The 133,266-nt window shown below is 46.2% G+C and overlaps 1 protein-coding gene across 1 annotated transcript; it reads right to left on the reverse strand.

Moving 5' to 3' along the window:
* Positions 1–755: 755 nt before the first annotated feature.
* BAALC (BAALC binder of MAP3K1 and KLF4) lies at positions 756–84,905 on the reverse strand. The gene is made up of 3 exons (XM_044245172.1): positions 84,714–84,905; positions 15,877–16,043; positions 756–3,097 (listed from the first exon to the last, which is right to left on the reverse strand). Exons 1-3 carry the CDS (start codon positions 84,871–84,873, stop codon positions 2,987–2,989), a joined length of 438 nt encoding a protein of 145 aa, XP_044101107.1. The 5' UTR covers positions 84,874–84,905; the 3' UTR covers positions 756–2,986.
* Between the last annotated feature and the right edge of the window lie 48,361 nt (positions 84,906–133,266).

The following is a 133,266-nucleotide window of genomic DNA, read 5'->3' on the forward strand; positions in this document are numbered from 1 at the left end:
TAAGCAGGTGGAGGTTAATAGGGCTTTAATAGGGACTCCGAGCAGAAGTGTGTTCAGGTAGCCTGGGGTAGTGGGGAGCACTGTAGAGGTGGCCGCGGGAAAGGGCGGGGACGTACGGTCCTCGGCCTGGGCACTCAAGGAGCGCTTGGGGCATGGGCAGCTCCGGGAGGTCCCTTGCTGCCCCCACTGCGCTCACCTTGAGGTCTTAGCAGCTCTTCCAACGGGTGCGATTTCAAGCTCCTCTAAATCGTGAGGTCTCTCCTCTTTCTGACCCTCACCAAAGGTCACACTAGGTCAGGGTCACCCTCTCAGGAGGGATAAGGAAGCCTGGGCCAGACCCAAACTCCACAAGCTCACCAGCCCTCCCCAGTCACTGCTGGCACCCCCTAAGACTGGGGCTCGTCTTTCTCTCAGACTTACCAGACTTCCTCTGGTAAACGGCTCCGTCTCCCAGGGACGTTAGACCTTCTTGCCAGGAAAGGACCACGCTATACATTGGGAAAACCACTGGATTTGCAGGCAGCATTCTTCCCTTGAGTCCCTGCTCCATCGCTTACTAGTTGAGTGACTATAAATATAAATACTTCTGTAACTGTCCATTGGAGAATAGTGGTCTCCTTACCTAATTCATAAGGCTTTTTGAAGGGTTCACAGAGATCACATGTATGAAAGACCTATCTATCAAAGAAGAAAAAATCTGAACACCCCTAAATACAAATTTTAGCTTCCAGTAAAGACTCTCTGTATTGTCCATATGTTTGAAATTGATGACTTTATTGACACAAACTTGGCAATAGAAAGTGTGAGGTTAATAGGATCGTGAGAATCAGTTCTTGTATCATACACACATGAAAAAGTTGCCTGGTGAACTTGCAGCAGCGTGGTTGAACTTCTGGTCACTATCTTTGTGAGATCCAGATTGTTCCAGGGAGGGGCAGCTTCTACCTGCCCTTCATTCCCTTCTCCCCCAGGAGTGAGACCTTATTCCTATATGAAACAGAGACACCCTCTCGAGTTAAATTCCAAGCGACTTGCCGCAGTTCAGTGATGCAAAAACAAGGATGTGAAGAGAAAATGGTGTCGTCCATGACTGACAGCACATGACGGGGGCAGGAACACCCCACACAAAAACAACACGCATGCCCTGCGAGAATGAGCCCTTGAACTTGCAGGATCAATTCCAACCTTGGGCAGTTGGGGGCTCCTGCGGAGTGAGGCCAGTGGGGCCACAGGATTCACAGGTTTTGCTTTTATTTTATCATTATTTTTTCATTTTCAGAACATGAAGTTCCCTAAAAGCCCTTTCTCAAAGAACCACAAAATGGCAGAGGTTTGGGGAAAAACTAGTTTTGCATAGGGTAAAGGCTTGTGCAGTGATCAGGAGAACACCCAGATCCAGGGTTTAAGAGTGAAACCTATTCTGAATGTAAAAGTGAGTTCCACTGTGCAACGATTCACAATTATACCTTAGGGTTGAAGGTCACACCCTAGTTATTAAGTCCGCTGTTAGATTCAGGATGTACCAGCGTGACCAGCCAGACTGCAAATCTCAGCATCAGCAAGGTGCCTGGTGCAGGTTTGGTATTTAATGTTAAATGAATAAATGCACAGTCTACGGAAGGAAGGAAGGGGGGAGGGAGGGAGGGGTACCATGTGCTCGTGTTTGAGTTATAACCAAATTGGCAAGAAATGAGGCCGAGTTTCTAAATTTTAATCTAGGCATGTCAATTCTCTGGGCCATATTATATAAACACACACCATCAGGCTACCTCTTTCTGCTCAACAGGGAGTTTATTGGTATCGTCTGATACACCTTTAGTCCTACTTTTCCCAATCCAGGTGTGTTAACAGTCCTTTAAAAATCATGTTCCGTTAATCTGGAGGAAGATAGTTCCACCTTAACATGTTTAAAGAAATGTTAGATAACTTTAATCTATCAAGATATTTTTTTCCCGCCTCTGATTAACATGGCGTGCATCAGTCTCATGGCAACGCGAAGGTACAGCAACCAGGGCTGGGCTTTCTAAGGCGACTCCTTTGCAGACAGCAGGTGGCACGTCCTGATGCCGTGTCTGAGAGGCCAGAGTGAAGCCGTGAGTGCTGCTGCTGGGTTCTGGGTCATCTTCTTCTTGTGAGCTGTGTCCGCGCTTTGATCAACAGTTGCAAATGACACACCGGGAGAGAAGAAACCCGGAAGAGCACAGAGTGACCTGGAAAACTCCGCACATGCAGTGTGTGGCTGAGCCCTTGGGGCGTCCTAGGTTGGATGCGTCGACCATGGTGACAGCGATACTGCGGTATGGAGGCTGATGTGGACACTGGGATGGGGGGCATGGAAGGCTGATGAGGAATGAGTGCGACTGCCTCGTGAAGAGAGCTCCCAAAACACACTGCGGGTGTTGGGGGGGGTTAGCTGGTGTGATACGGGATCTGCATCTGTCTCCTACTGAGCTAAGGAAACAAGAAGATCTGGGAGTCTTCCTGTGTCTCGATTTCTCCTATATTTGGATTTGTAGTCAAGTGAAAGACAACTCTTAAGTGAACGCAGTATTCAGTACTCTGATGGCAGTATTCAGAAAGGAAGAAAGAACGGAAGAATAAGCTGACCCGAAACAGTGCACATGACCCTGGGCAGAAGCGCTTAGAAACCACGGGAGCATCTCTCACCAGGGAACCTATTCCTACTTTGTTTCAGCCGCCCCCCTGTGGCTTCACTCACCACTTTTACAGCAAACCACACTGCAGGAGCTGCAAAGAGGCAAACTGCACGTTTGCAGCTTGGTACCCTATGCAAGTCCTGTGCCGATACAGCTATGCAGTAAGTGGGAGGCTGGGAACGTCCCCAAAGCCCAGGCAGCCACTGGGCTGCCAAGTACAGTCTCTCAAGGCAGCAGTGTTCTTCACATCCAGCAAGGGCCACCCACTTCTTCGAGTCTCCTTGGTGGGGTCCAACACGTGGAGGGCACAGAGAAGTCCGTCTGCCCTGCTAGTTAACGCAGTTCTTCGCCATTCTTCGGTTTCTGTCCACCTGTCGGATGCTGTCTGGAACGTTAATGGTGACTTCTTTTGCAGACATTCGCTTAGCGTCTCTTTTAGCCTGTTAAAAAGTTTAACGTCATGAACTGAGTTAGTAGAAAATACCCAAATCTGCATTCGTCTCTTGAGATTGTTACGTGTACACACACACACACACACACACATACACACACACACACAGAGGCAGGAAGAAGAACCAGCTAGAACACAAGCATAGAACTCCTTTTCAAAGCTTTCTCTGTGGAAACTCTAATGCTGACGTAGCACAGAGCCTAGCATCAGGCTTGCTCAGTAAAACACTGTCGAATGAATGAATTGCACTGATTGGTGAAGGTCCATCCAAGGATAGTGTGGAAGGTTCCATAGTTTGCGTTAGTAAAGCAGTGAAGGCGTGCAGCTTTGGAGCAAGACTTTGTGGTTCAAATACTGACTAGACAATTTCACCAGGAGCAAATTTTTTCTAACCTAACCCTCAGTTTTCTCATCTGTAAGATAGGGAATAATAATAGTACCCACCTCACCAGATTATTGTAAGGATTAAATAAGATCATGCATTAAAATACTCAGCATAATGCCTGTCACTAAAAAAAAAAAAAAAAAGACCACAAAAAGATTTAGTAAGTAAAAAGTAAGACAGATTATCCACTTCAAAGTGAAGATAAGCCAATGATAACAGTCCGGCCTTCATACTAAATACTAAAGCACGGACTAAACCTCAGGTTCTTCAACTACATGTGTCCCACCTCAAGAGTAAACTTCAACCAGTGGGGAGTGCCCCTTCTGCTCAACTGTATGCTTGGAGTGAGCAAGAGAGGGTCATGGGACTTCTCTCCACAGGGGATGGACAGAGATGGGTGCTGCCCAGTCCCCAGCCACGTGGACCTGCTGCCTAGCTCCTGGGAGTACAGTCAGTAAATCCCTTCCGGATGTCCCCGTGGGGTGCTCAGCTGCAGAAAGCCACCTCACCCCGGGTCCTGCCCTTGCCATGGTGGCCCAATGTGAGGGGTATAAACATCTGGCCCTTTTGGCACAAAGCAGGCCAGCTCTGACAAGCCACTGGGCTCTAGAGCTCCCCATGGGGTGGGGTCAGCCGCTGCTGGGCCGCATCTGCCTGGTTCACCTTGTCCCCTAGCCACTCCCACTTCCATCCCTCCTCTCCACAGGGGCTGATGCCCAATGAGCATCATATATAATGACACCTCAATGTCACACCTGAGGGAACATCTCCCCACACTGGGCATTGAGTGTGGATAGATGCACATTATTAATATAATACGGCCCCTGAATCAAGCCAGCTATTTTATCTGTAGTGCATCCAAAGACATGATGGACTACGGGGCCACTGGAGAAAAAGAAACTGGCCTGTTTGATTTACTAACTGATATGCTGATATGCAGTTTGTAACCTGTCTCACGAATGCTGTGTAGCAGGTGCTGGTGATGCCCCCCCCCCCAGATTCTCTTTACATGCCTGGGGCATCCATCCCCCAACTGCTGTAAGTGTGGGCAGCACCCGGTTTTGAGAATTGCCTTCATCTGACTGGAGCCACCTGGCCCAGAAATGCGACAGAGGCACACCCTGATTCCTGGAGGCAGCCCAAAGCCAATGTCTGATTGTCAGGGATACAAAACACTGGCCATTTTGCTTCAAGGGGATATAAATCTAGGACATCTTCACGCTCCAGAACCCCCCGTGGGATCAGACCCCACTGTGGGATTCAGCCACGCTCATGCATTTGCTGACCTGAGTCCTCTGCCCCTCCTGCTTCCCTCCTGACTACCATATGGGCTTCACATGAGACAACTCATTCCATCAATGGTTTGCCCAAGAATCCTCTTCTCAGGCTCCGCTTCTAGGGAACCTGACCTAAGAGTAATTTATGGGTGATCTGCGGGGCATTTAAGGGATAATTTTGACTACATGCGATTTCAGTCCTTTCCGTTGATATCAAGAGCTAGGAATTCACTGTTCTCCTCTTTATGATCCCAGGGCCTAGCAGCGTCTGACGGAGCAGGCCCTCTCCACTGGAGTTTGGTTGAACTAGTGGATGAATGAATGAACAGACACAGTGCATTTGCCAAAGCACCCTTGTCTGAGCAACCAGAAGTCAATGCTGTTTTTAAGGATTTAGTCTTCTCATCTCTTCCGGGACTGAACTGGCACCAGGGCAAGCGGTGACTTTGATGGGTTTCTTTTTCCCTAAAAGCAGAGAACTCCTGAAATCCCACAACCAAGTTTGTCTTCTAAAGAAAAGTGCGACAATTATGAGGCCATTTCCATCCACTTTGCATTTTGGGTGTTGCTGCTCCAGCATGGCGGACTCGGCATGGAGACACAGAGGCTTTATTTGACAGCAACTTTCCCCTCAAACCAGTAGGCAGTACGAAAGCTCTCCAGAATGGAAATGTAAACTTTCCAAATAGTGTAACTGCTTTTCTGTAAAGTTACTGGCAAGACTTCACAAAAGGTTGTTAAAGATTATATACAGAAAATGCTCTCCTCTATATTTTAGTCTGCTTTTCTAAGCTTAAAAATATAAGCAAAAATTCAACAGTTGGCTGATTCTTCATTTCCTCACTCGTTTGAGGGTCCAAAGCTACAAAATAGTTGTTCCCAAAACAGCCACAGGATATGTATGGCTTTAATCTCAGGCACCATGGGGCAATTTCTGTTTTTTCTTTTGGCAGTTTCTTAACTCCATATATCCCAAGCCCCTCTAGTGGCGGCATTTAGGGGACAAGCTTTGGGGCCCACAGAGGGACACTCAGGGCAAGGCTCTGTCACCAGTTAGCTGCTGTGAGACGTTGCTTTAACCTCTGAGTTTCAGTTCCCTTACGTGAAACATGGGGCAATAATGCCTGATTCTTTGTGGGGCTTTTTGAGAGAATTAAGCACATCACTCCACATTAATGAGTGACCAACTTTTCCCAGTTGGCCCAAGATTGGCCCATTTTAAAACTGGAAGTTCTCCATCCTGGGAACCTGCTCAGGTCCCCGCAAACCAGCACAGTCGGTCAGCTCAGTTAGAGTTGTCATTGATTTTATTTGCAAAATGATGATGTCGAACATCCTGAATTTCAACTGGAAATCTCCTTATTCTACCGAACTATAGTTCTTGCTCCTGCTCCTTCTAAACAACACCGACTGTAAGCCTGCGGGGCCCGCATGTGGATAAAGGGCAACCAGAGTTCTGTATTCCAGTGATGGGTCCAGCCATAAATGAGTCCCCTTTCCAAGAATTACGCTGTATGAACCCTACCCAGTTAAACAGAACAACAAGGCGTTCTCCTTTGGGAGAGGTGCTTTGGGAAAGAGCACCTTTCAAGTCGGAGGCATCTGCAGAAAGTCAACCTCCCACGCACAGCAGTGCAGACTCTCATGGGGTTGGTCATCACCGGAAGCCAGTTACAACTTGGAAATCTCAGATTTCTTTTCTTTTCTCTTTTCTTTTTTTCTTTCTTTTTCTCTTTCTTTCTCTTTGGAAAAGGTTTTATTTATTAATTTGAACAGAGGGATAGAAAGCACAAGTAGGCAGAGCGGGAGGCAGAGGGAGAGGGAGAAGCAGGCTCCCCCCTGAGCAGGGAGCCCGATGTAGGGCTCGATCCCAGGACCCCAGGATCACGACCTGAGCCGAAGGCAGCCGCTTAACTGACTGAGCCACCCAGGCGCCCCGCAGATCTCAGATTTCAAGCCCAACTGAGAGGGAGAAAGAGAACCACAATGCCAGATTATCTTCTCTAGAAGCCCTCTTGAGAAGTTGCATTGCCCTCGTACAAGAGAAGAACTATCTGGATACGAGGAACTATTATTATCCCATTTGGTTCCTCAGGCAGTATGTAGAAGAGGCATTTTCCCCTCTGAGGGGCTTCTCAGCCAGCCAAACCTTTTTATTTCACATCCCATTCCCTTTATTTAACTACAGAAAAAGAAAACATGTCCCATTTGCAATTACTGGCTTTAAAAAAACAACTTCTGGTTCGCAGCTCAGTGAGGAGAGAAACCTATTTGGCTCCTTTTTCCTCTGTGGCTCTCTGCCCATCAAGCCTTCTTCCACTTCTAAAATTCTTGCTTTCTGAGTTTTATCACCACTGACTCTTGTTAATGGGCCCCCTCTTGTTTCTCACTCAGCTTTACAGCTTTTCTATTCTTCCCTCTGCCTCATTTTCATTTGTGTAGGTTTAGAACTCTGTGAATCATGGATTTGGGCCCCCTTGATATTGCCTTTTTAATTGAAAGTAATTTATCGGCTGCCATTTCTCAAGGGTAACCAGACTGACTGATAATTTCCTGGCAGCCTTGAACCCGGATGAACCTGTTTCTTTCTCTTTCTCTTTCTTTCTTTTTTTTTTTTAAAGATTTTATTTATTTATTTGACAGAGAGAGAGAGAGATCACAAAGTAGGCCGAGAGGCAGGCAGGCGGGGTGGGGAAGAGGGAGAGCAGGCTCCCCGCTGAGCAGAGAGCAGAGAGATTGGGGAGATTGATCCCAGGACCCTAAGATCATGACTTGAGCTGAAGGCAGAGGCTTAACCCTCTGAGCCACCCAGGAGCCCCGAACGTATTTCTTGTGGGGTTTAGAAGTTGACAACCCAGCTCGTTCTCTGGGGAAGTGAGGGTAGCCATGGCTTTTCCAGGGGCACCTGGACTCAGGGGTGCAGCTGTGTCTGCTCACTGATTCTCATGCCTCCCCCAAAATGCGAATACAGATGTTCTCAACTTTACTTTGACCCCACAAATATATCTATACCTAACACGGGATTACCTGAACCTTTTCACAGTTCCTCACACCATTGAAGAAAAGCAAAGCTTACTGAGATTATGATTTAGCAGACATCAATTTTTCTACAACTGTGTTTTTTTATTTATAAAACTAATACATGATTATGGTAAAAGAAATTCAAGGAGTAGAGAAGGCACAATGAAAAGTAACATTGTTCCCATGCTCTGTGCTTTCCCCAGGGGTAACCACAGCTAATGATTTCTCTCTCCCAGTATTCCTTACTTCCTTCCTGGCCTTAACCATGGTTTGGATTATATATATGCTTGTTTACTTGCATATCTTCTACATCCTCAACAGATTATAAACTTCCAGAAGGTAAGGACCCAGTGTGTTGTGTTCACCAGAATATAGCCCCAGAATGTAATTTAGTGCCTATCACGTAATAGACACCAAATAACTTGGTGAACACATGTATGAAAAGAAATCTTCAGGGGCACCTGTGTAGCTCAGTGGGTTAAGCCTCAGTGGGCCAAGGCCTTTGGCTGAGGTCATGATCTCAGGGTCCTGGGATCGAGCCCTGCATTGGGCTCTCTGCTCAGCACGGAGCCTGCTTCCTCTCCTCTCTCTGCCTGCCTCTCTGCCTACTTGTGATCTCTGTCAAATAAATAAGTAAAATCTTTAAAAAAAAAAGAAAGAAAGAAAGAAAGAAAGAAAGAAAGAAAGAAAGAAAGAAAGAAAGAAAGAAAGAAATCTACATAAACAAGACACAAAATGTCCTGGGAATAGCACACCTGTTTGCACTGCCCTGCCCTAGAACTTCCTTACAGTATTTACATTACGCTTACAATTGACCATTTCTTATGCCATCCCTGAGAGACAGCCAGAAGTGGTACTACCCTCCCTTTCCCAAGAGGCAGTGGAAGTCACTCAAGCCAACATAACTTGCCCAAGGCCAATGTCAATGTAGGCTGTTGAACTGTAAAGACAGTGGACCCGGGTCCCACATCCAGCTTCCCACAACTCTGCCAAAGCTTACTCTGAATTTTCCACTGTTTTGTTTTTGGTAATGGGAAGGAAGAACATGGGGTTTGGAGGCAGACAGATCTGGGTTTTAAGTCTAACACAGCCACATCACTATTCCCTGTGTCATGTTGGCCAAATACCTAACCTTTCTGAGCCTGTTTTCCTGAGTGGGAAACGCTGCCTTCCCCTTAGAGTGAGGGCTAAAGATGATGCCATGTGCAGTGCGGCTGGCTCAGAGTGGCCACTGAAAATATCAGTTCCCCTTCCTTCTTCCCCAAAGATTAAAGACAGCCTTGTCACCTGCAACTCAAGACATTTTTCTTCTTTTCAATCAAGCCCTATTAAAGGGAGACAGACAATAACATCTAGCTCTTTCCAAATTTTGTGATTTTATTTGCTGCTGCTTCATGGCATTCGTTTGAGGTCATTAGGAAATATTTGATCATAGCAACCCTACCCAGGGCTAGGATGCTAGGCTCCAAAGGCGGGGGTCAGGTCCTGCCTCAGGCAAAACTCTCCAGAACTTATCAAGCCTGGAGCAATTCCTGTGCCCACAGTAGCATTATCCCCTGTACTCGCTTAGGCTACTCAGCGCAGGGGTTTAGATCTATCCGGTAGGGAGTGCCAAAAGGAGTTGTTGCTTTTCAACTTGAACCTCTTAGAGATCAAACACTAGGAAGGCAGCAGAACCTGCTTGAAAAAGCACTGGGGATCCCACAGAGGAGTCATCAATCATATGATGGGCGCCGGAGAGGGGCGGGGAGGGAGTGGTGCTGTGGGAAGCCTTCCTAATCCTAGTGAAGTGCCAGGCCAGCCTCACTCGATTGATCCAAGACACCCAGTCAAGGATTTCTCCGATGCTGAGATGTCAGGAAGGTCCCAAGCAGTGAGTGAGTGCGTACTAGGTTCACAACCCTGAAGCGGACTCAGAGGGCAAGGGCATAAAGAATAAGGAGGTCTCTGCCCTGAGAGTCTTCTCATCGGATTGGTGTTTCTTCAGACCCTTAGATAAATAGTGAGTCTTGGGGCGTCCGGGTGGCTCAGTTGGCTAAGTGTCTACCTTGAATTCAGGTCATGATCCCAGGTCCTGGGATGGAGCCCCATGTTGGGCTTCCTGCTCAGCAGGGAGCCTGCTTCTCCCTCTCCCTCTGCTACTCTCTCCCTTCCTCCCTGTCAAATAAATAAATAAAATCTTAAAAAAAAAAAATAATGAGTGCCTGGGTGGCTCAGCCCTTATGCGTCTGCTTCGGCTCAGGTCATGATCCCAGTGTCCTCGGATTGAGCCCCAGATTGGGTTCCCTGATCGGCGCAAGCCTGCTTCTCCCTCTTGTTCCCGCTGCTTGTATTCCCTCTCTCACTGTCTCTCTCTCTGTCAGATAAAGAAATAAAATCTTTAAAAAAAAACTGAAAAAAAAAAAAAAAAAGAATAGTGAGTCTTGCAATTCTTCCTGTATGTAAGGTGGCAGGCAGCAGACAGTGGCATATATGGAGGTAGTGGAAATCACTACACACACACACACACACACACACACACACACACACAGCCCTATACTGCTACATTGCCTCCTTTTCCCAGGCTTTAACTACAGTGTGCATCAAAGTGCCTCCTGAAGACAGGTCTCCCTCTCTAGCTTTCCTCAACGGTTTCTTTTGTTTGGCGTCCCAAGACTCACTATTTATCTCAAGGTCTTTTAACGTCATGTTTTTGTGTTGCCGTGTTTTTATTTTGTTTTGTTATGCTCTTCTCACATCTCCTATCACCGCCACCCAGGAGCAATTCTGGGCTTATCCGGTGCCTCTTTCTGGATCAGGCCTCCCTCTTTGGCCAGGGCCATCCCCGTGAGGCTTCACCGTCCTTCCGGGGCTCAGGAGCCGAGCGAGGAAGCTCCTCCTTGGAGATTCGGTCCGGACATCGGTGACGTTCTTCAGCACAGTCTGGCCACTTGGTCAAGAGTAATAAAGTCACCCCCAATGACGCAGCTTCCGAAGACAGGCGGGCTCACGGTAGGCCGGCCGCCCACTCGAGTCTCGCCTGCTCAGAGCTGTATCCACACACACATTTCTACCCCGGCTGAACACTTGTTCTAGTTCTGGGGAGAACTAGAACAAAACAGGAGTTTTTGGAAAACTCCTGGAAAAACAGGAGTCCTAGGGCTGAGGGAGCAGCACACTCAGATTGGAGAGCAAATGTCTGGAGGCAGCCCGGAGCTCCTGAATGACGAATTAGCCAGACAGAAGAGCGGCTGTAGGACTGCCTCCTGGGTTTTTCTCAAGCTCAGGGAAGAGGCTGGGGGAAGGAGCCCCCGGCAGGGATTGCTCGGGTGCTGAGCTGCAGGAAGGCCCCAGGTGACTGGAGGAAATCAAGATACAGCAGAGAAATCAAGACACCGTCTCCATCGAGGCAGCTCCAGTTTGTACAGTATCGTTACTGTCACCTTCCTTTCACTAGTTAGCACCTGTTCAAGCCGGCGGAAGACAGGGGCCGAGGGAACTGAAAGAAGGAAGCTATGGTTTGTCTGGTGGGGCATGCGGTGCAGAGGGGCTCAGAACAGGAGACGCTGCTGCTCACAGCCATTCCTTAGCTGTCCCCAGAACCCTCCAGAAAGCAATCCGACTGTGGGAAGGCATCTCTGTGAAAGGGAGGAGTTGCTATCCCCTCTATGTGGCCTTTCATTTCCTTGAAATAAATAGCACTACCTCAAATCGGGGAAGCCTGTGTTCATTTACCCTGTATTATCTGATGCCCCAGCCTCACCCCCACTAAACCTGGCAGTCGCTTCAGCACACAGGACACGTGTTCCTTTTCTGGATCTTTGGCATCAGAACCCTGCCTGGCACCTCAACGGCACTCCGGGGAAGAACATGACACGAACGCATCCAAGGAGCGCGTAGAGGACCTGAGCAGAATGTTTTCCAGGCCTCACAAGGACTGCCTCAGCACACAGGCTTGTTCTGTCCATCGGGTTGCAGACAGGTACCTAGAGATGCCTGCTTCGTGAACGGTTCTTCTGGAGAAAGAAAGTTCTTTAAAAATGCCCAAAGCCCAGGGGCGCCTGGGTGGCTCAGTGGGTTACAGCCTCTGCCTTCGGTTAGGTCATGACCTCAGGGTCCTGGGATCAAGCCCCACATTGGGCTCTCTGCTCAGCAGGGAGCCTGCTTCCCCCCTCTCTCTCTGCCTGCCTCTCTGCCTACTTGTGATCTCTCTCTGGGCCAAATAAATAAATAAAATCTTTAAAAAATAAAATGCCCAAAGCCCATCAGCCCAGGGGCTGGATGCTGCACAGGAGAGTGCTGTGGAACGGTAGGACATCATCTTCGGGGAGCAGAGGAGGAGGGAAGGGGAGAGTGGCTACTGCCGAGCTGGTCACCGAAAATGCAGGAAGCTGTAGCCCAGGGTGCAGGCGGGCAGCGCGGAAGAGGTGGTCCGTCGAAGGCCCTGGAGCGTTTAGGAAGCAACCGATTTTCCCTGAGCAGATTCACCTCTGAGAGCTGTGTGGGGACGAGATAGCTCTGCTGACAGGAGCTTCAGGGATAGGTAAGCTTGGCTCGTAAAGCCCACTGTGGATAGGAAACCTATGCCATGGCTTCTGGGGACACAAGACGCCTGGTGGCTGGTGAGACCGCAGGACACAAAGACCACTGAGGCACTTCAGCACCTGTCCGAACACTCAGGACCGAAGCACCTGCTCCCTGATCTTGTTTGGGAAGTGGCTACGAGGCAGCCATTGCTCACTGGACTGCGAAAACCACCTGTGTGGATGGCCGATCAGTGGGGCCACCGCTCCCGGGGCTGTACTGTTGGGACAGTTCCTCATGTCCCCTGCAACCTGGCTGGGGAGGGTGGGGGTCAGTGTCCTCCGTGTGTGTGTTGGGGGGTACTGCTTCCCGGCTATCTCCAAGTCTCCGTCCTCACCTGTCAGCTGGGGACAATATCAGTGTTTTACAGCTGTCGTGAGGATTCGGTGAAACACTGTAACAAAGTGCTTAGCATCCTCAGCCTGCCTGCAAGGCTGCTGTCACAGATCTAAGAAAGACTAAGCACAACTCATTGGCTTTCTTTATTTTTTTAAAAAGATTTTATGTATTTATTTGAGAGAGAGAGAGAGAAAGAGAGTGTGCATGTGCAAGGGAAGACAGGAGTGGGACAAGCAGTCTCCCCACTGAGCTCGGACATGGGGCTTGATCCTAAGACTCTGAGATCGTGACCTGAGCCAAAATCAAGAGTTGGTCGCTTAACCAACTGAGCCAGCCAGGTGCCCCAACTTCCTGGTTTTAAATTCTAATGTTCTACAATTGGAATTCATCCGCAGCTGGTTAGCGTGTAAAATTGGTTAGTGTGGGAAATGATTTGTCAGTATCTATAAAAGTCACATATATCCCCATCCCATGAGTCAGGAATTCTACTCCTAGGAATATACTGAAAAGAAATGAACGTCCACCAGCAGGCATGCCCACGGACGTCAGCAGCTGTATTGTTCACCATGGCCCGGCCAGAAACGACCCAAATGTCCTTCAGGGGGAATAAGGTTACACTCACATAATGCAACAGATGTAACAACGAAAATGAACAAATCTATGCGACTGACATCCACGCAGGTGAGTCTCACTGGCCTGACCTTGGACACGAGCAGCCAAGCACAAAAGAGCACACACCATGTGACACCATCTATAAACATCTACAAAATGAACCACACTGGCCTAGAATGCTAGAGGTCAGAAGAGTGGTTAGTCTGCAGAGGTGGACAGTGACTGGCACGTCCCAGTCACCACGGTGAGGGGCACAAGGGACATTTCTGGGGTACAGAAAGTGTTCTGGGTTTCAGGTGGTTAATGATCATGTGGGCGTGTCACCTTGTAAAGATTTCATTGTGTCGCCTTGTAAAGATTCATTGCACTTAGGACTGACTTGGGCGTTTTTCTGAATGTACTTTCCGCGCGGTAGACAGCGTGACTGCCCTTAATCAATCCTTTGCTGTCTCTCCAGTCGGGATTTCCTTGCCCTCCTGATGGGGGGCTTGTCCATGTGACCTGCTTGGGCCAAGAGGAGGTTAGCTGGCAGGATATGAGCAGAGACATGAAATGTGTTCCTGTAGTTTGGTTTTGCCCTCTTGGGTTTCTACCACAGTCGTGAGAAGACATGCCTCAGAGATGCTGCTTTTCTGGACTGATTCCCAAAATAGTATACATGCAACAGCCCGAACTACATGCAGAGCCTGGTGCCGAAGTCAGGCCTCGCCACTCAACTCGCAGCTGATTGTGGCAGGAAAAATAAGACTGTTCGAAGCCACTGAACGCTGGTGTGCTCTGGTGTGCAGCGTTATGTGGCCATAAAGGACTAATACCTTATTCTTCAGTAAAAAAGTCTGTCCACATGTCTATGCTCCATCGTTATAATAGTTGCCTGTTTCAAGTTCCAGTCCCTGGCACCCACCTCCAGCACTTACCTGAATGACTCATGACGACTCATGTCCTAAGTCAAATGAATCAGTTTCCTTTTCTATAAATTGGGGACGATGCTTACTTTACAGTGCTCCTGGGAGGATTTAATGCCCCAGCAGACCTAAAAGCACTTTGCAAATTGCAGAGCACTATTTTCAAGGGAAGAATGATGGGGGGCAGGAAGCCAGTGTGTGTGGATCATGCCACACACCAGACAGAGCTGTTTCCTGTCCCCCACGACCCAGCCTGACTTGAAGGGGGAGGGCACACGTGTGGGGAGGAGGCTCTGGGACAGATGTCAAGCCCTGCACTAAAGCAGTCTCCCTGGTTTTGAGCCTAGCTCTGTGGGGCCTTCCCTTGGGGGAGGCAATGATGCTTAGGTCTCTAGAAGGCCAGCTCATGCACAAGCTGAGTAGTCAGTCCAGGACCCTGGGAGGGCCACCCTCAAGTTCAAGTCAGTCCCCTCCCCCTCCGTGTCTTTCTTCTGAGTCTGAAGAGCCATGTCAGTGCTTCATTCCATCCTTTTGGGTGCTGTGGGACTAACCATCCCCTGCTAATCCCCACTGCCTGACTTACAACACTTCTCCATTTACACAGAACAGGCCCATCTGTTCTCTCACTAGGCTATTATTTCCATTGTGTGCATAAGGAGCCTGAGACTCAGAGAGATTAAGTGGTTCCTGCCAGGCCACTTAGTTAACAAGCGTTAGAGCTGAATTTGCAACAGGTTTTCTAACCAAGGGTTAGGGTGGTAACTCACTCAAGTGAGCAAGAATTCCATCATTAAAGAACCAGCTGGAGCATCAGGAAACAGGTGGCAGTGGCCTGAGGGGACAGGACCAGTAAATTTTGACAGGGGAGAGTAGGGGACATGTGTTTGGAAAATCAGCATCAGAGAAGCAGTAGACCTTGGTGGTGGTGGTGGGGGGCGCTGGTGCAGATGAGGAAATGGGGGAGGGAGTAAAAGGGGGAGGCGGACCCCTGGTGTGCCAACCAGGGGCAGTCTTTCCCAAGGGAGGAGCTAGGGCCAGCAGGGGGAGCGCTTCCCCACAACAGCTCTGGGAGAAAGCGAAGACTGCAAAGGCCAGCCAGCCTCTGGTGCCGCAGCCTTACCTCTTCTTCAACCCTAACAGTCTGAGGGTGATGCTACCCCACATTTGGCAATGACAGCCCCCCTTGGGGACGCTCCCACTGACCCCCTGGGCGGAGGGTGTGAGGTAAAAACGCCTGGCCTGACTCCTACCACACCGGTCTTCTCTCTCCTTCCCTGCCAACCCTGAGCCCTGCCCACTGCCTGGCCCCACACTGGTTCCTGTGACCAGTACTGTCCTCAGTGTCAAGATAGTGAGAGCTGTGCTGAAGGGAGCCTGGAACAAGGCTGTATTTAAGCAAACACACTTCCTTTAGAGTGCAGACAGCAAGGGCCCATTTCCTCTGACTCCACAAAACACAGCGACCCTTGAGGCAGGGATGGGGTGGGAGTGGGGTCCTGCTATTTTCTCGGCAAAAGTTTTCCCATGGGTTGAATAGAAAAATCTCCCTTTGGTAAGGTGAGGCGTCACTGCTCCTTCCTTGGGTACTAGCTCATCTTGGCCCTGCTCCAAAGCAAGCTTCTCCCCTCTTCTCCAGAACCAAGTGGATTCTGTGGCTGTGACCTACCTCCGTAGTCCGGAGGCCATTCTGTTTCTGGGTCAGAGGGCCTGAGTTGAGGCTCTGGGGATTCGGGCACTGGGTCCCACTGCTCATCTTCTTGTCTGGGTTGGAGGGTCCACCTGGGGCTGTAGATCGGGGCACACCATTGGAGGACAGTCCATCTTCCAGCGCACCTTGGGGAAGGAAGCAGAGGATGGCACTGGAGTCTTACACATGAAAGATGCTGCAAACAATTCCCCAGAGTGTGGGGGGAAAGCCACAAAGAAGAAATACATCACCACAATCCCACCATGTGGAATTACCCTTTCCAAAAGAACACGTGTGGGGGGTTTTAAAGATATATATATATATATATATATATATATATATATATATAGTCTCCATGTCCAGTGTGGAGCCTGATGTGGGGCTTGAACTCATGACCTCGAGACCAAGACTCAGACACTTGACTGAGCCACCCAGGTGTCCCTTGTTGTGTGTATTTTTTTCTTTTAACAAAAACGAGATTTTAAAATAATTTTGTAACCTGAAACTTTTACTTAACAATACATCAATGACATTTTTCCATGCAATTCAATATTCTGCCATACTAGTTTTCACCCACTTAGTCTGCCATCATATGGATGCATCACCATTTATTTTTAATTTTTTCTAAGTGGGGCTTGAACTCATGACCCCAAGATCAAGAGCTGGATGCTGTACCGACTGAGCCAGCCAGACCCCCTCCTGTTATCATTTATCATTTATTTAATCCCCTCTAGCTGGATATTTGTTTTCACAATAAATGTCACTGTGGTTGAAAAGCCTTACATTTAAAGCTTTATTATTATTTTTTTAAGATTTATTTATTTAAGAGAGAGAGAGAGAGAGCAGGGGAGGGGCAGAGGGAGAGGGAGAGCATCTCAAGCAGACTTCCCAATGAGTATGGAGCCTGGTGCAGAACTCAATCTCACGACCCACGAGATCACAACCTGGAGCTGAAATCGAGAGTTTGACGCTCAACTGACTGAGCCATTCAGGCGCCCCTTAAAGCTTTATTCTTAATTACTTCCTTAGGATAAATTCCTATAAGCGGAGTTACTGGTTTGAAGTTTGAAGGTTACACGGTTTTTACAGCATTCCATCTCAAAGTGTTGGACTAAGCGTGTGTTCTTCCAATAATAAAGGCCAAGAAGTGACAGAATGAGGTTTAAATAAATGGCGTCCCTGAAAAGCAAGAGGCTACACCAAGGACTAACAACTACATGGTGGGAGAGGACCCGACTGAACAGAGAAAAGGTGGTCTAGGAAGCACGAGGGGGAATAGCAGGTGGGAGACAGGAAGTGGCCCAAGTTCTGCAGTAGCCACAGGGAGGCCAAGGCAGCCGTTCTACTGCTCCAGCCGCCGAGGCCGGTTAGCAGTCACGGAGCCCTCTGTGAGGTGGGATATTATGATAGAACAAGAAATACATACTTGGTCTTTTCCTCCAGTTCCTGCCAAAGACCTCCAAAAACTCTGGTCATTTCCTGAGTGACAGGATAATAGGAGTATCTTTTTGTTATAACATTTGGTCTTTGCTCCAGTTCATGTCACAGAGACCCCTAAGTCCCTTGGAATTTTGTGGGTGATAGGAGAGACAGGACCACCATTTATTCTAATGAAGTAACTCTCGCAGGTCCCCTGATAGCTTCAGGATGGGGACTGGTTGCCAGAAAGACCTAATCCTGACTAAGAGCTTGGAACTTTCAGCCCCACCTCCCAAACTCTGGGGAGGAGCTAGAAATTGAGTCATTTGATCATGCCTACATGATGAAACCTCCGATTAAAAAAGCCCTTAAATAACAATGTTACAGGAGCGTCCAGGTTGGTGAAAGCATCCATGTGCCAAGAGGGTGACAAGAGGGTGACAATTCTGTTCCTAATTCCACAGGAACAGAATGCACTTATGAATCTTCCAGACCTCGCTCTATGTACCTCTTCACCTGGCTGTCCTTTGTATCCTTTATAATATCATTTATGATAAACTGGCAAACATTAGTAGGGTGTCCGAGTTCTGTGAGCCATGCTAGCAAATTATTGAAGCTGAGGAGGGGATATAAGAACTCTAATTTACAGCTGGTTGGTTGGATGTACAGGGGGCAGCCTGGGATCTGGGATTGGCCTCTGAAGTATGGGAGGCAGTCTTGTGGGACTGAGGCCTTCACCTTTGTGGGGTGTGCTGACTGTACATAGTTGCTGTCAGATTTGAACTGAACATGCAGTTGGTGTCCAGAAAGTTGGAGAACTGGTTGATGTCGTAGGAAAAAAAATCCCACACATTTGGTGTCAGAAGTATTGTAAGCAGAAACAGCACTGAGAGGGGCCTGGCTCAGAGAGGAGGGAAGTACTCTCAAGGGCTATGACCCCTGAGAGGAAGAGGAAGAGAAAATCCATACCATGAAGGCTGGCTCACGGGAAACAGTGCCAAGAGTTAGGCCAACAGTTTCCATCCTTGCCTTCCAAGTGCTTCTTAAAAGAAGTAGGTGCAGCTGACATTCTACAGGGAATTTCAGCTGCACAATTAGCACAGAACAGGATTAAACAAACATCTGGAGAAGGCCAACACCATAAAAGAGAGACAGCAAACTTTAGAGTGGAGACCTCAGAAAAGGTAGCTAACAAGGTATGCAGCAGAAAATTTTAAATAAATGCCCCGAAAAATGAGGGAAGATAAGGTAAGCACAAAACGAGGACAAGAGTGGCTAAAGATATTTGAAATAATAATTTTAACTGTTGAAATGAATTTTTAAAAACTCAGTAGAGAAGTTGAATACCAGGACAAACATAAAGAACAAGTTAATCAACTGCTCCAGGGATTCTCCTGAAGGAGTGAGTGAAGGGATGAAAAACACAATGGGAACAAAGGATCAAAATCCATTACAACCTCAGTCAAATAGCAGTTCCAGAAGGGGAGAGTAGAGAAAAATGAAGGGAAGCAATATCCACAGAAATAATAGTATTTCTCAGAACTGAATGAAGAAAGATGCGAAACCCCAAACTGAAATAGCCTACAAAGATTTGACAAGAGAGATGAAAAGAAAATCCAACCTAGATAGATCTTAGTGAAAATTCAAAAACTGTCAAATAACAAGAAAAGCTTTAGAAGAGGCAAAGAAAAACAAAAAAGCAGAATGAAATTGACATTAGACTTTTTATCAACAACCAATGGATGTAAGAAAATATGGAACAGTGACTTCAAGATTTCAAAGGATATGCACTTGGCAAAGTCTTCCGCACTGCCAAATTTACCTCTAGAAATCTCCAATTACCCTACTGCCTTCTCCCAATAGTAAATGAAATGGCAATATTCCCTAAACCCACACAAACCCTGAATATTTTCTTTTTTGTTCCTTATCTTTGCCAATTTAAGAGGCAAAACAAAGTATCTCACTGCTTGGATTTACACCGCTTGATTTACTAGAGATACCATATTATTTATGTGCCTTATTGGCTAATTATGGGGGGCTTTTTTAAAATTCTCAAGTCATGTGCCTTTCTTTTGGGGTGTTAGCCTGGGTTTGCTTTCATTCAAACTTACGGAAAACAAACAAAATCCTTTCACAGAGTGTTGAGAACTTACTTGCCGTGAGGCACGCATCAGAAGCACAGCAGGTCTGATGTACAAAGAGAGGGAAGGCTGGTTGACTAGACAGAGCTGGTGAGGCTACAGTCCCAACACGGCTGAGGAAGCAGTGATCCAAAGAACACACACATCCACAGGGCACCCACCTGTTTCACAAAATGCTAAGAGGCTCTCAACTGTGGCAATGGGACGGAGATCAGAAATCAAAATATCGGAAATAGAAAATGGTGGGCCTGGAGTTTCCTGACTGGCAGGCTGTAGTACATCAGGGCACTGTGGACGTGTTCCAGATGTGCAGAGACATGCATTCTTTCAGCTCAGCTTGCCCCACATCTTTGGGGCACCCTTCCTCCATTAGCTGGCAGCCTACCCCTGTCTTTTCTCATCTTCCCTCCATCCTACACCTAAAGGGCCTCGAATATATGTATATGGACCTCCCCACCCCCTGCAGCACACATATTCAATCTCCATCTCTAGTTGCCCCGTGGCCCATGGGAGTGCTAACCTGGAGAATGAATCAGGAGAAGAGGCCCATGAAAAACCTGGAAGCAGGCTTGGCGTGATTTGAGCTGGTAATTCCAGGGTCCCAGCACCCACAGAAGAATCTAGAACAGAGCTTCTCAGTGTGACCCAGGGACTAAACTGTTGTTACTGGTCTGCTGTGGCTTAAGAATAAAAACTGAATGCAAGCATTTAGAAATGTCTATGGTACTTGACATTACTGGGACATCAGAGGGTGAACTTGTGTGATTGAACTTCTCTAATTCAATAGGAGATAGGTCAGTTCCAGGGCTGTCAGACTCATAGAGTGAGACCCAAGGGGTTTGAGCTGGGTATTAGCCACAGCAGTAAGACCACACATTTGTCTGTGATGGACTTAGAAAAAAAGCAACTGATCCTGAAGGAGGGCTGGGGACTTTGTCAGGTATGTCCCCTTGCCCTATAGGGAAGAGTGGGACCAAGTGGTGTGGGGGCAGAAAAGGGAATATAGGACTGAGAGAGAAGCCCCACCTACTTTAGTCCAGGGCTGAACTGCCTTCAGCTCTTGGGGCTACTGAGTGGGACTCAAGGCTAGCCAGTACTACCTTCACTATTTACCACAGTGGGCCATAAGAATGTTACCGTTTTCTGTGCTGTCCATGACTTGGTATCTGGGTTAAAGGTAGGTAAGAGGCCCTATTGAGCCATCCACTGAAAGCACCATGGTGCTTCCGGCGTGGTAGGGATGTCCACCCCCATGTCTTACTCTGAGACATTCAAGACATGTATCTGACCCCAATCCACCCCATGCTCATGGCTGGCTCCCTTCCCCATCAATGCAACCCAGCTGCTAACCTGGGAGGAGGAAGGCAAGGCAGAAAAAGGAGGCTGGAGGGACAGGTGCCAAGAGCAGGCAGTGGAGAAACATCCCAGGGAGGTAGAAAGGCAACAGGAAGTGGAACCAAGCATGAATCAAAGCTCCAAGCCTCTGGCAAATGCCCTATTGTTCCACAGGATTTCACTTACAAACCACAAAATAAAAGATAAATTACTAAGAATTTCAAGAATGCCACAGAACATTAAATACTAAGTACAGAGCCCCTTCCAAGCTCGGCAGAACCTGTGCGGCCGCACAGGTTGCACACCCATGAAGCCAGTCCTACCAACACTTAAAGATCAAAGCAGAGTAGCTGTGGCTAAGGTACAAATGGCCACTCCTGCATTCGCAGCAGCCCCTCCATTCCCTGGGCATCTCTGCTCAGCCGCAGGGTTCCTAGGAAAACTGGAAAATCATTCATTTGATCCAGTGTTTTCAGTTTTCGTTGGTGGCTAATCAAAAATTAGAACTCTGGTTTCTTTTTTTTTTTTTTTTAAATATTTTGTTTATTTATTTGATAGATGACAAGTAGGTAGAGAGGCAGACAGAGAGAGAGGAAGAAGCAGGTTCCCTGCTGAGCAGAGAGCCTGATGTGGGGCTCGATCCCAGGACCCTGGGATCATGACTTGAGCCGAAAGCAGAGGCTTTAACCCACTGAGCCACCCAGGTGCCCCAGAACACTGGTTTCTTAATCCCCAATCCAGGGACTTCCTCATTGATTAAATAGGAATAACAATTCAACAACAACAACAACAATAATTCCAACTTTATAGACCATTGTAAGGATTAAATAAGATAACGTATATAAAGGTTCCAACATGTTTGGCACATACATTGTACTAATTTTTATATGGCCTAATACCACTAATACCACTAATGTCTCCTCCATTAGCTGCATTAGTTACATACTATTTATGAGTCATACGGCGTGCTAAAGGACTGGCCCACTGAGCCTGATGAGTAAGCAGAGAAGCTAACTGTGAGCCGGATTATCAGCCCAATACGCTCAGGAGGTATGAACAGAAGGTCAGGAAAGGAGAGGGGGGCATTTACTGTTACTTCTACCTACCATAAACTAGGTGATTTTGCTGCATGGCTTTAAGTGAACTGGTATTTGCTAGTTCTAAAAATAATAGATTCAATGTTAGAAAGTTTGTGAACTATAGAAAACCACAAAGGAAGAATAATTTCTACCTCACTGCCCAGAGTTATCTCCTATTAACAAAATGCTAAATGTCCTTCTGGCAGACGCTATTGGTGTCCATCCAGGTCCACCTACCTGGCCCCTGCCCCCAGCCCCCCAGCCACTGTGGATGTCAATGGCTAGTAGCTCTTGGCTGCCCTCTTCTCCTGAGGCTTGCCATAGGCTGAAGGAAGCCCCCTTACCAGGTCAGGCCTGACCAGTTACATCGGGTACAGCTCATGGCCAATGATCAATTAAAAGTGTACTGACGGGGGGAATGTACAACAGTGCAGTCCTCTTGCCTCTGAGCAGGACAATTTTGTCCCTTTGCTCCAAAGCAACCTGTTGGATCAGGCTGAGGCTAGACTAATCCTGAAACCACATCTCTGCCCAGCTCCTTCCCCTGGCTGGTCCTACTTCCCTATTCTCTCTCTCACACAGTTCCCCTCCCAATAGTGTCTCCAGGAGTCACTTACATAAAATCCCCTTCTTGGCCTTTGCTTCCAGAGAACCAAACCTAGGACAGTGTGTAAAGCCTGCATGCTGGATATATTCCTTCTGCTCCTCTACACTCACTCTCCCCTCCTCCCTACCCTGTTCTATGTTTCAGAACACTGACCTGAATGAACCACATCAACAGGCTCCCTCATCCACTGACTTCCATTCTGGTTTGCCAATGGGCAGCACCAGCTAGCGAGCAGAGGGGTCTAGAGAAGCACACTGAGGTCGGGTCTTTGCTCCCCCAGCTCCCACCCTGCAGGGTCACCATGGGTGCACTGTGTCCTCTATACACTCCTCCACCAAAAAAATGTACAGAACCAAGAAAAGCCAGAGAGACTGTGCAATTAGGTTTCTGATGACTTCTGGGAAGGCTCAGAGTGGTGAGAACGGAGGACAGATGGCACGTTGTTGAGTAGGAAGTTACAGATGCTACATTGGTCAGGGCGCTCAGCTACAAGCAACAGAATTGACTCCAGTGAGTTAAAGTAGGAAAGCAATTTATTTGAATGGTCTGAGAGGCTCTCAGACTTTCTGGAAGGGTTGGAGGATGAGGCATAGAGGTTATCTATTCAGGCACAATGTCCCAAATCCCTCCATGGAGCTTGTCCTACCAAGCCCTACACCCTGGAACCTGGCCTCAGCATTGCTGCCACACTTGTAATAACAAAGTATTGTTGTTTTTCTGAAATTCCTGAATTTTATCTGGCAACCCTACCACAGGCAAAGCACCCCAGGTGGGGGGTGGGGGTGGGGGGAGAGGGCATTGTTGTGAAAGCTGCAGTGCAGTAGACTCTGAGCTGCACCTGAAACTCTGCTCCATGCCAGCCCTCTCAAGCCTGAAAAATGGGAAAGTGACTCTTATTTTACAGGAGAAGAAGCTGAAATTTAATGCAGGTTCTGTATGTTTCCAAAGTTTGTGGTCTTAGCAAGTATTCACATATCCTTCAAAGAAAAAATAACAAGTAGGCAGTTCTCCAACTTTAGTGGGCATGAGACCCACCTGGGGTGTCCGTTAAAATGCAGATCCCTATGTCCAAACCCCCAGAATTTTGGATTCAGTAGGGGCCCAGGAATACGCATGCATTATGATTAAGTTCCCTCCACTCTACCCACTTCCAGTGATTCTGAGACGTGGAATTCTAAAGACTGCACTTTTAGGCTCCTGACATGGAGACTAGTGCTTATGCTTGAGGGTTACATGTAAAATGCCCAACTATATTTCTTTCCACAGTGAACTCATAGTAGTAAATTGAGGGACATCTGTGTGCCCTGGGGGGTATGTCTTTGTTTGACGTCCTTCACAACATTTTTATTCTATCCAGAAGACCAACCAAATCACTGACTTTGCCAAAAGATGGGAAACAGCTGTGTCCAAAGCTCGCTGATAAGTTGCAACCAAGGACTTCTTGCCAGTTTCTTGCTATTTTGGAAATGAGCTGGGAAGGGAGCAGCACAGAAAAGTTAAGAATGATAGCTGGAAGCCATGTGGAGAGCAGGACAAGGGGAAACTGCTCCGTAACCCAAGCACCTCGTTTTCTTTGGTGAAGGTGATCTCTGCGTCCAAAGTCATTGAAACCACCTGAAAGTCATACCCTCAATGCCTGAAAACCGAAGTGTAAGACACTAGCTGTCTCTCTGGGAAGAATCTCCTCAAGTCACATCAGATGAAACTCTGGCTCATGGGTGTCTGGGCTCAGGCCCTGAGCACCCGGCTGAAGATGATTTTAGCTGAACCACAACCACGCAGCCACTTAGAATTGGTCTACCTATTTTTCAAAATCAGCTAAAATGGAGGGGCATCTGTCATTTCTTCAGTCTGATGAGTGATTTTTGAGCACACACTATGTGTAAGAAGCTATGTTGTTTTTTGTAAGACTAATTTCAGGAAGCCCTTTTAAAATGGTGAGCAACCCCTGCATTTGAAAGAATGAAACTAGACCCCTATCTCACACCATATATAAAAGTTAACCCAAAAGGGATTAAAAAAAAAAAACAACTAAATGTAATTGCTAAAACTATAAAACACTTGAAAGAAAACAGGCAGAAATCTTCATGACCTTGGTTAGGCAATGGTTTCTTAAAATGATCCCACAAGCACAAACAATAGTAGAAAACCGACCAATTGGGCATCACCAAAATGTAATTCTGCATCTCAAAGGACATCATAAAAAAAGTGAAATGACAATCCACAAAACAGGAGAAAATTTTTGCAAATTTATATCTGATAAAGGACAAATAACCAAATGAAAACATAGGCAAAGGATATGAATAGACATTTCTTCAAAAAAGAATGCAAATGGCCAATAAGTGCATGACAAGATGTTCAATATCACTAGCTATTGGGGAAATATAAATCAAAACCATGAAATACTACTTCACACGCACTGGAATGGCTTTAAAAGAAAAAGGGAGATAATAACAAGTGTTGGTAAAGATATGGAGAATTCGGAACCCTCAGTCACTGCTGGTAAAAACAGTGAGCCTACTTTAGAAATCAGTCTGGTAACTCCTCCAAAGGTTAGACAGAGAGTTACCATATGTCTCAGAAATTCCACTTCTAGGTATATATTCAAGAGAAATGAAAACCCACGTCCACTGAAAGACTTGTACATAAGTGTTCACAGCAGGGTTATTCACTGTAGCCCCAAAGTGGAAACGCCCCTAATATCCAACAATGACAGATGGATAAATAAAACATGGTATAAACATACAATGGAACAGAATTTGGTAATAAACAAAATGAGGTACTGATCCATGCTGCAACAGCGATAAGCCTTGAAAACATTATGCTAAGTGAAAGAAGCCAGTTACAGGTCACATAGTATACTACTTCATTCATATGAAATGTGCAGAAATAGGTAAGTCTCTAGACAGAAAAATAAATTAATAATTGCCCGGAGCTGGGGGTGCTGGGGGGAAATGAAGAATGATTACTAACAGACAAAGAATTTCTTTTTAAGGTGATGAAAATGTTCTAAAACTGATTGTGCACAACTCTGAGAATAGACTAAAACCCACTTAATTGTACACTTTAAGCAGGTCAATTGCACAGTACGTGAATTATATAGCTCAATAAAGTTGTAATTTTTAAAAATGTCAGCAACACATTTTGGAATGTTATATTGACTGAAGAAAAGAAAGAAGCACATTTGACTTTGAACAGCTATGGTTGGGCAGAGAAAATGGCCAATGGACTTGTCCAGTCTACAGGGGATAACAGCAGTTCAAGTCTAACAGTTGCCCAAAGCCATGGTTCCTGACTAGGAGGGAACCGGAGGGCCCCTGTTCCCTGAGATGAGTTGCCAGCCTATCACATCTGCCCTTGGCCATGGGCATTGGTGGTGCAAATGGCTTCCCCCTGGTACCTGCAGCACACAAGCAAGACGCCTGCTGAGGGCAACAGTTGAACTGAAAAGATCCCAGGGAGAAGCAAGGGGAGTCCCGTCTGCCCTCAGTGAATTTAGGCAGGTCTGGATTATTCTTTCCCCAAAGACACACCCAAGAACAGCAAACAAGCTGACTGAACTGGGAGGCAGCCAAAAGGAAAAGATCAAGTTCTCACTCTCGTTCTCTGTGCTAATGGTCTTGGAATCTGTCCGTCTAGCTCGTCCCTCTCTCCCTTTGATCCCTCCTTCACTCGCTTCTTCCTCATCATCATAAGTGATCACTTATCTGTTCTTTTATCCTCTGTCCTTGAATTAGCCAGTCATTTGAAAAACAGTTTTCCTGTGCCTACGATGTGATGTGCCAACCACTCCGCGGGAGCTGGGTTACACCCGTATTTGCGGAGCAGGCCACCTGCAGTCTCCTAGTGAAATCCTCCCTCCACCCACTTTCCCTTTCTTCCTGCCTCTCTAGTCTGCACTAAACCCTCCTGTTCCACAGGGGAGAGGATAATGGGAGATGGATGGCAAAGGCTGAATTTCCACTGGCAGGGGGAGGCAGAAGATAAGAACTGGAACTGGCGTTGACAATGATCTATGACAGATGGAGGGTGAGGCAAGGTGGTGAACATTTCGAAGATAATGCATCATATCCACGCAAGCATCTAACTTCCCCTTCCTCATCCAAGCAACCCCTGTACTGGCCGGATCCCACCTTCTTTCTTACTCAGGCTGAAACTGCCTCTCTAGGGAATTGTTTGCCTGAGCAATGCCTGACGAGCAGTGCCCCCTCTCCTAGGTGACAAATCGCTGGCTGGGAAGGAAGTCCCGGGTTGTAGCGGGGAGTCCCAGGGGGCCCCTCCAGGGCCTGCTGCCCTCCTTGGCCACAGCCCTGCCCATCATGGCCCCATTTCTGCTGGAATGGGGAGGCTTACTTTGATCTTTTATTCCTACCCCACTTCCTTATGTGTGCAGACAAAGTGTGTTGGCTTGTGGCCTGACTCCTTCCCACAAAGTCGGCAGATCTAATCAGTAAGGGATTTGAAAACAGCCCAGGGTTGCACCTAAGACTCCTCCAAAGATGCCTGGCCCCATGCTAGTCTTCATGGCCTGCCCTTCCTCTTTTTTTTTTTTTTTTTTAAAGATTTTATTTATTTATTTGACAGAGATCACAAGTAGGCAGAGAGGCAGGCAGAGAGAGAGAGAGAGGAGGAAGCAGGCTCCCTGCCGAGCAGAGAGCCCGATGCGGGACTCGATCCCAGGACCCTGAGATCATGACGTGAGCCGAAGGCACTAAGCCACCCACTGAGCCACCCAGGCGCCCCTGCCCTTCCTCTTTTACTTAGTGAAATTTTTCTTTAAGGAAAGAGTCTCCCAGTAAAATTTTCCTCTCTGTTTTCTATTTCTATGGTTTGGTTCTGTTTCTATGGTATGGTTCTGTTTCTATTCTTTGGTTAATTTTGAGGGATGGTTAGCCCTTTAAGGCAGGGGCAGCTTGTTTCCTGGATGCTTTTTTTTTTTTTCCCCCTTGCCCTTTTCTGAGTTTAATGCAACAGTTTTTCCAGTGGGCTCTTTCCAGGTTGGCTGTAGTGGGCCCTTAATTGTCCTTGTAGGTTGATGTCAGAAATTAGGCGATACATCCTTATTAGATAGAAGAAGTATATGTGAGGCAAGCAGAACTAGGAGATTTAAGTCAATTGTATTAATTCTTGACATTTTAAAATCACCCAAAGAAATCAATCAATCATCTAGCATCTCTAAGTGCCTGCACTGTCTAACACTGGGCTGCTCTAAGTGGATATAAAATATCTGCCTACCTGAATTCTTTATGCTTCTGTCCCTTAATTGGAAACTTCACAGTAGTATTTAAAAATCACTGAAAAATAGGGGTGGCTGGGTGGCTCAGTGTAGGTTAAACCTCTGCCTTTGGCTCAGGTTGTAATTTCAGGGTCCTGGGATTGAGCCCCACATCGGGCTCTCTGCTCAGCAGGGAGCCTGCTTCCCCCCACCACCTGTCTGCCTCTCTGCCTACTCATGATCTCTGTCCACCAAATAAATAAATAAAATCTTTAACAATTACTGAAAAATAGAGCCATGCAAAATTTAAAAACCAAAATGTCTGTCTTCTTAACTATCAGAATGGCAGAAGTTAAGTCTGAAAATATTCAATGTTGAAAGGGTGTGGATTCATGGGTTCCCTCACCGGTTGCTGGTGGGAGTACAAATAAAACAATTTAGGAGGTCAACGAGCAGAATCTATTCAAGTTTAAAACACTCACGCGTTTATGAGTCAGTGATCCCAGGCCTGTCTACTGTGGAAAACCTCTCACCACTGCACAAAGAGGCCTACTGAGGACATTCTTTATCCCACTGAAAGAGTGGAAAATGGAACCAACAGAGCCAATCAGCAACTGGATAATTACTAAATAAACTGCTTTACCTATACTATAGAATTCTATATAATTTAAAAGCATAAATATTTATACAAACAGAAGTGCAATATATAATGAGTGGAATAAGGCAAGTAGAGGACAAATATGGAAAAATGACAGCTTTTATGTAGGAAAAACACTGTTATGTTATACATACAATGTGTGTATGTATATACGTATGCATGTGCACACACAACAAGCTGATAATGACGTTTGCCTCTGAGGAAAAGGCAGGGAACCAAGATCAGAGGGTGGTTAATGTGGGGCCTTATCTATAACATGTCTACTTTTTAAATATATTCTTTCTGAAATAAAAATGATTTTTTAAAAAAATAGAACCATGTCATATTCTGCCTTCTCCCATTGGTAATGGCTTTGAACCCACCTAGAATATCTGGCTATTTATCTTTTAGTATTAGATCATATTTAATTATCAAATACACTATCAAAAATAGTGATCAAATAGAACGACACACAAGAATAAGAACAGGACACAAGCATTGACACGTTGCTATTCGTCGATGCTACGAAGAAAGGTCGACCGTTTTAAAATCAAGGGGTGAGATGTGTAACTGCAGGGCTGTCAGTTCACTGGGCATCCTATTAGTGAATGTGGATGGAACTAATTACAGCTGTTGGTTAAAACCTGGGGATCACTTACATGATGGAAATCAGGCATGGTTAGTCCCCACAGGGGAGAGGATTCTTGCACAGTGTTTAGAAGGAAAGACTGGGAATTGTTGATGTGACGATAATAGAAGAAATGAAATGAAACTCCCATTTGTGGGCTTCCACTGAGTGCCAGCCCATGCTAAGAGCCAAGAATATAAAGACAGGAGGCCTCCTGAAAGGACTGGTAGCTAAGAGCGTGGCATTGGAATTTGGTTCCCAACTCTACTTCTCTGTCGCACCAACCATTTAAGTAGGTCTTCCAATCCCTTATTTTTTTCAGAAGAGGAGAGTGAGGGTCACGGAGCTCAAGGACTCCGCCTGGGGTCCTGCGCCTGGGGCTGGAGCCAGGCTTCCACCCCAGGTCCGTCAGACTCTACAACCTCTGCTTTCAATGCATTTGTGTTTACTCACATCATTCAAAAAACAAAAGCAACAAAAAGAAAACCTACAATGAATCATGTTCTCCCTTTTCAAGGCCAGGCAATCACAGAGATGTATGATATCATCAAAATAAATGAAAGCCTTTTTGTTTGTTGTTTAAAAGATAATCCACATCTTAAAGGTCTTACTCCTCAGGGTGGAGCTGGTCTTTAGAATCTGGGTGCCTGGGTGGCTGCTGCAGTTAAGCCTGTGTCTTCAGCTCAGGTCATGATTCTAGGGTCCTGGGATGGAGCCCTGAGTCAGGCTCCCTGTTCAGTGGGGAGCCTGCTTCTCCCTCTCCCTTGGCCTGTGGCTGCCCCTGCTAGTGCTCTCTATCAAATAAATAAATAAAATCTTCCAAAAAAAAAGAGTACTTAGAATCCAAGAAACTTGCCAGCAGATTCAAGTGGGTGGCAATGAGGTACAGACAGGAAGATGAGTGTTTAATTAAACTACCTTGATGCATTCTCTAGCCCTCGGAACCCTGAAATTGTTGCTCTGCCTGGTCCTCAGCCCTCTAAGTCACCTACTAAACATTCATCACTTGTCCTCAAACATCAGAAGCCACTGCCAAGGCTCATTTTCTGCACTCAACACCTTCTGGCTTCAGGGGCGCAGCCAGCTGGCCTCAGGGAATCTGTACTCCAGGCAGGATCCCGACTACTCACTCCGGGATGGGAAAGAATTCCAGAGACGCAAACAAAACAGGTCCCGGTGATCCAATCAAGGGGACAGAGGGGCTGCAGAACAAAGGGAGAGATAGAGGCCTGTGGATTCCACTCCCCATTGCACAGCCAGAACAATCTTTGAGCACTAGGCATCTGATCCTAGCCAATCCCTTCAGCGAATTCTCCATGCCTTTGGGATAAAGTCCCAAATCCCGGGGTGCCTAGGTGGCTATGGGACACCTGGGTGGCTCAGTCATTGGGCGTCTGCCTTCAGCTCAGTTCCTGATCCCAGAGTCCTGGGATCGAGCCTCGCATCGGGCTCCCTGTTCAGTGGGAAGCCTGCTTCTCCCACTCCCCCTGCTTCTGTTCCCGCTCTCGCTGTGTCTCTCTCTGTCAAATAAATAAAATATTTAAAAAAAAAAAAAAAAAGTCCCAAATCCCCACACGTCCTGCAGCGTTCCACGTGAGCAGTCTTGCCTCTCCTGGCTTCGTGAGTTTATGCTCTCCAGACCATTCTCTATGTTCCAGCCTTACTGGACATCGAAGGTACCTCACTGCCCTTATCACGCCATCCCTTCTACTAGAATGCTTCTTCTTTGGCCTGGTTAATTCTCTGCCTCAACTTGAACATGACTTCCTTGCAGGAGGAGGGCAAGGGGGCTTCCCAGACTCCTTCCTCACACTAGGCTGGGTTCCCCTAGTTCTGTCCCAGAGCACCCCGTACCTCTTTGGAGCATCCAACCCGGGTGGAGTTTTTTGTTCCATGCCTGCCTGTCCCACTAGCCTGGTTGCTCCGTAAAGACAAGGGGCATGCCTATTTGGTTCATCACCAAGCGTGGCCTATATTAGGCATTCAAGAAATGTTTTTGAAAGGGTCCTGAACCACTGAGGCAGATGCCAGAGCTCAGACCATCACTGCAAGAAGAAGCTGCCATTATTGACCTCTATATGTTGAGTGTTCTCTCCCTTCTGTACCCAAAGGCTGAAATTCCAAAGGAAGCAAGCGCAAATGTGAACCAGGCTTGCTGTTCTGATTACTGTGCAGTTATCAGGGAGTGAAGCAAAGAGAGGACGTCAACAGTGAAATCAGCCTCCAACAGACCTGTCCTATGACGCAGATCATTCTCCCCACAACATTTTCAGGTTGCTATGGCTCCTAAGGGCTCCCAGTCAAGGCTGGCATCTTTCCAGGATTCAGGGCTCCATGCAAAGACAAAGACAGTACTGTAGGTCTCCCCAGACTCCATTTTCACTGTGGGGGTTTGTGCTGCTAAAAGGAGGGATGACATCTCATTGTGAACACCACAACCCTTTGGCGGGAGCAGCTCTCCAGCAATCTCCGTAAGGTCATGCTGAACTGAGGAGCAAGAAGGGTTGGTGCGACAGGGCTGGGCAATGCTGTTGGGGGGGCTGGCGATGGTACAGGCAAGAGGTGAGTCACACTGGGCTGTCCCTTCCTCTCTCTGCAGATGGCTGCACTGATGCTAGAAAGGGGAGGTTTGATGATGGGGCTCTGGAATCATGCTGATGGCCTGACCCTTGGGCCTCTGATTCCAGGATGGAAAGTCTCCAAGGGCAACTTGGTGTAGAAAAGGAAGGACTCTCCAGCCTCCAAAATGTTCCCTCCTTTCTGCTGATGCCTGAAATTCCTTACCTGGGGGACGGTATTCTTTATACTACAATTAGCACTAAGATTTTAAAAATTTAGTTAATTCCAGGAGAGGGACATGGTAACTTAAGTTCACCGCTCTCCATGTCTCCCAATTATTTCAGAGCAGGAAGGATTCTTTTTTGCTAGAATGACCTCACGGCTTCTTCTGGGTTTAAGAATCCATGTAAAACAGGGGCGCCTGGGTGGCTCAGTGGGTTAAAGCCTCTGCATTCAGCTCCGGTCTTGATCTCAGGGTCCTGGGATAGAGCCCCTCATCCAGCTCTCTGCTCAGCAGGGAGCCGGCTTCCCTGCTCTCTCTGCCTGCCTCTCTGTCTACTTGTGACCTCTCTGTTAAGCAAATAAAAATGTTCAAAAAAAAAAAAAAGAATCTATGTAAAACAAACAAACAGTAGTGGAAAGGAAACTGAAGAAAAGAGTGACATTCAGTTGATTAATTTAGTAGGGTTTAGGAGGAAAAGGAACAGGAAGCAGAAAAGTGTGGTATGGGCAGAAGGAGAGAGGAAAGAGACTTGGGGAGAGCGGAACCACTGCCTGGTTTGTAAAAAAAAAAAATGTCTGAGAGTCAGGAGTTCCAAGACGTTTTGTTGTGCAACAAAAGTAAATTCCTTACAAACTCCTGCCATTTGTGACAATAGGGATGAACTTGGGAGGGCATTATGCTAAATGAAACAAACCAGACAGAGACAGACAAATACTGCATAGTACCACCTCTCTGTGGAATCTGGGGGGAAAAAAAAAAAGCAGGATAGAGAGAAAGAAAAGGAAATAAAAGAAAAAGCTGAACTCAGATTGGAAAAGTGGCCACCAAGGGCTGGGAGTAGGGGAAACAGGAAGTGCCCGTAAAGGACACAAGCTTCCTGCTGTGAGGTGAGCAGTCTGAAGATCTCCAGTGCGACGTGGTGACTGTAGCCGATGACACTGCACTGAATCACTGAAACACGCCGGTGTTCTCTCTCACACACAAACAACAGGTAAGTACATGAGCCGATAAATGTGCTAATTAATTCAATGGTGGGATCCTTTTATAATGGATTTCAAATCATACTGAACACTTTAAATATCTTTTAAAAAGATTTTATTTATTAATTTGAGAAAGAGCACGAGGGTGAGGAGGAGCAGAGGGAGAGAGAGAAGCAGCCTCCCAGCTGAGCGGGGAGCACAACGTGGGTCTCGAGCACAACATGGGTCTCGAACCCCCGGATCATGACCTGAGCCAAAGGCAGATGCTTAACTGACTCCACCACCTAGGCACCCCAAACATTTTAACAGTTTTACAGTTTTGGGGCACCTGGGTGACTTAGTCGTTAAGCGGCTGCCTTTGGCTCGGATCATGATCCCAGGGTCCTGGGATGGAGCCCCACATCAGGTTCCCTGCTCAGTGGGAAGCCTGCTTCTCCCTCTCCCACTCCCTCTGCTTGTGTTCCCTCTCTCGCTGTGTCTCTGTCAAATAAATAAATAAAAATATTTTAAAAATAAATAAGTATCTTACAGTTTTGTCAGCTTTACCTTTTTAAAGCTAAAAAAACTCCTTCCCTTGTGATAGTTTTCTTTGTCAGACACAAGATTTGCATTATTTTTTTTCTTTATTTCATATCTCTGAAACTGACTCTATTTTTTTAAAGATTTTTACTGATTTATTTATTTACGAGAGAGAGCACGCACAAGTGGGGGGAGGGGCAGAGGCAGAGGGAGGTCTCTCTGTGGGAGAAGACTCCCCACTGGGCAGAGAGCCCAATGTGGGACTCTATCCCAGGACCCCAGGATCATGACCTCAGCTGAATGCAGACACTTAACTGACTGAGCCACCCAGACACCCTGAACCTGACTCGATTTTGACACCAAACCTCTTGGGGCCCTAAGAGTCTATGTGCTGAATGACTTAAATGTATGTTCACTCAACATATGTCACCGGTGGCCTGGTGATTGTTCACCCAGGAGGAGTGTGCCACAGTGGGGCAGGTAATGCCTCTGGAGCCAGGCAGCCCTGGGTTGAAAGCTCAGCTCTGCCTCTTGCAAGCTTTTTCTTGAAGTGACAAAATAATAACATTCACTGTTTGTCAAACGCTCTACGATGACGACTCCCATTTTACTCACTGCCTCAGAGAAGTCAAGCAACTTGCTCAGAGAGGAACAAATGGCCCCAATGGAGGGGCCAGGACTCAATACTCAGAACTCTGTGACTCCAAAGACATCTTGTGCCCATCCACTGTCTCTGTCATTGCCCCACAACTTAGCCTCACTAAGCCTCCATTTCCGCGGATACAAAATGAGAATTCGGATACTGGCATCAAAGGGGAGTGATCAAAGAGCAGAGTCGGTGCGCCTGGCCCACGGTAGGCATTGCTCTCACAACTCCCCACCCCCAGGCACAGCCAGGTGCAAAGGCTGAGTTCAGATCCTTTCCGGAGAGCAAGGGAGGGCCCCTGGGTGAATGAAAAAGAAGGCAGAGGAGCCACAGCAACAAAACAGTGTCATCAAAGAGCAGCGTATCACGTGGACCACTTCGTCCCAGATTTGGTCAGAGGGTAGCAACTCCTGAAGGATCGGAGACCCAGAGCTGGGGGGCCCCAGGAGGCCAGTCAAGAGGATGGAAGGCTGAGCTACAGTGGGAGCCCCAGATTGCAGACCAGATTGCTGTTCCTGAGGGTGTGCCCACTGTGTGCTAGTAGAGGGGTGATACAGGACACACGTGCGGAGGTAAAAGATAAAACATACCATTCACAAGCACCTGCTGTGCCTCACCTTCTTTGAAGGACAGACAAGTTGGGGCTGAATAGAAACAGAGCCAAGAAAAACTGACCATGGGGGAGTGGGTCATGCCGCCATGTGTATTTCCTGCACTTTTCAGTGTGCCAGGCTCTGCTCAAGGGCTGGGATGCAGCAGTGAAGGGGAGAGGTACTATCTTTGCCCTTTGGTGGTGATATTTGGGAGGTGGGGAAGAGAGATGTCCAGGGGGTATCACTGGTGGCCAAGTATAAAGCAGGTCAAAGAGAGGCAGCGGGTAAATCACCTGAGGGTGTGCTCACTGTGTGCTAGGAGTCTAGATGGTGTCCTGTGGGCAACAGCAGCCTTGAGACGGTGTGGGGACCCATGTGAAGAAGGGCTCAAGCCTGGAGGCAGGGAGTCCAGGAAGACGAGCCTTTCCTTGGGAGATCTGCCTCCTTCCAGAGCTTCCCTAGCCATCGGAATCCATTTTTGAGATGATTATCTTCCCAGTTGCACTCACCAAATTGGGAACCATTCTCAGAAGGCTGTCACTGGTAATTATGCCGCTTGAGAGTGACGGGTTATGCCAAAATATGCATCTGACAAGTGCGATGGAGTATTTAGAAAGAAAGAAGGAAAAAGAGAAAAATAATAGTAAATTAACTAGGATAATCATCTGTAACCACAATCTCGATGCAAAGGATATCAGTAATTTCAAAAGGACACAGCCAGAATGAACAGGATGAATCTCAAGAGCCCACTCACTATGTAACTCACTGTCAATGTTTAAGTAGTTGGTGATATCCAAAAATCTCTTCTGTAGCAGCCACATAAGACCGAGAAGTTGTGGGGTTTCTGTAGGAAGCATACATTTAAAGCCTCCAAAGGGTCCAGTTTGATTTTGTATTTCGGAAATGCAGTAACTGGCTCTTGAATCCTCAGTTCCTGTCTGAGCAGCTTTCCCCAGATAAAAGCAGGTTTAAGCTTCCTTTTTCATCTGAAGAAGTCAAGTTCAAGCTTCCCCCTTCCAACAAGTTCCTGCAAGGTTTTGGGAGTAGGTGCAGCTGGCTTCACTTTAAATCATGTTACCATTTTTTATGTTTCCAGGAGGAGGTGGCTTTTCCAATGATGTTTGGACACCACCATCTGTAAAGTCTGTACTACCGATGTGAACTAATCCCACCCTAAATGCACAGAATCCATTTTGGAACAGTTTTGCTTAATTTAACATACTAGAACCAGGGGATGGGTAGCTTGAGAAAAATCAAAATTCCTTCCAAGGATTTCCCCCCCTGAGACAGTCTTTTTTCCGTGTAAAACAATCGCAAAACTGATTTTTCTTCAGCACTCCCATTCAAAATATCTGGATCAGACTTCAGAGATGTATGAGAATGTAGTTAGCCCCGAGGAAAAGTTCATGAATGCCAGGTTCACACAGGAACACCACAGATGCAGTACGGAGACTGGCTTACTCAGGCCCCACACTACTGACACCCCCCCCAACACACACACACCCCGCCACAGCTTTGTACTTTCTGTTCAGGAAAAAAACAAAAAACCAGTACCTGATGGTTCACGCATCACTGAGAAAATGGCCACTTATCTAAAAATCTTGTTCCCTACTCTCTAGTACCTTCCTCTCTCAGAAACTACATTCATCCTCACGGCGTAGCTCACATTGGATACCCAACTCTCTGCTTCTTTTGGTTCATCTCAACCAGTATTCCCTGAATCCCAACACGTGCCAGGCACTTCCCCAGGCTCTGGTGACTCACAGAGGAGGCATACTTCGCCCTGCAAGTCCTCCCATCTAGTGAGACGTCCAAAACAGAAATCAACGTGGTGCTTATAAATTGAGTTGTTCTCCTGGTCCAGTCTCAGAATGACATTATACTGAAGAAAACAATGGTCAACACTTGTGAGTTATCAGAAAGTAATCTAAATCCTTTATTTGCCTTTCTCAGAGAAAAGCAAAGAGAGTTTCCTTTATAATCCCCTGCAACAACTTATATTATTCCTAGATAAATACTGAATTAGTAATTGGGAAAATGAAATTATGGGCATAATGAAAATAAGATGAAAAGTTCATAAGATGTGGGAGATGACGGATTAAAGATGAGGAGACTGGAGGAAGGAAAATTGGTCAGGACCGCTACACTACCTGGAAGCCAGAGGTGATGAGGACCTCAACTTGAGCAACGCGATGGGGAACAGATGTGTGGAGAGACTGGGGGGAAGAGAAGGGATTCAAGGCAGAGATGCAGACAGTTCTGCAGAACCGGCTGCAGTCTAACTTTCCCACCTGGAAGCCCCTCAAGTCACTTTAGACTCAGTATGTCCAAATTGAACTTATTATCTTCAATCTGGTTCTCCTGGACTCTCTCCCCTCTTGTCAGTCATGCCACTAATTTTCTAGCCTCTGACCTTAAAACATGTTAGTTTTATTTCCTTTCCCTTTTCCTTCATTCCCTGTAATCAAGTCAGACACTAAGCCCTGTCACTTCTTCCTTTTATACCCTTCCCATAGAGCTCTCGGCCCCCCACCTATGCCTGTTGGAGAGCTCCAATGCACCTCACTTCCAGATTCTTGCAGCAGCACGGAACTGGCCTCCTTGATTGCAGTCTCTCTCCACTGTCTGGAATGTGCACGTCACGATAGGAAGATGAATCTTCCTCAAACACGGCTTTCTTCCTCATTGCATCAGATCCAAACACCTCTGCCCGGCTTTCAAGCGCGCCTTTGCAGGGACTCACTGTGACTATCTGGGCTTGGTTCCCATCACATACACATACCTTACCCTCCAGGCAGGATGGTGTCCTTAATGCCCTGCCCGCCCACTTTGGCGTCACTACTCAGGATGACCCTCTATCTGGCAGGGTTCTTCCTCACTCCTTCACCGTTCTAGCCTGGCGTGGGCAACACTGATCAGTGTTTGCTCCACAACCTAGGCATCTGCAGTCAACATCACACAAAATAGCGCTCAGTGATTCCCTCCTTGTTCCAAGGGCCCATGTTTTCTCTCCCCAATGAAGCTATTCATTTATTCAGGAACAAAATCTCGGACTTTGCCCAGCTACTGCTACCAACCCGGGAAGAAGAAAGATCTCCAGGGAGTTTTGGCATTTTGGTTTTTGCTCTTATTTTTCTATATTATTCTCAAATGGAGCACGAGAAATATAACAATAATTTGTGACCAATTATTACAATTTGTTCTTTAATTCCTTTTTAATTATTAAATAATATATTTTATGTAAAGCTAAACTACAAGGCAGGTTAAAGTCTTGAAACCTCTTGGCTAACGTGAACATCACCATCTCTGCAAACTACAGTGAATACTTTATCAGAAATTTTTAATGGTTCTAAAAATGAGCAGAAGGGAGTGTCTATTTATAAAGAGCCCACTGCATGTCAGGCACTGAATTGGGTGCCTGGCTTTTCAAAAGCCTCACTACTATCCTGAGATAGATGCAAAGACATTTTTTTTTCCTTGAAAGTATTTTTTTTATTTTAAAATCATGCTTTTAAAAAAGCACAGATAGGAAACACTCGGATATGAAGTTGAAGAAATGCACTTTAAGGTCTGATGGCAATTAAAAGCATTTTAATTGCCACGTTTTGACTTTACAAAGAAAATAATGAAACATTGTTTTAGAAAGTTGCCAAGTGAAATCACAATGTGAAATTTCACAGGCAGTTTTAGGAAAAATCTGAAACATGAATAAATTACGATATAGAAAACTGTAAGTACTCGTTATAGTCAAATACATCTTGGAGCATCATCAAGCAAAAATCAAAGTGTTTACAAATTTCATGTACTGAAAGGTATAGGGAAAGGGAAAGGGAAAAACACTCCAAATTATGTGGCTATAAAAAGCATAACTAGAGGAACATGCAGGTACTATCTCCTTTCCATCAAAGTTTCCTTAGAACTCCCTACACCTTCCTAGCCCCCAGCTCCCCACACCGTGCATTCCAATTTGCTTAAAGATAAAATTATCAATCCTTTCTCATCTTTTTTTTTTAAGGATTTTATTTATTTATTTGACAGAGAGAGATCCCAAGTAGGCAGAGAGGCAGGCAGAGAGAGAGATTAAGGAGGAAGCAGGCTCCCTGCTGAGCAGAGAGCCGAAGCAGGACTTGATCCCAGGACCCTGGGATCATGACCTGAGCTGAAGGCAGAGGCCTAACCCACTGAGCCACCCAGGTGCCCCTCCTTTCTCATCTTTAAAGGATATATTCTTAGGGGGCCTGGGTGGCTCAGTCCCTTGAGCTACGGACTCTTGATTTCAGCTCAGGTCATGATATCAGTAGCCATAGATGGGATCCTCTGAGGATGATGCCTGCGTACGTCTCTCTCTCTCCTCTCTCTTTCCCTTCCCTACTTGCTCGCACGCTTCCTCTCTCTCTCTCTCTCTCAGATAAATAATATCTTAAAGAAATAAAATAAAAAGACATATCCTTCCTTAGAGAGTCTCTTCCGGATCTCCCTAACATTCCCACAATTTGTCTGATAGTCCCTAAGATTCTAAACCACGTGTGGTGGCCTTTTCTCTGCCATAGGATATCATTTTCCCAGGAAGCCCACCCTCCCACTTTCAGACTTGGCAGTCCAGTAGGAGCACGTGACCCAGTGCAAAGCCAATCCCCACTCTGTATTCTCAGGGACCGCACACGACCCCAGCCAGTAACTCTCAGGACCCCTGCAGGAGCTATCCTGAGTCTGTCTCTTCCCCGGTAGAGCTGAGTTTGGAACTGCACGGTTGGGTCTGTGGCAGCGGCCTGACCTGTGCAAGGGGAGGCCCTTTCAGAGGATGGAGCCCACGCAGAAGAATGCGCTTGAGAGAAGGAGAGGGAGACATGGGTTCCTGGCACTGTGTGAGCCTTGAATCCAGCCTCACCCCAAACTAACACAGTCCCTTGTTTTTGCTTAGTGTTTTGTTCTGTAGCACCTGGGCATTGATTCATAGAAAGTGCTCTTGTCTGAGCTGAAGCTGGAATGCACACCGGAGCGCAGACATGGCGGGACAGACTGGTGGGGACCAGCAGCACATCTATGTCAGGGCCTGAGGAGCCTCCTGAAAATAACTTGCCCTAAGCAAAGAGGAGCCAGGCCCCACAAGCCTTACCCAGGGAGAAGAGCCAAGCCTCAAGGTCAGAGGAAGGACAACTTTTAAAGGCAATCATTGCTTGTCCCTAAGACCTGTCTGCTGTCCACGACCTGACCCCAGGAGAGGACATGAGCCATAAGCAGAAATTCAAAAAGCTCCTTTTTGAAAAATTATTGAAGACATAGGGCCCAAGCAGCATTACGTCACAGCATCACACAAAGTGGGGAGTGAGGTTTCTTTCCTACTGTATAACTCTGCTTATTTGGAATATCCTGGCTCTAGAGCCTGGTCTCTCTGCCTCAGCACCGCTGACTTTCAGGGACAGATTCTTCTTTGTTCTGGGGGGCTGTCCTGAGCATCGTGGGGCATTCGGCAGCACCCCTGATCTCTGTCCACTTGGAGGTCAAGAGCGCCCATCCCCCTGTGGTGACAACCCAGAATGCCTCCACACCTCGTCCAATGCCCCCTAGCGAGCCAACCAGCCTGGCTGAGAGCAGCTGCTTTAGCAGTACTGGTGGCTGTGACACCAGGAGGGGAGGAATGCAGACTGGAGGCAGCGGCGAGGCGCAGCCACAGAAATAAATGTGCCGGGAAGAGGGGCCAGGGCCTGGCTGTGTGTGGAGGGGAGGGCGGAGGAACAGTGAGGAAGAAGACAGTTTCCAACTCAGAAAGCCAAAGACAAAAAGCAAAGAGAGAACCCCATGGGAGCAGGAGAGCAGCTGGCTCGTCTGCCCGGTGAACCACACCCTGGGGACCCCTGAACTACTGTGACAAACTGCGAAAGAGCTTCTCTTCTCCCTAAGAGAACAAGTGACGGCAAGAAACGGTGAAACAGGCTCTTTGCTTTTCACAGGAGCCGATTTGTCCCCAGAGGCCAGTGAGACCTGAGGATATGTGAATTGAATTCAGACAAATGCTGTAACTTTGAACCTTATCAAATAGCCTAGCTTACCATTACCCTCAACTCCTCTGTCACAAGTAAACTTCCCCATGGCCACAGGAGGATACATTCCAGACTCCACTTCTGGGGCTGGGCATTCAGGTGTGGGTGCCGGGAGACTGAGAAAGCAGGAAGGTGTCTTCTGGGCAAATTTAAGAGCAACTTTTAGGGCAAATAAAAGAGCATCCAGGACAGCAGGGAGACCCACCTGGGTGAAGAGGAGGCACTGGGGCAGATGGAAAATAATCCCTGTGGGCAACAGAAGCAGGTAGGTGACAAGAAACAAAGCCCTTTGGAATCTTCTAAAGGAACCAGATTCCTTCAATCACCGCAGTTTTCTTCACCTCTTCCATCTGGTGCCGAGGTACTCAGTGTGATGAGGATGGGCTTTGCTACCAGACAGACCTGCGATCCAACCCCTTCACCCTCCCCTGTTTGTTGCACGAGCTCAGGCAGGTCCCTTCTCAAAGTCTCAGTTTCCTCATCTAAGGCAGGAGCAAGAGCAGGCCTGCTGCTTAGTAGGTGTCCCACCACGCACTAACTGACCCTCCCTAAAAGGAAGCCGGAAGTGACTCCCGGACATGGGCTCAGTGGACGATGCTTATGGGTGCTGTTACTTGGCAAGGACCACAGGTGGATGAGGCTTGCCCGCCCCCACCCCGGGCTGCAGGAGCCTGACATCTCATTCTTTAAGCCCACATGTTTAAATGTCAACAAAGATTTAAATTGTGTGCAAGTATACAATGGGGTGCGTGGGCTCCAGTGAGGACTAATGTGAGACCCCAGCAACAAGTGAGGTCTCATACAGAAAAAGAGATGGAAAGTGGGCCCCATTTTGTAGGCGTGTACTAAATGGGAAAGGAGATGAATTAGTGAACGCAAGGTTCCTGTGGTGGTCCCTCCCACAATGCCTTGTATTTCAAGTTCAAGGCCCTTAGTACATTTGTGACTCTCTGATTAACAACTTGGTTAATGTTTGTCTCCAGTGTAAGAGGATAAAGCCTTATGAGGGTAAGGACTGTGTCTGACTTTTCTCCATTTTAACGGAAGCACTAGCACTTAGAAGATATGCCAAAATAATGTATATCTTGAATTCCAAACAACACATTTTTGTTTCTGAAATTATGGTATATTTTGATACACCATATCAAAATTGGTATTTTTTGTATATTTGGTATATTTGTTAAAATTGGGATATTTGATATACCGTATCAAAATCAATTTGGTATAAATTGATGTGCATATTTAATCTGCTCACTGTTTTCCCTGTCTTAAAAGCTGTTATTAAAATGATCTCATGGTAGGGGGCGCACGTCTGGGTGGCTCAGTAGATTAAGCATCTGTCTGCAGCTCAGGTCATGATCCCGGGGTCCTGGAATTGAGTCTGCATTGGGTTTCTTGCTCAGTGGGCAGCCTCTCCCTCTGTCTGTCCCTTCCCCCTGCTTGTTTGTGCATGCTCTCTCTCCCTCACTGACAAATAAATAAATAAAATCTTTTAAAAAGATTTTTAAAAAGTGATCTTAGCAGAGTTCTTAGAATTGTGGAAAGGTGTTTTCTAGCCCATTGAACGATGCAGGCAGGGTGTGACATTGATACTGCCCTTGTCTGCTCTCCTCCTTTTAGGGATGAGGGATGGGTTTCCATTCCAGTTCTAGTGAACAAGAAAACTCAGGGATTAAGATGCCCCATTATTCAACTATTTCTAAGAAAAACACTATAATAGGTGGACTTGGGAAGGCCAAAGAAACACAAATTTAAGTTAGGTACACCCACTAAAACAGAGCCCCTGGTAATCATATATGGTACCTACGGTATTGCAAAACCTATCTATTCCTTAGAGGTAAGATGTTTTCCATAGATATGCAGGTGTCCTTCCAGAACAGAGCCCCTAACAGGGGTAGGGTGCACACTTGGCTTTTGATGGATGGCTACCAGTCTCTCTTCTCCCAGGCCACCTATGAGACACTAGTGCAGGCCAGCTGGGTGGGGAGACATTGGCATAAAGTATAATACTTTATTAGGGGAAAAGAGAGAAGGAACAAAGCAGCAAGACAGCGGAGGAGTAGCAGACGAAAATGACATAAGACCCTAGGAATGCAGCTAGATAGTTACCAAAATATTCCAAACACCTACAAACTCAACAGGAGATAGAAAAGAAGAAGAGCAGCAATTCTAGGAACAAGAAAATTGATCACTTTCTGAAGGGTAGGATGTGCAGAGAAGTGAATCCAAAGTGACAGGAAGGTAGACCGCGGTGGGAGGGGCCAGCTCCTGGCAAGCGACGGAGCAGTGGAGCACAAAATCAGAACTTTTAGAAGTCTGCTCCACTAAGGGACATCGATCCAGAAGCTAAGCGGGGGTGGAGACCTCACGGACACCTTGTGGTCTCAGGTCCGTGGGGTCACAGAAAGTTCAGGGGTATCTGAGTGTAGCAGAGCTTGCAGGTATCAGAGTGGGGAAGCCGGGTACAGACAGAGCCTAGGAGTAGCTTTCAGATCGGGGTTACCTTAAACTGTGATCCAAGGCACAGTCAGGCCACTACGCTTCGAGCAGGGTCCCCACAAGTGGCAGATCCAAGGAGACTCACCCTGCTCCTCCAGGAGGAGCAGTGTGGCAGGAATCTGCTGGGTTTGGAGACTCCAAACGGGGCCGTGTGCCGAAAACAGAAACCCTCAGTCACAGGTCAGGTGAGCTCAGAGCGCGGTCGGAGACTAGGGAGACGGGAGGGATGGACTGCTTCTCTCTGAGGGTGCACTGAGGAGTGGGGCCCCGAGCTCTCAGTTCTTCCAGGCTGGGGATTGGGAGGCAGCCATTTTCATTCCCATCCTCTAAGGTGGTACGGAAAGTGTTCAAGGAACAAAAGCTCTAAAAGCGAACCCAAGCAGATTACTTAGCCTGGCCCCTGGCATGGGCAATGCAATTCCACGTAGGGCAAAGACATTTGAGACTCACTGCAATGGGCTCCCCCTACCCCCGAGGATCAGCAAAAACATCCAGTGAAGACCAAGCTCATCAATCAAGGAGAACAGTGGAATTCCAGAGCAAGGGGGAAAGCAACACAGAGAATTCATGGCTTTTTCCCCATGATCCTTTAGTCTTGTGAAGTTAAATTTTTTTTTAATTTTATTTTTTCTTATTCCATTTTTAAAAAACTTTTCCTCTTTCCTCTTTTAACGTTTTCTACCTAGTTTATTTTAACACTACCTTTCTAAAAAAAAAAAAAACACAACTTTTTAAACCTTCATTGTTAGTCGTATTTTATCCCTTCATTGTATTTAACCTTATTTTTTGTATACATATATTTTTCTTCTTTTTCCAACCAACATATCTTATCAATTCCTTTTTTAGAATTTTTAAAAAATTTTTCATCTTTATAGTCCTATTCCATCCCTTCACCGTGTTTACCCTTATTTTTATATATATATAAGATTTTCCTTCTTTAAAATTTTGGGAGGTAGTTTCTTCCAAGAGACCAAAATAGACCCAAAATCAAGTAGGTGGCTCTGTTCTATTCACCAGTCTAATTTATACACACACACACACACACACATACATACATATATGTATGTATGTGTGTGTGTGTATATATATATATATATTATTTTTAATTTCTTTTTTTCCCCTTTCTTCTCCCCCTGGTTTTGGGTCCCTTCTGATTTGGTAAGCGTACATTTTTCTGGAGCCTTTGCCACCCTTTTAGTATTTTATTCTCTCATTCATATATTCTTATCTGGATAAAATGACAAGGCAGAAAACTCACCACAAAAAAAAGAACAAGAGGCAGTACTGATGGCTAGGGACCTAATCAATACAGACATTGGTACTATGTCAGAACTAGAGTTCAGAATAATGATTCTCAAGGTGCTAGCTGGGCTCGAAAAAGGTATGGAAGATGTTAGGGAAACCCTTTCTGGAGAAATGAAATCTCTTTCTAGAGAAATAAAAAAACTAAAATCTAACCAAGTTGAAGTCAAAAAAGCTATTAATGAGGTGCAATAAAAAAAATGGAGGTTCTTAGTGCTAGGATAAATGAGGCAGAAGAGAGAATCAGTGATATAGAAGACCAAATGATGGAGAATAAAGAAGCTGAGCAAAAGAGAGACAAACAACTACTGGACCACGAGGGGAGAATTTGAGAGATAAGTGACACCATAAGATGAAATAATATGAGAATAATTGGGATTCCAGAAGAAGAAAGAGAGAGAGAGGCAGAAGGTATACTGGAGCAATTATAGTAGAGAATTTTCCCAATATGGCAAAGGGAACAAGCATCAAAATCCAAAAGGCACAGAGAATCCCCCCTCAAAATCAATAAAAGAATGCATCTTGGGTCACAAATCAGGTATCAACCGGTACCAAAAGATTGGGATCATTTCCTACATATTTTCAGGCCACAATGCTCTGAAGCTAGAATTCAATCACAAGAGGAAAGTTGGAAAGAACTCAAATACAAGGAGGCTAAAGAACGTCCTACTAAAGAATGAATGGGTCAATCAGGAAATTAAAGAAGAATTGAAAAAATTCATGGAAACAAATGAAAATGAAAACACAAATGTTCAAAATCTGTGGGACACAGCAAAGGTAGTCCTGAGAGTAAAGTATATAGTGATACAAGCCTTTCTCAAGAAACTAGAAAGTTCTCAAGTATACAACCTAACCCTACACCTAAAGGAGCTGGAGAAAGAATAGCAAAGAAAGCCTAAACCAAGCAGGAGAAGAGAAATAATAAAGATCAGAGCAGAAATCAGTGAAACAGAAGCCAAAAGTACAGTAGAACAGACCAACGAAACTAGGAGGTGGTTCATCGAAAGAATTAATAAGATTGATAAACCCCTGGCCAGACTTATCAGAAAAAAAAGAGAAAGGACCCAAAGAAATAAAATCATGAATGAAAGAGGCAGATCACAACCTACACCAAAGAAATAAAAACAATTACAAAAACATATCATGAGGAACTATACACCAGCAAATTTGACAATCTGGAAGAAACGGATGCATTCTGAGAGACAGATAAACTACCAAAACGGAACCAGGAAGAAATAGAAAACCTGAGCAGACCCATAACCAGTAAGGAGATTGAAGCAGTCATCAAAAATCTCCCAAAAAACAAGAGCCCAGGGCTAGACGACTTCCCAGAGGAATTCTACCAAACATTTAAAGAAGAATTAACACCTACTCTCTTGAAACTGTTCCAAAAAATAGAAATGGAAGGAAAACTTCCAAACTCATTTTATGAGGCCAGCATTACCTTGATCCCCAAACTAGCTAAAACCCCATGAAAAAGGAGAATTCTAGACCAATATCCTTGATGAACATGGATGTAAAAATTCTCACCAAAATACTAACCAATAGGATCCAACAGTACATTAAAAGTGTTATTCACCAAAACCAAGTGGGATTTATTCCTGGGCTGCAAAGTTGGTTCAACATCTGCAAATCAATCAATGTGATACAATATATTAATAAAAGAAAAAACAAGAATCATATAATACTCTCAGTGGATGTTGAAAAGCATTTGACAAATTACAGCATCCTTGCTTGATCAAAACTCTTCAAAGTATAGGAACAGAGGGTACATATCTCAATATCATCAAAGGCATCTATGAAAAACCCACAGTGAATATCATTCTCAGTGGGGAAAAACTGACAGCTTTTCCCTTAAGATCAAGAACATGGCAGTGATGTCCACTATCACCCCTGCTATTCAACATAGTACTAGAAGTCCTAGCCTCAGCAATCAGACAGCAAAAAGAAATAAAAGGTATCCGAATTGGCAAAGAAGAAGTCAAACTCTCACTCTTTGCAGGTGATAAGATACTTTATGTGGAAAACCCAAAAGACTCCACTCCAAAACTGCTAGAACTCATACAGGAATTCAGTAAAGTATCAGGATATAAAATCCATGCACAGAAATCAGTTGTATTTCTATACACCAACAGCAAGACAGAAGAAAGAGAAATTAAGGAGTCAAGCCCATTTACAATTACACCCAAAACCATAAGATACCTTCAAAACCTAACCAAAGAGGCAAAGAACCTATACTCAGAAAACTATAAAGTACTCATGAAAGAAACTGAGGAAGACACAAAGAAATGGAAAAACATTCCATGCTCATGGATTAGAAGAACAAATATTGTGAAAATGTTTATGCTACCCAAAGCAATCTATACATTTAATGAAATCCCTATCAAAATGCCACCAATTTTTTTCAAACAAATGGAACAAATAATCCTAAAATTTATATGGCACCAGAAAAGACCCCGAATAGCCAGAGGAATGTTGAAAAAGAAAGCCAAATGGTGGCATCACAATTCCAGACTTCAAGCTCTATTACAAAGCTGTCATCATCAAGACAGTATGGTACTGGCACAAAAACAGACATAAAGATCAATGGAAAAGAATAGAGAGCCCAGAAATAGGTCCTCAACTCTATGGTCAACTAATATTCAACAAAGTAGGAAAGAATGTCCAATGGAAAAAAGACAGTCTCTTCAACAAATGGTGTTGGGAAAACTAGACTGGCACATGCAGAAGAATGAAACTGGATCATTTCCTTACACCACACACAAAAACAGACTCAAAATGGATGGAAGACCTCAATGTGAGAAAGGAATCCATCAAAATCCTTGAGGAGAACACAGGCAACAACCTCTTCAACCTCAGCTGCTGCAACTTCTTCCTAGAGACATTGCCAAAGGTAAGGGAAGCAAGGTCAAAAATGAACTATTGGGACTTCATCAAGATCAAAAGCTTTTGCACAGCAAAGGAAACAATCCACAAAACCAACAGACAACTGACAGAATGGGAGAAGATATTGGCAAATGACAAAACAGATAAAGTGCTAGTATCCAAAATCTATAAAGAACTTATCAAACTCAACACCCAAAGTACAAATAATCCAATTTGTTCAGAGGGCATGAACAGACACTTTTGCAAAGAAGACACCCAGATGGTCAACAGACACACGAAAAACTGCTCAACATCACTCGGCATCATTAAAATACAAATCAAAACCACAATGAGATACCACCTCACACCAGTCAAAATGGCTAAAATTAACAAGTCAGGAAAGAACAGATGTTGGCAAGGATGTGGAGAAAGGGGAACCCTCCTACACTGCTGGTGGGAATGCAAGCTGGTGTAGCCACTCTGGAAAACAGCATGGAGGGGCCTCAAAAAGTTGAAAATAGAGCTACCCTACAACCCAGCAATTGCATTACTGGGTATTTACCCTAAAGATACAAATATAGGGATCCGAAGGGGCATGTGCACCCGAATGTTTATAGCAGCAATGTCCACAATAGCCAACCTATGGAAAGAACCTAGATGTCCATCAACAGATAAATGGATAAAGAAGATGTGGTGTGTATACACACACACACACACACACACACACACACACACACATGCACACACAATGGAATACTATGCAGCCACCAAAAGAAATGAAATCTTGCCATTTGCAATGACATGGATGGAATGAGAGGGTATTATGCTGAATGAAATAAGTCAATCAGACAAAGACAATTACCATATGGTCTCCCTGATATGAGGAATTTGAGAGGCAGAGTGGTGTTTGGGAGATAGGAAAGGAAAAAATAGAACAAAATGGGATCAGGAGGGAGACAAACCATAAGAGACTCTTAATCTCACAAAACAAACTGAGGGATGCTGGGGGGAGGAGGTAATAGAGAGGGTGGTTAGGTTACGGACATTGCGGAGGGTATGTGCTATGGTGAGTGCTCTGAAGTGTGTAAGCCTGACGATTCACAGACCTGTACCGCTGGGGCTAATAATACATTATATGTTAATAAAAATAATAATAATAATAAAAAAGAAAACATAGCCTTCAACAGATGGTGTTGGTAAGACTGCATACCCACATGCTAAAGAATGAAACTGGACCCCTGTCTTATACCACTCACAAGAATTAACTCAAAACTGATTAAAGACTTCAGTGTAAGACCTGAACCCATGAAACTCCTGTAAGAAAACACAGGAGAGAATCTCCTTGACATGAGTCTTGGCAGTAATTTTTTGGATTTGGCACCCAAAGCAAAAGCAATACAAGAAAAACAGTTAACTAAGACTAAATCCTATTAAAAGCCTTGTGCACAACAAAACAAAACATCAGTACAAATGAAAATGCATACTGTGGAGTGGGAGAAAATAGTGGCAGATCATATATCTGATAGGGGGCTAATATCCAAAATATATTCATACGATTCAATAGTAAAAACCCAAACAACCCAATTTTTAAAAATGGGCAAAGGACCTAAATAGATATTTTTCCAAAGAAGACATACAGATGGCCAACAGGTACATGAAAGGGTACTCAACATCACTCATCATAAGGGAAATGCAAATCAAAACCACAATGAGGTACTACTTCTCAGGTTTTAGAATGGCTACTATCAAAAAGAGAGACAGAAAGAGAGATAACAAGTGCTGGCGAGGATGTGGAGAATTTTCATTTCAATTTTCATTCCTACCGGCCCTGCTGGTAGGAATGAAAATTGGTGAAGCCACTGTGGAAACAACAGGGAAGTTCCTCAAAAAATTAAAACTAGAACTGCCGTATGATCCAGCAATTCCACTTCTGGGTATGTATCTGAAGGAAAGGAAATTACTGTCTTAAAGAGATATCTGTACCCCTTGTTCATTGCAGCATTACTCACAATGGACAAGAAAATGGTAACCACTAATGGGTGAATGGATAAAGAAAATACGGTACATTTCACTCATTTCACTCAACGGCATACTAGCCACAAAAAGAAAGCAATCCTAGCATTTTCAATAACATGAATAAATCCTGAAAGTATTATGTTAAATAAGTTAGAGAAAGACAAATACGTGTGATTTCATTTATATGTGAAATCTAAAAAAAAAAAAGAGAGCAGAACTCCCAGAAACCAGGGGGTGGGGGTGAATGTGGTCCAATTTCCAGTTACAAGAGGAGGAAGTGTGGGGGGTGTAACGGACAGCTTGGTGACTGTACTCAACAATACTGTCTTGTGTCCTGAAAGTTGCTAAGAGAGTAACTCATAAAAGTCCTCACCACACAGAAAAATGTAACTATATGAGAGGATGGAGGTGATCCATTCCCAGTAACCAGGGCCGGGCCGAGGGTTAGAATCCTGGATTTGCCGGAGAGCTGATCAGCATGAAAGAGCAAATCAGGCTGAAGGTTGCCTGGTGAGTGGAGAATTAGAGCACAGGGCTTTAGAGCTTTTTGAGGCGGTTCCATCCAGGTTGGGAGAGGACTACGGACTACGGACAGGACTATTCTACCTTCCCTCCTGACACTTGTGCCCTCCCTTTACAGAGGGCTGGAGAAAAACCGGAGACCTTCTTATGCCTCATTCTTAGGCCTTGATCAGGCTCCAAGGGTACCCCTGCATCAGGCAAGTTAGAAACCAACTGAGTAAATGACAGCTCTCTGTGCTCTCGTCCAGATGGGTCCCCTGGGCCGGCGCCCTGCCCGGCCCTCTGCTGCCAGCAGCTGGACAGCCAGCAATTCCTTTCGGATGACTCACTGCATCTGCTTGTTGCGCTCAGCTATTTCAAGTTGGTTCTCTTTAGCTTCAAGTTCAGAAGGTGACTTCTTACTGGGTTTTTGTCCCTCAGCCTCACACACCCACCTTCCCTGTCCCCACCTCAACCCCCACATGCTCACATCTATTTGGAAGCTTCTGGGCCTATTTGGGAGGAAGAAAAGGGTAACAGAAGGCAGCATGGACTGGAGGACATACAGACAGAATTCCATAGTTGCCAGCTATGGACTCTGGGTACATCACTAAACCTCTTGGAGCCGGATTTCCTCACTGTAACTGAGGGACTAACTGTTGGGAACCGAAATGAGGTTGTCCATAAAGTGCCCAGGTTGCTGTCTGACACCCACGGGGCACTTGGTACATGGTGGACCTCTTCCCCTGCAGCCCTGCTTGACCGCAGTTCTACTAGGGACATGGTGGATCTGCAGAACAATGCCTCCCACAGCCACCCCAAGAAGTGCACTCTTAATTCCCAGACCCTATGATATATTAAGTCCCTTGGCAAAGGGAAAGTAAGATTGTATGCCGAATTAAGGTTGCCAATCGAATTAAGGCAATTTAAAACTGTCCTTTAATAAAACAGACGAGCCTGGATTACCCAGGTGGGTCCAGTGTAATCCCAAGAGTCCTTACAAGTGGAAGAGGGAGGTAGAAGAGCGAGAAGCAAAGGATGATGGGACTATGAAAAAAACACACACAGGTGCAAGGTCACAGGCTTTGAAGAGGGAGGAAAAGGCCATAAACCAAACGTGGGCAGCCTCCAGAAGCTGGGAAGGGCAAGGAATGAATTCTCCCCTAGAGCATCCAGAGAGGAGCACAGCCCTGCTGATCTCCTAGCTCAGTGAGAGGAGGTCAGGCTTCTACACTACAGAACTGGAAGAGAACAAATTGTGTTTCAGCCGCTCCATTTGTGCTGATTTGTTACAATGATAACAGGAAGCAAATATACTGGCACCAGGGGAGTTTTCCCATCCTGCTTTGCAAACCTAGGTATTCCAATGACAACCCTGACTTCTGTGTCTGGGAGCGATCCCGGTGATTTGATGCCTTCACACTGGGGCAACATGGAATGGGGGCAGTGGGGCTGCACGGCTCGTCATCCCAGCCTCTGCTGGAAAAGCACTGCTAGCAATCCTGTGGCCTCAGCGCACAAGCCTACATGCCCACCCGTTGCTGGGAAAGATGCCTGGAGATGCCTGGGCTACGGGTCTTTCCCAAAGTATGGATCCTCTGGTCCTTGCCTCACTGGCTGGTGCCTCCGCCCCAGGTTCACATTTCAGTCCTACCAGACATCATTGATTTTCTGACGACAAATTTGTGCTCTTAAAAGCCCCCAGTGGCTCATATAGGATCACCCGCTGAGCCTCTCTGTGCCTCTTTACACCACAGGATGAGGAAGAGAATAAGAAAAGCCATGTGCGCATAACAGTGGCTGAAGCAGGCACTTTGCAGAGTTCACCTCAAAGGGGAGGGTAAATGGTCAAATGTTCTTGCATTTCATGGATCCAAAGAACAGCACACTGGGAAAGGAGCTGCCTGCAGCCTCATAAAACAGCCCTGGACATGGTGGCTGGAGTGGAGGTGCTGCATGCTTACAGATGAAGAAACGGGGACTTCAGCGGTGGCAGTCAATTCCGTGGCAAACTAGGGTGGGCTGTGAGATCGCAAAGGATGCCGAATGAGGAGGATGGAAGGAGAAGTCTCTGGACAGAGCAAAAAGGAAATTCCATGTTTCATTTTCAGCTAAGTACCTCACCCCAGATCTCTGTGAGGAGGGATCAGGAGTTGGCCCCAGAATGACAGAGCAAAATCCAGCCGGTAGAGAAAGCATGGTTACACAGAGGGTGCCTGGGTGGCTCAGTCGGTTAAACACCTGCCTTCTGTCCAGGTCATGGTCCCAGCGTCCTGGGATTGAGCCCCACATTGGGCTCTCTGCTCTGCAGGGAGGCTGGTTCTCCCCTCTCCCTCTGCTCCTCCCCCTGCTTGTGCTCTCTCACTCTCTCTCAAATAAATAAAATCTTTTCTTTAAAAAAAAGTATGCTTGGGCGCCTGGGTGGCTCGGTGGGTTGAGTCGTTGCAGTGGGGAGCCTGCTTCCCTCTCTCTCTCTCCCTGCCTTTCTGCCTACTTGTGATCTCTGTCAAATAAATAAATTTTTAAAAATAACAATAATAATTTAAAAATAAATAAATAAATAAAGTATGGTTGCATGTATTCACGTCTAGCAAACAGGGTTTATTTTATTATGTAGGTTCAGAGGTTCTCAGCTTCCCTTTGTTGCATAGTCCCAGGTTAGCCCGATACCAAAGCAGGCCCCATCAGCAGTCAGCAAGCAGCCCAGAGCAATGTCTGAACAAGGTTCATCACAGCAGTGGGACAAAGCAAGAGATAACTGTGACCTCTTCCAAGCAGCAAAGGAACCACCATTCCTAAAAGGTCTGACTTTTGGCTCTTCCAGTTACTTTGCACACATTTTAGCCAATTGTTCAATCTTGCTAACCCTTCGTTTTCTCATCTATAAAATGAGTGTATGGTAGCACCATACTATGGTATGGCTGTGAGAATCCAATGAAATAATCCATACAGCGTGCTTGACTTGGCCAACAGAAAATGCCAAGAAATGTTAGTATTTATATTAGCTATTATTAACCAAATTCTTATTCTGTCATGCCTTTTAGGTCTAAATCCATGGTAGCTGTGGCCCCTAGGTCCTGGGAAATCAATATACATTAAGATAGATAGATGCCAGACAGACAGACACACAACACATGAGGAAGTTTATTATGAGCATGGAGTTAACCACAAACCACTTACACGATTTCCCAGTCACAGCCTGACCCACCCAGGAAATCTCTGCAAAGGTAAATGCTCAAAATTATAGCTTCCATCAACCAATTCCTGCCTCTTCCACCCCCCACAGCACAACCAACCCACCTCGGTAAGACAAGGGGAGTGGCCTAGAGGGATCCTTCCAAAAGAAGGGCTGCATCCTCTATCTTAAGGTGGGGAAAACCAAGTCTCTTCCCCTTTTCCCGTCAAGCTTTGTTTTCGGGGATGCTGTTACCGAGGTATATCAGAGTTTTCTTTCTTTCTTTTTAAAAGATATTTCTACTTATTTATTTGTCAGAGAGAAAGAGAAAGAGCACAAACAGGGGGAGCAGCAGGCAGAGACAGAAGCAGGCTTCCCACTGAGCAGCCCCTTCCCCCAAGTGTGGGACTCAATCCTAGGACTCTGGGATCATGACCTGAGCTGAAGGCAGACACTTAACCGACTGAGCCACCCAGGCGTCCCCTACCAGGGTTTTCTAATCTAAGTATCCAGAAAGGAAAAGAAAGTAGAAAAATCACTGCATAGATGGCAGATGTTTGGTTAGTCAGAACCTTAAAGAATGGACTGATAAAAATCTGGGGATTGGAAAATCTTCATCTTGGTTCCTTTGCAGTGTTATCTTTATCCTCATCTAATCCCTGCGTTTTCCAGTCTGCATATTTTCCTCCTTTCTGGAAAGGATCTTCCCCCAGGAAAGCTTGCTGCCCGCCAGAGATCTTCCAGGCAGCGTCTCAACTGCCACCTCTCCCACTCCCTGATTCGGTCTGATCTTTTCCAGAAATCCTGTGGCGAGGGGAGGCTATTTTCCCATTTGCCTCTTGGTGACCCTGAAGTGAATCCGGAGGGAGGAGGCAGGGGCTGGAAGGCGGGAGCCTCCTTCCTTTAGCTGCTACAGTGGGAGCAGTTAATGCTCTGTCTGCGTGTAAGGTATCTGGGAAGCAGCCCCCAAGCCAGCCCCCACGCTCCCTCCTTGCCAGGGTTTTGTTTGGAAGGTCGCGGTTCCAGAGGCCGATTCCTCCCCGGTGCACCCCCATGAGCCCCGGTGCAGCTAGCATGGAATAGTCCCGGCTTCAGGTTCCTGTGCCGTCAGCTCCCCGTGACCCCATCACGGCTGTAACAGCTAGCCCCTGGCACTGCCCTGCTCCAAACACTGTGTGGCCTAATCCCATTCTCTACTTCTCGGCTCCAGTTGCCTTCTGTCTCCATCTAGGGATTGCATTCCTCCCACTAGCCCACCTGTCCTATCTTTGGTCTTCTCTCTTGGCTATAAATCGGCTCCTTTCTCCCCCTTGCTTGTCCCAGTCCCATTTCTGCATCCCCTCTCTCATCATTCTTCTCTGGATCCCTGTGGGCAGATCCCTGTCAGACCTCACAGTCCCCCTGGGCCAGGAGCGACAACTTCGGGCTCCTGCGCAGGATACTACCACCCTTCCTCGATGAGGGTCTGAGAATTCTAGGCCTCATTAGGCTTCCCTAAGCCCTGAGAGCCCAAGGCCATGGTGACCCTCTACCACCCCCCATCCACCGCAATTCCACTTCCCAGTCTCACAGTCATGACTTGCCTGCAGCCCCATCTCCCCAGTAAGACCCCAATACCTTGAGGACAGAACCTCAAGTGTTAGTCATCACCCCAGCCTGGAGCCTAGCGCGGTCCCTGGCTCCTAACTGGCGCTCACCAAGCTTTAATAACTCTATTAAAACTGCCACAAATCCATTTTGGAACAAGGGAGGGTTTCACTGAACATCTCCTGCCACCAACTAGCTGTCGGCCTTTTGGGAAGCCGTCTCCACTCACGTTCCTCAGCCGTGACATGAGGAGGCTGGACCGAGCCCAGTGACTCTCCAAGGTTCCTGCTGTGCTGAACGTCTGTACCTCCAGCCAGAGGGCCTTGTGCTTCTGTCCAGCACAATGACCCTGCAATTGGTGGGTTTACTTGTGAACAATTATCCAAAAACTTGGGAATAATGCCAAAAGATGATTCAGGTCATGCTAGGAGCACTTAATAACAAGCTCACCTAAAGGTCTTCTTGCTCTGTGGGCCCTAAGGTTCTAGCATTGTGGCTCTCAACCACGATGACTATACCCCCAGAAGACACCTGGAGACATTCTGGTTATCGACTGGAAGAAGCTACTGGTACCTAGTGGATAGAGGCCAGGAATGCCACTAAATGTCCTACAATGCATGGGACAGCTTCCCACAACACAGAATTCTCCAGATCCAACATGTCAATAGTGCTGAGGTTGAGAAACCCTGTTCTAGAGTGTGCAACTTTGTTCGCACATTTGACTGTGACCCAGGTATATTACAATTCTGTAAACTGATAACATGTGATGAGTTTCTTTTCCATCTGCTAGAAAAGATAAACCCAAAAATGATGGGGTTTCTTTTTTACCCCATAAAATAGAACGAGTTTTGTATCTAATGTAGCAATCTTATCTTAGCTTTCCTTCTTTCCACAGCCTATTTAAAATAAACCAACACGTTTCTCATATTCTCTTTTTCCTGAGCTATTTGTTTTGTCTTTAACCTTTTATCTGAGACGAGTTGTAACATAATACACAAAGATCTGTATGCCTTTTAGCGATTCCCTCCAGAGCTATAGGACAAGATCAGATACAGGATGTTGATGCTGAAACCAACCACCCCCCCCACCCCTCTTACTCAGATTTCTCAGACCTCAGTATTTGCGTTTCAAGCTGTACAACTTCATCACAGGAGTAGGGCCATGTAGGCACCACCACAGTCAAGATACAGAATAGTTCCTTCAGGATAAGGAGCCCTTTTAATAACCATACCCTCATCTTCTCTCTCTCTCTCTCTTTTGTTTTTAAAGATTTTACTTATTCATTTGACAGTCAGAGATCACAGGTAGGCAGAGAGGCAGGCAGAGAGAGAGAGGAAGGGAAGCAGGCTCCCTGCTGAGCAGAGAGCCTGACTCGGGGCTCAATCCCAGGACCCTGAGATCATAACCTGAGCCGAAGGCAGAGGCTTTAACCCACTGAGCCACTCAGTTGCCCCTCATCTCTTTTGACCCGGCTTTATCATCCTGCTGTGACCCTCATTAATGAGTCCACAAGACAGTGACACCTGGTCTTATTTCTATGAGAATTAAGCTGGGTTTTTTTGTTTGTTTGTTTTTTTGTTTTTTGGGTTTTTTTGAGAATTAAGTTTCTAACAATTTGAGAAACATGCCTTGATATATTCCTTTGCCATTAATGAAATTACTCTTTTAAGTAACAGCTCCAGGCGGAGCTCTGAAGACAAGCAGAGACCAGATGGCTCCTAATTTCTTCGCCAGAGGCTGTATTAATGAAAACCATCATTCTTCGTGTGAGGAACACAGAGCAATCTTGAGAAAGCTACTTAACTTCTCTGAGATTCAGCTCCAACTTCTGTAAAATGGAGACATTAGAGGCTCCTACCGGAAGGAGTTTGTGGAGAATTTACCTGGTTAATACACAAAAAGCACTTAGACTAGCGTGTGGCACCTAATATATTCTCAATCCATTTTAGTTACCGCAGTTGCTCTCATTTAATAACCACACAACCCTATGAGGTAGACACTCTTATTATGTCATCACACCAGCTAAGAAAACCAGGGTTCAGAAAGTTCAAGTCACTTTCCCAAGGTCTCAACCTCATCAGCGGCAGAGCTAGGATTAGAACTCTGAGCTCTGTGATTCTAAGTGCCATGTGGACCTATGCACTTCATGAGAATTTGGGACAACTGTACCTGAGGAAAATGACAGAAACGTGGGTTCTAGAGGAACCTAGGCTGCTGAGAACGTGGGAAACATTGCATGAGCTGGGTAGCTAGAGTAAGAAACTGAATTCTGAGATCGGAACACCTCTACCTTCTTATTTCTAGTGTAAGAAACACCTGTGAACAAAAACTTCAGTAAGAAAACCCAAAGAAAAACCTTCCTAATATGAATGAAAGGATATTTTGCATACATTTTCTTCCCCCAAGAAGCGGGAAACACGTGGGTCAAATACACCAGTCCTCACTGGCTCAGGCTCACGTGGCAGTCCAGCAAAGGGAAGGTAGCACAAAGGGCAGGACAGGGCCCCAGAACCTCTGCCTCAAAAAGCAGAACTTTTTGATTCATAGTTCTTTCTTGGTAATATTGATTTACTCTAAGGCATAATGAGAAACTTCCTGGACCATGTCTTATGTAAGACAAAATCTCAGCCAATCAGTAGCCTAGGAAATGAAAGCCCGCGGTTAGAAAAGACTGGGGGGAAATGTACCAGCAGCAGAGCCGGAACCGCCCTCACCAGAGCCTCCCATCCCCACCTCTGTGGAGCTCGGACAGCACAGGGTAGGGTGTCATGTTCTAGAGGTGAGTTCCCCAGTGTGTGGTCCCATGAGAAAAGTGATATCACGTAGTGGGTATGTGTGTGCACGCTAGGACTACATACAGCCTTTCTCAGCAAGAATGGTGTGCTCCCCCACCATCAGAAAGCCTTCCTCCCCCACATCCTCGTATCCCTCTTCCCTGCCTTATTGTTTCCCCTACAGCTCTCATTTCTAACATACTATGTGCTTTCTTGTCTTTTCTTAAATTGCATCATGCTTTACTTAGAATTTAATAACAAGGAGTTTTTGTTGATTTTTTGTCTCTACCATATTCTTCAGTGCCTAGAACAGTGCCTGGCACATAACAGATGCTCAAAAAATGCTTGATGAATTAATTTAGAAATGTTTTTTGTGTGTACAAGGGAAAAAAGAGACACACAGAGACAGAAATATTCTTTCCAACAAAATGGTAGGAATAAAAAAATGATAGGCCTTTTCCACGCCCTAATGGCAAAAAAAAAAAAAAAATTAGCTACTCTGTATTAGCATATATGCACACACATCTCTTTTTTTTTTTAAGTTAAACGTTTTTTAAAAATTTTTACTGGCCCATGAATCTGAAAGTCTGAGACTCTTATCATCCTAGCAAAGGGTTTTGGAGGAAGGAAGGCTTGGTTTGAATCTGTCTCCACTGGCTATGTGATCTGGGCAAGTTCCTTTCCATCTTTTTTTTTTTTTTTTTTAGATTTGTTTATTTATTTTAGAGAAAGAGAGGGGTGAAAGGGGCAGAGGGAGACAGAATATCCAAGCAGACTCCTGCTGAGCATGGAGCCAGACATGGGACTTGATCTCATGAACCATGGGATCACAAGCTGAGCCGAAACCAAGAGTTGGACACTCAACTAATTGAGCCACCCAGGAACTCCCCTCTTTCTGTTTTTAAGCCTCTATTTCATGACCTACAAAATGGGACTAGTAATTGAGATGATGACATCTATAAAGCAGGGACTGGTAAGAGTAAGCTCAGTTCAATGAATAAATGACCCTCAGCTCTGTGCTCAGCCATGACCGACACAGGCCTTCTCCACCAAAAGCTGCTCTCAGAAGCTCACCCAGGGGGTGCACTTGCACTCAAGGTCCACTGCCCAACAATGGGGGCCAAGCTGGACAAAGGCCACCCCAAGGCAGTTTCCTGGCATTCAAGCAAGCTAATAATAGTTTAATATACAACTCCTTTGCCATAAATATAAATGATAAAATCAAAAAGTTTCAAAGTACCATTTCCAAATTGTTGGAGTCAGTCTATTTACATAAAGGTGGTGACTTCTGAGACCCTCAGTATAACTAGGAAAGAGAGGAATCAGGTCACGAACCACGGGCATTATTTCAGAAATGATGATAAAATCATCCTGAAACTAGAACACAAGCAAGAAAATAGGAATTCTTTCACAGCAATTTGATATGCATGCATTTTTAATTTTTTTTATGTTTTGCTTTCATTCAAGTATAACCTTTCACTGGAGTTCATGCTATCTGAGAATTATGTTAATAAAGGAAAATGAGTAAACGGAGGGTGGTGGAAACAGAGGGAAGGTGAAGGCAGAGGTGGAGAGAGAGAGCTGCTTCAGTTTGAGAAAGAGCTGAGTCAAAGCAAAGAGAGAGAAAGGTCTCTGGGCTTTCTAGTGTTTGGGGAGGGAGGATATAGACCCAAAGAAAAAAATTCATTTAAAACATTACTGCATCCATAATAGGCTTTTGTCAAATTTTTGGGTCAATTTTTCTCAATCAGTGAATACTGAAAGTCTGGGACATTATACTGAACACTGAAATATTTTTGATATTATAAAACATTCCTTATACTCAATGTGGTGAGAACTATGCTGGAACAAACAGTTTATTAATAAAAGTGACCTAATGTCTTTCCAGCTAGCAGCAGCTGAGTGTCTCTGGTTGACCATGATTTCATGGAGATGGGATGCCAGTAACCTAATCCAACAATGTTCTCTTCTTCCTAAGCAGGGCTCTTCTGAAGCTCCCAGGGGTCTAGCCATGGTAGAAAGACCAAGTCACCAAGAATGGGCTTTTTTTTTTTTTTTAACTCACAGAAGAGATAGGTCTTCATTTCCAACACTGTTATCAGTGCACACATTTGGTGACCAGAACTCTGAGGAGTAAAGTGTTCTTTTTGTGTGGTAAAGGAAACACACAGGAGGTAGACTGGACTGAGTCTTTCTAATAGAAAAAGTCCATCTTGGGGAAGAAAGCTGGAGGAGTAGATTCAGGATCAAGCCCCCTTTCAGAGACGAATTTGCCATCCACCCCTGGAGTTTTATTCCCCTGAAAGCTGTGCGGTGTCCTCACTGAGTACTTTTTATTCTCTGGATCACTTAAGGATCAAGTGCTCTCTACAGGAGGGACCAGTGTTCTCCACAAGGACAGCCAATGCTCCTTCTCACAGCATCTTCCTTCTTGAAGTAATAGGGATTTTTAAAGATTTTTTGTTTTGTTTTGTTTTGTTTTTAAGTGATCTCTACACCCAATATGGGGCTCGAACTTAAAGTCCTGAGATCAAGTGTTGTACTCTCCACTGACTGAGCCAGCCAGATGCCCCATGTGACAGGTTTTTAAAAGACATTTCTCAGGGGTCTCCTAGTGACTTTGAGAACTGCAAGACTGTGGGACAAAAAGCATAACTAAGTTTGCTTTCCTCGGATCACTTTAACCACTTCTGGCACCCCCGTTATCAGTTACTTTAGAATCAAATTCAACTCTGTCAGAGTTTAATTTGAATAATATTCTTCCTAATATGTTATTAATCTTTTGGAAAGTGAAGTCATTGAAATCCAGTTGATTTAACCTTAAAAATACAGGTTGGCAGTCTCTGGCCTTAGTGGACAGTTCTGATGTAAATTTCACAACAATTTCCCTTTACCAAGTGACTTCTACCTGCCAGATGCATTCCTACATTTTGGCCAATGTGCCTAAAAATGCAGGGGTCAGCAAACTCCTGGGGAAACTGAGGATATATTCTCATGCTTCCATCTAGATGATAATTGTGGGGAAAAAATATAATATGCAAATTTAAGGTCATCCAGACGAACGTAGTAGTATTCTATGATTTTGGTGCCCCCACAAGTATTGTTTGTAAGGCTGTATTGGCACCAACTTCCTTAATAGTCTTGAAATACATATACATACATATATATATATATATATATATATATATATATATATATATATATGAGACTGCTGCATATGTAAAAGGGAAATGACATCATAGATGAAAACTTTTGAGTCATTTAAACAGAGAAGAGAGTGGGAGAGTTGAATAATCACCCAGCACAAGGAAATACAGGGGGGGTACGCTGGAAATGATGGCATCCCATTGTAAGCAGATGTGGTACGTAGTTCCCAACTTTCAAGGTACTGACTTGCAGGGAATGTGCTGGATGATGAAACTGGCATCACTTTTAAAATGAAAAATAATTGAGATAATGATAATGACTCATCAGCTGGTCCACTGTGCTCCCAAATTAAAAGTATCAAGTGCACAAAAGTGAAATAGAAAACAAGTGAAAATATCTTTCTAACACTAAAATCAACACTGTAACTCATTCTCTACAAAACAAAATTATCTGCTAAATTAATACTATTATTCACAATGTTACTGGCTTTCTAGTTTGTAGGTCTTGCCTTTGTAAATTGTTTTTTGTTTTATGACTGAGCTGTAAGGGGTAGCTTTACCTAATTTAATATGTGCATTCTTAAGTAGATTATAATTTTAAAAAAACCAAACCTGTTCAGGTTATCTCTGGGGTCAATCACTCTTTATATGTGGGAAGTTGGCATTATTACCCCATTTTATAGGGAAACTGGAGCTTAGGTAATGTGGAAATTTGCCTCAGTAATAAGAAGCAAAGCAGAACAGAATTCAGGATACCTAATCACCCAATCCTCATAACCTTCTACTGATTTCCTAAAGCAAAAGACAGCCTCTAGGTCATTTTGTCAAAAAATAATTCACCCAAAATCAATTCACTGAAAGACCAATTTGCCAAAAACTATTTGATCAAATACTCTTTTCAATGGGTGTGGGGGGGGTGTTGAGGGAAGGGGGGAAGCCCAATGATCAATCCCCCAAGCACGATCAGACAACAGTTTTACATGTCTAGGAAAGTTTGCTGGAACTATATGTGGTCCTATCCAGCAGGAGAGCAGTCAAGGGCAGGGGCAGGAGTTGGGAATGGATACAGGAACCCAGCAGCAGTCCAAAGACGGAGGGCAGACAGCAACAAGGGTTGAAGGGAAATCCCACTTATATGTACGTAAAACAATTCTGGACTATCCATTCCAAGACAAAGCAGCCGCAGCAAATTTGAGGCAAGACCGCAAGTGGGGGAAAGCTCTTGGGCATTCAGTGGATTTCCTACCTGGCAAATTGACTTGTGAAGAACTGGCCTTTGGACTGAGAGTCAATTCCTCTCTCGTGCACAATCTCATTTTGGGGTGGGAAGCTCATCTTGCCCAGGTTTCCTGAGTTCAGCCAGGTCCTCACTCTGACCTGAGAGGTGAACAGAGGTGGGGGACACCCAAAATCTGCTGGTGAGATCTTTCCTCCTATCTCTTTGTTGCTGCTCTCTGCTTTTCATGGGTCCCTGTGGTTGCCCAGCATTTACTAATATGTTCTTTAAAATGGTCACACTGTTGGTGGGATTGCAAACTGGCACAGCCATTGTGGAAAATAGTATGGAGGTTCCTCAAAATGTTAAAAACAGAACTACTCTACAGTCCAGTAATCACACTACTGGGTATTTCCCCCAAAAATACAAAAACACGAATTTGAAGGGATACATGCACCCCTGTTTATCGCAGCATTATTTACAATAGCCAAATTATGGAAGAAGTCTAAGTGTCCACTGATTGATGAATGGATAAAGAGGATATGGTATATATACTCACTGGAATATTATTCAGTCTTAAAAAATAATGAAATGTTGCCATTTGTGATGACATGGATGGAGCTAGAGAGTATAATGCTAAGCAAAATACATCAGTAAAAGGAAGACAAATACCATATGATTTCTCTTATATGTGGAATTTAAGAAACAAAAGAAATGAACAAAGGAAAAAGAGACAAACCAAGAAAAAGACTCTTAACTATAGAGGACACACTGATGGCTACCAGAGGGGAGGTGCGTGGGAAGATGGGAGAAATAGGTGAAGGGGACTAAGGAGTGCACTTGCAATGAGCACCAGGTGTTGTAAGGAAAGGCTGACTCACTGTCTTGTACCCCTGAAACTAATATAATACTGTATGTTAACGATATTGGAATTAAAATATAAAAAAATAAAATGAGTGTTCCCAAGGCAATTCAATAATCCTAGTGGATGGCCACCAGTAGTAAGGGACTTGGTCATGGTGGCAGAATTAGATAATATCAGGTCCTCAGAAAAATCCATGTGGAAGAACTAGAATCTGGATTGCATGGAAGAATTTGGGGGATCCATCTTAGATTCTGGGGGTTCCCAGTAATCTCAGGAGGAAGAGGCAGTAGGAGGTGGGGAAAAAGTCCTACTGGACTCCTTGTTGCTGGAAAATCCAGCGTTGGATCAAGAGGAATGGAGATATATTTGGACTCTCTCTTTTTTCAGATTGGCTTTCCTACACTTCAGCTGGCTCTGTTTTACTTGATGGTTTTCCAAAGAAATCAGACATTTGAAAAGCTAGCCAGAAAAATAATACAGATGTGTGCTATACACTAGGACAATTTTTATAACATTCAAGAAAAATTAAGACATATACTCAATGAAACTGACAGATAAATGATATAGAGAACAAATTCCTATTTCAGGGAAAATAACCTTTCATTTCCGAAGGCACACTCAATTTCTAGGAAAACTGAAAGCTTCTCCAAGCACTTTCCATTTCTAAGAACACTAAACTGGGTAATTTAATACCCACCTGTATTAGTTTCCTAGAGCTGCCGTAACAAAATACCACAAACTGGGGGGTTTAGAACAATAGAAATTTATTCTCTCACAGTTCTGGAGGCTGGAACTCTGAAACCAAAATGTGGGCAGAGCTGGTTCTTTCTAGAAGCCCTGAGAGAAAATCTGTTCCATGCTTCTCTTCTAGTTTCCTTGGTATTTCTTGGCCTGTAGATGCATCACTTCAATCTCTGCCTCTGTCTTCACATGATGTTTTCTCCTCTCTGTCTGTGTCTTAATCTCCTTTTCTTATAAGGGTATCAGTCATTAGACTAAGTCCTGCCTTAATCCAGTATAACCTTATTTTAACTTGATTACACTTGCAAAGCCCCTATATCTAAACAAGATGACATTCACAGGCACTGGAAATTAGGACTTGAACGTATCTTCCTGGGAGACAAATTCTATCCAGTACTTCATATAATACACAAGGAGCAGGAAATACCAAATCCATTTTCTACACCATTACTGAGGTGCTTTTCTTTTTTAAACAAAACAAAATCCAAACAAATCAGGCTCATTGAATTCCAATTTTTAAACGAAGAATTTCATCATTGCAACTGCAATTAGCTCTGTTCCACTCCCCAATCCCACAAAAACACACGCAAGAGATCCCTCAAGGACAAAGAGAAGCAGAAGAAGAAATATGAAATACTCTCAAGAGCAACAATGGACCCTAGCAAACAAGGAGTAATACCTTCATACCTCTAAAGGAACAGGATTTCCATACTAGACTTTTACATCTAGCCAAACTATCAACTGAAGAGAGAAAGCGTTAAAGAAATTTTTTAATGCAGTCTCAAGTGTTATCTCCCACACAGGAAGCTACTAGACCATGTTCTTGGCTAAATTAAAAAAAAAAAAAATCCAAGAAAGAGGAAGACACAGGATCCAGGAAATATGGTATCAACTCAACACAAGACAGAGGCTAAGAGGGTCCTCAGGTTAATGGTGAAGATAGATTCCGAGCCAAGGGCTATGCAGTGAGCCTGGAAATTAAGCAGCCCAGACCGGAGCAGGTCACAAAGCACCAAGGGCAATTTCTTCAAAAAGAAAAAAAAAAATTGATAGAATTCCTAATGTGCTTACACATGTTAAAAGGAAATTTACCCAACCAGAGGATAGTTTAATATGAGTTAGTGATGAGTTCAAATTTTTAAAAAAATTCTTAGTGCAAAAATAAAATAGTGTGTGAAAGGAGAAGTAATCACGATAGATCATATGTTTCAGCTGTGAACAGTGTTTACAAAGTCATAATAATACAAACATTGACCATCCCTCTAACCTCTAATTATGTTACAACTCTACTGGGAGTGGTGGGGGGTGGAGGAGAAAGAGTGACATCTTCACCCTCCCTGTGGGTAATCAGCAGACCAGGTCTTCAATTGCAACATGGAGAAAGTAACACTTGCATAGTATTTAGAGACACAGAAGTAAAAACCAAGAGAATCAGCTGGAAGAAATGGAAATATTTACCTTGAGGGAACTGAAAACTGGGAAGTACAGCAGGGGACTTGTTGATTTTCATAGTAAGCCCTGTAGAAACTGTTTGACTCTAAAATCTGTGCATGTATATAACTGGAAAATATTTAACATTAAAAATTTTTATCATTGGATCAAGTGACTTCCCTGCTCAAGGCTTCTCAGGGCTGTTAGTATAATGTTCAAGATCCTTAATGCGGCCTCCGGGGTCCTAATGTGACCCGGCCCCGCCTATTCACTCCTCACCCCCCAGGCCTTCCAGATCTCCAGCCCCTCTTCTGCCTCCTCTCATGCATTAGCTTTCATGATGATTTAATCACCTGGCTAGAGAGCGCGAAGCTCTTGCTGCCCGCAAAGACTTTGTGCATGCTCTTCCTTTTTCCTTTCTTTCTTTCTTTTTTTTTTTTTAAGATTTTTATTTATTTATTTGAGACAGAGAGCACAAGCAAGGAGTAGGGTCAGAGGGAGAAGGAGAAGCAGACTCCCTGCTGAGCAGGGAGCCTGATTCAGGGCTTGATCCAAAGACCCTGAGCTGAAGGCAGCTGCTTAACTAACTGAGCTGCCCAGGCACCCCCATGCTCTTCCTCTTGCTAAAAATGTTGCCCACACCAACCCCAACCTAGTGAATCCCAAGCACTTCAGTTTTTAACAGAAACATCAGTATCTCAGATATTGATATCTCAGCCAAGCCTCAGATTAAGTTACATTTCCCAGTTTCATCTGCCAGGGTACCTGTCTTCTCTTTTGTAACATTTACAACAATTGTAATTAACTGTGTGAATCAGGTTATTATCTCTTCTGCCTCCCTTTCCAATACATAGTCACTAGCTACATTTGAGCTATGTAAATTTAAATTAACATTTATAGAATATGAGAAATTCAGCTGTCCTAGATCCATTTCAAGTGATCCAGAGCAGTAGCTAGGGTATCAGACAGTGCAGATACAGAATGTTCCATCATCACAAAAAGTTCTATCGGACAACACTGCACTAGACTGTAAACTCCACCCAGGGCTCTTCATGGATCTCTCCTGACTGCCTAAGACTACATTAAGGGCTTTGAAAGTGCTACCTAAGTGATCTCTTAATAAAGAAGTTCATTCATTTATAGAGGGCAAAAAGTAAGGTCACTTCTGTAATTGGAAGGATAGAGATACTTGATTTGTCTTTGTCTATTCCTGTATGACCCAAAAGCAACACCTGGACCAAAGAAAATTAAAACCTAGGTAACTAAATAAATACCTGTAACACTATTCGAGGCAAAATAGCGTAGGTAAGTGACTCATGAAGGCAAAAAGATTATACATTTCAAAAGGATTATCACTCTTAGAATGAGATTCTTGATTTGTCTTTTGAACTAATCATTAGAATTAAGTGTTAAGACATGTATTTTCAGGGGTACCTGCGTGCCTCAGTCATTAAGCATCGACCTTCTGCTCAGGTCATGATCCCAGGGTCCTGGGATTAAGCGCTGCAGCAGACTCCCTGCTCAGAGGGAAGCCTGCTTCTCCTTCTCCCACTCACCCTACTTGTGTTCCCTCTCTCACTGTGTCTCTGTCAAAAAAATGAATAAACTCTTTAAAAAAAAAAAAAGCATCCTTACATGCCTTGTGACTGTGGCAAGCTAAGTCTCTTTGGGCATCAGTGGAGTATAAATCCAGTTTAGATGCTGTCTTTAGCATTACACACAAAGAAAGAGATTAAGTGGGTATGATTTCCCTTTAAGAAGATTATTCCCAGGCTTTCAAAGAGGTACAAGTGCCTCATTAATGGTTAATGTGTTCATTGGGTTTGAACAAATTCAACAACCCAGGGATATATTCAAATATATTTATTTAAGCACTCTGGAGATTAAAAAAAAAAATAAAATAAAACCAGGTACTTTTGAATAACAGTAAACACTTGTCTGCCTCTTCACAACATGCTGGCTATGGGAGTGTCCTTACCAGTATTCTTGGCCATCCCAGAAAATGGTAACCACCCTCAGGTGCTCCCTCTCCCCATCCATGTAGCTTTTCCATTTCAATCACATCAGGCTCATTCCAGCCTCAGGGCCTTTGCACTTGCTGGTGATGCTTCCTGAAGCATTCTAGCTCCTAACATTTATGAGGCCCCTGCTTTTCACTCACAGCTTAGCTCAAATACCATTTCTCATAGAAGCCTTCCCCAACCACTCAATCTGTTAACTCCTCCAATCCTCCTCCCGGTTATTCTCTATTTCATTATTTTCCCCTCATGGTGCTTACCAGTATCTAAAATTACCTATCTTATTTATTTTCTCTGTCCATCACCACTGCCCCCAACCTGAATGTAAGCTCCAAGAGCAGAGTCTTGGCTGTCTTCTTGACTGCTACAATATTTAAAACAGTGCCCACCCCACACTGGGTGCTGAAGAATATTTGTAGAAAGGAAGGAAGGAAAGAGCTAAAAAAGAGCATTCTCTGAGAAATGCGTAAGATTAAACTGAACTTATGGTTTGGGGAGAGATAAGCAGGAGAATGAGAGAGGAGGGGGATACCTTTCTCGTTATCAAGATGCCCTACATCCAGAAAGGCCAATGGGAAACAATTTGCAAGATGAACATTATTAAGGGCCTGAACTAGGGTAATATTCCTGGGGCTGGAAAGATGGAAATGATTCATAACAAGAGACGTTTCAGAGACAGCCTGTGGGATCTGATGCCACATTAGATGCACAGAGAGAAAGAGAAAGAGGGAGTAAAGTAGAATACCGGCAAAGTAGGTATTTTGTCCTCCATCTAGAGGACTGTGGTGAACTAGGAGGACACACAGCAGCAGGGACGATGTGTGGAAGAAGAGGTTAATCGGGCCTGAGGTAAGCTGAATTTGATGCACCTGGCTGACTACAGTTAGATGTCTCATGAGCAGCTGGAAATGTGGGTCTGGAGTTGAAAGAGAGAATCATGGAGCCACCACCAGGGGAAGACTGAAGTCAGAGGTGTGGATGAGCTTGTGCCGAATGAGGGAAGACTACTGGGAGAAGAGGGTGAGGAGTCACATCTCCATGGGTGCAGGCGAGGGGGAACCAGGAAGGAGGGGGCCAAGAAAGGAGGAGGCAGAGAAAACATAATCAGAGGTAGAAGAGAAAATCACCAGCAGTGGGGGCGGTGAAACCAAGGGGAAAAGCCAATTTCCAAACTGGGGAAGAGGGTGTGGGCAGAGGAGATGAGCCAGATCCACAGTGCTAAGAGCTGCAGAGAGCTCGCGGGAAGCACTGACAGCATTTACAAGACCGCTCTTCTTGGGAAGAGTTTCAGAAGATTAGCAGGTGCAGAAATCTGCAGTAACGCAGTCTACTGCATGTGCAGACATCCACCTGGACCCATCTCCATGGCCTCTGCAAGACTTGGGGAAAGGGATCAGAGCAAACATGCTAACCCTTGTGAAGCTTGCTGGACCTTTGTCTCTGACCCAGGAGTTTTGTGTCTCACTCACTTCCAAGAAACTCACAGGAAAACAAGTCGAGGAAAATCTCAGCCCCTTCACAGTTCTTAAAACGGCCATGCTCTTCTAGAATCTAGCCATCCCTTCATCAGGGGTGGGCTCTAATTCCCTCCTTTTGAATCCAGGCAGGTTTGTGACTCACTGTAACCAAAAGAATGCAGAAGTGACAGTGCATAATTCCAAGCTGAAGTCATAAGAGGCAATGTAACTTCTGCTTTTTAGCTGGGACTGCGCTGGAGCTCAGAGCAGTTACATAAACAGTCCAACTGCCCTGAGGCCGCCATGCTGTGAGGAAGCCCAAACTAGTCCATGCAGAAAGACCATATGGAGCAGCCCTGGGACTGTACTAGAAGAGAAAGATGCCCAGCCAGCCCCCAGCTGTTCCCATCTGATAGCAAAAACCCAACAACCCTATTTGCCAAATAACATTAGGGACTTTTTTGTTTTTCAAAATATCTCAGTCAATGTCAAAAGACAAAGATTTGCAACTACTAAATACAATCAAAAGAACAGGTCTAGAGATATAACAAATTGTATTCAGGAGGGAAACGGCAATGTGCCCATAATCATGAAAATGGCAACCCTACTCACACAAATGCACAATAAAACTGCCTGAGTTACAGTGTCTTACCTATTAAAGTGACAAAATCCCCGAAGTTTGACAATCTACTATGTTGGGAAAGATGTGGAAAAACAGGCGCTCTCATACACTGCGGGTGAAAATGCAAACCACACATGGCCTGAAGAGGGGAATTTGGCAATATTGAGCAAATTACATTCAGCCTTTCGCCTAGCCATCCCACTTTTAAGAATCTACCTAAAGATTGAATGAAAAATGAAAAAATGCATGGGTAAGACTATTTGTGTAGCGAAAGTCTAGAAACAATCCCAATGGCCATCAACAGGAAACTGGTTTAATAAACTATGACATATCCACGCAATGGAGCATCACATAGCTGTAGCTATAAAAAAGGAGGAGGAACTTATCTACAGACTGCTTGGAATATCTCTGGAATACACTGAGTGAAAAGGTACAGAAACAAAGGATGTAGTATGTGTGCATACTTTAAAAAAAAAAAGATTTTACTTATTTATTTGACAGACAGAGATCACAAGCAGGCAGAGAGGCAGGTAGAGAGAGAGAAGAGGAAGCTGAGCAGAGAGCCTGATGCGGGGCTCGATTCCAGGACCCTGGGATCATGACCTGAGCCATGACCTGAGCCAAAGGCAGAGGCTTTTTTTAAATTTTTTTTTATTTAAAAAAAAAATTTTTTTTAAAGATTTTATTTATTTATTTGAGAGAGAGAGACAGTGAGAGAGAGCATGAGCAAGGAGAAGGTCAGAGAGCGAAGCAGACTCCCCATGGAGCTGGGAGCCTGATGTGGGACTCGATCCCGGGACTCTAGGATCACGCCCTGAGCCGAAGGCAGTCATCCAACCAACTGAGCCACCCAGGCGTCCCCAAAGGCAGAGGCTTTAACCCACTGAGCCATCCAGGCGCCCCTGTGCATACTTGTATTTAATGAAGAGATAAACCAAAAAATAAAATGAGTATCTGTAGGAGAACAAAGGGAAGGGAGTAGAGGCAGAGATGAAAATGAGACTTCCTAAGTGTAACCTGCTATTGGAATCGCATAAATTCTTTATTTAAATATAAGACCGGACAAAATTTAAATGAAAAAAAAAAAAAAAAAGGCAAGTTTACCACAAAAGCAAAATAAAACATATGAACCTTTAAAATATAGCAATCTAGGGGCACCTGGATGGTTCAGTCAGTTAAGCATCTACCTCTGAATTTCAGCTCAGGTCTTGATCCCAGGGTCCTGGGATCAAGTCCTGCATTGGGCTCTCTATTCAGCAGGGAGGTTGTTTCTCCCTCTTACCACCCCCCACCTACCCTGGCTTGTGTGCTCTCTCTTGCACGTACTCTCTCAAATAAATAAATGAAATCTTAAAAAAACAAAAACAAAAAAAAACAAAAAACTGTTGATCCCCTTTGAAGAAACTAGGGAATGCACTGAAAACTGATCATCAAAGGGAAGCAGGCATTTACTCCACCTTTTCAGGGAAACCAAAGGGGAAACAAGCAAAAGTATTCTTCATAAAAGAATTCCAGCTAATGTTGAAGAAATGTTAGAATAGTATTGTTTTTGCAATTCCTAATAAAATAATTGATATAGGGGATGATTACCAGCAACAGGAAGCAGAGATACTTTATAAAGAATGGGGCGGGTTGGCCTCACAGCAGTGAGAGATAACCAGATACTGTTCTGTCTGACGTGTGCAGCAAAAAGAGTATATCATCACTTACGATGCACTCTTGCACCCAAAACTGAACCTGAATCTCATCAAGCCGGCAATCCCTGGTGGTCTAGTGGTTAGGATTCGGTGCTCTCATCAAGCCGGCAGTTGTAATTACTGGTTTACAAGGAACACAGGGACACATTTTTAAACAACATCATAGGCATGTCATCAGCAAAATCCCCCCAAATGGGAAACTCTACAGCACAAAAAAGCAAGTTTCTTCAACAAATAAAAATTGAAAGGGCAGAGGAGGAAAATGGGAAATCTATAAATTGAAGGAAATTTAAGGAAAAAGGTGAATGAAATACAATGTGTGTGGATATCTTTTGTACCCCAAGTCAAACAAACTAGTCGTAGAAAATACACTGATGAGACCATCAACAAAATTTGGACATGACTGAATTTCGGTTATATTAGAGAATTAAGGAACTTTCATTAATTTTTAGGTATGATAATGGCATTGTGGTTATAAGGTTGAAGCTTTAGAACTGCTGACATTACACCATTTCAACTGAAAGAAATGACCACTTCATCTGGTTCAATCGTACATCTTCTTAAAAAGGGTCCCCATTTTCTGACAATCCATACGAAAGTATTTTTGAATGGAGTTTCATGATTTCTGGAATTTGCTTCAAACTAGTCCAATCGAAGGGCAATGGAGGTAGAGAGGAAACAAGACTTGCCGTGCATTGGTAATTGTTGAAGCGGGTAACATACATGGGGGCTTGTTATACCATTGTTATACCCACTTGTATATAGATTTTTGAAATATCTGTGTGTCATTTTAAGGTCTTAAACTATTGTATGTATTTGAAATGTTATGTTTTAAAAATGCCTGAGGCTACAGTTAAGGGATTCCAGAATTGTTTTGAGCAATTGCAAGCAGCTGATGTCCCTGGGAAGAGCAAAGCTCAGTTGAAGATAGAATTGCCTGTGTGGGGACACCTGGGTGGCTCAGTGGGTTAAAGCCTCTGCCTTCGGCTCGGGTCATGGTCTCAGGGTCTTGGGATCGAGCCCCACATGAGGCTCTCTGCTCAGCAGGGAGCCTGCTTCCTCCTCTCTCTCTGCCTGCCTCTCTGTCTACTTGTCATCTCTGTCTGTCAAATAAATGGATAAAATCTTTAAAAAAAAAAGAATTGCCTGTGTGTGTGTGTGACTGCACATATGTTTAAATCACCTTCTCATATAAGTTTTCATTCTATTTCTTACTGATTTTTTTGATTGTGGGATTTGGGGGTTCTAACAAGAATCAGTGTTTGAATTTTGAATCCCTGTGCTAAAGAAGAAAAAATAAAGCTAACCAGCTTGGGCACACTCTCCCTGGGTCTCTTTGTTAACGTTTTTGGCAGCTTCTATTTAAATGATCCCTCTTCTCTAAGTTCACTGGGTGTTTTCTGCAGACTTACGTAACTGCTGGAAGCCCCTGCCTCTACAAAGGAACACCTGATTCAGAAAAGCAAACATCATCACAGCAACCCATTCCTCTGCTGCCCAGACTCACAACCAACCAGACGTGTGGCGACTCTATTTGAGAGAGAGAGAAAGAGAGTCATAGAGAGAAAGACTGAGAGAACAAGTGGGAGGAGGGGCAGAGGGAGCAGCAGATTTCCCGCTGAGCAGGGAGCCCGATGTGGGGCTCGATCCCAGGACCCCGAGATCATGACCTGAGCCCCAGGCAGATGCTCACCTGGCTGAGCCACCCAGGCGCCCGTGTGCAACTTTATAAACTCCCAGAAACAGCGTCACAGGCTCTGGGGAAACCGAGAGTTAAGGAAAGGTGAGCGAAGCTCAGAGAAAGCCCAGGAAGAGGATTATTCCTCGTACCCCTAACTCAGCTCCACACCCTCAGAAGGTGTCTGGAGGCAGCACTCACAGCACGGAATCAACGGAATCCTTGAGCCCTGTGCTGAAGGGATGGAGGAGTCGGGTGCCTGGAAACCTGAGGCAAGGAGAGCTCCCCAGAGAACCAGGCCCCTTACTCTGGGTGGGGCCAGGATCCGGTCCACTTCCCAGACCCCACTCCACTGAGGAGCACGATTTGCATAATAAAATATCTAATGTCTCAATGACCTAATGTTATCAGAGATATTTTAACAACCTTCAAAAATTGCCTTCAAGGTCAGAAATGCTCTTGGTCCCATTTCTTGGTCAGCCTACCAAAGTCACTCAGGGCTCAGTGTGCTAAGGTCTTTAGAGGAGCGTTTGAGGGCTGGGACTCGTACCTGCAAGCCCTGTTCTTGTCTCTCTTCCACGCTGCCTTGAGGGTTAGCTAAGACTGGGGCTCTTAAGCCTGGCCGAGCCTCAGTATCACCTAGGACAGCAGTGGCCATTGGCACAGGGCCACGGGCATTCGTTTATGTACCACCCTTGGTTGCTTTGGGACTAAAAATAGCGGAAGCTGAGTAGCTGCAACAAAAGTAATGTGGCCCACAAAGCCTAAAATATTTACATCTGGCCCTTCACAGTGAAGAATGGTCACCCTGTGATCTAGGACTCGCTCTTCTGCTAGGTCCACGGGCCAGCAGGACCAGCATCACCTGGGACCTTGTTAGAAATGCAACATCCTAAGCCCCACCTCAGACCCACGGAATTCCACTCTGCCCTGACCCAGAGAACTAGCCAAACCTGCAGGCCTCTGGCCCCTACAGAAGCCCTGGGGGTGGGGCCTTTTGTTTACGTTGCCCAAGTGAATCTGATGTGTAGCCACCAGGGAAGCTGACTGGGAAATCCGGAGTATGGTCCCTCTGGGATTGGGATCTCCTGCAGGACTAACACCAGATCCTCAAGCGGCCGGGAGGGGTGCCCAGTGAAGGCTCATGGCTGAGTGCCTCTCTAGGAACTGCCCTCTGTGGAAGGAAGTGGCCCCACCCAAGTTCCCTTCCCCTTGCTGGGGGGCAGCCAGCAGCTGAAACCTGATACAGGGTGACAGCGCCTCTCATTACCATACCTGAAGGACCATCCCCATCAATTCAACTTCTCTCTTAGGCCAGGCCCTCACAGGTGGCCCCAGTAAGAGTCCACCTCAGTCTATTTCCCGACAGCCTGTAAGAGTATATGACATGACATTAGACAGGACACGGCCATAAATGAGAAAATGCAAAACTGAGTAAGTGCACTAGGTGTGTGCTAGAAGGGAACATGTGACTGAGGGGGCACATGGGAGCTGTGGGGCTTTCAGAGGGGGTGGGAGGGGGTAAGAGAATAAGGTACTTCATGCAAAGGGCAACCCTGAGTCAGGCTGAGTGGAGAGGACCTGCAGACCGTCAGTGGAAGCTAAGGCTGAAGAGAAAGTCTTAAATGCCAACCAGGACATTTGCATTCAGTTGGCAAAGAAAAATCATGAAAGGCTCTGAGCAGGAGATAACACTGTAATGGTCCCAGTTATGCCTCAGGAATATTTGCCTGGCAATGGTATGAAGGATACTGGAGTGGCAATGACTGGGGGTCAGAGGACAGGTTACAATGCCGTTGCAGACGTCGAGCTGCGAGGCAATAAGGGCCAGAGCTAGTGATCGGTTAGGCAGCTGGCACGAAGGAAAGAGCACAGGGCTCCCAACGAAGGCAGAGCTGGGTTCCCAACCCCCTGCAGCCACTTCCAGCCTTCCAGCCTTGGCGCAGGTCACCTGGCCTCTCGGACTTCTCCCATCGGTAAAACAGGGATAAGAGAATTAGGTAATAAACACTCCGTGCCGGGCACACGCTGCACACGCAGCTAAGGGAAGCCACGCTCGGGAGCCGGGGCAGTGCTCATCCGCGTTTGCACACACACCACTTATCGCCCCCGCTGAGCAAACCTGAGCCTAGCCTCTCCGAAGACTGTCCTGAAAAGCTCGCACGTAGTAATTTAATGAGGCCTCGGTTTCGTGCTTCAACTCAAATCGTCCCCCTTATGAAGGGTGCGCAGGCAATCGCCACTTCCATTGTAGCCACGGCTGTGCCCTGTTGTTATGACGACCGTTTCCCAAACAGCCCTGCTATTTTCCTCAAATCCTTTCAGTTTCCTCTCGCCCTCAAGTCCACAAACCCTAGAGACAATAGCAGGGTAGGTTTTTCAGATTTTCGCAGGAAATATTGTCAAGTCTTTAAATGAGCCAATGGGCTGTCTGTGGCTTCTCCTACAGGGTCCCAGCCTGAGCATCAGCACGACCCCGCACAGCGGACCTCTACCAACGTCCCCACCGATTGGTCATTGGCGCCACAGAGTATCAGCGGGCATGTCAGTTTCCGGCTGGCATTAACTCTATAGGAAAAGGAAGCAGAAAACAAAGAAACGCCCCTTGCACATGTCACGACACCACACAGAGTCTGATGTTAAAAGACTATTCCAAAAGATTTAAGTTTAAGCTATTGTTGTATTATTTCTAAAATCAGCTCAATATTAGCACTTTCCCAATAAATATCAACCTTTGTGAATTCACTTAACATGTGGTAATACTATAAACACTATTATTATTATTACAAAATCTTCATACCAATAATTATGCTGCTCTGGTTTCTAGCACACCTTCCTCTCCTCCCTTTCCTTTCCTCCTCCTCCTCCTTTTCTTTTTTTTTTAATATAAGATTTTATTTATTTATTTATTTATTTATTTATTTATTTGACAGAGAGAGAGAGATCACAAGTAGGCAGAGAGGCAGGCAGAGAGAGGGGGTGAAGCAGGATCCCCACTGAGCAGAGAGCCCAATGAGGGGCTCGATCCCAGGACCCTGGGATCATGACCTGAGCTGAAGGCAGAGGCTTAACCCACTGAGCCACCCTTCCTTTCTTTTCTCCTTCCCCTTCTCCTACCAATCTTGTCTCCCCTCAGAAGTAGCCTGAGGATGAAAGGTCCAGTTACCCAGGTGGCAGCCTACACAATATCTGTTCTTCCCCTTTTCTTTTTGCCAAAAGGACCATGATACTGTTAGCGTGGTGCATGCCCAACTAACAGTCCCGATCTTCTAGTTTATCTCGCAGCCAAGGATGGCCATGTCATACAGTTCTGGCCAATGAGACTCAAGCAAAGCTTACTGGCTTCTGGAAAAGCTATCATTTTGCAGATAAAAAGGACAGACTCGGATAGAATGCGCCTTTCCCCCTTCTTCGTATCTAAAGTAAGATGCGACAACACCTTACAACTCCGAGGATGAAATCCACACGGCACGGATGGCCAAGTAATAAGCCCACGTCCTTGACAGCATTCCCAAGCGAGCAGCTGCCTCCCTCCAGACGCTCTGTGAAGTGCCCTGAGAAGCAGAGGGACCAGGTAATGCAGGTCGAGGAAAGGGGTTGCTAGGGTTTTATTCTACATATAACAGATTAAGAAGCTAGCAGAGGCCATTAAGCAAGAGAGGGACGAGACCCAGTATATGTTTTTAAAAGATTTTTCTCCCTCTAACATGAAGAATGACTCGTGAAGGGCAAGAAGAGAAGCAGGATACGGCTGAGGTTCAAGTAAAACATGGCAGTGGCCTGGGCTCTGGGAGGGCCATGGAGACGCAGAGGAGCCCTCACTCTGTGGACGGCACTGCCTGGGATGTCCTCACCTGTAGGGATTAAGGAACAACCTCATCAGTGTACTTAAAGAGTCCAAACAGGCAGAGATGAGGACAGGGTAGCTAAGGCGTTTTTTTAAATGCTGAGGTGCCCAGAAGAACATACAACAGGTGACTGGAGAGAATGATGGGAGAATTCACAGTAAGTCTTTGATTTTTTTTTTTTTTTTTAGTATTCAGAAGGAAAGAACAGCATAGTGTTGGGAGCTATTACACAGGGACTGTCACAGCATGTTAATAAGGAATTAAGAGAATTGCCAAGAAGTGGTAAGAATACTGAGGTTTGGAGAATGAACTGCTATTGGGCGCAAAGACCAACACCCATGACTTGCTTCAGCAACGGCAGGCAGCTCAGAACCAGGGATGTAAGGGACACCAGGGAAGATGGACCCCAGGTTTGAGGTGGAGCCCAGGGCAAGACTGAAGAGGGGAAGAGAACCTAGGTACCCGAATGGCAGCTCTGAGAGGCCATACACCTCATATTTGCGGACACACTCGTTCTACAATGATTCCTATCCTACAGCGTGGTAAATGAAACCCAGACAAGCTAAGAAACCTGCTCAAGGTCACAAAGCTGGTCAGTATCATTGTCAGAGTCTAATTCCTTAACCACTGAACTATAATCTTCAAGCAAAACCACAAGGAAGATGATGATGATGATAAAGAAGAGAGCCAGAAAGTTCCAGAGACTGGAGGTCATGATAGGTGTGAGAAGCTGGCTTGTCGAAGGAGGGAAGTATATGAAACTATAAACCAACAGCAGATCAGGCTGCGCGGTCTCACGCATGAGGAAGTGTTACAGGCTGGTGCAGTGGCTCGGGGAAGCTCAGCAGGCCCCGGGTTGGGCTTTGGGGCTGAAGGGCATCTGGCTACAAGCTACCCACTCAGTCTTGCCAGCTGCCCACTAAAATGTCTACGAAGACAGAAAAAGACCAAGGATCACAATCGCCCAAAAGGAAGACTAACAGACAACCTAATCCTAGACTCTGGGAGAAATTGGCACTATTCATAAAGAAGATGGAGTTGGATTAAGAAAAATCTAAGGCTTCCGGTTTTGCTTCCTTATACAGACACCACACGGCAGGATGTAGGCAGACACTGGGTACTACTGCATTGGACACAGAGATCCGGGGCTGGAAGGGAATGGGGTTAGACCGAACCACAACACTAGGCAGCCAGTCTATGTGACCTCATGGGCATCTGAGGCCCAGACAGAGAGTTGGCCCCTAGATACACACACCTCACAGGCCATGTTACCACATCCACAAAGCAACCACAAATCCCAGAAACGGCTGGGCAGACTAGAAAACTCAGCCTGAGCCAGCTGTGGGGGGTGGCAGGGAGCGACAGACGGCCACGATTATCGTAAACGGTGAAGTCACAATATGCAATTGCCTCATATATAATTTACCTGAATTCAATTATATTTGCTTAGTACTGAAAGGAAAAAAGGGAGAAAAATCCCTTCACTTACCCACGGCCTTCCCCACTCCTCACCATTCCGACGTTCAGACTAGCCTTTGGCTGCCACGACCTCCAAATACTTTCCTAAACACAAAGAAAAACAGAACTACTCTTTTTTTCTCTTGGCCTTTGAGCTTCCAAGAAATTTGAGGAAGTTCTTCTATAACCCCCAAACCTCAAACATAATCCCCACAGAAGAAGTAGTTGTTCCGTAGACACCTAGATGCCGGACCTGAGGGATAAAAGTCCCAAATGCTGACAGACATGTTACTTCTGCGCGCTTCTCTAACACTCTCTAAAGTTTCTTAAGCCACATCTCTGCATTTGAAATCAGAAAAAAAAAAAAAAACACAAAACCATTCTGCCCCAAGCCTGATCACCTTTAAGGAGGCAATCAGGTGCCTGGGATGCAGGTGATCTTGGGGGCATGTCTGCAGCCCCACTTGGGGCACTCGGCCCAGTGGGGGGGCCAGTACCGGTGCCTCAGGGCTGCCAGGTCTGCTCAAGGCCTCCTGTCCTCAGCCTCACCAATGCTGGCAGGAGGTTCCCCCTGCCAAGTCCTTTTCCAAACCGCTAAAGGCAAATGGGGTGGAGGAGGGCACCAACTCCACGCTTAGCAGTTACAGCATAATGGACACTGCCCTGGATTTAGAAACAAGACACCTGATTTCCGACACGGGCTCTTCCACTCCCTCAGCCGGTGACCTTACTCAATCTCCTCATCTCACTGAATCTCAGTTTCCTCATCTGGTAAATGGGGATCGCGATGGTTTATGAGGTTCATTTAGACAGTTACGGAAACTAATGTCCCAAAGAAAAATACATTAGGTGCTCAATAAATGCTATTTGAATTTAAATGACAAGGGAATAGACCCAGTCTCTGAAGGACGGGTGAGGCAGTGACCATAGAAACCCTCTCAGGATTTCCAAACGTTCACATTGTTAGTGCTCATAAAAACACTTGTATTAGTTTTCCGGGGCTGCTGTAACAAAGGACCACAAACTGCTGGCTTAAGCAGCAGAAATTGTCACACAGGTCTGAGATCAGGAATCTGAGATTGGGGTGGCTCCTTCCAGGGACTGTGAGGGAGAATCTGTTCCAGGCCTCTCTCTCAGCTCCTGGTGGCTTGCTGACAATCTTGGGTGCTCCTTGGCTTGTAGAAGCCTCGCCCTGACCTCCACCTTCACGTGGTGTTCTCTTTGGGGTGTCTGTTTGTGTGTTCAAATGTCCCTTTTTATAAGGACACCAGTCACACTAGATTAGATTAATGACCTCGTCTTAACCTCTGTAAAGACCCTATCTCCAAAAAGGTCTCATTTGGATGTACTTGGTGGTTAGGACTTCAACACAGAAACTTATGGGGGCAGACAATTGAGCCCCTAACAACAGAGTAGTGGAGGTGGTTGTGGGGCAGAGTGGGAGGCTGCCCACTAAGTAAGGGGAATACTGGTGGCAGCTAAGGCAGAAGGCGCTAGATCATAACGTGGGCTCAGGATACTCCATCCATCTCCTTTCCAGATGAAAGCCAAGGAGGTGTTCAGACTAGCCAGAGAATCTCTGCAGGAGTCCCGGCAGAGATAAGATTTTGCAATAGAAGTAAAATGATCTTCTGAGAGTGGCTAGAGGCTGTGGACCTACACAGAAAGGCTCCCGGGATGCAAGCCCAGGTTATCAGCCAGGAATGACAGGCTCAGATGTCCAATGATCTAAAGGGCAGAATGGCCTTATCAGCAGGAAGGGGTTGTGGGCACATAGACCCCAAAGCAAAGACAGGGCCAGTAGGGGTCTAAGCCTGAGGAGACTGCTGAGTACAGGATAAGCCAGGAAAAGACTCCATATGCCGACTGAGAGGGGACTATGTTCCTCTGAGTGGGCCCAAGTCTGGAACCTTAAATTCATCTCTGGTTAGAGTCAGAGTAGTTTATCTGGTGTCCAATAAGACACAGTTCACTGGACTGATTTCAAGACAAATTATCTAAAGTAAGACACAGGAAAGAGGTTGTAAGATAAAACTTCATTTGCTCAGCGGGATCATTTCTCCAACTCTTCATTTTTACAGGCTGGCGTGACAGTCCATCACGCAGCGCCCAAGCCGGCAGAGCTCCCAGGCTCCCTGGAGAGACAGCAACGAGGTGTGATGGGTGTGACCACCGGGCTGCACAGGCCCTGGAGAGCCTGTGACACGATGTATGTCACTCTGCCCAGGTGGGGTCTGGGCCACAAGCACATGAGACTTCCTAAACTTTATGAACTGCCTGGGTTTGCTTCCACCTGTTTTTGTAGTGATTTTTGCAAAATGACCCTGGTAACAAAGAGGCTTGCGTTTGGCAAAGGGAGCAGAGGAAAGGGGGGGGTGTCTTCTTGCTGTGCAACCAATCAGGTAGACAAGAACCCAGAGAGAACGAGCAGATGGAACTTCTGAGGAAAGAAAACATCATCTCTGGGGACTCCAGGAGAATACAATGGACAGAGGAAGTGCCAGGAGATTTAGTCATTAAAGAAAGGTCACTTGGGGTCCTATACAGGCACAGTGTTAGGCATGGGGATCCGGTGGTGAGCAAAAAGACCCCCTCCCAAAGTAATACAGCTTGTCATGCTTGAGGGGCAGGCATTCATTGATAAATTATCTGAAAATATAACCACAAGCATAACAGGTAGATAGAAGGAGCTGGGGGAGGGACAGAAGGAGGGAGAGAGGAGCCTTATCCATCAGAAAGCCCCCGGTGGGCTCTCTCCTGGTACTCCCTCTCAAGGAAGGAGGCAGGATAACACCACCCCACCCCCCACACCCATAAGGACCTTCAGGAACAGTCCTGCTTCCTCTGCCATGCTCCTGCAGCTGTCTGCAGGTACACAGCTCCCCATCCCCCACTCCCCAGCAAAATGAGCTACCCAGGCCCCTGCACTCCTCCAACATCTTTCCCATATTATGTTCCAGGATGGTCCACAGGCTGACCTAAAGTGTGTCTACCTTTGTGTCTGTCTCCACTAATTATTCATTTCTTACAGTTCAAGGAACATATCTTACTCAACTTTGTGCCTAATGTATATTGAATGAATAAGAGAGCAAACGTCTTTTATCTTTTGCCTGTGGACACAGGGAAACAAAGACCTAGAATATTGTCTTAATGACATTATCGAGATGAATAAAGGTCAGCACATTTAAGCATTACACTGAAACCAACAAGGTACATTTTAATAGGACCAAATTTAAAAATCTCCACTTTGGGTGATGGAAATCAGTAGTATGACTGCAGGACTCGTGGCGGCAGGGTGGGGGGAAGCCATTCATTTGGCCAGCATTTACTGAGTGCCACCTATGTTCCAGTCACTCTTCCAGGAGCTGGATATTCAGCACAGACAACGTCTCTGAGATGACAAGACTTAAATTCAACTAGAAAAAAAGACCTACAGGTTTTAATCAATCACAAGTTTAATGTAAGTCATTGAGGTAATACAGCAGCAACAAGAGCAGGAAAACAAACAAATCCTAACCTGATTTTACCTGCACCGAGAGACGGTCAGTGCCTGCACATTGCCCTGTGCTACCCAACTACCACATAAGAGCTTGGAGCTAACCACAGGTCTCTGGTATCAAGATAGACTCTGATATGCAAGGGACGTAGCATATCTGAATAACATGGTCAGGTCCCCACAAGTCTGACAGATGACCGAAAGATCTGCATGTGTTTGGACTGGAGAACTAGAGGTCAGAGGAGATGCAACTGTTTTCTTCAAATATTGAGAGTTGTCTATACGAGACTTGATTGCAAAGGCGTGGAGTTCACCAGGTAGAAATTACAAAGCAGCCGGAAGAGTTTCTCACAAGGAGAACTGCTCCACTAAGGTATGAGGGACCTCCTTCCCCAGGGAAGACATGTCCCATCTACGGTAGAAGAAAACTATGGTATCCAAGACCAGACTGGAATATAAAGAGACCACAGTAGATTTTTGAGTCCCATCAACCGTAAAAGCAAGAATTCTATAGTTAATCTTCCATCAATCAGGAAGGCAGTATTTAGGGGTACAGGCTTTGGATTCAAGCAGAGCTGGATCCCAGAACTGGATTGGGGGGGAGTCACTAGCACACTCCATGCCTCATTCCCTTACTAGTAAGAGAAGGATGATCACAGTTCCTACCTCATCCTGGCCATGAGGACGAAGTTCTGTTAACTTCTGTGAGATGAGTTCTGTTAAGTGCTGCTTTGTACAGTCCCCGGCCCTTGGTAAGTCATCAATAAACATTAGCTGATAGTAATAGTAAGTGTTCTTCATTTTATTTTGCTTATTTCAATTTATTTAGGTAAATTGTTTTGCTGTGAGTCTCTATAATTTTGTAATCCTCAATCGTGCATTTATAAAAGCAATTATTATAGCAATTTAGAACTGTAAAATAGAAGGAGTTTAGAGAAATTTAAAACATTTTATTTCCTAGAGAAATTAGGGAAATACCTCACAGTATAAGAAAGTATATTTAAGGTTGTAATTTAAGGGACTTGTGATCAAATTGAGGTAAAGCAAGGGTGTTACTCACGTACGGGATGGCTGAGCTGGCTGGGCAGGGCAACCTCAGAGACTCCCTTTCTCCTGGAGAGATCCCCAGCAGACAACGGAAGTAAAAATCAATCCAGCAAACTGATTTTATGAGGACGAAATCATGTCAGACCAATTTAATTTCCTCCTGTGACAGCGAGACAGGCTGCTATGACACAGGGAAGCAACAGGCTATCAGATACTGTGGTTTGGGCTAAGTCTTCAATTCTAGCCTACGTAACAGCTGAACCTAAAAACTTAATTGAACTCTGCTGGCTAGTGAAGATGATCTCCCAAAACAGGAACCAGAGGCTCAGGATCTGCTTTTTGAGTAAGAGGGAGGCAAGAAAGTCCTTTCCTTTGTAGGACTGGCAGAAAAACACGCCCCCCACCATCCTGCAGTAAAATGCAGAATTCATCCAACAAATATTTATCAAACACTCTCCTGTGACATGCCCTCAGTCTGGATTGGATTAAGAAACTGAAGTAAAATTTATAAGCAGACATGCTTAAATGGGACTTTGAGTATGGAGTTGGGGAGGGGGGTAGTGCACCAGAAGAAATGGAAACTTTGGACTGGGTTGGGTGTTTCAATGGAATAGGGTGGAGTTTTAAAGAGCAGCTATGGGAGGCACCTGGGTGGCTCAGGTGGTTAAACCTCTGACTCTAGAATTTAGCTCAGGTCTTGATCTCAGGGTCCTGAGAGGGAGCCCAACTTGGGGCTCCGTGCTGGGCATGGAGCCTGCTTAAGATTCTCTCTCTACTTCTGCCCCTCCCTAACCCTACCGGAGCCCCTGCTCAGGCTCTCTCTCTCTCTCTAAAGAAAAAAAGAAAAGAAAAAAGAGCAACTGTGTGATGAGAAAGGCACTTTGAAGAATCCAGGTTAAAGGGGTCCAATGGGCAAACTTCAGTAGCAAGGACACCTTCAGGATCACCTGTCTGGCAAGGCTGGCCCATATTTGGCAAGGAACCACAAATCAGCATGCTCATCCCAGGCCCCACCTGTTGCAGGGACCACTCTGATAAGGCACAATGGGATAGGACTCAGGACAGCAGACTAAAAAAGAGTAAGTACTGGAAATGAATATTTAGCCATCCCATAATAACCATCTCATACCCACAGGTAGATACACACACACAATATACTCCCAGTTCCCAAGGCAACCATTCCTTGAAGCTGCACTCTGTTGGTTTTTGTTTTTGTTTTTCCATACTAGATCTTTGCAACCATTTTTCCTTGGAGGGCAGCTCTGGCCTTTGACTCTGTGAAGTACCACACCTCCCAAGAAATGCTGTTAAATCTAACATTTACCTGGTCCCTTATGAAGGCTCAGGTCTTATCCTCATTTCTGACACTGAATTGAGCCAACACATCATTTGGAAACTTGCTGAAAGCCCTGATGACACAAAGTAACCATTATGATCACTGCAGTGAGTCCGAAACATTACAGACAAATACAGTGTTCTGTCTTGTACCATTTTCACTGACAGTTCTCCCCTTTTCTTGGTTTTTTGTTTGCTTGCTTGTTTGGTTTTTTTAAAAAGGGACTCACCAAGTTCGTATGGAAAGGGAGCCAGCTTTGGGCCTAAAAGATGGAGAGACTGATTCTTAAGATTAAAAAAGCAGCCCTTATGAAGGAAGTGTGGATTTAGGAGTATTGAACTTTCTAAGAGAATTTCACATTTCTTTCCTCCTCCTGATAACCTACAGTGTGCTTCAAATTAACCTCATTTTCTGTCTCAGAATTCATTATTTAAAAATGCCAACAACATAAACAGGTCTGGAAAGAGTTAAAGCATATTATGCAAATAATGATCTAGCTTTTGACAACATCCATATACTAAGTAGTGAGGTGTTCTCCTTTTCCACCAACACATTTATGACTAAAGGTCAGTCTGCGGTAACAGATTATCTTCATCTCTATTATCATTAGTGTCTGCTTTAAAAAAAAAAAAAAATTCTGCTAGGTGACTGGACCAGAAAGTTCTCTGCATATCCTTCTGTTAAATTTCTGCTAGTGGGGGAATGGTAAGAGTGTGTAAATGCACAGCCTCAGTCCACATCCGTGCCCTGCCTCCTAGGAAGTACGGAGGCACCGCAGGGTGGGGAGAAAGTCTTCACTCTGGAACACCTGCTGGGGAGAAGTGAGCTTCAGTGCAGAACCAATGGTGGGGCGAGCGGGCATGTTTTGTGCCCAGAACTAGGATTCTGGTTTTCGCAGCCCGAGGGAAAGAAGGGGAAGCGAAGAGGAAGACTCCACCCAGGCAATCTGGGTCAGGCGCCCTGTCTATAAATCAAGGCAGAGAGAGTCCAGGTGGCGTGGCAGGGGGTTGGAGAGGGGGCCGGAGTGGGTCCACCAGGGCCGGCGGGGGAGGGGGGGGGGGGGGAGGGAGGAGGGACAGAGACGAAGGCAAGCGCGCCGGGGCGCGGGTGGGTGGAGGGGCAGGTGTGCTTGCCAGGTGGGCTGTCCTCGCGGCGGATGCGTGGGTCCCGGCACTGAGCGCCCGCGGCTCCCGGGACTGGCTCAGTCTCTGCAAGGGTGTCACGCTGACCCCACTCGCTGGGCCTGGGTCTGTCGGTCTGCCAGCAGGCAGGTCCAGTCGGTATGCAGTCCTCACCTCCCCTCGACCCCCTACCACTCGCACGGAAATCTCCGGCTGCCCCGGCGCCCCTCATCCTTCCCGCTGGTCTCTGGGCTCCGGCCTCCCGGCGTCCGGGGTTCCGCGGCAGCCGCTCACTCACCCGCGTGCAGGCCGCCCGCCTCGGGGCCGCTGTCGGTGGCCGCGGCGCTGGGCGGCGCGTCCGAGTCGGTGTAGGTGAGCCAGGTGGACTCGGTCTCCCGGGTCCAGCTCTCGTAGTAGCGGGGCTCGATGGCATCGGCCCGGCTCCCGCCACAGCCCATCCTCCTGCGCTGCGGGCGCGCCCGGCGGCCCTTCGGCTCGCGGCTCCGGCGGCAGCGGCGGCTCAGCCCCGGCGGCGCAGCCCAGGCCGGCGAGGAGGCGGCTGCGGCGGCGACATCGCGTCCCCGCCCGCGCCGCAACCAGGCGCCCAGCTCCCGCCTCGCCCCCCGCCCCCCACGCCTCGCCCTCTCCCCGCGCCCCTCCTCCCCGCCTCCCAGGCCCTCCCTTCCCGCGTTTCCCTTCCCTCCCTCGAGTCCCGCTCTCCCCTCCCCCACCCCCTCCCTCCCTCGGAGCGCCAAAGCTGGTCGGGGGTGCAGGAGCGGCTACCGGAGAACGTGAGGACAGCGGGGGTCCCAAGAGAGTTTCGGCCCCACGCGCTGAGATTACGCTCCCAGGGTCCTGCGCATCCATCCATCCACACACTCCCCTGCTCATCCGTTCACCCATTCATGCAAGCATCCTTCTTTCCCTCTTTTCTTGCCTTCCTCCCTCCCTTCCTTCTGACCTTCCTCATTTTCCCCTACCTTCCTCCCTTCCTTCCAGTCATCTATTCAGAACTGGAGCGCTTGGGAAGGAATCCAAGCGTTCTGGCCACTTGTTTCAAAAGCAGTAGGGCTGAGGACAAGCCCCTCAAAATGGGCAGAAAATAATGCCATTAAGAATTAAGGAACAGGGGCGCCTGGGTGGCTCAGTGGGTTAAAGCCTCTGCCTTCAGCTCAGGTCATGATCCCAGGGTTCTTGGATCCAGCCCCACATCGGGCTCTCTCCTCTCTCTCTGCCTGGCTGTCTGTCTGTCAAATAAATAAATAAAATCTTTAAAAAAAAAAAAAAAGAAGAAACAGTTAGCGCCCTTTTCTGGTCTTAGCTGGTTTGGAGAGTAGGAGTGGGGCCTATGATTTCTGATGGAGTTGGGCTAGACTCTATCACTAACACCTTTCCAGTTCTGTGACTTTGAACTTTGTTTTCAAGAAAGTGAAACAGAACAAGCTCTCCCTGGGGCTGGGAGGCAGGGCTGGCTCTCCTCCAAGCCCACCAGCAGCCTTGACATTCCTGTGTCCACTGCTCAGCTGTCAGCCCTTCATTCATTCCCTGTTGCACAGCAATTTGAACACTAGAGTTCAGACTTGGGTGGGCCAATGAATTTACCTGACCGAAAGAAGCCACAACACCTGGTAAAAGAAGGAAACTGCCCTTAAAGGAGAGGTCTGGAAAGGAGAACTAGAAGAATAAATCCTCAGTGACCCAGCTCTGCCAGAATAGAACATGATGTTGAATGAGTATTGTTTTCATTCATTCAACATGTATTTACTAAGTACCTATTATAGCAGAACACTGCTAGTATATATATAATATACTGTGTATATTACCCATTATATATACATTGTAGTATGTACTGTTTAATACAGCTTACAAAGTATATAGAATAAAGGTATAGTATTCATTATACCCTACATAGTGTACAGAATGTAGACACTGTCCATAATACACAGCATCTAGTAAATAGACCAAGTCTAGGGCATTGCCTTCAAATAGCGTTTATCAAATATTTTCTTAATGAATGAATGACAAGAAGCAATATGGGGATGTGGTTAAGAGCACCGATCAGGGGCCCAACACTGAGTTTGGAGCTTGGCTCTGCCACTTACCAACTGGATGGCCTTGGGCAAGTTTCCTAAGCTCTCTGTGCCTCAGTTTCCTCATTTGTGAATGGAGATAGTAAACTGTCTAAGGATGTGTAAGGGCTTGGGAGAGTGCCTGGCATAGAGGAAGCACTCAATATTAGCTATCATGCACATCTGGGGCAAGAAGAAAGAAACATGGCAGCTCTACCCTTAAGGAGTAAATCACTGAAATGATATATTTTTATATGAGATAATGTCTGTGAATTTCTTAGCATACAGAAGAAAGTTTGGTAAATCACATTTTTTCTTTTCCCTCCTTCCCTTTTCCTTCATTATGTTACTAGTAACCTTCCTGCAAATTTCTTACCACCCTTCCTACATAATCATCATCAACAGAGCAACATTCTATTTTTTTCATGGAATCTCTTCTGCTGTTACATGACACCACAAATTCAGAGACTTTTTGGACCTAGAAGAAGTTAAAGATCAGTTGATCCAGTCCTTTAATTTTACCAACTGGGAAATCATAGTCCAGAGAGTGGGGTGTCAACCCAAATCACAAAGTAAAGTGTGATTTTTGGAAGAACTGAAGTTTCAATCCTTGTGCTTGGGGCCTCTGACTGCTGGCTCTGTACTCTTTCAACTCTTTAGTTGGTGCTAAATTTTCTCCCAAAATTTTAGAAAAAAATGTAATAAGTTCAATGTAAATATATAAAATATAATAATCTTTTTTTAAAAAATATTTTATTTATTTATTTGACAGATAGAGATCACAAGTAGGCAGAGAGGCAGGCAGAGAGAGAGGAAGGGAAGCAGGCTCCCTGCTGAGCAAAGAGCCCAATGCAGGGCTTAATCCCAGGACCCTGGGATCATGACCTGAGCTGAAGGCAGAGGCTTTAACCCACTGAGCCACCCTAGGATAAATTATCTTAAACCATCTCTTCCGAGTCTGTAATTCAACTCGCATGAACTGGTCACCTTTTTCTATAAGTTTAAAAGCAACAACAGGGACGCTCAGTGGGTTAAGTGTCCAACTTTTGACCTCAGCTCAGGTCTTGATCTCAGGGTTGTGAATTCAAGCCCTGCACGGGGCTCCATGCGTGGAGCCTCCATACATACATAAATATGTATATACACACATACAAAAAATAAAAGCAACAACAAAAGCCAGTTATTTTAAAGGAAGGAGGGTTGCAACAAGGAATCGAAAGCCTTAGCCAAAGCCATCTAGAGCAATGAAGTAAATTACGCCTTTAAAAACTATTGCCCAGTGGTATTCGTCACATGATGGGATTCTCGGATAAAGTATCTGTGGCTTTAAGAGCCCTTGTGGTGGGTATCACCCCTGGCTTGTTTCTATGGAAACTGGAGCAAAGGGCTTTAGGGACCAAAGCCCTTCCACCTCCAGATCTTATTTATGTGGCTAGCATCACAGGGCTCTGCCCAACAGGTCACAAGCTAAAGAAATGAGACCTTCAGTGAGACAGTTACAGGCCAGGACAGAACAGAAGCTCTGCAGGACCCTCAGCCTACCCTCAGGACCAGTCATCCACAAAAAGATTACAGATGGATTCATTGCCTTCTAAGTTGCAAATTTTCCAAGCAGAAAAAGTAAGGCAATTGAGGAGCTCTAGCAGCAGTAACTCTGGCCCACAGGATTCAGACCCCAGGGAAATTTTGTCCCGAATGCCTAACTTCAGCAAGTATCCCATGACTCCGAGTTCAGTGAGCACACCAGACCTGGAGCCCCACACCCTCTGTCTGGAGGATTCTCAAGTACTTTCCACTGAGCATCCCTCCTGTTCCCCAATCTCAACTAGCTGACACGTCCTCATGGATCTGCACATTGTAATTGTGTTGTAAAGGGAAAGAGCTCCACGTTAGCACCCCAAAGCACAAAATCTAACTGCATGCCTCACATCTGGGTAAAAAAAAGTTGGCAAAGTGCCACACGGGCCCACTTCCTCCTTTCTCACCTTTAAAGAATGACGCCACCCCTGGGGAACTGTGTGGCACTGGAGTTCAGGTCATACAAGGTGAACATGACAAACTGGAGTAAAAACAAGACAGAGAAACCGAAACACTCAAAAAGCAAGAAGATAAATGAGGATTGGATTTGGTTTAAGAGTTAGAAAGGGTGAAAGAGGAAACTTGGGGAAAAAGAGAAAAAAAGAGTTGCATCCTACCCCAAAACATGGATATAGGAAATTAAATTTAAATGTGAAACGAAACACTGTATGTTCTCCCCCAAGAATCTTTAAGCCGGTAAGTCTCAGAAGAGAGGTCAGCTCCTCTGGGTTAATTCTAAAGAGATTCAGCAAATTTCTTCCATGTTCTCAGAATTTATCTCAGCGTCTGGACGAACATCCTGTGGCTCACTGTTATAAACCAAAGGAAAACCCAGGACAAAGCAGTTGCTATTGTTTCCATGTTTTTGATTTTAGGATATCTCCTTTCTGTGCAGGACTAGCTCACTGAGAAGGTGTGATGAATAACCAATCTGTTCTCTCAATGAGGAGAATGAGCCACATTCTCCCGGAAATGGCCTGGAGAGGAATGAGAGGTAAGAAGAGATCCAGAGAGCCATAGTTTCACAGGACTAATTCCAGAGACAATTCTGAAAGCCCCAGAAGGTTCTGATAAAGCATCCACACAGCAGAACCTAGCACGTTGGTGCCCTCATTATCTATGTCCCCTCCCATCACACCGGGTGAATTCATGTTGTTCCTGCACTTCTTTTGCACCTGAAACAAGGAAAGGTTGAATCATTTGCCAAAGTTACTCTAAATGTCAGGAAGAGGAAGATTAGAGCCTAGATCTCTTGGTCCATACACGAGCGGCTTCCTTCTCCTTAGAGAAAAGGAAGGGCAGGTTGTAACTTCTTCCCGAGTTTGGAGAATGAGCATTTTTCTATGGCTCTGCATGTTGCTGTCTTTAAAGTGCAGTGTTTATTAAGAACAATGGTCCCAATCCCATGCATTAGTTCTCTCTGATCGAGCCTTCACCTTGAACCCAGGAAGATGCTGACAGCATGTGAATCGGAAAATTAGTTTGAGAATCAGTAAGCACTTGTCAGAACATAATCTGGTAAAGAGAGAGGAACCGGAAGAGATGGAAGAGAGTCAGCCTGCTACTGCTGGCAGAGGACCGTGAGTTTACCATGCCAGGAGTCCCAGAGTGCGTGGTCTGGGTTTTTAAGGCAAAGCTCGAGGACAGGAACAGAACGTTCTCCTCACCCCTGACTATGGCTTGGAGCATGGAGGCAAACTGTGGCTTGGGGTTTTTGACCATTCACAGAAATGTTCATGTAGCCCAGTTAATGGAACTTATGTATAACGTTAGACCACAAGCATGGCAAAGCTCAGAGGAACAGAAGGTGACTTTTGTTCATCTTTCCCAGATGAAAGCAAAAAGGACCCCAGTCACTTACTCTTGTTGATGCCATCTTGGTTGTTACCGTTGGGATTGACCGCCTTCATCAGAAACGGTACAGATGTAAGAGACAGGCGTGAGACGCAGGGAAGTCAGGAAACCTCTCAGTCCTGTCCCTGTAAAATGAACATGGGAAGGAGGTTCAGTTTGCTTTCTGCTAGTCTTTGGTCAACAGAAAAGTAGTCGCCTTATCCTACATGAAAAACATGATTTCCTGATCACAGTACAGAGAGGGAAGGGAAAAAATAAGGAGGCCAGACACCAGGTTTTTCATTTGTAATAACCCGGCGAAAACACTGGCTCCTGGGAGAGCTGGTGGCTCAGGAGCCGATGGCAGAGCAGCTGGGGCAGCTGTGGGGCATTCTGAGGACAGCAGCGGTCCAGACGCAATGAAGCTCTCAATACCCTGCCCGGGAGAGGGGGTCTCTCTTGACTGTGCCTGCATTTCAGGGTCATTTAATCATGGACTTAGAATGTTTTTTGGATTTCTTCCCCCTCAAGCGTACCCGTGTTCCAATTCCGACTGTGACGTTTACTCACATGAGAGCAGAGGCACTGTTCTGTGCCTTGCCCTCGTCTCTGAGATGGACATAAGCACAGTACGTGCTACAGTGTTGCTGGGGAGAGTGGACAGTGAACACAGTGAACTCAAGTCCTAACACACGGCGAGTGTTCAGCAGAGGCTAGCTTTGTTTCAATCTTCAAAAATGTTTTATTCTCGTCATTGTTATTCCCTGACTGGCTGGGATAGCCAGGTCTTCTTTCTGTCCTGCTTTTGACATTGCAGGACTGACCTTACATGTCCTCCTTCAATGTCCTTAAAGTCCTGGCCTCCTCAGAGCAAGACAGAGTGGGAACAAGCTAAGTGAACCCCAAGGGGGCTCCGAATGCATAGAGGTGCCTCTCCCTTCATGTCTCCACTTCTGGCCAGAGAGGCAGAGCTCAGAGGCAGGACCAGCTTTCTGCACAGAGGCAGCTGCATTTTGCACCCAGAGGTGACCATGGAAATCAAATGGGTATTTGGGGAGGGGGGTGGCCGTCCCTGCAAGGACACCCTTTCTGATAAACAGTGCATCAGGTGGACCTTTGATGCACACCAACTGGCTTCCCAGACTGGAGCAGGTACATTCAGCAGGGAGGCAAGGGTCCTCTACCCAACTCCTGAGACTAATTCTAGCTAACATTTATGGAGCACTTATGCGTCCCAGTCCCTCTATAATAGGCAATTTGCATATGGATTAGCTCATTTGATCCTCAAGGCAATGCTAGGAGGTGGGTGCTATTAAAAGCCCCATTTTTATACTGAGACACTGAGATTTACAGAGGTTAAATGACTTGTCCAATGTCAACCATGATACCAAAGTCAAGATTTAAACACAGGTCTATGTGACACCAAAGCGCACCCACTGATTACACTGCTGGTCTTCCACCTGAGAGTTGTTCAGAGGGGGCTGGCTACGTGCAAACATCTAAGGAGAGGTCTTCTCCAAAGACAACCCCATTTGGAAAAGCTACATGCACAGGAGGAAAAATGAAGATTATTAGGGCCTAGGAAGAAATTTTCCAGTTCCAAGCAGTGTCTATGCTGTTAGAAATCCTATTCAGAATTGAGGGTGATAGAACAGTTACTGGAAATAGGGTGAAACATACTCCATATTTTAGAACTCCCTTGTAAACAGTCATGTGACCAAATCCAGGAACAAGCCATGAATACGAGAACAATGATTTGATTTCTATGTTGACTGTCTATATTGCATAGGGTGTTTATCCTGGCAGCGCTGGGGAGAAGCAAGCTAGTAAAAATTGTGTGTGGGTTGGTAGAATATTTTGATTATCTGCATTGTTGATTTTACCTCCTGATAGATTCCTTCATAAGGTTGAATTAACTGATGGGTATTTCAAGTTCTCACCTAACAGCAAGAAACTCACTTGGGAATCTCAGGGAACAGCTGCCATCACAGGTCAGAAAGTAGGAGGTTTCATGCTTATCAAGGCATCTCAAATAAGAACAGAATTAGGATTGTGGAGTGGGGGGAAGAGACAAGACACCCTCCTGAATAAGCCCTATACAGGAAGAATAGTATATCTCTTTTGGTCCCTCAAAAATGTATGGAGACATGTTAGGAGGAAAAGGTATGGGGTAAGGAGATAGAGAATTCAAGAAAAGCATATGGTCACTGTGAGGAAGAAGTTAAAGCTAAATATGGAAATCTCACTGGACGAAGCTCAGGGGAGCTCTACTTGCTTCAGAGACTGAAAGCCTCCTGGGAAGAAGATTTGGGGAAGGCAACCTTGCTCAGAAAGCAAGGTCTTAGCTGTCGGAAAGAAGGAAGGCTCTTAACGTGGTCTCTCGGTGGTTATCCAGATTCACCTTCTGCCCCACACCTGTCCCCAGGCTTCCAAACTCTCTTCCTCTGTGACCCTGTGCCCAGAGCCTGTAGAAAGGAGACAGTTGGAAGCAAAATGAGAAAATAGTTCCACTCGAAGCCGTCTGTGGTGGCTGCCAGGGGATGGAGGTGGAGAGTGGGTGAAATGGGTGAAGGTGGTCAAAAGGTAGAACTTCCAGTTCTAAAATAAGTATGTCCTGGGGATGTATTGTAAAGCATGGTGACCATAGATAATGATACTGTGTTGCCTATTTGAGCATTGCTGAGAGCAAATGGATGGTAACTGAACTTCTTGTGGTGGTCATTTCACAATATATACAGACACAGAATCATAATATTGTCCATCTGAAGCTAGTGCATGTCAATTATACCACAATAAATAAGACTTTTTAAATTTTACAGCTGTCTGATATTAGGGCATAAATTTCATTCCTTTAGCACTCTACTAACCAGATGAAACATAAAGGAAAGTAGGAGAGGTATGTGTTCCCGGAGACTACAGCACCTAGAAGTGGTGGGGCCCAGGGAAATAACAAGGGTGCCCAGTGGAGAAACCATGGTATCTGCTGGAGACATGTTAACAAGAATGGATTTTGTTCTAAGAACAACACAAAGTATCTTCCTCAGAAGAAAAATTACTCTGCTCTTCTCTTCGGTTTTTAAAAGATCACTTGTGTGGAGGACTGATTTTAGGGAAGCAAGAGAAAAAGTAAGGAGACTGGTTCACAGACTGTTGCAATCATCAAAGCAAGAGACAGATGAGAGCGGCTCAGAGGCTCAGGAAGGTGGCATTGAAGATGGGGAAATGGACAGACTGGAGGCACGTTATGGATGGTGGTAGAGTTAGGAAGGCCAGCTGATGTTTTGGATGCCAAGGGTAAGGAAGAGGAAGAAAACAAGAATGTCTCTGGTTTCTGCTTGAGTAGTGGGGTAGGTAAGGAAGACTTGACAAGAAATAAATTTCAAGGAAACAAATCAGGAGTTCTGGTTTAGAGGCTTGAAGTTAAACATGTCTGGGAGTTGAGAGAAGATGGGAGATCAAGGAAGGTCAGTGTTGGAGAACAAAATTGTGGGGTTCCCAACAGAAGAGAGTAGAGACGGGGAAAAGGGAGGGTGGGCTGGGAACAATCACACATTTTGAAAGCTAAAAATCACAGAGATAAGCTTTAACTGACAAAGGAGATTGAAGAAAGTGGGTTCCAGAATCAGTAGTGAGGAAGGCTCAAACCAACACAATTTACACTTTCAAAGTCTCAGAGACTAGCGACACCAGAAAACTTTAAAAGTGGAGGTAAGGCAAAGGGGCTGGGAACTGGCATTAGAACAAGGAAAACTGGTTGAAAGCAGTCTTAAAAATAACTGTATCTGCAGAACCCATAGCATGTCCGGAATAGTCTTTTACTGCTCTCCCTTAGATGGGCTTCATTCTCTGGAAAAAAAAAAACCCAATGGGTCTCTAGGCTGGGGTACCAAGCAGTAAGATGAAGAGACTGTTTGTTTACGTGTGCTGAGACTCCTTGGGGCTCTTCCTCTCCTCACCTTCCAGAACACAGGCAGATCCTGTTGGGAAATTGTCTGGTCCAGAGACAAGATACCTGCATTAGGGTTACCCAAGTGAACAACCAGGCCAGACTGTGTCCCTGTAAAGCTCACAGTTGATAAGCTCCACTCATGTTAACAAAGCTTCAAACCAGCTTTTTGGACCCCCTGTCAAGTGTAAGCAGACAACAACTACTACAAGATATCTGAAGAAATCCTGTCATAAGAAAGAGCTACTTGGAGAAAATAAAGACTATATATGAGGAAGAAAACCTCCAGAAAATGGTATATATTTAGTATCCTCAGGGATATTAGAGGAGATGCTACAACCATAAAAGAAAAACAGACTGCAGGTAAAATAGGACCTTCAGAGGATAAACAACAACCTAAAGTCTTTAAAAATTAAGGATGGTAGAAACAAAAGACTCAGTAGACGGGCTAGAAAAATGAAACTTAGGAAAATAAAAAAAGCCATTGAGATGGAAGATAGAAAATATACGGAAATTAGAGGATCTGTCTAGGAGTTCCAATACCCCAATAACAGGAATCCCAGAAAGAGAAATGAAAACACAGAAGGAAGGAAATAATCAATTAAATAATTCAAGAAAAATTCCTAGAGTTTAACTGTCAACATAGATGAAGGCAAACCCATCCTGAAGCACATCATTGTAAAATTTCAGAACACTGGGGGAAAAGAGGAGAGCCTACAGGTTTCCCAAAAGAAAGTAGGTGACATCAGAGAATTAAGAATCAGAATGTCTTTGGATTTCTCAATCATAACACTGGAAGCCACACTGCAGTGGAATACTGCCTACAAAATTTTGAAGAAGTTATTGTCAACCTAGATTCTTTTTATACCCAGCCCAACCATCTATTAAGTGAAAGTTTAAAATACAGGCAGTTTCATTTGCAAGGTCCCCCAAAACTTAACTCCTGACCACTTATCTCAAGAAGTACTAGAAAATATATCCCACAAAAACAGGAAGAAAGAAGATTCTGGACTCAGGACCAAAGAAAAAGTTGAAGAGAATCCCCAAGCTGATGGTGATGGGACCTCCTAAGAGACAGTGCCACCTACACCAGGTGAGGAAGACAGACTAGAATAGAGCAAAATTTGCAAAGGTCAGAAGGTTCTATAAGAGATTTACTCAAAAGGATAAACAAAATTGATAGCTAAATCCAGAAGATTTGAGAGGAGAGTTAAATAGTGACAGTTTGAAGTTGAATTGGTGATAAGTACATGGAAACTAAGCAAATAAAAAAAGGCATTCCCAAGGAAAATTAAAGATTCTATAAGAAAGAAAAAGTCATCTAGATTGGCGACATGGCTCGGTTCTCAAACACTGATTTTTGAATCAAGCAAAACTTTAATGTACCTGTATCTTTACCCTGATGTAAGAGTATATGAGTGCTGTGGGAAGAAGGAGGAATGATGGGGAAAATGACAGTCAAATCCTCACTCTCTCTAAGGGGGAGTCATAGATAAAATTGCCTAAAAGTGCCTGAAATTGAGGGATCAGGAAGCAACTTGATACTAGCATTTTATTTAAAAACACAGAGTCAAGGGTGCCTGGGTGGCTCAGTTGATTAAGTGTCTGCCTTTGGCTTGAGTCATAATCCAGAGTCCTGGGATCAGTCCGCATCTAGCTCCCTGCTCAGTGGAGAGTCTGCTTCTCCCTCTACCCCTCCTGCCTGCCCCCCCCCAATTTGAGCTCACCCACTCTCTTTCTCTAGTGCGCAGGCACAAAAAGAAATAAGTAAAATATTAAAAACACAGAGTTAAATGCTAAAAAGAAAATCAGCAAAAAGAGTTCTAAATAGCTGTCTTTGATGAGGGAAGCAGAGCAGAAAACTGTTTTTCATAACAAGCCTTATAGAACTATTTGGCTAAAAAATGTGTGTGAATCACCTCACTAAAAATAGAAAGCAAAGAGAAATAAAGGTAAATGGAAAGTGAAGAAGTGATGGTGGCATGTATAGCCAGTGTTTTTAAGATATTTGTTTCTAAAGAGAATGAGAATACGGAGGGTAGGGTAGCTTGGGTCAAAGGTGGGTTTTTTAAAGATGGGAAATGGAGCTCATTTGGCATGAGATTGTCTACCAATGGGGCGTGGGGGGACAGAGAGAGAAGCTGAGGGTGTAGCAGAGGGAGGATTCCAGAAGGAACAAAGTCCCTGAGAAAATTAGAGGGATGAAATTCCAAACCTACAGAGTGCGGACAGACATTGATATGGGAGGAACACCTCCTTCCCTAAAATGTGAGGGAAGAGGAATATAGGTGCTGACATAAATAACACTGTAGAGTCTGTTGGGACCCAGCTTCTTGCCTTGTCAGGCCTCAACAAGATACCCAGGGTGGAACCCAGTGCAATACATTGAGAAGTCACACAAAGACCAACTCCTGGCGTGTTCCTGGCTTCTTCAACCCTCCTACAGCGTGGGATGCCAAACTGCCTCTGCTGGGTGAATAACTCTCCCACGATAGATGTGTTACCCTTTTATCTCACAGGAATAAGCACATCTACATTTGAAAAGAAAGACTTCATGTGCTGGATTCAATATTCTGGGGGGGTCCTCCTGCTGCAAAACGACTATATCCCAGAGAAAGTATACTTCTGGATGCAACATTGGGCTTGTAGGAAATTGGCAAAGTTGCCAAGGACCCTTCTCCAGAAAAAGGAGCAGACTGGAAGTGGAAATTCAAGCTGCAAGCAGTGATCAGGCAGGGGAAAACAGAACTGTCCTCCGAGCAAATGGTGGCAGCAGGGACATGAGCCAATACAGCCCCTGAGCCCGTGGCCAGGAGGAGGAGCCAAGCCTTGGACTCTTCCATTAGGCTACCATTCTAGAAGTTCTCTGAGTGGTTCCAAGTTAGCAGCGCTTAGCAGAAACAGATGCAAATCCTTCCTGAAGAGAGCAACCCCACTTTAAACCTGGGAGATTCCCACATATGACAATCTAACAAATATGAGTATACACTCAGAGACTGGCAGGCCCTGGAGGGGCAAACCACCATGAGTGAGAGTCAGCAGACACATTTTTATGAAAAGATAGGAAAAGGAAATTAAAACCAGCAAACAAACAATGCTGTGTTTTGCTTTTTCAAATCTGGCCTTTGGAACACACATACGAGTATCACCTAAGTTATTAAAATGCATATTCATGAGTCCCATACCAGATCCACTGAGCTGAGGCTCTGGGGGTTGACCCTGGGAATCTGCATTAACACTCACTCCCCACAGAAGACCAGACACACAGACCTGGACTTCCTTTCCATAACTATATTCTTGTAGGTTTTACTGTCCACTCCTCAAGATATGATGACAGCAGGCCCATCCATTCAAAAGTTAAAGCAAAACTTAAGAAAATAGCTAAACAAGATAGCGCCCCCTAGTGCCAGCAAGATAAATGGACCGAGTTGGCTTGGATTCTGTTTCTCTCCTGTTAAAAGCAACATGGCCCCTGAGCCCTAACCAGTCCCTGAGCCCCGAGAGCCATCAATGTGCTGGAATCCTGGTCACTTGGTGACCACAGTGCAACAAATACTGTGATTGAAGAGGATGGGAAGTGGGGACCATAATAACTAACATCATAGCTTAATGTGTTCACCAGACATTTAAAAGTGCTTAGAGAATCCATGGATGGGCTATCAGGAGACTCTGCAGAAGGGACTAAGAAGGGACTGGAAGAACTTGCTCCAAAGGAAGAGAGTCAGGCACAGGCTGAGTCCAAAGACAATGAACCCATTTCAAATAGAAGACTAATTCTGAGCACAAGGGAGGCTGATTCTAATTTACTTGACCCGACTTCCACAACCCTTAGTCTGAGGAGAATATTGGACAAAAACAAACAAAAAGGACAAAGATGCAAACAAAACACATCACTGCTTTGAAATTTTGCATCTTAAGGAGCATGGGACAGGCTAAGAGGGTAATGTTAAGCGCCTTACAGGAAAACTGGCGATGACAATAGCCAATCAAAGCTGAATGGCAACTGTGGGCCACACAGGGTAGAGTACTGCAACAGTCCTATCAAACTGGCATTATTGTTATTATTTTACAAATGAGAAGGCCAAGCTCAGAGATGCTGAGTGACTTGTTTGATAATACACAGCAATAAATTCTGGGGCCAAACTTGAAGCCAGGACTGCTCAACTTCATAAAGCACATTTTTAAGACTGTTTTTTTCTGAAGTGATTATTTAAATGGTAATTTCAGGGTCCTAGATTTAGAAAGGTCATTACGGGATGTTCAGTGAAAAATCCTTCTCTCACCCCTGCTGCCAGCGACCCAGCTCCCCTCCTCATGGACAACTAGTGTCATTAGACTACATGTGATATTCCAGAGATTTTTTATGAATTTCATTTCGCTGCCCAAGTGATAGCAGATTATACATATTGTTCTGAACCTCACTCTTTCGCTAAGGAAAATGCCCTGTGGATCACTCTGTATCGGTACATAAAGGGTTTCCTTGTACTGTTTTCCAGCTGTAGGATCTCATGGTGGTGTGGATGCCATGATCTGTTCACCAGCCCCCACTCAATAGACATCATGACGTTTTCCATTTTTCAAATAGAGTAGCTGATGCACTTTACTCTGAGCAAACTCTGCACTTCTGCAGGGACCCTGAGATTCTCCCATGGCATCAGGCTCGTCTAAGCTGAGAGACACAGCAACACTCCCAGGTTACCTGAACCAGGTGGGAGTTTCTAGTGAAGGCAGGAAAGAAAGGAAACTGAAAACAGCTGCAGAACAGCAGGAGGCAGAGCTGCTTCTCCCAGGCACCTCTGCCCAAAGTGGGTGAGGTGTGTCTCGTCACTCTGCTCCCCAAGTTCCCGCTCCTATCTGAGGCACCTGCATCCAAACCATCTGCACAGGAGAGGGGAGAATCTCCAGCGCATGGGCCCTCAGGGAGACTTGGGGAGTTGCTGGTCCATCAGACACCCTCACCCTTAGTCCCACCAGCTGTAGCGAAGGTGGTGCAGTGAATGTGCATAATGGGTCATCTCCCTAGAAGAGCTTAGAGCTCCTTGCTCAGAGCAAAACAGATGCTTTCGCAGTACCTCTAGCCCAGCGATGTCAGAACGGCTTGGGAGGCATTAAAATAGACTGGAACTCCTACCAAACAACTGAGGCCAGAATCACAGACTGCCTCTTAAAGTCACCTTGTTCTTAGAACCAGGCTGATTCAATCTAAGGGGGAAAAAATGATCACATGGAACCACTCATAAAGCTTCCTAGCTTAAAGAAAAAAACAAGCTCACATACTTTAGCTTACCAAAGGCTCCTGAAGTGGCTAGTATCCGTAACATTCCCATTTTATGGATGAGAAAACAGGCCTGTGAGACTATGTGGGTTACCCAGGATCACAGAGCCATTAAGCCATGGAGCTGAGACTCAAATCCAGGCCCTGTGACTCCAGTTTGTGCTTCCTTCTAATTCCTCGTCCCTGCAGTAGCCCCCCACCCCTTATCAGCAGGGTACATATGGCAAGACTCCAATGATGCCTGAAGTCAGGGCTAGTACCGAAACCCCATGTTGTTACCTGACGCACGAAGCTATGATGCAGTTTCACCTGTAAATCAGGCACAGCAGGAGATTAACAACGACAACAGAATAGAACAATTATAACAGTATGCTGTAATAAAAGTTACGTGAACTTGGCCTCTCTCGCGCCAGTGTCTTACAGTGGGTACTCACCCTGTTCTTTGGAGGTTGTGAGAGGATAAGACGCCTCCATAAAGAGAGAAAGTCACGTGACTGACGCAGGCGTGCAGACGCAGATGTGCGGACACAGACGTGCGGACGCAGGCGGAAGCTACTATTGACCCGGTGATGATTGGTCAGGACTATCTGCTTCCGGCCGCGGTGGGCGGTGGGGAAGTGAAACCACGGAAAGGGAGACCACGGATTAGGGGTTCCTGTGCGTGCCTCTTGGCTGTTCCCGAACAGTGGTGCTGCCCATATCCTCCACTAGGGATAGTGACTCCGTTCCCCTCCCTGTCTGTATTGTCCGCCTGTTCCCCTTTACTGGCCTGCCTTAGTCTAATTCTGAGAGGTTGATGGCCCCCGGTTCTCGGCCCAGCCCGGGCCTTCCTCCTGAGTCCCATACTCTTAGCTCTCATAACCTATTGGGCACCCTCAGGTAGCAGCCAAGTCACCAGAAGGGCAACATCTCTAAAACGAGAATGCTTGGGGCGCCTGTGCGGCTCAGTCATTGGGCCTCTGCCTGGGGTTGGGGTCATGATCCCAGGATCCTGGGATCGAGCCCGGCATCGGGCTCCCTGCTCAGAGGGAAGCCTGCTTCTCCTTCTTCCACTCCCCCTGCTTGTGTTCCCTCCCTGGCTGTGTCTCTCTCTGTCAAGTAAATGAAAAAAATAAAATCTAAAATGAGACTGCCGGTGACCTTAAACTGTCTCTCCTCTCTGCTCCCTCTCTTGGGAGCAGTAGCTCCCACTTCTCAAGCCATTTTAGACTGGCAGCGAAGCGGTACTATCATCCCATTTTACCGATGAAGAAACCAAGGCGCAGAGATGCTCACTGACTTGCACGAGGCCACGGCACTAAGTAGTTGACAGCCAGGATTCAAACTGAGCTCTACTGAGCAGTGCTCCCTCTCTACTGGGCTCTCCAACACCGGTAGGGCCATAGCTGTTCACACTGCAGAGGTGGCGGGTCCTCCTCCCCCCTCCCCTCCTCTCTGTCCCCAGAGTCAAGTGAATCAGTTCTGCCTCCTAAATGGCTCTCAGGCCCTGCCTTCTCTCTGTTCTCATCACCACCCACTCAGTTCAGCCCTCTGTGACTGCTTCCTCTATTACTGAAACAGCTTCCTAACTATTTTCTTTGTCTCTAGCATCAGCCCCCCACTTGAAATCCTCTCTGTGAAGGAGCCTTCTAAAGTACATCTGATTATCACACCCCACTGGTTAAGAGGATTAAGAGCCTCCAAAGGCTTCCTATAACCTTGAGGATGAAATCTCCACTCGCTGAGCCTGCCATGGCCTATCCGTCTACACAGCCTCTTGCTGGGTCTCTGTGAAAGGTCATCACATAATAACAGTGGGCCCATCTCTTGGAGCTTTCCAGTAACTGAGCCAGGATGTGTCCACCGTCACGGCGCATTCCACAGATCCAAGCCATCTACACTGTATTCCGGTGAATTACAGGATAATGCCTGCATTAGTGCCCTTCCTGCACAACACAGAAAGGCTGAATTATGCGGGAACTATTGACTCGTCTCCAGTAACCCACCATGCTCTTGCTTACCCACTTGAACACGTTTACATTGTCTTTGGTACAATGTAGTTTGGTTTTACAACAGGATCACCCATTACAAACCCAGGATGGCAGGATGTAAGTGTCACGGAGTGATTCATTACTCCACATCTCACAGAAAAGTGCACTTTATAAACTTTTGAAAACTGTTCAGTGAAGAGAGCATGATTTGTGCTCTGCAGGCCAAGGGGTCTGTTACTGGATGCATGTTAACATAGTCAAGGCCCAGAGAAAACCAGCAATGCTGAAAGGAGAGCGATTTGTTCAATTTTCTCTCTGTACATTTATTCAGTAACATCTTCTTTAAAATATATATATATACATACACACACACTACATATATATATATGTATACACACACACACACACACACACACATATATATATACTATAGAGGGGGGAGAGGGAAAGCAGGCTCCCCGCTGAGCAGGGAGCCCAATATGGGCTCCATCCCAGGACCTTGAGATCATGACCTGAGCTCAAGGCATACGCTTAACCGATTGAGCCACCCAGGCCCCCTTATCCGGTAACATATTCTGAAAGCATTTTCCCTCCATATATGTTCAGGAAAGTGCTACAACAGAGTGCAGAGGCCCTAAAGCAAGCCTGGAATTTCACCTACTCTGATGGCAGGCTGCAAGCAGGGGCCTGCCGCTCTGCCTGGAAGAGCTTTGATTAACTCCTACCGGTCTTTCAAGATTCAGGTCAGGCATCACGTCCTTCCAGAAACCATCAAACATACACACACACACACACACACACACACACACAAAAACACACAGAGTCTCTCTCTTTCACACACACACCCACATACGCACACACGTTTGTGACACATAATTCTGTTTGATCCTGTAACGCCCCTCCCCCATAACACCGCTCTATATTTCCTATTGGTTTCTCAAGAGAATTCGGCTCAGACCGGCTAGAACTGAAGGAGCGTGATAGGCTCAGGCACAGGAGGCATGCTGCTATAGCAGCTCCGACCTTCCTCCCTCCCAGGTTCAAGTTCAGCAGGAAAGCAGGCACCTGACTCCTCAGCTGGCCCGACCCATTGGCCACAGGCCTAATCATGGAAGTGAGTAACAGGATTGAGGCCTAGACCACGGATTCCTCCTCTGAAGTTGGGTGAAGAAAACCTCTTGGTCAGGACATGGTTTTCAAGAGAAAAGGTGGAGAGAGAGAACCAGGATGGCCCAAATCATGAGCACATAAGCCAAAGCAAATAGAGCCAACAGCCTCTGTTTACTTAACTATCTCCCCAGGCAGACTGTGAGCCCCCCTGAAGGCAGACTTGCTCTCTTTTCTCCCCACCCAACCCCTAGAACCTTACCTGGCATACCTCATTTTGAACCCATGATACATGGGGCACAAAATAGTCAAAGCAAGACTTCTACCTTGAAGGAGTTGATGGTCTAGTTCCAGAGTTAGTATTTCTATACTAAAAATCAATTAACCAACTAACCATTTAAGGCAGCACTTGATAAGTGCCAAATGAGTGACTGGGTTATTGCCAAGGGAATTCAAAGAAGGAAAGTTTTAAGAAGGGGACCATGGACACCCGAAGCCACCACCCTACCCTTATGAGTCCCCATACCTCAGGAGTGAAGGGAGCCAAGCCAGCTACCCCAGCACGGGGAAACTTTCCTCACCCTGCTAGGTCATTTTCCCCATTGGTTTTGCCACTAGAATTTGAACAAGTTTGGTTTTTAGGAGGAGGGGGACCATCAATGTGTAGAATTCGGACAACAAATCCTGCTGGGTAGGGCTTGTCAGAAGTGAGGAGGGAAGGCTGGTGAACAGTGACTCTTTGGAGCCCCCTGAAGACATTTTAGTGGCTCCACATCATCCAAGGAATAAAATTCAAATTCTGTAAATGACTGCCACAGAGTCCTCCCTGTGACCTGCAAGCCAGGCTCATCTCTCAGCACAACCTGACTTGTATGTTACCTTCTAGTACCTCAGAACTGCTCATGGCCCCCATAGACCCCCATAGATACCATTCTATGCCCTTGCTCATGCAGTTCCCTACACTTAATACCTTCCACCTCCTACAGGCCTGGTGAACAGCTGTCTTTTAAGCCTCAGCTCAGCTGTCACCTCCTCCAGGAAGCCTTCCCTGATCTCTCTGCCTATCGAGGAACAAGGACTTGTAAGCCTATTCCTATGAGCTGAGGGTAGGAAATGTACAGCCAGGCATGTTGTGAACATTCAGTACAATTTTTGAATGACAATGAATAAATACATTCATACAGGGATGAATCTTTGTCTCTGGCACCCCAATATCTGAACCCTTTTCCTTTTTGGGTGTCTATTCCACATTTTCACAGTTTTCTTTCTTTCCTTCCTTCCTTTTCTCCTTTCCTTCCTTCATTCTCTTTTGCTCCCTTACCCCCAGCTGCCATTAAAATCTTCCAACAGGAAAGCTCAGCCTCACTGAGTATAAATGAGTACCATGATACACTAGGTCTCCACCCAACCATGCCACCACCCATGGGGATTTGTTAAAACACCACACAGAGTCTGAAAGCTAAAGGGATGAAACTATAGCGTTGGGGTTCGGGCACTGACTGGAAGTGATGATCTTGGATCTGCAAGGCCTCACCGGCCCCTCCTCGGCTTGCACACTCTGCTTCTCTGCTGCTGGGCGACATAGCCCATGTGCATGAGGTCAGAAGCGATGCGACTACCCAGCAGAAAAGGCATAGACAAAGGGAATGCTGCACGTGCTGGTCTTAGTGGTTGGGCACTTGGACCCCAGTTCAGACTGTCATCCACTGTCTCGTGACCTTGGACAGATCACTGACCTTCTCGGAGGGTGAGTGAAAATGTCTCTCTCAGAGGAATAGTCAGGATTCAGTGAGGGAATCTCCATCAAGAATCTAGTACCATGCTTGACTCAGTCAGTACTAGAAAATATTAGATATTATATCAGCCATTGTGACATAACAAATCATCCCAAAAGTTAGTGGCTTAAGACAACAATAATTTACTACCACCTCAGAGACCCGAGGATTTTCCCTGGGGGTCCCTCCTGTGTTATAGTCAGATGGTGAGTGGGGCTAGAACCCCCCCAAAGGTTCACCCATGTGCCTGGTACGGGCTGAGAAGAGCTAATGGCCTAACAGCAGGGCTCCTCTGTTTCTGTATCATGAGATATACAGATATTTGCTCTGTGGACTCTCTCTGCGTGGTGACTTCAAGTAGCCAGACTTCTCACATGGAGGCTCAGGGCTCCAGTGAAAGTGGAGAGATGGAGAGAGAGAGAGAGACTGACCTTTTCTGATCTAGCATCAGAAGTCTCAGGGCCTCACTTCCTCCATAATCTTCTGGTCAAGGGTCACAAAAGCCCATCCAGGTTCAAAGGGAGGGAGCCTCGTCCCCCTGATGGGGGAGGTGGCAAGGTTCTTAAAGGATATGTGGGAAAAGACTGCTATGACCATATTTGGAAAATACAATCTGACACAGTTTTCTTACAGGTACCATTTACTGAGCACCTGCCATGCATTCTGTGATTTCCATATACCACCTTGAAATATTTTAAAGCACTAGGTTGGTTGAATAAATTGTAGGTTTAGGAGTGGAGCATGAAAATAGACATGCTATGAGAGATCCAAAAGAATCACAGAAGAGAAAATCCTTTTCCACAAAAGGGGAACCAAATGTACAACAGTTACACATAATTCATAGTTTGGATTGCATTGAATTACTCAAAACAAAGCCTAGCAAATTTTGTTTAAACTGACTGCTTGAGAAAATTAAACTAATTTGTCTGTACCAGCTAAAAACAATTTGTCCTATTTCTAACAAATAACATCTTCGAGGCTCTGGCACCTTGCCCTCTCATTCATGCTAACCAGCATTAGAATGCATTAGCCTGATTGTGCTTTAACCTTCCCACTGGCCCAGATGGGAAGGTGTCAAAGGAGGAAGGAACACGCAAGCATCCTCGTGTTGCCTCACACGTGGATAGAGTAGGTGACTGTGTCTATGTGCGTGGAAGCCTCTGGTTCGCCCCTAAGACTGAGATTTCCTCCATCTCTGACTTCACCTAAAGGCCTTCTTAAGAAGCATGTTTAATCTAAACCAAGGAAGTAGGTTATCTGGGAAGGAAACATTTCAACTAGCTAGCAAACTAGAGGATTGGGCAATCTTACCAACATCCATGACCAGGTACGGTTACCTAGCAGAACGCAGCCCCTGGGGTGTGGGTGATGGAGGGGAAAGAACAGCAGGCTGGCAGGGTGGTGTGGAGCCTGGGGCTGCCGGGAACATCCAGGAGTCAGAGCCTGGAAAGCAGGTGTCACGGATCCGAGAACAAACTTCATCCTTCACAGCCAGCCCTAGAGGTGGTAATCGGTCTTGAAGGGATGTGTTTCAGCCACTTGGGAGCCAGTCAGGAAAACAGAAACTACATGAGTGGTTTTCACAGAAACTTAGAAACAAGTATAAATAATGTACCAATAAATGACAGATGGATTAAAAACAAACAAACAAACAAACAAAAAACCCTGGTGCTTTAAGGTGAAAGCTACGTATGCTCAAAATGGGTTCTCTTTCCAGGCCAGTCCCTCCATGACTTGGGCTCAGATGGGCAGGCTGACTCTGAGTGGAAGCAGACAACAGTGGCACGGGGTGAAGGGATGTCACTTCAACTCCAGACCTGGGAAGTGCCCATTGAAGAGTCTCTGTGAATAAAAAAGAAAACGGGGCGTGCCATGTGCCAAGGCAGCCTGCGACTCCATCCCCTTCTATCATAAATCCTTGACCATTCCGTGAGGTCTCTACAACCATTGTGCAACAGCCTCCTTCGAGAGAGATGGCCACATGAGCCACCTGGCCAGTCAGAGCCTCCCATCTCTTAGCCAAAGAGGTTGGTTCATGGTGGAATATGACCTGGTTGCCTTTGGGGCTTATAGCTCTGGGGACCCTGGTGAGACAAGTTCTCTTCCTACTGTGGTTGCTGAGCATGGGAGATAGAGGGGGCTGGGAGACATGGGGAAAGTTGGTGGCGTGAAGGGAAGCATCACTAGCAGAGCTGAAAGAGAGTGAAGCAGCCCTGCATGCAGCCATGTCTGAAACCAGATCCACCCCCGGACCTCCCGGCTACGTGAACCAATGCATTCTCTTTCAGAAGCCAGTCTGAGTTGGGTTCTGTTACTCCCAGAGAAGTCTTGACTAACACCAAGATTAATACATTACCAGAGTCAAGCACTAGAATTTGTGGTACTCAAGGTACATCAGAGTCTTTGTGAATTCTAAGGCTGTTCTATCGCTATTTTATGATTTAATGCATTCCTATCCGTTTCAAGTTGCCTGAAGACCTTGATCGCTTAACTGTAATCTTATCCACTCATCTCACAAACATCATGCAAAGTACAACTTAAGGAACAGTCACATTTCCTTCTTTGAATGCAAACAGAAATCCTTAATGGAAACCTGTGTTCATTGGTAACTTGGGGTTCACTCTAAATAAAATTAATGACGTGCCCTTTAAGTGGATATTCACTTAGCTACAAGAAGGAGAGTGGGCTCTACTGATCCTTTTGTTCCCAGGAAAGGAGGTTCCAAGGTTAACATTTATCTAACTAGACCCTCTTAGTTGAAAGAGTAAGATACAGGGTGCCTGGGCGGCTCAGTCAGTTAAGCCTGACTTTGGCTCAGGCCATGAACCTGAGGTCCTGAGGTTGGGCCCCTACAGGGAGTCTGCTTGTCCCTCTCACTCCCTCTCTGCCCTTCCCCCCTCTGTTCCTGGCCCTCTGTCCTGCACTCCTTTTCTTTCTCAAATAAATAAGATCTTTTTAAAAGAGAATAAGATGCAATACGGTACAAACAGAAACAAATCTTGGTTCTTTTTGACCACTGCTGCCTTAAGCAACTGCTCTCTGGTTGTTCTTCCCTGTCCCAGGATGAATTCTGAGAAAAGTTCCACAGCTTTTCCGGTCATTCTATTGATTAGTGAATAGTCTCCTTCTTCAGACACTGGAAAGCCCAGGTCAGTCTACCGTTGAAGCTATAATCCCCCAACCGATGTGAAACTTAGGACGGACTTGGGCTGAGGAGCTCTAAACAGAAGAGAGAAGCTTCATGGACTTCTCCCCCACTTCTCACTTCACTCAAATACTGTTCTCAGAGCAGACTCCGAGCAGGGAGGGGAGAGCGGCAAAGGGCAGCCAGCCGCGGTCGGGTACTTGATCAGCACAGGCGGTTTCAGGACAGGACCCAGGGTTGTGGCCCGCCAGAACGCTTAGTCTCTCCCACAGGGACCTCTTGCGGATTCCCAAAGGTCTCTCTGTGAGGGAATATTAGACATCGGGGATGTTCCTCGAGCTGCCCAGTTATAACCGTCCCTGGCCCCTGGTCTCTGATGTCTACCCCATCCTGAATCACACTGCTGGGGTCACCATGCCTTACAGCTGGTCCTTCAGGCCAGTGTCCCTTTTGAGGTAACCCAGTGGCAGCTCTCCCCTGTGGGGGCCTCACGCAGCTGTCAGAATCCTCTGAGCCCCGTGGTCATGAGTGCAGCTACTGCCCTGTACCTCTCTCCTTGTCCTGCCACATTGAGCTACTCCAACCGGGCCCTGCATTCCTAGTTTGAAATGGGGCTCAAGTACCAGTGCCCATGTCCTTCCAACTCCAGAGAGCACCTGGCGAGCTTTCTGTGGGCACTCTGAAGCCAGGGTCTCACTAGGCTTATTGTGGGGACAGTAGAGGCCAAGGGGGAGAAGCAGCCCCTCCCCCCACAACAGCTCCCCCACTGAAGAGCTGCTCTCCACCTCTCTTGTGCTGCCCCCCAGCCTCGTCTTCTAGGGTCTCCAGGTCAGTGACATGCTCAAGATCTCAGAGCTAATTTCATAAGCCTTACTGAGTCCTGCATAGATAAGCAGCTGCCTATTTCTCTTTCCCTTTGGGGTCTCTGCCGAAACTCTTGAAACAGAAGGTGCACGTAACATTCTGGTTCAGGGGCGCCTGGGAGGCTCAGTCCGTTGAGCATCTGCCTTCGGCTCAGGTCATGATCTCACTGTCCTGGGATCGAGTCCCGCGTCGGGCTTCTTGCTCAGAGGGGAGCCTGCTTCTCCCTCTGCTTTCTGCTTCCCCTGCTCGTGCTCTCTCTCCCTCTCTTTGACAAATAAATAAATAAAATCTTAAAAAAAAAATCCTGGTGCATGAGATTCATAAGATGCTTTCAAACACAGTTTCCTCTGTTTCTTGCCAGCACCCGGAGAGATGGGCAGGCCAGGTGTTGTCATGCTTGTCCCCTCCGTGTTCCAGACGAGCAAGGTGGAAAGGTGAGCTCCAGAGTGACCGGCAGCCAGAGGACATGGGCCCCAGTGCTCTGACTCAATCTCAATGCTCAGTCTCTTGAATGATCTTTCTGTGGTAAAAGGCCTGCGTGGGGCTGGGAGACTCGTCCCCACACGCCGCCCGCAGCCCAGCCGGAGGGAGGGTGGAGGCCTGCCTCTCACACGTCACCTTGACCTAGATGGCCTTTCGACCTTTCTTCACACACACCGGCTCCTTTCCCCCCCTCACGCTTCAGTACCAGCTTGCTCGGGCTTCCAGAACAAAGTAGCATAAGCTGGAAACCCAAGCAGCTGAGATGTGCCCCCTGCCCACCTCCTGCGGATCTGGAGGCCAGAAGGCTGAAATCAGATGCTGACAGGATGCTTCCTTCTGAGAGTCCATGCCACGCCTCTCTGCTGACTTCTGGTGACAGCAGAAACCCTGTCCCCCGGCTTGGCGTCCATCACTCCCGTCTCTGCTTCGTCCCTTTCTTCCCCCAAGCCTTCCTTAGGTGGATGGAAATCTGACAAATTCACAGAAGCCTCTTTAAAAACCTCCCTAGGATCCCATTCTGGTATCTGCCAGCCTGGTGATATCTATTTTAAAACAACAAATTACAATTCAGGCTCTTTTTCCCCGCCTGACCCTCAAGGGTGGGAAAACCAATCAGAGAAGGGCCACATCACCTGTCTTCGCTTGGCCTGGCTCACGGATGAAGAGAGAGGTGGGTTTTCCCTCTGCATTTAGTGACCATGGATGGGCGAGAGTCAGGTGACGCCCCTGTGCCCTACACTGTCTTGTTCTGAGGAAGGATTTGACTTAACCCTGTAAAACCTGATGGGTATGTCTCTCAAATGAGTCAGTGCGGAGGAGCTGAAATGACATTTACAAAGAAGAAGAAGAAGAAGAAAAAGAAGAAGAAGAAGAAAAGAAAAGGAAGGAAGGAAGGAAGGAAGGAAGGAAGGAAGGAAGGAAGGAAGGAAGAAAGAGAGAGAAAGAAATCTGAGGCTCCTGGGTGGCTCAGTCATTAGCGTCAGCCTTCGGCTCAGGTCACGATCCCCGTGTCCTGGGATCGAGCCCCACATCGGGCTCCCTGCTCAGTGGGAAGCCTGTTTCTCCCTTTCCCCTTCCCCTTGCTTATGTTCCCTCTCTTGCTGTCTCTGTCTGCCAAATAAATAAATAAATTCTTTTTTTAAATGTAATACTGAAAGAGAGAGAGTTTTCTGCTCCCCCCTCTCGTGGGGAAGGGAGCTCTTACTATTCCCCTCAGTGCGACAGGTGGGAACCACTGCCTTTCCTTCCCGCAAGAACACAGTCTCCATCAGAAACCGTCCCATGGTGGGCCGTGCGCTCTCCTGACAGCAGAGCTGACCCTGGAGAGGAGCTCAGGGAACACACCCCTCCCAGGGGCGCTGTCCTGTGAGCTCGCCTCTGTGAGCTCACCTCTGTTCGCGTCTGTGCATAGATCGGGGACCAGCACAACCTCATCGTGGGCTCCGAGCTTGTCCTGCAGAGGGGCAGCGTCCCGGCATCCTGGCAACCGGGTCGGTCGCCGCTGCTGGGAAGGCAAACTGCAGTTGGGGCACAAAGAAAAATTTAGTTTTTGAATAAACTTGACGAAATTTAGAGTTAACTACAGCCGTTTTATGCCTATAGTTTGAGTTTTGACAAAGGGATATACCTGTGCCTCCTTCACCCTAATCAAGAAATAGAACATATCCACCCTCCCCAAAAGTTCCCCAGGTTCCACAGTCAGCCTCTCCCTCTCCCAACCCAGGCGTGCCCTGAGCTGGTTTCCATTGCTAGAGATTGGTTTTGCTCATTACAGAACACCGTGGAGGTGAAATCACATGGCGTGCGCTCTTCTCTAGCTCAGCGGCACGTTTCTGAGAGTCACTGATCTCGCTGCAGGTACCAGGGTTTGAGTGCAGTGCCTGAGGGGTAGCCCATTGTACAGATACATCGCAACTGGCTTCTCCATTCACCTGCTGATAGGCGTTCTGGTTGTTCCCAGGTTCTGGCCGTCACAAACATTACTGTACAAGCCCTTCAGGGGAAATATGCTCTTCTTTCTCTTACACATGCGTCTAGAAGGAGAGCAAATTGCCATTTTTATAGATCTTATTTATGTATTTGACAGAGAGCGAGCATGGGGGAGGGGCAGAGGAAGAGGCAGATTTCCCATGGGGAGTGGGGAGCCCTGTGTGGGGCTCGATCAAGGGACACTGGGATCGTGACCGTGACTGACTGAGCCGCCCAGGTGTCCCGCAAGTTGCATTTTTAAGAACTTATCAAATGTGATGATGCAGGAACTTGGGGGATATGTGAATATAGCAGATGATTAGAAAAGAAAATTATAATATAACAGTGCAAATCAAGTGGTGTGGGGTCCTGGGGGCTGGGGGACGCGGCCGCAGATCCGGAGTGTCCTGGAGTAACAGGGAGTTAACTCTTCCTTACCTTTCTCCAGTCCCGTGAACTTGGACAATGAGCCTCTTCCGCGACCACCACCAAAAGAAAGTATTTCTATCGGCTCCTTCCTTCACTGAGCTTTAAAATCATCTTTTAGCAAACGTTTAGGTCCTTTAAGAGAACTTCAGCTATAAAAGGCCAAGGTTGACATATCTTGTACTTATAAATATGGACAAAGTGGGGGTGGCCAGACACGGAACAGACATGAGGGGAGGCTGGTTGGAGAAATACACTCAAAACCAAAATGTTCTCTCAACCCAGAAATGCTCTCCACAAAGGGAGTATGGAGAACAAAATCAGTTTTATTACTGAATAAGCACTAAGCCAGAATGGGAAGGGCAGCCTAGACAACCCAGTAGGAAAGGCAGAGAAAGCAAGCTAGTTCACCCTGTCACGGACCCCACAGACTCCACCGTTTCATACATTGTCTCAAGATGAATCACTTTTAGTCCTCAAGTGAGGAGACTTCAGAGCACACTAGTCACACACGGTTCATTCTGACTTTACCTGGTCATCGAGGACCTTTTGCGCTAGCTAAAGGGCTTTACCCAGAGGACAGAACACCTTCTCCCACCTTATAAAAGGAGGTTATTCTGCAGCTCAGAGGGATGTGCTCACGGGAGTTAGGCTCCTACCCTCCCACCTAAGCTCAGAGACAGAACACTGTCTCCCTTGATGTTCACGTTTCGAAGAGATAACGCCCAGGTCCTGGAGGATAACACTCCTGGGCCATAGCGCTGACAGAACACCCATCTCGGCTTCCAAGCCATCTGTGTATCTTTCAAAGACGAAAGAAGGTACTTATGGTGGCAAGTTTCCTAAGGTCAATGGTTGAGAAAAAAAGAGCAAGAGAGAGAGAGAAGCCAATCTTTTCCTTTATTTTTAGCAGAGAGAATTGAACCTGCTTTTAATTTGTATTGGTCCTGACAGTACACACTGGATGTTCCTTAAAATGATGTACCCAGAATAAATCAGTTTTGGTCCCCACTCCCAGGCTGGAGCCTCTGACTTTGGCCCCAGTAAAGCGGAGGGATGCAGCTGAAGGCTTCAAACGCCAGCAACCTTTGCCATGCCGGACTCTGTCACTAGACTCTTCTCTCCAACTCTCCCTATCTCATTCTTATTCATTAGGTGGTTGTGCCTAAGAAACCACCCTCCCCTCCTTCCACCTCTAGCCCAGGGACTTTGATTTTTGTTGGGTCCCTGGGATCCTCCAGAAGTCCTAGTAAAGTCCCTGATGGACTCCTTGCCTCTGGGGGCGCCCAAGGTTAAGGAAACCAGGAGGCAGGGCTGGGGGCTGGGTGCCGTCTGAGCTCAAGGAATCAGCCTCTATGCAGGTCACAGGAGGAACTCATCAGATGCAAGCCCGGCATGACCTGCACCCCCTTTCCTGAGCAGATCCCCTATTGTTCTGTCTCCAAAGAGACATCTGACGCGGTCAATCCAATTACTGCAGTGTCTTCCTCCCTCCAATGCTAGCGATTTCTAAATGTCTTTAACTGAAATTGGGCGGCTTCCCATTCTAATTATCTCCAGGGGCCTCTTGCCCCATGGTGGCGGCTGTAATTAGAGCTCACTTCACTCTGAGAGGACGGTTGAGACTTGGGGGGTGTCCAGAGTCACCTTTTTGTCACCCCTTGTTTATCCGGGCTTGTTTTGGGGGATGGGAAGGTCACCGCTCAACAGATGCCCGCCTTCACCCCTGCGGCTCAGAGGGACACGCTGAGATGCACTTGGGTCCTTCCAGGCTTTTCGGTCTCCCACAGAGCGGCTGACTCAGCGGGGGTGTGCAGGGCTGAGAGTTCTGTTTGGTGATGTGTGACACCGCAGGAGGAGGAAGACGGTTGATACTGTCATTATTGAAAATCACTTCCACCTACTGGGCTGAGTCACTGGCACGTCACTGCCTGGGATTTTGCATCAGTCTGAAAAATACCTCTCTGTGGAGCTTTGTCCCCTCAGCAGCGTGCCTGTTCCCGCACTCAGACAGCCTTAGAGGACGGCTGAGTGGGTCTTGCTCCCAGCCACGTCTCTGTCCAGTGCTTAAATGCTCCCTCTGCGACCTCCTGACAACAGTGACGCGACGTGGCATGTTTGTGCAACACCTGACCTTTCCGACTCGAGCTCTGAGGGCAGCCGTGTGGTGCCCCCACTTCCCACACAAGAAGGCTCAGTGTGGGGGCGGCTGAGGGGCTCCCCCTGGGGTAGCCGATCTGGGGCTGGCCGAATCCTGAACCAGGAAGAGAGGAGAAAGGGGCTTTGGATCTGACAGCATGGACCCCCAAAGGGCACCAGCGGCGGGGCCCAGTGAACAGGGACAAAAATCCACTTCAGCTGAAATGATCTGACCACTTGACATGTGATTTCAGAAGACAGGAGACCAGTTTCCGCTTCTTCCTTATACCTCAGACTATGATAAATATTCTCTCCCTGCCCCTCAAAGTCCAAAACAAGAGCTTTCCTCTAACAGGCGTGACTGGTTTCCAGAACCCTTATGACTATTCACAAGGAAAACAACGATTTCCCAAGCAGTGAGTTCGAATGTTCTAAGAACACAGTTTTGGGGCTGAAGCCAGCTTGCGTGGCTTTGGACAGATGACTGTGGCTCTCTACCTGGTCACCTGAGATTATCATCATCACAGGGCTGCCGTGAAGGTGACAGGAGATAACTAAGCACAGAGTCTGGCACTTACTAAACCCTCATAAATGCTGATGATAATGTTACACATTTTCAGTAATTACCTCATGCTACCTATCTGGTAGATACTGGGTACTGTACGTAATGGCCCAGTCATACTTTTAAGCAGTTTCTGCAATGACAGTCCCTTAAGATCTCTTTAGGGAAGGATATTTAAGCATGTGTCTTAAACTCTGTCCAACATGCTACCAGAACAAGCTCCTATAATAAAATGTTTATTTTACATTTGTCCTATGGGTGACTGGAGCCCCCTACTGTCAGGGGAGCCCCCAACTACCTGGTTTGTTGTTTTGCTTTGTTTTGTTTTTTATCCAACTTCCAGACAAACTGTTGGGAGCCTCCAAGGACTCCTGCCATCTCAGGAGGGCTGGCTAACCCACGTGAACAGTTCCCACACTGCTAAGAACTTGAGAACCGCCACCCCTGCATAACAATGGGGCAAGCTCGCCAAAAGTGAGGTGAGTTGGGATTTCTCGATGCTTCTTGAATAGTCCAGAACCCCCTCTCCAGACAGGAAGCTCCGTCCTCCTCGCCTTCTCACAGAGTCAAGCTTCCCCTCACTGGACCTCTGGACCCGAGGTGTTTTGGGGGCTCTTTGCTCCATGGATGCCAACCAGAACTACTCATGGCAGACACCTCATTGTCCCTAAGAAGGAATGGGGCTTGGGAGCACCTCCCAGCCTCTGACATTTCAGAAAGGAAGTCCTAAAGAGGCAGCAGAGGGATCTAGTCACATGACCTTAGCATGGGTTGGTGCAGAGATGGGCCCAAAAGTGGCCTGCCTAGAATTCAGACCAGGGCTCCCACCGAGGATGAGAGACTGCTCACATGAAAAGTCCAGGTCCATCTGTCTGATCATTTGGGGACTAAAATAACAGAATCACAACAATAGAGAGATTCATAGAGCACTTACTCTGGGCCAGACATGGTTCTCAGCACATTACATACATTACATTAACTCTTTAGTTCTGTCCTGAGGCCCCAGAATGGACATAAATCTGCATTCCTTCCAGGTCCCGGGGTGAGGAAGCATGGCAGGTGAGAGGGGTAGGAAAGGAGAGAGCTTTCTCTTTTCCCGAATATCTGCAAACTTGGAATCCCTCCCTTCCCATCTCCTCTGAGATGTTCCTGCTTCACAGAAATGCAGCCTTTCTTCTGTTTCGGAATTCAGGCATCCCCTCCAAACATTCCCGTGCCCTGCTCCCCCCAGCCTGAAATGCCCGGTCTCCCTCCCCAACACCATCACCAGACCACCAGGTGACCTGAGGTCACACGTGCCTTCTCTGGTCCTCAGCTTTCTAGATCTAGACCAGCTTACCTATGCTAAGCAACTGCCATCACATCCTCTGTTCCCAGCAGAACATAAAGATCCTTGGTCCACAAGGAAAGATCTGAAAGGGACCCCTGAACTGGAAAGTAAATGATATTTTGGATCCTTGCAATACCGGGTGGCTCAGTGGGTTAGGCCGATGCCTTCAGCTCGGGTCATGATCTCAGGGTCCTGGGATCGAGTCCCGCATCGGGCTTTCTGCTCGGAGGGGAGCCTGCTTCCTCCTTTCTCTCTCTGCCTGCCTCTCTGCCTACTTGTGATCTCTCTCTGTCAAATAAATAAATAAAATCTTAAAAAAAAAAAAAAACAAACAAACCATGAGCTTCTCCAGGGTTGGAATCTTTTTCTTTGGCTTTCTATCTCCTGCAGCTCCTGTGACCAACACACAGTAGGCACTGAATAAACATCTCCTCAGGAAAAGAATGAATGATAGCATCGTCCTAGTCAGTGCACTCGGACCTCCCTTCAAGAATACCCAGGTTCAGTATGTAGTCCACGAGCCACTGATGGGCACATCTAACCAGAACACGAGACTTGTAGCCTAGTTGAGAGACTGTGGGGGAATCATAAGTTCCTTGTCCATCTGCCAAGCCCGTGTGAAGGCGCAAGTGTTCCTGATAGGGGCAGACACAGGTTGCCCTACAGGAGCCCTGTCAGCTCCAGGATTTTACACCAGGTCAAAGTTTTACGGGAGACTCCATGATGGGTCAGTAATAAACGGTGGGAAAAGACATTAGGCTTGAGGGGCACCTGGATGGTTCAGTCGGTTAAGCATCTGACTCTACTCGGGCCATGATCTCAGGGTCGTGGGATCCAACTCTGGCTCCACACTCAGTGGGGAGTCTGGTTGAGATTCCCTCCCTTTCCCTTTGCCCTTCCTCTTACCCTCCCTCTCATTCCCTCATAAATAAATAAACAAACATCTTAAAAAAAAACAAAAAAGAAGTGGAGCTCTAGCTTCTCTCAGTGATTCTCCAGAAGGAGCACCGCTCCCCCAGCCCTGAACCCCTCTTCTTCAGTCAGACCCCCCAGCTGCCACCGACATGCCCATGAGAAAGATCCAAGGAAGAAAAATGCAAAGGGAGAAACAAACCAGGTAGAAGGCGGCAGGGTTACCTGCACAATCTGTTCCCATGAGAGGGAGGGAGAAGAGTCACCCGAAGGGAGCTCGTGTAGGTAATGGAGACGCCATATTGATGCTTCGAGAGAGTTGAAGGTGCTGGAGGGGCCAAGCGCACTTTTAAAATAACTGATAATACATGTACAGTTTTGATCAAATGTTATTTTACCAAGTTTTTAAAAATGCAAACTTCAGCTTCCTTTAAGAGGGTCCCAAATATTCAGTGTCACTGTTGCCTTTGGGGAGGGGGAAATGTCGCTGACAAAAATGTACCAGGACCTGAGTCCAAATGAAGCCAAACAAAATTCCACGGCCTGGTAGGTGAGGGTATGCCTTTTGAATTTTCAGGATTTTCCAGAAATCTATGCACATGCGCTGGATGACCTGCAGGTAATTTGAAAGGCAGTCCTCCTCCGCTTTGCTGTCTACCACGGCACAGGACAACCCAGGCAGGTGGGGACCTCTGACAACCGATCACAGGACACGGCATCTGCCAGCCAGGCATTCCGAAGGGCATCAGGAAAGAGGCACCACTCACTCCGAAGCGGGGCCCTCCCCCGTCTGGCTCCCGAGAGCTCTGAACCGGGTCTGTTCCTACTTTCACCCTCGTTCCCTCCATTCCAGCCGCATGGACCTGAACTGTCTTCATCCAGGCTGAGCCATCTCCTGCCTGAATCTCCTCTCTGAGCTGCTCCCTCTGCTGGGAGGCTTCCACCCCAGGCATCCCTAGAGCTGGCTGCCTCCTTATCTCCTTTGTTCACATCTCTCTTTCTCAGGAACCCTGACCTCCTACTGAAAACTACAAATCCCTCCCCCGATATCCATCGTGCTTGTCATCCTCTTAGACTCTCCGTTTTCTTTTATTTGCCTGTGGCCTGTCCTCCCCGTTTACATGTCAACTCCTTGAGGGCAGAGACTTCTTTCTTCCTGTACACTGACTGCTCTATCCCTAGCACCTAGATCTTGGCTCTGAAAATACCTCCTAAATGGATGAAGATTATGTATCAGATTTGAAAGTTGCTTTGTCTTTTTGAGAGATCACAAAAGAACAAAGTTGAAGAGTTTTAAAATATTATTCGTGATTAATTTTACCCATGTCCTCCTTGAAATACTAATACTATGAATGTTTATCACAAGCATCTCTAAAAAGGCTAGAGTTTTGGGATGCCTGGGTGGCTCAGTGGGTTAAAGCCTCTGCCTTCGGCTCAGGTCATGATCCCAGGGTCCTGGGATCGAGCCCCACATCGGGCTCTCTGCTCAGCAGGGAGCCTGCTTCCTCCTCTCTCTCTGCCTGCCTCTCTGCCTACTTGTGATCTGTCAGTCAAATAAATAAAATCGTTAAAAAAAAATTAGAGTTTTTTTAAATGGGTACAAGCCTTAAAATATTAACTGATACTGTTTTCTGTTTGTTTTTTTTCCTTCCTTCACGTGCCGCATCCTGTCCACCACTTCCCTCCACCCCAGCTCTGCCTTCCCCTACAACACATACACGTCCTGTTACAGGTTCCCCCCCACCCATTTAAGCATCTAGACCATTTTGTAAAGTGAAAAATGCTACAGTGGGAGGAGAGTAAAGGAATATTTTTAGCTTTAAAAGCCTAGGCCCTGAGAAAATTCAGAGTACAGAAAAATCAGGGTGAACACAGGCCAGATTTACATACACTCAGATTAGTAAAAGATTCTCCAGGCTTTGGAGGGCAGAGAGTAGGAGGGCAACAGGAATAGGGAGAAGAACCCAAGACATGGGGCCCTTGTACCTGACACGGCCTTTGGTTGAGGAGCTAATTCACCACCCTCAGCCTCTACCCCACTGGCCACCAGACACCACCAGGGCTGGGGAGCTCACGGGATATTCTTCTCATTGACTTCCTGTTACAATACTTCTGGCTGAAAGTAACGCATTTGTCTACAGATAACATAACAACAGAGACAACTAATCATCTTATACAAAGTCCTAAGAAAGAAATCTTAAGGTTGGCTTGGCAACATAATGTTATTTAAAACCCAGGCTTTTCCTTCTCTTACCTCAGAAGACTGGGCGGTTTTGTTTTCTTTTGCTTTTTTTTTTTCTTTCTTTCTTCCTTTTTTTTCTTTCTTTCTTTTTTTTTTTTTTTTCTGGTAGGCTTGTCACCTCATGGATGCAAGATGGCTGCCATAGCTCCAAGCATTGTATCTCACACAACTGCATCCAAAGATATAATGAAAGGAGACAGGAGAGGAAGATTCTTCTTGTGTATATTTCTTTTTAGTGGGGAGGAAAATCTTTCCTACGTGCTCTTCAGCTGACTTCCCTTTACATCTCGGTTATAGTCAGGATACACAGTGGTCACAAATCCCACTGAACCCTGCTAAGGCCAAAAAAGGGAATTTATTGATATGTTATAACTTAAAAGTCCAGGTACACATCAGGCTTCAGAAAATTCTAAATCCAGGGTCTCAAATTAGGTCTGCTGAAATCTATTGGTTTCCATTTTTTCAGTCTGCTTTGATTTTCCAGGCTGGCCTCATTTTCTGGCAGGCTCTTCCCTCTCCTGGTCATGTCAAGATAATCACCTCTGTCTACAGGCGGCCATTCTATCCAGTCGTCTGTCTCACTGGAAGGAGAAAGGCCTCCTGACCAATAGTTCCAGAAAATGTCCCAGGTGTCTCAGGGGCCTGATGTGGCGCGGGTCCCCATCCCTGACCCCATGGCTCTTAAGCTGTGTCATCAGCTGGCCAGCCGGCTCTGCAGCGCCTCACACACACTGAGAACAGGGGCTGGAGGACCGGGTACCGTTACCCAAAGGAGGAGGACCAGATCAGGGCTATGAAAAACGATCAACAGACACTTTGCTCACCGTGTGGAGGACGAGCTGTCTGATACTGCAGGACAAAGGATTCTTTGGCAGGCAATGACCACAGGATCGTCAAGAAGGGGAACAACATTCACAGTGATATTCTAGGGAGTTAAGAGGGATGACAGGAGTCCCAGGCAGAATAAGGGCCCCTCAAAATGTCTGCACCATAGTCCCTGGGACTGTGGCTATGTTGTCTCACAGGGCACAAGGGCCTTTATGGATGTGATGGGTCGGGGGTAGGGGCGGTGAGAAGCTGTGCTGTCCCGTGGCTAGCACTGAGCTCTAGGGAGCCCCACGCAGGGACCTGAGACAGATTGCTATCTGCTCCGGGGGGGGGGGGGCAGTCAACAGCCAGCAAGGAAATGGGAATCTTAGTTGTACAACCTCGTGGAAGTAGATTCTGCCAACGACACAAAGGGGGCGAGGAAACTGATTACCCCCCAGAGTCTCCAAGACACAGCCCTGCAGACGTTTTGCTTTCACTAGGTGAGGCTGCATCCGACTTTTGACCTACTGAACTGTAAGATGATCAGCCTGGGTTGTCAAAACTGCTGAGTCTGCAGTAACTGGTTATGGCAGCGACAGAAAACTAATACAACTGGAATGGCCCTGGCTAGCGCCTCCCAGACAGGAACGGCCTGGGGCAGCAGAGAGGCTGCAGGGGCGTCCTGCCCACTGATTCCCCACTGAGAACTGCAACAGGTGCCTTAATGATGTGATCTCACCCGAGCCAGGGAGGCCGAAAGGAGAACCCAAACACTAATCATGAACCAAGGGCCTTCGTGCCAACGTCGCACGCCCCCGCAGAGGCTGAGTCAGGATGCAGCCCGCGGTGTGTGTCGTGGGAAAGCGCCCTTGCTCCTTCTACCACACCATGCTCAGCAAGTGCAGGAGAGACTGGAAATGGGCTGAAGACAACACACATGCCAGAATACAGGCACGCGCATCCCACAGGGGGCCAAGGGCCAAAGGAGGCACAGGTGAAAGACTCCACAGGGCAAGACAGAGGCGCATTTGAGCGGGCCTAGACGGAGCAGGCCCTTCCTAGGCAAAAGAGAAGCATGCAGATGTGAAGGCGGCGTGGAGGCAATGAGTCCTTCAGAGAGAAAGAGAGAGAGAGAGAGAGGAGACACAAGCTGGGGTGGGGTGGGGGAGGTGGTGAGCAGAGGAAGCAGGTTGACAGACAAGAGGAAGACTGGAAAATGGGGTTGGAATCGTATTTCCAAGGGGCTTTGTAGGCCATGCTTAGGAGCTTAACTGTATGTGCAGTGGGGATCCACGAAAATTCCTAAGCAGAGAGCGGCCTGGCTGGGCTACGTTTGTAAGAGCTCCTTGGGCAGCACCCAGCAAGGTCTGGGGCTCGGAGACTGGAGGCAAGCAGGGGGGGCCCTGCATCAGTCTAAGGTGGAAATTACCAGGCCTGTAGAGAGAGCCATTATTTGCTAAGTGTCCCATCTGTGTCTGGGGAAAGTGCTTGGTACTTGCCACCAATTCCCACAATAACCCTATGAAGGAGTTACCTTCCTTTTATGGATTAAAGAGACAGACTCAGAGAGGTTAGTTAGCTTGCCTAAGGTCACACAGCTCCTAAATGGCCAAGTTAGGATTTTAATTTGAACTCCTGTCAAGGAGCCAGATGTTAAAACCTGAGCTTTCACCATAGAAGAGGGAGCAGAATTAAGAGCTATTTTAGAAATAAATGGACGGAATTTGGTAACCAATTAAAAGGGAGGAAGGCTGAGGTAGAAGCATGAGGTCTCTGCTTGATTGATGAGGCGTGGGCTAGAATACAGGAGGTGCAGGTTGGGGGAACCAAGCGCTTCCCAACCAGGGGCAGCAGCACAGCCCTGGGGGCATTTGGAAATGGGCAGGGGTGGGAGCTGTCTAAGTGGTTCCAGTGACTGGGTGGAACCAAACATCCTTCCGGCCAAAGGACTGTCATATTCAGCAGAGAACAGTTATATCCCAAATGCCAAAAGTGCCCTTCCAAGAAATACCAAAGACAATCTCAAAGCACATCTACCTCCCAGACCAGAAAGATGTGGAAATGAAAGACTGAACTTCAGAAAATCAATGACACCAGAATGCGTGAGATTGGATGACACTTAGGAGAACTCACAATGAGAGAATGTTCTGGAAAACCTGCAAAGTTAGTATCAAAGTGTGGTCTCTAGAGAAGCTGCAGCATCACCTGGAATCCAGTTAGATGCAAAAACCTGGGGCCTACCTAGACTGGCATCCCCAGGGTGGGGGCACCAACTGGGGGTACCCTTGGGGTGATGGTCGTGCAGCCAAGCATGAGAACCGTGGTGGGGGTGCTGGGCAGAAGGTGGGGGAAGCAGAGGAAGAGCAGAGAAGGAATGAGAGTTCCTGGGGGAAGAAATGGTCAGCAGTGACAGATGCTATGGAGTCAAGCAGAGCATCCAAGACACGGGACGGAACAGGATGCTTTCCACGACTTTGCCAAGAATAGTTTCAGTGGATGGGCAGAAAGTGGCAGCAGCTTGGGTCTCAGCAGGCTGAGGACTGTTTGGAGTTAAAAATAAAGAATGGGGAGTAAAAGGAAGAGAAGGGATCAGTAGTAACTTGAGAGGGACACAGGGTCAAGGGAGAATTTTTAAGGATGAAACAGAATTATATTTTTAATGCCTCAAATATAAAGGGGAAAAATAAATAGGGGAGAAACGTATAGGCGTGCCAGAGGTCTGTGCACTGAGAAGTGAACACTAGACAGTAAGATCTGAGCAGTGCTGAATGCGGAGGGACAGGGAAATACTGCTTGGAACAGGGCACACCCTTCCCGAAATGGGGAGGACGGAGGCATCAAAGCTGGAGACATTAAGGAAACAAGGTCATTTAGCACTTGGCATAATGCCTTGTGCCCTGGGGGCTCCCAGGACTGACAAGGCCCATTGCTTCAAGTTCCATCCCAGTTTGCCCATTCAATAGCCCTGGGACCTTGGGCAAAGTAACAGACCTGTCCAAGTGTGTGTCTCCCGTCCATGAAAGAAGAGGCCAGATCTCATGCAGGGAACAGAGGGGCAGGAGTTAGGTAAAGACCTTGAAAAATGAGGAAACTTAGAGCAATTCCTGTGACGCACGAGAGGCCACTGACCAGCGACCAGTGAAAAGAGCGTGTATAAAACACGGTAAGAGGGTGCATGACCAGAAATGTAAGAGCAGAGTGGTGTCAAACTACAAAGTGATGTCCCAGCTCTGACCAGAGGTAGCTTCTGAATGTGTCCAACAACAGCTCCCCTGCCCAGGAGCTGCCATGATGGTTAATTTTAGTGTCAATCTGACAGGGCCCACAGGGTGCCCACGGTTGGTCAAACACTATTCTGGGTGTTTCTGCCCAAAATTAGCCTTTTAGTCGGTGCACTTGTGTAAAGCAGATTGCTCTCCCTGGTGTGGGTGGGTCTTACCCAATCAGTTGAAGGCCTGCATGGAACAAAAGGCTGACCTGCCCCAAGTCAGACAGAATTCTCCTGCCTTATGGCCTTCCAGCTAGGACAGCAGCTCTGGTTCTACAGCACTTCTGGCCTCTGGACTCAAACTGGGACGTGGATCCTCTAGATTCTGTACTTTCCAGCTTCCATAATCCTGTGGGCCAACGCATTATAATAAATCCCTTTTGTATATGCACACGCACAGTTGATTTGGACTGCATAGATCTACTTACATGGATTTTTTTATAGTACAGTATTATAAATATATTTTCCTTATAATTTTCTTAGTAACGTTTCCCCTAGCTTACTTTATTGTAAGGAATATAGTACATAATCCATGTAACATTAAAAAAAATGTGTTAATCAACTGTTTATGTTATCAGCAGGCTTCTGATCAACAGTAGACTACTAACTTTTTGGGGAGTCAAAAGTTATATGCAGGGGGCACCTGGGTGGCTCAGTCAGTTAAGCCTCTGACTCCTGGTTTTGGCTCAGGTCATGATCTCAGGGTTGTGGGATCGAGGCCTGCATCTGGCTCTGCGCTCCCTGTGGAGTCTGCTTATCCCTCTCCCTCTGCTCCTCCCTGCTCTGCCCCCATCTCTCACTTGCAAATAAATTATCTTACAAAAAAAAAAAAAAAAAAAGCTATGCACAGATTTCCAACTGTGCAGGACAGGGGGTCGGTGGCTCCAACCCCCACATTTTTCAAGGATCACCTGTATATCACATTGGTTCTGTTTCTCTGGAGACCCTGACGAATACACCGCCTAATGCATGATCTTATCATTCATTCCCTCGGCTTATGAAAGGATGTGAAATGGCTGCATAGCGACATGCCGTTCCAGGCAACTCAGCTTTCTTTTCAACGGCAATCCTTGTAGGAGGAAGAAGCAGGTTCATGGGAAAGGGGTGTTCTGAACCGAAGAGTGAAGACAGAAGAAAGAATAAACAGAGGAATTACCAAAGTGGGACAGTCCAAAGGGAGCCCAAATGTTAAAAGAAAGATTTTGACCAAACACAATTAAGAAGAAAGAATAGGGGGTAAAACCAGAAAACAACAACAACAAAAAAGCAAAAAACAAACAAACAAACAAACAACAGTGGCATCAAAGGCAGGGGAGGGGGAAGAGAAGTCTAATCAACGTTGCTGTTGCCCTACAATTTTAATGTGGGGTTTTAATGAGTTTTTGGAAGCTGATGAAACCAGGACGATGCCGGGCACCATAGCACAGCTGGAGAGTTCACTTTCCCAGGCAGTAGGAACCGTAGCTCTGTGTCTGGGTGGCAAGATAAGAGCGTTCTAAATCATTTATTTTAGAAAATAAATTCTCACTCAGGGGCAAGCAGCCAACTAAGTTCTGGAAAGCTCGGACTATGGAAAATTTGACACTTCCTTTCAGCGTAAGTACCTACGACACAGGCCCCGTTCCAGAACCAACACGCACACTTCCCAAGCGGTCCACGCGCAGTGCTCCCGTCTCTCCAGAGATGCACAGTTCCCCTGAAGAATGTGAGGGATCTGCTGTAGCCAGATGAATGCCTTGAATGCCTGAAGAGGCAGAGGAAAGACGGAAGTTAGAGTGGTGGCAAATCACGTGATAGATTTTCACTTCCTTCATTAAGTGAGTGGATGGCGATCACAGCCTCTGGTCCCCCAGGAAAAGGCCCGAGCAGTCTGAAGCCCACAAAAAGACAACTTCTCTGAGGCACCTGGGTGGCTCAGTCTGTTAAGCATCAGAGTCTGGGGTTTCTGCTCCGGTGGAGATCTGAGGGTCCCGAGACAGAGCCCCACATGGAGCTCCGCGCTCAGCGGGAAGCTTCCCGGATAGTCTTGCCCTCACCATCCCCCTGCTCGCGCTCTCTCTAAAAGACATTAATAAAATCTTAAAAAAAAAAAAAAAATCACCAATGTTCCCCTTGAAGGAGTGTGGAAGCAAGAAATTCAGACATATTGGAAAAATCAGTTAGAACCCAGAGCAGCCCTTCCATCCCCAAAAGCTCTGCTGTCATGTTGGCTCTCAGTGGAGGACGACTCTGCTGCTAGTTACCAGGTGCCCAGTTAGCCAGTTATGTATCAAAGATGATTTAAAATGCCAACTTATTTTATAAACATGCAATGACTGTGATTCTGAAGACATCAGGGAAGCTGGGGAAAAAAATCAGTAATAAGTGTATACATCGTTAGGTCCTGGTATCTTCGCAGACATTCGCAGCAGAGTATTAAGTATGTTTACGAAACACCCTTAAGAGAGTGACAAGGGGGCGCCTGGGTGGCTCAGTGGGTGAAGCCTCTGCCTTTGGCTCAGGTCATGATCTCAGGGTCCGGGATTGAGCCCCGCGTCAGGATCCTTGCTCAGCGGGGAGCCTGTTTCTCCGTCTCTCTCTGCCTCCCTCTCTGCTTACTTGTGATCTCTCTCTCTCTTGCTGTCAAATAAAATCAATCTTTAAAAAAAAAAAAAAAAGAGAGTGACAAGGTGAAGAGTTTTTGGGGGCAGCGTCGGGCACCTCTCTGGTGTGGCGAACACCCCCACAGGCCCCCCCACAGGATGAACCAGCACCTGCTATGAACGTGCCAAACATGACAGGAGAAACTGCGGTTATAAACACATAAGCCTGCTGCTGGCGTGATCCTTGGAAAACGTAAATTAGACCTTACAAGGGGTTCCCCTGTAGGAGAACAAAGTCTCAGTTCACCACACTTGTACGCCCCGCTCTGCCTGCACGCATTGCCCTTTTGACACCCCCCTCGGGAAGCTTCCGCCGCGATGACCGACCATGTCGACTCTCTGAGCTAGTTCTCTCGTGGGGCACTTTGCATCTGCTGTTTCTTCAGCCAGGGATACTCTCCCCCTGTTCTGGCTGGCATCTCCCCCCCCCCCACCGTCTGCTGTAGCTCTCCTGACCCCCTCCCTGCCAGGTCACTATCACCTCCCACATTCAGAGGTGGCCGGGTCTGTTGGCACCTGCCACCAGCAGGTGAGCTCCCCTCCCTGCTCACTCCTGCTCCTGTTCCTGCTCCGGCAACTGGTCTGAGCAACAAGAGTGGGCGAGGGGAATGAGGACTGTACCCTCAGGAACTCACAGCGCCCGAACTCATCAGTAACTGGCTGTTGAAGGAAGGAGTGAAGGAAGAAAGGATTCTTTTATCCAGACAAGTCATCCGGCACATGTGCCAGCGAATGGACCTTTTCCTCGGAGACTACTGGGAAGGCGGGCTGAGAGCTGACACGGTGTCCGGTGACATCAGAGTTCCCTGAAACAGCTGTGTACCCGCCCTGGAAACAGAGGAGGGCTCTGGCGGCTGCTGCAGTCTCCTCTCACTGGGATAAAGAGTGGAACGAAGGAAAGCACTAAAGATAAACAGAGATTAACAGAAGAAGAGACCATAAAACCTCCCCGTGAATAATGAGACCAAGGAAAGGAGTAAAACCCTAAAACACCAAAGGGAATTCAAATTAATTTTTAAAACTACATTGACATAAACGTATGAGCCAAAATTTGAGAAAATTTGTTGAAAATTTGAGTTTGTGCTTCGTAGGTTTTTTGAAAAATAATACATAGATCATAATTTATTCTTGATGGTACAATTCAGTGACTTTTGGTATATCTACAGGGTTGTCCAGTCATCACCATTATCTAATCCCAGAACATGTTTATTCCTACAAAAAGAGACCCTACATCCATTAACAGCTGCTCTAAATTCCTTCCCTCTCTGCTCCCCACCAACCACTCATCTGTTTTGTGTATCTTTGGATTTGCCTAATCCTACCATCTCATGTGATGGGAATCAGACACTGTGTGACCTTCTCCTTAGCTTCTTTCATTCAGCACAATGTCCTCAAGGTTCAGCCATGTTGTGGCATGGATCAGGACTTCATTCCTTTTCATGGCTGAGTAATATTCCCTTGTAGGGACATACCATCTTTTATTTACCCATTTATTCATCATAGGTGGATGGCCACTTGCATCTCCACTTTTCAGTTATTATAAATAATTCTGCTACACGCTTTCATGTACAAGCTTTTTTTCTTTTTCTTTCTTTTTTTAATGGGCTCACAAGAGTTTAGGCCACATCTTTTTTTTTTTTTTTAAGATTTTATTTATTTACTTGACACAGAGAGAGCACAAGGAGGCAGAGAGGCAGGCAGAGAGAGAGAGGGGGAAGCAGGCTCCCTGCTGAGCAGAGTGCCCAATGTAGGGCTTGATCCCAGGACCCTGGGATCATGACCTGAGCCGAAAGCAGAGGCTTTAACCCACTGAGCCACCCAGGCACCCCCATGTACAAGCTTATGTGTGAATCTATGTTTTCAATTCTTTTGGGGAAACACACACACACACACCCCTTGGAATCTGCCCATCATAGCTATTATCCTAGTGGGTTTTTAATGAAGGAATTTGCCTTCTAAATAGATATAGTTAAAGGAAAACTAATTCCAATTCACATAAGCTAGAGAAACCAAGAAACAAAAGAGAAACAAAAATCAAGCAGTATAAAAAATACTACTAACAGGGGCACCTGGGTGGCTCAGTGGGTTGATCCGCTACCTTCGGCTCGGGTCATGATCTCAGGGTCCTGGGATCGAGTCCCATGTCGGGCTCTCGACTCAGCGGGGAGCCTGCTTCCCTCTCTCTCTCTGCCTGCCTCTCCATCTACTTGTGATTTCTCTCTGTCAAATAAATACATAAAAAAATCTTTTAAAAAAAATACTACTAACAAAAGTGGCCATTAGCACGTTGAACCCCCTCTTCAAGGTATGTATCTTGTCAAAAAAATCTGAACCCACCATGAGGTTGAACCCTCACAATATTCCTGCAGTCACCCTCACCCCTCTGCTGTGAATGAGGAAACGGAGTCAGACCCAGGGTGGGAGGCTGGGGCCCAGCAGACAGGGCCTGCTCCAAGGGGCCAGAAGAGAAAGGCAGACCGTTAGAGCACTCATAACAATTACCCATGGTCTAAATTCCCCCATTGAAGAAACTGCAGACAGAATTAAAAACAAACATTGAACAATATCCTTTCAGAAAACACACAGAGAGGCTAAATTAAAAAGAAGGGAACGACCCAGTTTGAACAAAGGGACTTTCTTCTGTGGGTAAATGAGGAGGGGCTCTTCAGGCTTTGTGAGCAGTGACCTGCCTGGCCTCTGGCAGCGGTGCGAGGTGATAGGAAGGTTAGTAGAGAGAGAACAAGGCCAGTTAGGAGGCTCTCAAAACAAGCTGGGGAGAGAAAGGCCTGGGAAGGGGAGACAGGAGAGGAGCTCCAGAAGGCCTGAGCGCCTGGCCGCAATGAGACAATGTGGGAGAGACAATGAGCACACAGCAGAGGCGGAGCCCCGGGCTGGGGGAGGGGCTGGCTTTTGACCACGCCCCCACCTCCTTGGGCCAGCTGTCCTGCAGAGTGCTGCCACTGAGGCAAGATCCGGGCCAACACGCCACCAATGAAAACAACCCGCAGACGGGTGCTATCCTTTCACATACAACTCTCCCCTTTCCGAGGTTCCCTGTAAATTGTCACTCCTCTTGCTAGAGAATTTTGTAGTAAGAGCTTCTAGCTTGGACCTCTTCCCTAGTCTATGAACTTCTTAAATTCCTAAGGGAGTCAACAGAGACCGAACAGATGTCGTTCAAGAACGTGTGCTGAGCATCTCCTTGAAGTCTCCCTACAGAGCCCGGCAAGCGAATGCCGTGCACACAGTGAGTGCTCAGGGAGCACTGACTGATGGGAGAAATTACATCCCCTTCAGAACCACACAGCTGTGTTTCCAATTCTGCAGATTCAATATTTCCCATCAGAAACAGCTTTTGGTCTTTCAATATTGCAACCAGTTTACCCTCATGCACATAAAGGCACAAAGTGTATATAGTCGTCTCTTGTGACTGAAGTGAAAGCTGTCTGTGTAGCAATCTGAGCCCCATCAACAGTGACTCAGAAAGCAATCCCGTCCTCGTATCTCAGGCTGGCAGGGAAATCAAATCTGGCAGTCAGGGTGAACAGAAGCCAGGCTGGCTCTTCCAGTTACGGGAACACAAAAAACCAAAGGACATGGGGCATATTGGGAACTCAAAGGCAAGGCAGCTCACGACTCAAACTTATGACCAGCTAGGCCTGTGCTGGCCAGTGCAGTAGCCACTGGCCACAGGTAGTTATTTGCATTAATTAAAGATTAAGAACGCACTTCCTCAATCACAGCAGCCACATTTCAAGTGGACTATGGCCCCATGTGGCAGAGGCTACCACAGTGGGTGGCAGAGATACAGAATGTCCATCATCATGGAAAATTGTTTTGGACAGTGCTGAACCAGGCCAACTGTAGGGTTTTATTCGGGGCTGGGGAGGGGGGTATAAATAAAGTCTACTCTTCACTCACTGATATTACAGGTTGACTTTCTGGAAAGATATCCTCAGGGATGTTTTCAGACATCTGATTTCACAGGTCACTAATTACAGTATTTTTTTTCTCATTTCCCACATCTCACTGTGCCTTTTAACTGCTCAGCATCACACCCCCAGTAACTGAAACTATGCCTGATTCATAGTACGTGCTCAATTTGCTGAATAAATGAACATAGGTGCACACAGATGGACAGACATGTCGATGTAGCCTTACTTTTTTCATTTTGTCTTTGGGGAAAACATCACTGGCTAGCACCAGTGTTTGGGTTCTAAATATTGCTTCTATGCACACAGACACACAGGCTGGAGTAAGTCACAATGAATAGAAGTTACCTAAAACTTTCTGAGAACTTTATATTAGTAACATTAATTTATAACAAAATATCCCAAATCAGAATACTATTTGGTGTTTGTGGGCTTCTCTAAATTGACTGTTTGATAACCAACCACGAGGGAGCGTGGGGGAATAAACTACCTGTTTGCTTCTAAATGGCACGAGAGCGCCCTCTTGTGGTGAAATGTAGACCCACGAAAACACAATTCCTTTTTAAAGAAACAAGTTAACTTTATGCTCTAGCAATTCATTAAAACCTGTACTGACCTGTAACTACTCTGAACTAATCAGCTCAAATAGGCACCTGGTTAAATATAAAATCTGACAAGTTGTACTGGTGAAAAAGATTATTAAGAATGATCTGTCACAGAATTATCCAAAGAGGTCATCCACATATGACTAGAAAAACCATGAAATACATCAAAGCTGCTCTTTGGCTTTGATATTCTGGAGAGATTCTGTTCATCCTCTGGTTTAAGAAAAGATGATTTTCAAATTCAAATCTATACAGTGTTTCCTTTTTTGACCTAACATCAACAATAATCTTTGCTGCACCCAACCTTTTTCACTTTTGACTTAATACCCTTTTCTTTCCTCATGCAAACCATTCTTCGAAAATCTGCTCTTGTTCTTTTCCACTTTTATAAGCAAAATAAATCACACCCAAACTGGGTTTTCAAAAAAGTCTATGAATGTGATTTTGGTCACTTTAGTTTTTGCAAATTCCAATTTGATATTCTACGGCCTTGCAAGGGTAGAGGACATCTACGCTGATCAGTTTCTGCTGAGGCAGAACTTTCTGGTTCTGTTGATTAATAATGTAGAATACTTCTTTAGGTGACAGAGCTGGAGAAGCTGATTTCTTCATAATGATCCTACTGAACGCTGCCTGTGTGAATGAGAAATCACTATTTGAACGAGACCTCAAGATGCTCCCAAATCTTAAGCCAACGACCCTATATCTGGGGGTTCAGAGGAAGATTCTCTCAAAGGCGTCTCATTTAACTGGCTTATCACCAGCATCTGAATCTCCTGAGTGTTTGTTTAAAAATGTAGGTTATTCCTTCGATCTACACAGGACTTACAAACCACATCCCTGTGGAGCTGGGCAACGAATCTGCATTTTTATTAAATTCCCCAAGTAAGAACCACTGTAGATCTAATCAACTTCAATTTTAGACTGTCAGAAAATCTGTTTGTGTTTGCTCATGAACTTCGTTTTAAATTTTCTTCTTGCATTATCTTAACCATTCCCGGTGTGGAGGATGTTGTCCTGCTTCTCCTGTTTCACTCTCTTCTCCAACTAAACCATCGCTATTCCTACTGCTGATCACTTCCATGGTTTAACCTCGTTCCCTTTTTCTCCCACAAGTCATGGGGCCCAGATCCAAAACTAGTCTAAAGGTGAATCTGCTGGTAAATAAAAGTCTTGGTGGGCAAAAAAAAAACCCACCAGAATTACATTCATATATTAATCTAAAGCTATCCAGGTTAGAAAAATAAAGACCCTAAATAAGTTTACATTACTGAAATGGGTAAACTTTAGATTACAGACAACTAAATTAGGGAAGTTTTCAATGCACTTCCTTTAGAACATAATACAGTTACAGACCTAGGATAAACCATCTTTCACTGATGTTAACAGAAAAAAGAACCACTTTTTTCCCTAGACAATAGCAAGGTTCTCATTATTAGCTTTTCTATATTTGTATATGTGGTTTTTAACCTAGTGCATTTGACACTCTGATTTTTTTAAAGATTATCTTAGAGAGAAAGAGAAAGAACAGGGGTGGGTGGCAGGAAGGGGCAGAAGGAGGGGGGAGAATGTCTTAAGCAGACTTCACACTGAGCATGGAGCCCAGTACAGGGCTTGATCTCACGACCTCAAGGATCATAACCTGAACTGAAACCAGGAGTCAGAGACTCGACTGACTGCACCACCCAGGCACCCTGTTACTCTAAGGAAAAAAAAAGTTAAGAAAGAAAGGAAGGAGGAAGGGAAAGAGGGACGAGAGAGAGGGAAGAGGCAAGAAGAGAGGAGAGCTAAGAGGAGAGGGCAGAGGAGAGAGAGGGGAGTGGGAGAGGAGGGGAGTGATGGGAAAGAAAGGCAGAAGCAGCTGAGAATAAAAATAAAAATATAAACATCTAGATCAATTTATATTTTATTTCTAACATTTGGACTATTTAAATTTGAAGTGAGAGCAAAGAAAAGTTCATGTTTGCAGAGTATCTGTGATGCACAAAGTATTACTCGAAAGGTATTACTTGATATATGCTCGTTTGCAAAGCTACATGGGGGGCGCCTGGGTGGTTCAGTGGGTTAAGCCTCTGACTTTGGCTTAGGTCATGATCCCAGAGTCCTGGGATCAAGCCCTGAATTGGGCTCTCTGCTCAGCAGGGAGCCTGCTTCCTCTACTCTCTCTGCCTGTCTCTCTGCCTACTGGTGATCTGTCAAATAAATACATGAAAGAAAGAAAGAAAGAAAGAAAGAAAGAAAGAAAGAAAGGAAGGAAGGAAGGAAGGAAGGAAGGAAGGAAGGAAGGAAGGAAGGAAGGAAGGAAGAAAGAAAGAAAAGAAAAGCTACATGGGAGTCTTCCTCCCAGACCACACAGTGTCTGTCCAAGAGCAACTTCCGGAGGCAGGAAAACGCTCCAGGTTGAGGAACTTGGGCTCCTGAAAGTAGCAGGCAGCAGGCGCATCATCACCCATCACTGACAAGAACGGCTGCACTCCTACGTTCCCTCCAAATACCAGCACAATTTAATCTCTCATGAACCACATCTAATGACTTTTCTTTTTCTACATCATGGTCTTTCTTGGACTAAGCTGAAGGAAAAGTGTTTGGCTCATTCATACAGGACCCCATAGAGGGCAGGAGGCATGATATGGACAAAAGAGCCCAGCAGTCAGAAACCATGGGTTTGAACACTTACTCTAACCGAAAATCTGTGAGAGCTAAGAAAAGAAACTCACTAAAGTCCTTTGCCCCTAAGCCTCCACTAGTAGAGTGGGGACCACCAGTCCCCCCAATACAAACATGGGGAAGGGATGAGGCAATAGGTACTGAGAACACTAGCAGAATGGTCTCGAACAGATGCCCAATAAATGTCTAATGAATCTTAAACTGACCTGAGCCCCATCCTAGAGGAAAACCAGTAGACTCTGAACAAAGCAAGAAAAGTCGGAAGAGTCCCTTTCCAGGAACAATAGCTCCCATTAACAATTTATATAAAAAATCCAACATGTACTGACGCTCAGAGATACTCCAACTGCTTTAACATTATGCTACATCCACAAAGTCTACTCTATACACACATCACTTCCTTCTAACCTTCAAACTTCACAATGTCATGAATCTTGATGGTGAAAAGAAGCTGGAGGCACTCATCTAGGATTCTGAGTACACGCCTCAAGTGCTCACCGGGCACCATTTCAAAGCACTACATGTGCAAGTGGGATCTCTTTCGCTTAGCACAGCAGCCCTGTTGGGCGGGCACTCTGGTTACCCCCGTTTTATGAAGGAGGGCTGGGGCATGGAGATCACAGGGCTCCACAAGAGCTGGACGGCTACTTCTCAGCCACTCTGCGTCCCTGAGATACTACAGTGAAAGTCCTGACACACACTGGGATTTTAAACTTGAAGTGACCTTACCTACCCGCATTGGAACAATGTTACCATCCAGGTAAAACCCAGAAGTCACCACGCAGCCCACCAGCTTGCTCTTCAATGCCAAAAACACAGCCTCCAGCCCAGATTATGCACACTATCCAGAGACGAAGACAAAAAATATACTTGCAAAAAAAGACAGAAAACTACAATTTTCTGACACCAAAACCAAAAAATTTCAGCTACCTCTTACCCAAAGGAAAATTGAAAATAAAATCTGCATCCTCAAAATGTCTTAAATTTAGAATTCTGACAGGGAACTTGGCAGTATGTGTCAAAACTTTAAATATGCATACCCTACAGCCTATGAAGCCTGCTTCCAGGGTCCCTCTTACAGAAATACTAACACATTTCCATACTAAAGATACCTGCAAAAGGAGATCTACTGCAGCAGTGTTTGTCAAGAGCAAAACCAAAAAATAACGCGAATATCCAGCCAGTCAGCTATCTTATGGCGGAAATACACAATGGAAAACCATGCAGCCAGTGGGGGGGAAAGAGGAAGCTCTAGACAGACTGCCATCTAGCGATTCTCGGCATACTAGCAAGCAAAACAGCA

The sequence above is a fragment of the Neovison vison genome, chromosome 4, assembly GCF_020171115.1.
Source record: "Neovison vison isolate M4711 chromosome 4, ASM_NN_V1, whole genome shotgun sequence".
Taxonomy (NCBI): domain Eukaryota; kingdom Metazoa; phylum Chordata; class Mammalia; order Carnivora; family Mustelidae; genus Neogale; species Neogale vison.

Coding starts and splice junctions, on each gene's coding strand:
- BAALC (XM_044245172.1), bottom strand. CDS start 84,873: ATGGGCTGTGGCGGGAGCCGGGCCGATGCCATCGAGCCCCGCTACTAC. Junction 16,044..84,713: donor GGCGGGCGGCCTGCACGCGG/GTGAGTGAGCGG, acceptor TCCTTCCCCAAG/GTGCGCTGGAAGATGGACTG. Junction 3,098..15,876: donor ATGGCCTCCGGACTACGGAG/GTAGGTCACAGC, acceptor ACTTTTTAACAG/GCTAAAAGAGACGCTAAGCG.